A 144,179-nucleotide genomic window follows, 5' to 3' on the forward strand; every position below is an offset into this window, starting at 1 on the left:
CCCTGATCCACATGGAAGACCCGTGTATAAGCATATGATTTTATACAGGGGATCTAATCCCGTCCTGGGAAGACAGGCTAAAGCATGTGCCCACAGGTGCCCACCTGTGCTATTGGCTACAAGAAGTGGCTCAGCTTTTCCAAAGAGACGGCGCGAGTCTGGCTGGGAAGGGCTGAGAGGGTCCCCTCGGCGCTGCCCCCCAGGACGAGCTCCTCCTGGTTCCCGGGAAGATCCCTGGGCCTCTGCCCTGCACCCCACACGGGTGAGGGGCCGCCGAGCTCGGGCGGGAGCCATGGGAGGTCAAAGGGCTGGGGAGATAGCGGGCAGTGGGCCTGGCGCTGAAATGCCTCCTTGAGCTCTGCATTGTTTTTCCAGGACCCAGCATTTTCTTGCTTTCTGCCTCCCATGCTGCAGTGGAAATGCAGAGGTTGCTCTTTCCTGCAACTGTGAAGCAGGCAGGCGTTCCTGGGCCCCTGTGCCTGGCTGCCTGTGGTGGCTGCGCTGTGCTGTGCCAGCCCTCAGTCTGCTGTGTCACAGCTCCAGGGTGGGCATCAGGGTCACACCATTTACTTCCTCCCAAGTCGTATCTCAATGGAAAATACACCCTGCACAACTCCTTTGTTTTTTAGAAAGTATCTTATATACGTTGCGCTTTGCCTCTGCAGGCAAAAGGTGCAGGAAGCTTTAGACTAAAAGCCCAAGTGTTTCAGAACCTACGGGCTTAAACTTCCATGTTTCTGATAAAAAAATACCTCATTGCATTCAGTTGCTGAGTGAGGTTTTCCAGTCATGCTGTGCTGAAGTGCCAGAAATGATCCTGATAAGTCATTCTGCTAACATATAAGAAGAAAACAAAAATAATCAGGGTTTTGTGTGAGCAGATCAAGACAGCCAATGTAGAGCTGGCTTAGAGCTGGTCTACTGCTAACTTAATTTTTCTAGACTCTGTATTTTCCATTTAGAGGGTACACTGTTCTTTAAATTATGCCTAGCCAGTATCTCAATAGGAGGAGGTTTTTTAAATCACGGACAGTTGTCGTTACTGTGCCACCGATTTATATTTCCTCCATGGAATTTTTCTCTTAAAATGGGTCTTCCTTCATACCACAAAAAACCTGTTGATTTCTTCGTAACACAAGCAAAAATCCCAGGTACAGTTCAAGTAACAGCATTTGCATTTCTTTATGCTTCATCAGAAGAAAGCTCCCTAAGCCTTGTGCACACTCTGTGTCATCTAGTCTGTAATAAATACATCCATTAATGTGATTCTGTGGATTACCAAACATGTGAGATTTGAAGATTTAATCTAACAAATGTTTGTTCTTGCACATTGCTTACTTACAGTGATAAGAAATGCTGACACAACTCCTGATCTCTAGCATAGAAATCTCCACACAATTTTGAATAAAAATCTGTTACTTTGAAAGCTTATTTGAATATGATTTTTGCTTCATAGCTGAGAGTTAGAATTTGGCCTTATGTTAACCAGTTCCTCTTTTAAAAAAGTGTTTGTAATTTCTGTCCTCTGGCATTCAGTATTTCCTGCTTCTGCTCTGCCTGTTTATGGCATGCCTCACTTGCCACTCCCTTTGAATCCAGCATCAGGCATCTGGAATAAACATATTCACCTTTTCCACAGTCGTTTCAAATCACATTACTGATGATGATACATATGGCTCTACCCATTTTATAAAGAAACCAAAGCCAAAGATCTTGCAAGATGAACAGAACAAGGTTTGAAGCTTTTAAAATGCAATTTGCATAATGAAGGTATGTGCTGGTTTTGGCTGGGATTTAATTAGTTTTCTTTAAGGTGGCTAATGTGAGTTTTGATATGTTTTGATTTGTGCTGGAAACAGGGATGTTTTCATTACGGCTGAGCAGGACTTGCACAGTGCCAAGGCCTCTTCTGCTTCTCACTCCACTCCACCAGTGAGCAGGCTGAGGGTGCACAAGGAGTTTGGGCAAGACACAGCCAGGACAGGTGACCCCAACTGACCAAGGGGATATCCCACACCATATGGCATCATGCTCAGCATATAGAGCCGGAGGAAGAAGAAAGAAAGGGAGATACTTGGAGTGATAGTGTTTGTTTTCCCAAGTACCTGTTGTGCATGATGGAGCCCGACTTTCCTGGGGATGGCTGAACACTTTCATGCCAAAGGGAAGTGGTGACTTAATTCCTTGTTTTGCTTTGCTTGCATGAGCAGCTTTTGCTTTCCCTATGAAACTGTCTTTACCTCAAACCATGAGTTTTCTCACTTTTACTCTTCCATTTCTGTCCATTCCATGGGGGGAAGTGAGCAAGCAGCAGCTTGGTGCTTAGTTGCCAGCTGGCGTTAAATCACAAGAAGGCTTCAAAGGCCTGTACAGTGATCCTACAAGCTACCATTCAACCCTCGTCTAGCTAGAGGCACATCAGGCTTTGCTTCCGTGAAACTTCCTCAGTTGTCCCCAGTGGTACTTCTACTCCAATCTCAAACTGTCCCAGCACTGAAAACACTTATGACTTCGTGTGTTCTCTTACCTAGGCCAGGTATGGTATTCTTCCATCTTCACCCTTCCAAGCTCAGTTCAATAGTTTAGGTAAACCCTTGGAAACTGGATCAGCACCTCTTAATGTGCATTTCCAGTTGCCAGTTTTAAGACACAGAGTTGCTCCCTACCATGTGCTCCTATGTCTAGCAGGGTAATGTCCTGAATTCTTTCTTAGGCATGCAAAGCCATTTCTTCTGCCACGAAACACCTATTTCATGGAAATCATCCAAAAAGCTGTAGTCTACTTTGCCCAGCATATTTCTCCCAGCCCTTTAGCACACTTCTGGCTTAACTGAAGAGTACCACAGTACTCTGTCTGAACCTGAGCACAGGTATGCACAGGACTGTGGTTCTCTCACTTGTAGCTCCTGCTTCCAATATTATTTCAGTGCCTTGCTGTAAGCAGGGAATAATAAGTTCATGGGTTCAATTTGGTGCCCAATGTGATCTCTTGTTTGGAATATGCATTAGGTTGTCAGTGGTCTTTTTTTTTATAGCAGACTTTTTTTGCCTAATTCCACTACCTGCAAGAGTCTAGCACCATCCATTCAGCCTGGAGTTTGGCTAAAAGAAGATGGATTGCTATTTGCAGTCAAAATTTTGATACTACAGCGGGATAGTCATTTGTCTATAGAAAAGAAATTTTGAAAGGTATGATTTGGCACGTTGAGTTCATCATAAATTGCAAACTCTGGCTTTACTATTCATTTCCCAGACTACAGTAAAAAATATTTCCCTATAACTTTATGTAACCTTGGAGTGAGGCACAATCGTTGAAAGTATGCAACTACTGAATTAGCAGAAAGGCAAAGAGGGGAGAAATAATTGTAATAGGAATTACTTTTTTTTTTTTTTTTTTAACATGAATTCCAGGGGGTATTTAAGGAACTATGAAAGCACAACATCTGTGCCAAGCAAGGTAATAGAACCTCTAGCAGAGGAATCAAATTAGTAAACCCAATGTACCATGTTAAAGATTGCAAATAAAACATTGTTCCTGAATATACCTATATAAAGATCTATTTTATTTACATACTCTTCTATGCCATGAAATGGAATAAATGCAAAACATTAACAAAGAGTCCCTATAGCTCAGTAAGGGACAGTCATGTCTCACCTCTGCAGGGTTCTTCATGTGTATACACAAGGTGTGTAAGGTGTGGTGAACAACTTTCCTGGGCTTTAAAAGGGAGACCTGTGCACTGATTCACAGCTCATGAATGAGATACATACAGCAGAGGGTAGAAAGAAATTAGCAGCTTTCACAGTACAGAAGAGTCTTCAACAGAGTGCAAAAAGCGTCTGGTTGGAGTCTGTTCTGTTCAGCACACTCAGAAATGTTTGAGAAAGGAGGTAAATGGTGTAGTGAAAACTTTACTGGTGACAGTGTTACTCCTTTGACAAGTGCACAGTGGAATTGTGAACCACCTTGTCAGAGGATGGTGGGTAAGCTACCAAGACTCACATGTGCTCTTGTCCCCCATCTTCAAACACTTGGGCACAGCTGAAAATTTGCACCAGTGCGAGTGCCATGAGGCACTCTCTGTGTGAAGGAACTTCATTGCATTGCAAGGGAAAGCTTTGAGAAAGGAAAACATTGTATAGTCATTACAGGAGCCTGTCTTGTGTGCCACTACAACAGCAAGAGGCAATTCTCAGCAACTAATTACAAACTAAGTACAAACCCATCCTGTGTCATCAGTTTGGAGCATCCCATGGTGCCTTATTCATGCTGGTTGGTTCTCTGGATCTAGCTAAAGGTAATGACTGTAAAAGTGCTGTGTGCCTATTTTTTGGAAAGCATCTATCGTTTAGGAGTCAGGTGCGCTAAGCTGTTCTTATTTAGCTATTTTTGGTCATCGGTGTGCATCAGTGCTTGCCCATTAATTTCTGGCAATGCAACTTCACTTGAAGTTGCTATGTTTAGATGACTTTATTGATGTGTGAAACAGTGAAAAGTGAAAAGCACATCAGCATGCAGGAATAAAAGTCATCAGTTTCCTGGATCACAAAGAATAAGAATGCTCAATAGTTTAATACTAGAAAATTAATGCAGATGAGTCATCCTCACACTAAAACTACAGACAGCTGGATCGTGAGAGTGTTTTTCTGTTCTCCTTTCTTTTTTGTAATAAGAACAATGTATCATTGTCTATCACATATTCTCCAAATTACAGAAGTGTTTTGCACACCTGCTATTTAACCTTTCAGTATTCTGTACATCACCTAGCTCCTGCCTGTCTGCACAAGTATTTAACATGTGTAGAAGAAAATGCTTTGAAAGTTTATCCAAGCAAGACATGCTTAGAAGGTTAGGAAAATGAACACACTTCTCTAATTCAAAAAATGTTAAAGAGTAAATTTTTTTTCTCTCCTGTTTAATTGTGGAGGGTTATGGAAGATGCCTTCTTGCATGGAAACAGAAGTGATTTTTCAATATGAGGAGATGTGGAGCACTTCACTAGATGTTTTTCCTGAGTAATTATAGCAAGATTGGCCCATTGTGAACTGGATTTTTACTGCTTCATCTGTCTTTGTTTTCTCCTCTTATTTTATCTTTGTTTTATTGTGTGTGTCATGATGGGAGAACATTATTTTGTGAGTATCTTTTTTAACAAGTAACTCCTGCTTCCTGCAGCCAGTATGGACTTACGTGACTTCTAGGTCATTGAACTTGGATCATTTTTTCTTTTAAATTAATCATATTCTGGCCCAAAGGATCTGGCAAAGCTAATATGCCATAGTTGTGCATATGTTATAACAGGCAACCTTCTGATTGCTCCACCACCTCTTTGAAATTAGGTTTTACTTGCTCAGGGAAGGAACAACACATAACTTATCTGCAATAGGAGTGGTCTTTTTGAAAGAAAAATAAACTAACATTTTATTGTAATAAATACATATTCTATTTTTTCCCCTAGTATAATAGAAAAATGCTGTAATGCCAGAAAATTGGAAGTCAAGGACTGAGCAAAAAGAGAAACAGAAAGGCCAGTGCAATAATGTTTGTAGCCTTGAGAAATAATGCATCTGGGGTTAAAATAGTAGAGTGTATTACTTTAGGGAGGAGGGACAAGTGTCTCATGAACATGCACTTCTGTATTGAAAGCTGAAGAGTCTCCGAGTCTCCAGCCACTCTTTGAGCCTACAGCATCTCCTTCTCTCACCATCAGTCTCTTTTGCTTTGTGCCAACAGCTTTTATCTGTACAAGGGAGTCCACGTGCAGAAGGAAATGTAGAAGGAGTGCTCTTCTCTCAGAAATCACAACAGTACCAGGTGAAGAAAAGCTCATCTCTGGGTTAAAATAAAAAATGTTTAAAAAAAATAAGAAATAAAAAAAAAGGAAATGCTGAGCTGCCCAGTGCTGCTGATGGTAAGCAACTCTGCCAAAGTCAACTTATTGCTGGAGCTTATGCTACAGCTTTCTGTGCCGGAGCTTACTGTGCAATGACTTCTAGTGCAATCCACCTCATCAAGCCTCATTGTTCGTAGTTTTTCTCCACAGCATTTACTGGATTTCTCTGAAAAAAGGACAGAAATGTGACCAAGACAGCTCTTCTCACAAGAGGTACTGTGTGGGCAGATGTGTTAGATCTACCTTGTATCTACAATGCTGAGTTGTCAAAACTTTGGACTCCTGGTAGAAAAAAAATTGTTGGGTTAGACGTATTTTTCAACTGAAAAAAGATGTAAACATTAGCAAGTGAATGTTGGCAAAAACCTGGCAGCCCTCTATATAGCTAGGAGAAATAATCTATTAATAATCTACCTGGAGCCTTAGTCTTTATAGTTCATGTGTCTCTATCCTGAGGCATGGCTGCGGCTCGTCTGCTGTTTTCACTGGCACTGCAAGGATTACCAGCAGGCCATCTGTTCAGCCAGTGAGGAAAAGCATGTGATTGACAGGTACCACTGACCTAAGACAGACATCTCCATTTGCTGCTGCCTGCAGAGTATAACTGCATGCTGAGTTCCTTCTTCTTTCAAGTTGTAAATGAAATACATTCACTCTGAGATGATAACAAGTATCTCAATGGTTGCTACAGCTTGTTTCTCTGACATGTTCAACCACTATGTGCTTGTCTTTCTCCCTTGCAATTTACTAAAACCTACAAAGTTGTAAATCTAATCTCTAAGCTGGCACATGCTGAGGGGATGAGACACTGCAGTTATCTGAGGGCAGATAATCCTGTTTGTCTCCAGAACTGTGGAGGCTGCAGGAAGAACTGGCAAGCTGCAAGAGGCCCGGACATTTGTCCATTGGTGTAAGGACAAGCAATCTTTATGTTGTTATCATTCAGCCCAATGTCTGGGATTTGGTTTAGTTTCATCATTAAGTATAAGTGGTGCTTTTCCAAGAAAGTTCATCGTAAAATTTGATTCAGGAACAGCCTTTTTATTTCTCAATGTGGAGGCAAGTTGTGCTCTACTTCAGGACTCACAGCTACCATGCAGACAACTGTCAAGCAAAGGAGAACCTCCAGAATGAAGATGAAGCAGATATTAAAGCTGCACAGTGGATTTTCGAGGTAAGAAAAAAAATGCAGGATTGGTTATTCAAATGTCCTGTAGGAGGGGGTGAAAGGGTATATATGGAAAGGAGGAGAAACAAAACATTAATGTCATGAATAATATCCATAAGTTTATCACCAAGATATCACTATTCACTTAGTTTTCATTTATTTCTGAGCCTCATCCCCTGCCCTCTGTTCCTCAGTGTGCTGCAACCACAGTGACAAAGGAGGTGGTGATCCGCCTTCCCACTGTCTTTTGCTTTCAAAGAATGTATTAAACACATCCATCTAACTCACAAAAATTATTCATGTTTTGTGAAGCTAATCCATTACTAAAAGGGTGAGGGAAAATATGTTGCTTCATGGTGTTTAGACACTGAAGAAGTCTGCAGTTTTTACTGATACTATGTCAGATGGTTTTTATTGATAGTTGACAAAAGAAGATATGCCAAAGAAATCAAACACAGCATAATACTGAAGTTCATTAGGAAGTTACAGTAAATCTGCTTTAGTGAACCTGTAGGGTATTCCTCAATTAAAAACAACAGCCTTGTATCTTGCAGATTTTTTCAAAAGCCTGAAAACTGCCTGAGGGGTGAACTGATATTATTTATGGGGAGAAGCACACTCCTATGCAGCACAGCAAGAGAGACAAATGCAAGAAACTGTATCTTATTAAAGCTTTGGGGCAAAAGTGGTGCACCCTGGTGCATGATAGGGAAAACAATGTCATAGCAAAGTCCTGCACTCTTGGAACCACAAAAGTTGTCTTTTCTCAACTTAGAACCAGTGTAGAGAGGGGCTGCAGGCATGCAGTTGAGTTCATTGGCAGGGTTGGTGAAAGCCAAGACAGGGGAAGAAGCCATTCCCAATTCCACATCTGCCTTACAAAGATTCAAGTTAAAGCTAGAATTGACCTCTCAATTTCCTTAGCCAAAGCATATCCATTTCCAAGAGGGTATTTCATCTGAATTATAGGAATACACTCATCAGAAATCCTAAATGACTTTCATTGGTTTTGCTGAGAGGAAATGCTCAGCCTGCTTTGATACTATCAGAAAACTGTTTCTGATAATGAACAAAGTACACTCTATTCAGAATTTCGTGTCGTTCTGTCTTGTTATCTAGCTTGTTATGGCACATGAGCCTGGGGACTTTCTGACCCTCTTGAAGGCAAAAGGGTTTTTTTCACAGGCCCAGTGGCTCCTGAAGTTAACCATTGACAGTCATAGTTTCTGAAACCCAGATACTGAATTCTTCATAACTCATGTCCCCAGTTATTTCTCATTTAGCCATCCTTTAATTCACTCCAGGTGAATTGTTCCCTTCAGCTTGCTAATTGCTCTTGCAGACATCACTAAATTTGTAGTTTGTTGCTGAGTCTCTGAGAACATGGTGCACAGGACTGAGTCAGCAACCTCACAGAGGACAACTTCTCTCTCTATACTGCAAAGGTTTTATCTACAGAGGGACATAAATGCTACTGGAAGGTTCAGAGCCAGCTACTGCCACAGTTCCTTTAACAGCAACTTCCCTTCTCCTGCTTGCTATCTGTCCCATGTACTTTGTTTAGTGTGGGAGCTTGGGTGGCTTGGACGGTCGGGACGGACGGAGATGAGAGATCTCTGAAGTCAGATCTTGGAACATGCGGTTTATTGCAAAGGGCGTGGGTACAGGGGCACTGCTTAGAGCTGCCAGACTCAGCTCGGAGCAGGACCAGGAGAGCAAGAGAGTAAGCGGGTAAGTAAAGAGAGAGAGAGAGGAATGAGAGTGAAGAAGAAGTAGAAGTGATGAAGTCCTGGTTACAATACAATAAATCATCTTCTGTACTGAATATTCTAATTGTCACTAACCAATCTAATACAAGATACAAATCCTATAGCATTTACATACAGCCTATAAGAGTTCTTATATTACCATAGAGTGTTACATCTTAACTTCTAAAAACTACTCTTTGGACCCCTTCTGCTGAGCTAGTAGGGTCTGCTCTGACCCTTGGACCTGCCTGCAAGCAGAGGGTATTGTTCAATCAAGAGGGGATTACCTTCAGTCGGCCATACCATTGTTTTCCAGTTGTTCAGTAACTAAGACTTGGTATTTCAAAAGTGGCTTTCATTTCGATGTTGCCTGTAGTTTTCATATTCCCAAAATCTTTTGTCAGGCAATCATATTTATAAGGCTTTCCTGTTTCATCTTCCCCAACAGTTTAGTGCTTTTATTTCTAAATGCTGCAGCTCTGCTGGTGTGGCTCTCATCTCTGGTACCAGAGACAGCCTGCAGGGACTGCCCAGGAGATGCTCTGTAGCCACTTCCTGAGCTCAGCTGAGTTGAAATTGCTGTGATATGGAAGCTCAGGTATGAGGCTGCATTCTCTGGGGGAACATGTCTCCAAAACTTCCTAAACCGTATCAGCAAATGATCCTTTCACATATGTAATGCAAGCAATGTTACTGTAGTTAATGAGTCTACAAGGATTGTGTTAGTGATAGAAAGTTAGAAAACTTACCCACCTAGAAGTGTCTACAGCCCTAAGGCTGGGGAACCAAAATAAATTGCAGCCTTTACTTTACATGGGAGGGAAATGCCTTTCCGTTTTATTGATTGGGAACCATGGCACAGAGGGTTTACATGATTTCCTAGTAGTATTTAGGAAAATAACTTGGAGTTCACAAGGTTCAAGACCAGGTTATCACTTACATGTCCAGAATGGAGGAGATCACATTAAACTTTTTTTTTTTTTTTAAATAATTCCTGGTGGCACTGAAGTGTACAGAAAGTTCATGTTCTTTTGGTAAAACATTTCTATATGTGGCACTGGTTGCTATAGGGAGATTATGTTCTTAGACCTGTAATTTGTGTGACTGACAGGGTCCTTGATCAGACTGATTCCACAGTTCTCATTAATTCCCATGTTCCCTTCCACTTTAGATGAGATTTTGAATTTGATATTTCACAATGTGATCAGTGGCTGCTTCTGAGAGCAAGTTGACATCTAATTCAACATGCCAAAGAGTAAAAAAGCCAAAATATCAAATAAATTTTTCAATAAAAAAACCCAACCAACCAAAACCAAAAAACAAAAACAAAACAAACAAACAAAAAAACCCCCAACAAAACAAAACACCTAAATATTTTAACAAATGAATATTTAGGCTTATTTTTTCTTGAATGTTCTTTCAAAGACAAACCGAATTACAGGAGAAATGTTTTTGAAAAGTGGTAGGCAGAGCTTAAAGGCCTCTTAAATTCTCTTCATGACATTTAAATTAACTCAACAAGTTGTTTGTTTCCAATATCCATTTACATTGCTTAAAAAGCCTTTCCCTCTGGCATATATGCATCTTGATTTATAAAAGTGTTAAAAAGCAAAAGTGAATAAACTGCTTTTTACCAGTATCAACACAAAGATACAAGGACTTTCTTAACCCAGAGCTAACACAGACACACTCATGTGTGCTTCCAAGGAGCTTTTTGCAAGTAAACAAAATAAAATACCCCAGAAACATTGCACTACATAGGGAGATAGTGCAAGGTTTCAAATATATCACAGTTTTTTTCCTATGGACAAAATTTAGCCAAAAGTCCTGTTCCACAGAGTTCATTGCTATCCCTTCCTCAGAAGAGGGTGAGAATGTTCTCCGCAGAGCTGCCATATTTAATTCATGTCCAGATTACACCTGGATAGAACCTGTTTCACTTCTATAACATAATTATGATTCCTAAGCATATAGTTCCCAGATTTGGGTTTACATGAATAATATGCCTACAGACAGTGACTGGGGAAGTGCAGATAGGAGAGCAGTGTTAGGGCTCTGAGGGCACTAATAAGTCTTGGTGGCCCTAACCAGCCTCAGCTGGGGCCTCCACCCTCACCCATGGACCCAGCAGCCCTATTTAAGTTTATCCCCAAGGGCCTGCTCTCTTGACCTGAGCCTGAAGGAGTGATGGTCTCCAGTCAAGTGACAGACATGTGGTGGAGCCTCCCACCCTGGGCTGACTTCCTGGCTTGACCTTGGCTGTTCCCTGTCAGTGTGGGCTTGCAGGGTGGTTGTGGGAGCTGATCTTAAATCTGATCTGAGGAGCTGACCTCCACCTTGCTGTGATTCTGTTTTATGATCTGGATCTTTCTTGAATTTGTCTCTATGTTCAGCTTGCCTTGCTCAAGTAGTGGGGGTGGGATGGGGGATCCCTTTGCTTCCAGCTCACCTTCTCTGAGGGAGCAGAAGGTTGTTGAATCCCTGTTGTTCCTAGGATTCAAGCAGAATCCTTTACAGCTTCTGCTGACTTTTGCCTCACCTGTAAGGGCTTTCTTTCTACCACAGGGCATGGAGCAGAGAGGCAAAGAAAAGCATAGTGTTAAATGAGAAGGTATGTGCCAAGGAGAGGCAGAGAGCAAGTATTAATACTCCTTAAACAATAACCTGTAGGCTAAGGCACTGTGATACCCTGGTTATACCAGCATGGATTTTCTGCTTGCCAAGTCCTATCCATTTGAATTCTCTGTAGGGGACCAGGCAAAAATGGAAATGGCCTCAAGCATACTGTCTGAAGGAGCAGCCCCAGGGAAGTGTGGCATCCTTTATCCTTCATCTAGCTGATCTCAGCTCTGCCTGGAGATGTCCAACATTATTCTGTGAACTGCTTGTAATGTGAAAGTCACTCATGACCATGCATAGCTCACCTAAATTATTTGGCAACTGCTTTGAATCATAATTTCTTTGATAAAATAGGAATCCATTCACAAACAACTCCAGAAAGGTCAAAAATCATAAAAGTTGTGATTTGCAAAGACATGCCAGTTAAATAATTGCACTGCTTTTATCCAAGTACTTCAGTGTCTTCAGCTGATGAGTGCTGTCAGTCATTAATTGCTATTACTCTTAACAGTCCCTCTGAAGTCAGATGTTGTCTTCATCTTTCATAAGAGTAGGAAAAGTCCTGATATTAGTAAACATACTCACTCTTTTCAGTCGATATAATCCCTACCAAGCACATTTTCACGTCAAGAGTGTTTATTTGGTGCAGTATGTTTTTCATACTTAGTCATGGTAGCATTTGTATGTCTGAAAGCTTGTGACTGTCAGAGGGTGTTGAGAACAAACCAAGCAGTAGCTTATACCAAGAGCACACTCCTTCTGTTCTTCTGAACAGGTGTGCGTAGTTAAACAGGCTGAAACATAATTTTACAGTCACATTTTATCTAACTCTTAGGTTTGAGATGGGCAGAGGATGCAAACTGTATGGCTGTGGGTTGAACCACTTTCAGATGGAGCCAGCATTCTTTGTCTATGCCAAAATAGTTATTCTTACATGACAGATGTAAAATTTGAGACATGTTTCATGCTCTGTTTTATTCAGGAGCAGAGGGAGACAGAATTCTGGGAGAGATACAGGAGTGTTATGGGGCATTTAGGACCACTGAATTATGAGCAACTAGTCATAGTGACAACACTTTGATGATACAGTATACTGTTTGATAGGGAAAAGAGTGGGTTTTTTGCCAAATAGTTATAGATTAAGATAATAGGTAAAATCATATGCACTTAGTTTTAAACATAAGGAAAATTATTTCTAGGACAAGCTGGAGAACATTATCTCTCTGTGATGTTCTCTCGTGGTTAATTTTGTTTTCTGGACATGTATCCTTTATAACAGTAGTATATCCTGTCCCTGAAGTGCTTTCACTAGTTAAGAAAGGGCTACTCCTGCACATTTTTACAGACTGTATCAGTCCTTATGAGACCTGCACTGTTGTCTTGGTTTTGGCTGTAATAAACTTAATTTTCTTCCTAGTAGCTGGTACAGAGCTGTGTTTTGGATTCAATACGAGACTAACATTACTAACAAACTGAAGTTTTAGATGTTGCTAAGCACTGTTTGCCCTAAGTCAAGGACTTTTCCATTTGCCATGTTCTGTCTGTGAGCAGGTGCACAAAAAGCTGGAAGGGAGCAGGGCCAGGAGAACTGACCCAAACTGGCCAAAGGGACATTCCATACCATAGGGTGTCATGCCCAGTATATAAACTGGGAACAGGTGGCCAGGAGAGGCCGATTCAGCTCTGTGGGTCCTGCTGGGAGCAGTGGAGGAGCACAGTGTGCTGTGATGGGGCACCCTTCAGCAGACCTAGCCTTGAAAGACATGCAGTGAGCCACTGGCTTGGCTTTTGTCAGTGGATGGGACTCATTTTCACCACTTGCTGGCTATGCCTGGGCAGCCTTGCAGAGACCTTTCATGTTGGGTTTGGGGTTTTCTTCCCATATTTCCTCCAGATGTCCACAGTAAACTAGTCTGCTCTGAGCAGCTCAAACTATTAAATATAACTCCTTTTAAAACATTATCTTTTAATCCTTAGTATTATGCGTGAAAGTAAGAACAGATGAATGTGGCTTAAGCAAGAACTATTCTATCAGACAGAAAAAGTTGTGGGTTTTTACTGTGGGGGTGGTGGGACAGGTTGCCTAGAGAGATTTTGAAGTCTCCATCCTCAGAGGAATCCAAATCCTGCTCAGCACAGATCTAGGAAGCCTGAGGAGCAGGAGGCAGAACTAGACAATATGCAGAGGACCCCTTCCAATCTCAACTCTTCTTTGAAACAAAGAGCTCTTCAAAGAGTCTTTCTTTTTAAACTGTTGTGTACTTATATGGCATAATAATATTTTTAATTCATAAATTCTTTTTTTTTTTTTTTGCATCCAGAAACACTTTTCAGAGAATAGTTGGCTGTATTGCTCAGCATTGTCTATGAGCCAATAATAGCTGCATAGACAGTAATCAGAGGGCATTCTTTTGTAAAAGTGGTGAAAATAATAATGCACTACACATTAATGGGTGCGCTACTTGCATATTAATGGTGTGCAAATTTTCTAGTCCTCATAGATAATTTTTACTAATTTGCAATAATGTTTTTCTAATTTAGTGATTTACGTGTTTTACTATCGAAATAGTCCTAAAGCTTTCTTTTCACCTGTGCACCTTTGAAACGGGAAAAATGCAGATTCCTGGGCTGATTAAGATATTACTGTCAGAAAGAATTTAATGAATATGAAAACCAAAAGGCAAAGTGCTTTTACACTAGTTCTGGAAATTTTTCGGCAAAACAATCCTAGACTGACCTGAATTACAGGGATTGTTTTTATTAATATACAATAACCTTCTTTAAGTGGAACAAAATGTCATGCTGATTGATAAATAACCTACTCAGCCTAAATCTAAATCAACTCATTTAAGATATGGGTAACTGCAGATTTACAAATAAATTAATTTACTATATCCTTTCACCAGTAAGAATTAACAATTTGGATAAAGGACATTGGGAAAAGCAACATTTCTCTGAAAGACCTTTTTAAAAGATCATCTAGTTTGGGTGTCTGGGAGTCAGAAGGAATTTACCTTAACTCCATGATATATCTCTCACTCCATGATATAACTCGCACACCTAAACTGATGAAAGTAAATTACCTCCAGTAAAAGACAAAATAAAACTCACATACCTTTCTGCATCACCAGCCCAGCATAATGCAATTGGTGTTGCTCTGCCTTACAGTTCAGCCTAGGTGCCATGGTGTGTTAGAGATCACCCGAGCACAGCATTCCCATAGTACTCTGATTTATTTCCAATACACCTCATGTCTAATTTAAAGAGGAATTGGTGTATGGGGTTTTTTCAGCTCATATTTCTCAGGGATTTCTGAGAGCTAGAGGATTCCTGAAGTACCAGATTAGCAAATCCTTCCAGTGACCAGGAGAATGATTTGGGGTGCAGTATCATGGTAATCAGAGGGCTGGAATAGCTCTCCTATAAAGACAGGCTAAGAGATTTGGGGTTGTTCTGCCTGGAGAAAAAAAGGTTCCAGGGAGATCTTAGTGCTGACTTCCAGTACCTAAAAGGGGCCCACAAAAAATCTGGAGAGGGACTTTTTACAAGGGCATGGAGTGACGGGACAAGGGGAAATGGCCTGAAACTGAAAGAGAGTAGGGTTTAGACCAGATACAAAGATGTGAGGGTGGTGAAGCACTGGAACAGGTTGCCTGGAGAGGCTGTGGATGCCCCATCCCTGGAAGCGTTCAAGGCCAGGCTGGATGGAGCTCTAAGAAACTTGGTCTAGTGGCAGGTGTCCCTGTTCATAGGGTGTGGGGGGTTGGAAATAGATGATTTTTAAGGTCTCTTCCAACCCAAATCATTCTATGATCTAAGATTGTCAAAGGTGGTTCTGGGTGGGATTTTGAAAGTGTCATCTGACATCTGCTGCAAGGATCAGCCTAAATATCCCTGCCTGCTCTTTAAGTTCATTACTCCTTGCTGTATGTACTGTGAGCATGAAGAGTAATTTACTCCTTCTCCTTGCCCGTTTGTATGCAGTGCATCCTACCCGAGATGCATTTCCCATGAGTGGTGCAAAGACACAAAACTCATGATTTCCACACATGCTTTTCCATGGGAATTTCTTTCCACAAAAATTTCTAAGACTCTACAGGAAAATAAATGTTTATTTCAAGCCTTTTAATACTTACTCAGTCCTACATTTGCTGGCCCCTTCTGTGCAATAACAGGACAGTTTTCTACTCCCATCTATTTGCTTATTTTCATAAAGCAGATTCAACCAGTCAAGACAGAATGCAAAAAGAGATCAGAATCCTATCACAAATATCTTAATTTCAAAGCCCAGCTCCATGTTGCTAGCTGACAGCTAGGTGCATCCTTCTGAGAGGAGATCAAAGCCAAAGCCCTTGCAAGCCAGGAAATGCAAGGGAAAGACCATCACTCTTCTCCCAGAGATCACATGGGGGATGAAAACACCTTGTTTATGTACAATATAAGTAATTGTATGTTTCTTCACAAGCATTAAAATTTAAAATTGAGACAGGCAGAACATTATTTTTCTATCAGACTCATCCAAAACATGGGCTGAGGGGTAACACTTGGGAAATGGCAAGGATCTGCGAGCAGGTGAACTGGTGAAGCCTGGCTTGCAGCAGGTCTATGCCTGCTTACTGGCAGTTCTGGATGTCTCAGAAGGCTTGGCCTTTCCCAAAGCCCCTCCCTGTCCTAATGCTGATTCCAAAACTTTCCGGAAATTAGATGTTGAGATCTTTAACCTAACAGATATTTATTCTACCACCTTACATGGTTAGAAACAGCTCAGGAGTCTTATTGCCTTCAATATTATACTTTTAGTGTCATTCTCAAAATAAAGCTGATCTAAAATACCATATCAACTGTTAAAGGTAAGAACAGGCTACAATAAATCAGGATACCTGCCGAGCAGCAGCTGATTGTTTCACAAAATGTCACATCATTTTTTCTGGATCACTGTAGCAAGCCCTTAATTACTCTCACAAGAAGGAAGAAATTATTTTCAGGAGCCTAGAGATGTCAGGTCTATGCTGAGGAACTCATACAAAAAAAGGGGAAAGGCTCAACTTTGTTTTCTTATGCATTTGGTTCCAGTTGTGAACACAGCTTAATTTCAGGAAGTAGCTGTGACATTTTGTGCAATTTACTTTAGGACTAAATAAAGAAGAAAACCGTTCTTACTGTTCTATTGACTTCACTGATTCCTTTGAGAGTAATCAAGTTAAGAGCAAAAACAGTGGGTCAGGCTTAAACCGAAATAGGATGAATTATTTGTTCTTGAATTTTGTAACAATTTATTATTAGAGACAGGCAGATTATAACATTTTAAAGTATTAATTTTCTTGCATTGCAGTGCTTCATTTCGTAAAATCCATGCTCTTTTTATTACCAAATTAATTTGTTCAAACACAAGGATTCTTAAGAGAGAGATGTCTTTGGGGAAGAAAATCTCCTTTTAGGGATTCCTTGCTAATCCTATAGTTTAATATCCCAGGTAAGCTTTGGCACTCACACCCTTTGTGCCTTTTGGTACCTGGAACTTGTGCTCAGATTTGCAGAGGTGCTCAGACTGTGCTGGAGAAGCTGCTCAGTTACTCCTCTCTGACCTTTTGTGCTGTTTTTTCATTTGCAAATTCTTGCTTCATTTGATGATTTACATTACCCAGAATTCTGCATAGTAATACGTGGGTGATCTATAACATTTATCTTGAATATGGGCTCTAAATAAGAGGGTTAAAGGCTGTTTCTCAGTTTACATCCAGATCTTCTGAATGGTTTGTCATGGAATAGTTTTCCAGTCATAAGAATGACAAAGTGAGTCACAGCCCCTAAAAGCCAAGGACGTTTCTTCCAACTAGCATAACCTAGTGTTCACTGAAATGTTTGATTCTGAAAGGTGGTAGCTATTTTGATGACAGACTAGTCTTCCTCACTTCACTGCATTTATTCTGTTCATACAGACTCTGTGCAGATAAATGCATGTGCTTCATTTCAGTACAAGAATGGCATCTTCTTGAATGATTTTCCTGGAAAACAGTAGCATGCTCTGGTTATAACATTGTTTCAGACTGATAAAAAAGCTATGCTCTCTTTTATCCCACTGGGTTCTAAGGAGGCACACTTTAAACAGGTTCTTACCAGTCTTTCCAAATTATCAGGAGTAGTAAGTTAGAAGTGTTACAGATCAGAGGAAGAGGTTAGGCACAGAACCATTTCCATCCCACTTTGTCTTTTCTGTATTTAGTCAGGAGATATGTTTGAAATGAACTGCAGAAAGGAGGTTGGAAGGGACATTTTTTTGTGCCTAGGGGGAGAACATGGTCTTTCAAGCAGTAGTGTAACAGAGGGAAACAAGCCTCAAGTATGGCCTTGTCAGTGAGTTGATTTGAACAATGATGGAATACGAAAATAGGTATGTCCAAAATTTTTTGCATCTGGAGTGCTGTTCTCCCTCTCTCAGGACAGTTCTAGGATCCACAGTGAAGTGCAGTGGAAACATGATAGACAGCCCTGGAGTGGCCAGAGGAAAAGCCCAGCCTGCAGAATGGAGTGTCAGTCTGTCTGTACATCAAACAGGAGAAACGTGGTTTCACGGGAACACATCAAGTGCCTCCCACAGAAGCTCAGTAACTCTGAGTTGGTTTTTTGTTGGGGTTTTTTTTGTTGTTGTTTTTATTGACTTGTTTGGTTGGTTGTTGTTTGTTTGGGGTTTTTTTGTTTGTTTCTTTATTTCTTTGTCTACTTCAGATCCTCTGTCTTTAACTTGTAACTTGGTATCTGTGGTGTCAAGGGAGACCTGGGAACTGATACCATTTGTAATGCTGCTTCTAAGCCTAAAGCAAGCAGGACATTCAGCCAGTGACTTGGGCTGTCTGTAATTAGTGTTTCTAATCTAGGCAGATACTTCTACAGGGGCAAAATCACATAAGGCACCTCTGAAATAAAAGTTCGTAACAGATTCTTCAAGGAGACTCCAGGCCTTTCTACTCACTTCCACAGGGGTACTCACTTCTACATAACAGAGATAACCTGACCTCTTTAAAAGAGTATTTGTTTGGTACCACTGATAAATCAGTACATTGAGAGATATAACACCTGAAGCTTTCCCTTTTGCAAAGTATGTTCACACCTTCTCCTCGCTGTCATTCTTATCAAATCAGCTCCTTTTCCTCTCATCATCATTCATATGTCTTTTTAAGGGTGCTGGATAAATATTCCTGGTCACCAGTGCAATCTAGTTTGCAATGGGACAAATACAGAGTTTTCTCTTCATGGCAGCACCAGCCTGCAACATTCTCATTGATACTGCCCTTTAACCTCATACTCTTCAGCAGTCTCTCATTGCCTGCTCTTTATTCTTTTGTTCTTCTTTTTCAAAGGAATTATAATGCATTTCTCCTTTCATGTTCTCCACCACATCCTATAAATGAGTTGTATTTTCTCCCATCAGGCTTTTAACATGGCTGCATAATTTTCCAATTGATCCATAATTTATAAGGTCCAAAACCTGATGAAAATTAATGGCAGAAATCACAGTGTCTTCCTCAGGAGTCTTGTCAAGCTGGAATGTTACTGTGCAGCCACGTTGTGCAACCAGGCTTTCAGACTCACTTTGAACTACTCAACTGCTCTGAAAGCTCAATCTGCTCAGGAACATTGGTTCCAAATTGCCCTGTTAATCTTCCTGTCTGAATCAGCTCTGGAATGTAACTACAAACTGCTCTATAAGACCTAAAAATTGCAGTCACGGCAGTTTTGATTTCTTCTTTAATTTAACTATATTTATTACCTAGCAAGCACGTGTGGTAAGGATCCTGTGTAATAATTAGATTATGTGTGACCCAGAATATCAGGAATACTTCTGCAGGTCATGGTTGGACAGGTACCTCTTGAGTGACAGTGATACTATGAAGATATTTTTACTTTTCCTATCATGAAAAAAGATAAATCTTTTTCTCCAGTCGATCATTTAATTTCCATATGGGCAGAGAAGAGGAGGCCTAACAGCGCAAGGAAGACTAGTGCTTTGGACTTACCTTTAGATGTTGAGGTTCGCAATTCAAATTGTAGGTGCACAGTGACACCTTCTGGAAGCTTGTAATGAGCGTTCCTGAGCTGCTTCCTCCATCGTCGGGAAACTCACGATTTTTGTATGTAGAAGCGAATCTTTTTCTGGTCAGCCTTTTGACCAGACATTTGCTATAGGGTCTGTCATGTTGCTGGCACGTACACTAACAGAACATGGTCGTGATGGAAGAGATTTTTCTTTTTAAGTCAAGCCTGACCTGTAAGGATTTTTAATGATTCCAAATAATTCAAAGGTTTATGGGGAAAAAAAAAAAAAAAACAGGATAGAATTAGAGATGGATGCTAGCCTCATGGTTTAAAACAAAATGTAGCTGGCATTATATTTTTAATTATTTAATGTCATACATCAGGTGAGAGGGTTAGGGAATATAGTGAAGATTCAATATGCCAAACATGACAAATTAAATGAATGACAGTTTCTTAGTGCATTTGCACTTCAGCAAAGATTTCATTTTTTGTATGTATCACATTGCAGACCTTCTCTGCACAAGCCACCAGCTTTCCTGGGTAGTCTGCCAATCTGCCAGAAACTCTGTATCATCAAGGATTTGAAGCACATGAGTTGGGCCACAGAGCACTGTCTGAGGGCTCACAAACTCCACAGAACCTGCACCCATCAGCTGGACTGGGCCAGAATGGGGAGTAGAACCATCACTGAGCTGACTCTGATGCTCTGAAACCCAGCATTCAGTGCTATTACTGGAGAACATATCTTTATTTCTAATATTGAATTCCATCTCAAATGTTACTTCCCCAAGTTTCCTCTGCCTTAGAAGTAACAAAGATGTGATATGTAGGAGTGGAAAAGAAACAGAGTTGTGAGTGGAGACAGCAGAGGCTTCCTGCAGCTTTGGAGCAGACACTAACTGATATAAATACTGAAGCTAAGGGTTTTGTCAAAACATACATATGGAACTGGACAACCCTGAGAAAATACATCACCCTAGAAAATGACCTTACAGTGGTGAAATAATTATCAAAGCACTATGCAGAGCCACCGACTGCAAAAAATTGTGCCTTCACTGAGATCTAAATCATCTAAGTCTAACCATTCTCATAACGTTTCAAGCCCTGATGTAATGCAATCACAGATTTTAGCATCAGATCCTGAGGAAACCAAATCCTCCAGCAGAAAGCTGAGAGACACCCTGTGACTGCATGAATGACATGACAGTGGGACTTTCACACTTTGGCCTACACAAAATAATTTCTACTGGTTAATTAACGCACCACTACCAGTGTTGATGATGACTCCATTTTATTCTTCCTCCCATCAACATTGAACCTATATTTCCTATTTGAAACCAACTACTAATAGATCCATGAAGAAAAGTGACTTATGCCTGTAAGGAATTGATGTTGAGAAAATACAAATATATTTAAAAGTTCAGCAAAGCTCTTTCCCATAATATCACTGGTATTATGTTCACTTCAGAATATGGGTATTTAAATGCATTTTTTATTTTGTTTTTCTTTTTACATTTTTAGTTTTTATTAAGGGATAAGAGAAAGCAAATACTAGAATGCTGCTAGAATACTGACATATAAAGAAAATTGAAGTTCAGCTGAAGTCCCTGGAAACTCATTCTCCTTCTGAAAATATCTCCTTTCCCAGAAAAGTCTATCAGTCTTCAAAATGATTTGTAACAAGTGCACTTTATGTCAACGAAAAAGGTAAAATGTGGCTTCTTACTCTCTGTTTGAATTGCTCCCTAATTTGCTATGAATCAGCTCCATTCAATGGTCTAGAAACTCTCTTTGTAACAATTTAAGGGAGCAGGAAACACTGAAATAGACTAGCACACAAAAGCTGCCATACAAATGTGTATGACCTCTCCTTGGGCAGGGAGCAGAAGTTCAGGTATGAGACCAGCATTCAGCCTTCACACCTTAAAGCCAAACAGGCTCCAAAAGAGCTGATAATGTGCATTATGTCACTCACTGACATGTGACTGCAGGAATGATGGAATACAATGTTATTGTAATGCAGATACATGTTCTGTATTATCTTTCTTATCACCTGTTCTGAACAGTGAGAACAAATTTAAAAGAAAAAAAAAAGGTGCCATACAAGTTTTCACTAAAAAATAAAATAAATAAAAACAATAACCGATTTCTTCATTTCCACAAAGGCAAAATTAGGAAAACATGTTAACTGGACAAGTTTGCAGAAAGGAGAGTGGAGTCTAAGAAACATATAAAGGGCCAATATTAAGTAGCAACCCTCATATAAAGCCATCCCGTTCTGATCTAGAATAAAAGAAAACTACTGCATGCTGGATAGAATTTCCTTCTAAAAGTTTATCAAGAGCTTATGTAGTTGAATGACAAATCTTCAGGAAAGTCCAGTAAAGGGTGGAGGTTGGTTTTCTACTGCCTGATATACTGGTAGATAATATCAATATGGAAACCGGGTCCTGATTTATTATTTACCTTGTATGTTACAAAAAAAAAGGTGTCACTATATGGGATAATTATATTAAATACACAGTTCATGTGTAAGCTCTCAATTTTCCATAATGTATTTTTTGAAAGAGAAACAAGAGCAAGATGAAACACTCCCATGCCTTGCTAGATTGACATTTTGCTTTCTCTCTGTCCCAGTGAAGCTGACTTAACCTGAACACAGTAGAGCAGTAGAGGGGACCAAGAGTAAGGTCACAGAGACACATGCAGAGCAAGCTGCTCTGATGATTGAGGGAATTTCTTTCATGCATGAGAACTGTATGCTCACATTCCTTTAGAGACAGAAAGGGTTTCAGTCTGTGTCTCTCAGCTGTCTCAACTCTAAACCCCATTTTGTCAAAGTCCAAGCCCTTGCTTATGCAGTTCTGTGTTATGCAGCTGAACATCAGCCTGCATCCATCATTCAGGGAGGAAGGAGAAGAAGATGACTATGTTAACAGTTTTGAGAGGACTTTATGCCTCCACACCATTCAGCTGTTTCAGGATGTGGTTGTGTACACATGCAGTGATGCAGAGGTACCTGCCTGCAGAGCGAGACACAGTTGCCTACAACACCAGTCACCGGAAGATAGTTAGCTATGGTGGCTTTGTTTATCCAACAGCATTTATGCTAGGGAGCATAAATACCATATTTTTATACAATACTACCCGCCATCACTATGCATCATGGATTTTGAAAAAAAGATAGCCTTCTTTAATAAGGTGTTAGTTAGAACCATAGAATGGTTTGCGTTGGAAGGGACCTTAAAGATCATCTCATTCCAAACCCCCTGCCATGGGCAGGAACAACAGATCATGACTCTCCTGAGACAAATGGAAAGGATGATGGAGCAAGAACATACCTTCCAAAGGGGTTACACTCTGCCAGCATTTTAAACCTGAACTTGATCAAGCATTCCTGCTAAGATTTAGAAAGCCACCTGGGACTGTAGTCTAGAGAGGTCTTAGGGGAGTCACACTTACTCACCAGTCTGAGAAGTGACTGCCTCTCCTGGTAGAGTGACCAAGAGCTGAATTCAAAGGCCAGTGGTGTTAACAGATGTTTTGGGCTTGGTCTTAAGCCACATAAACAACCACCTCAGTACACTTACTGAGACTTTGTTCCCTTTTCTCTGCCAGGGAGTGAGGCAGTGTCATTTAATCCTACTTGTCAAACCTGTAACACCATAGGTCCTGTCTGGGCCTTGGCAATTGTAGTTTGGCACGGAAATCTGTTCAGCATCAGTTCTATGCTTTCTGCCACAACCAAAAGTGCAGAGATTTGCAGAAGGCTCCTTGCCACCGGGCAGGAGCAATACTCAGAGTGGGGTTGTGGGGTGAGAATCAACCTTTCTGGTTTTTCTGCTCTCCTGGGAACATTGTCCAGTTTCTGCGGTAGTTCACCTCTCCAAACAGACCTAGGGGAACTCTCTGCTGCTAAGCAACAGTAAGCTCTCCTTCTGTGTAGGAATGGCAGCTTTCCCCGCTGGTTTCAGCTCTAACGAGCACCTTCCCCTGGCATCAATGGTACCACAGCTGTGTTCTCCCATTGCTGTAGCAGTGCCTTTGGCCTTCAGGGGCAGTGCCATCACTGTGGGAAGGGCTTTCTTCACACTGTGTAGGCTCCTCTCTGTCTCTTTGATATCTGGTTGTAGGCCAGAAATAGGGACAGTGTTTTGGGGTGGGCTGAACCTTGATGAAATAGTGAAGCCCCAAACAAAAACAGGTAGAAATCATTGCTAGAGAAAAGGGAAGCAGAGCGGTGATTTTTTCCGCTCCTGCTCGGGATCCATGCTCTATCAAGGTGGCTCCTTCTTTGCAGGACAATGGCATTCAGCAAGGAAGGGCAATGTCACACTTGCCTGACGCCCGCAGACCGCGGCCGGCCCGCCGAGCTTCCAGGCCACGGCGGGGGGCGGCGGGCCAGGTTCAGGACCCTGGACAGGTCCGGGCGGCAGTGGCTCTGCTCTCCGCTCCTCGCCGCCGCTGCAGCTCCGTCCGTCGTCTGCGGCTGGCTTTTCGGGTGGGGATTTTCTGGGGGTGCTCTTCGGTGTAGGTTGTAAGTGGCTAAATTCGTCCCCGTGCTCCTCTGTCACTATGGCCAGCCCCGAACCCCAATGGGCACTGGCGGGGTACGAGAGGCGTCCTCCAGGCCTCACCTAAAGGACCGGCTCGGAAAAGTTAAAGACAGAGTGTACATGGGGGCAAGAGGTGGTGCGAGGGCAGCCGGTATGGGTTCACGGCTGCCGCCACTCCAACCCTCATCTTAGCACTGCTGGGCTGTGCGGGGTCCCCGCCTGCCCCCTCGGTGATGCTCACTTTGTGTTTCTCTCTCTCTCTTTCTCCCACACCTCCCCCGCTCGCCGCAGACTCCGAGGCCTGCCAGGCTCCTCGCCTCGCTGTCAGCTCTGCTCTCCAGCCCCTTCCTGCGACCGCAGCTCCCTGCCCGCCGGCCTTGCCCGCGCTTCGTCTCGGCGCCCCGTCGAGACGCCCCGGAGCCCCGCTTCTGTCCCGCGGGCTTGGCGGCATTGCTGGCCGGGAGCGGGGCGCCCGCCCGCTGCCCGCTCGCCGCCCTGCTGCGGGGCCGCTGGGCTGAGCCGCCTCCGGCCCCCGCCCCGGCCCCGCCGCCGCCCAGCCGCCTCCCCCCGGAGCGCCGGAGATGCCCGGCGTGCCACGGAGCCGCGCCGCCGCAGCCCCGCGCTGCCCCCGAGCCTCCCAGCACCGTGAGTACCGCTCGTGGGGCCGCGTCCACCTCCTTCTCCTCCTCCTACTCCCCGCACAGAAGTCCGCCCACGTGCCCTCAGCCGGCACCGGCGTGGGAATCTCGGGGGCGCAGGGCGAGCTCCCGCGGCAAAGCTCCCGGGTGCCACGGGCGAAGCCCGCCCGTCCCCACCTGCCATCCCCAGCGCTCCCGGGTCCGCTGGCTCCAGCAAGGCGGCTCCTGCAGCCGCCCTGCTCCGCACCCGGTGCGCGGGCGGGAAGGGAACAGCCTCGACGGCAACCGCGTGCCCAGCTCCGGGAACCGGGAACCGGGAACGCCCAGAGCGTTCACGCACCCGTTCAGTCTGGATTTCACGGGAAGACAGGGTCGGTCTGCTCGGGAACGGCGGAGGCACTAGCCAGCCGCAGTTGTCCCGTTAACCCTTGCCCCGGCAGACGACGTCTGGGACTGCCGGGGGGTGGAGGCGGCAGATCATTATCGGTGAGAGAATCCCTTAAACGTGGCGGTGTTTCTAAGGGCGCCGCTGCTGAGGGTCAGCCCGGAGGAGCGGGGTGAGCGCCCAGCCCGGCGGCCCCCGGCACACGCCTTGCCCGGAGCCGCGCTGCGCGGCTGCCGCAGCCGTGTCACACCTGCCCCGCTGAACGGGAGAGCGAGCCCGAGAGAGCCGGGCGGCGGCGAGCCCTGCGCCGCTGGAAGGCAGGAGGCGGCTAGGGGAGGGAAGACGTGTATCCCTGCAGTTGCTAAAAATGCGAGCGTGTTCCAGAGCTGCGTTGACAAGCCCGGCTCTCCTCTAAGGCGTCCGTGAACACTGAAGCACCAGTACGGAGCCCCGCGGCGGCACCGCCGCCTCTCCAAGCCCTTCCCACTCCCTCCCATCAGCGCACACACACACACACACACACACGCACGCACTTCTCACACACGCTCCACTCACACGCTCTCACGCCGGTCTCTCCGGCATTTCTCCCTGCGGCGCCGGTCCCATGGCTCCCCCCGCGCCTTCCCCGGTCCGCCGCCGCGGTGCGGGCGCTGCCGCATTTAATCCCTTTGCGAACCGGCCCTGAGCCGTAGCGGCCCCCGGTGTTCGCCTCGCCAGGGGCGGCCCGGCGCCAGCCCACCCCGTCGGGCCGTGCGGGGGCGGGGAGCGCGGGCTGCCGGCCTCGCTCCCTCCGGCTCCGGCCACGGCGAGCGAACCCACCCGCGGCCGCACCGTGAGACGAGCCCGCGGGGGTCGGGCGCATGCGTGGGGCTGGCGAGCCACCGTTCCCGGTCGCCCAGCCCGCCGGGACCGGAGGGGAAGCGTGCGAGGACGCCCAGGGGGGCCCCGCCGCCGACACCGTAAGTAGCGCTCGGTCCCGCTCGGCAGCAGCCGGGCACCACAGCCCGCGCTCCGGGCAGGCGCGGACTCGTCGCCGGCAACCACGACCCTCGTGCCGCAGCTGGAGCCGCCCAGGGTGCAGCGGGACGGGACGGGACGGGACGGGACGGGACGGGACGGGCGGCGCTGCCGGCGGTGTCCCCCGCGGCCGGGGCGGGACAGCGGCTGTGGCCGCCCTCCCCAGGAGGAATGGGAGGGACTGGGCGAAAAAGGCGCTTCCCCGGTCTCCCGGAGGGTCGGGAGATGCAAGCCGGGAGCGCCCGGCGCTCGGGCTCGCACCGCCACGTCCCTCCCCAGGGGCTCCCAGCGCAGAGCCCGGGTAGCACCCGGCTGACCTCGGCTAGGCGAGCGGGGTCAGGGTCCCTCTCTGGGGCGGGATCGCACCCCGGGCCGCGCCACTTCCCCGGCCTCAGCGCAGGTAACACCTCGCCATGCGCTCAGGGGCCCTTCTGCCTCGTCTCACGAGTGCGACCGAAGATAAGGCAGCATCCGTGCCCCCGCCCCACCGTGAAGGGGATCCCGCGGTGCGCCTGTTCTCGGAGCCCGGGGCTTCCCTGCCAGGTTAGGGAGATAAGCAGCAACAGGCGAGCGCTTCCATAGAGAGTCTTCCAGTATCAGCCTGCCTCATCAAGCATCCTGAGAGGAGATGCTTCCTGAGCTTCCTGAGCTCTGTCATTAGGTAATGTCAGTGGGTAAGAAAAAGCAGGTAACAAAAGTCTGACATAAATGCAGAAAGTGAAATAAGATTATCCTTGTACACTCCAGTAAGAACCTACAGTAATTTAATACCGGTGTAATTTACTTGATGCAAGCGTTCGATTATTTCATTTTTGCTGTTGAAAAATGTAAAATGACAACTTTTCCTAGGGCACTTGTCGCTATGACGTAATAGCAAGGAGTCTCCTTGTACCTCTGTTGCACACACAGAATGTCAGCACCCGGGCCAGCACTCTGCAGAGCTATGGTCTGTGGAGGTAGCTACTACCACTGCTGTATTACAGGACCAGAAGCAGTAAACACTACCACTGCTGTATTACAGAACACCAGAATCAGTATCTGCTAGGAGATTCCTAGTTGTGGTTCCTAAAATTAGGAACGTCGTGTTAAAATTAGGAGTGTCTCTCTAAACTCAGAGCCAACTGAATGTAAAACTAGCACTACGTTTTATAAAATGTTCAAAGGTAAGAGAACTGTTACTTTATTTCCCCTTCAATTTTTTTCTACTCCTCACACCAATACCTACTTTGGTATCTTTACTCTGGGTCCCAAATACTTAATCATGGAAGTGTCACCTCAGCTGTTACACACCTGCTACCCCTTGCTTAGAACAGTGAGCATATTTCAGAGTGAGTAGTGATGTCTGAGGACTGAGCTTGAAATACCAGGGAGGAGTTTTCAGACTATAGGGTGCCTGTGTCTCTTGGAGCTCAGGTCAGACGTTGATGAATTCGAAGTGTTTAAGCAACTATCAGTACTCAGTCACTTAGAGAAATTCATCCCATCTTTTTGTCACTAAGAAAAGTGACAAAGTCTTGGAAATACTCTGGAGATCTGGCATTCAGAAGGAAGAGGATTCTTAGCTAGAGGTTCATTACTCCTCACTTGCTGTTTTCAAAACTTGTCAGAGCCAGGTGAAGCAAGGAAGCCCAGGAGGTGTCATGGCCAACGTGAATGTGTGCTGAGCCAAACTCTGACCCTCCTTCAGCCTTAAATTCACTTTGGTACTACTCCTCCTGGCTGACACTGCCGGTTGGCACTACAGCCGAGCTCCCCAGGCAGAGGGTTGCTATCACAGTGCCTGCCCTGCAGAGCAGCCAGATGCCAGTGTAGTACAATCCGAAGTGAAGCGCGACAATCGGAATCAATAGGAAACAGTGTGTGAATCACCGCATAACGCACTCCAGGGTGAGTCATCCCGATTCAAACCAGCTTTCAGACCAGGGCAATGTCAGTCAGCTTCTCGCACAGTTCAATATGAGTCAGATCTCAGCACCGAGTACAATGTGAAATGAGTCACTGACTAATACAGCGCCATGTGCCTCCAGTACCCAGTGCGAGTTGTCAGAGCTTCTGTGTGATATGAGTCACTTCATAGTACAGTAAAATGGGCTTTTTGGAGGCCATTCATAATTAAGCACAATGCAACCAAGCGCTCAGGAGGAGATAATGGGAGTGAGCAGAGTAAACTGCTACAGGCACCAGTTTCACTGCATAGTAGAGAGGTTTGTAAAATATTAGGATGAATGTTTTTTTAAAATTTTATTGTTTCTCAAAACAAGCTGCATAAAAACAACTAGAAGCAGGTACTTCCTCTGACATCAGAGCCAGCAAAAGCAGGGTTGAAGCAGTGGTAAAAATCCCAAGGTTGGAGAAGACTGTGAGTTTTTTTGCTTCCAAGAGAGCTGATCAGTCAGTGTGACTGACATACCTCCACCCAGGCCGACCCCAGCTACCACAGAAGACAAGGCAAGGGATGCTGACAGCTTGTGCTGGGCAGAGGACAAGATCTTGACACTGATTTAACTTAATTGCAGTTTGCAGTGACCTAGTTTGTGAAGGACTCAGCATGGGATGAAGTTATATCCATACTTATATTCATACTTATATTCATACTGCTCCACTGTCACAGCATCCACATAATCAGCTGGACGGAAACAACAGGTTGCTTTTTCTATGAAAGTGGTAAAGAATTCTCTCATGTCTTTCCCTTATTACAGGAGAAATAATGACAGTGACCCTGCTAATTACAAATTAGAGTAACATTTTCAATGAAGTCTCTTGTGATAAAATCCAAACTAAAAATTCTTTCTCCAGAGGATATAGGGCATCTCTCTAAAAACAAAACAAAACAAAACAAAACAAAACAAAAAAACAAACTAAAAACCAAACAAACAAAAAAAAACCCACAAAAATCCCGCTGAAGCCCCAAGGAACTAGGTTTTTAACAAGAAAGTCAGATTTTTCTCAGAGAAAGACTTTAGTGCAGGAAGTTTTTTGCAGTGGCCAACTGGGCAGAACTGAACACCAAAGGAAAAGGAGCAGAAGACATCGAAGGCATTGGTAGAAAAATACCTGTTACAGGTGACACGATCAAGGCACCATTACCAGTTACTATGTGGGTGTGATACACGTCCAGCCATTCCTTTTGAAATGTAAAACAATGCTTTAAGGTGGATAGATGAACTTGGCTCTTCTGAGCTGCTGCTCCTCTAGGAAAAAAAAAAATTAAGCAAAACAGGCAAAGGCACTCTGTTTCTGGCCATTTGACATAAGTGTCCCAAATTTCTTAGTTATATGATAACACTTTCACTTGCAATTTTATCCACTTTAGCCTTTAACAGACTTGGGCACAGCAGTGACATAAAAAGCTGGCTTATTCCATGTGCTGCCAGCTTCCTTTCTGCTAACCTCTGTCTTGCAGTCACGAACTCTCAACCATTTCAGCCACCCTACTACAATATGCCAAATCTCCCAATAATAGAAAATAACTTTCGAGGACCTACTAAGTGGGCAATCTGACAACTATGCCTAAAGCATGTGCATATGTGTGGGCGAGTTCATTAACATATATTAGAATTCTTCTCTGTCTAAAATAGCACACTGCTTGATGCAGAAAGCCTGCTTGTCACATTTGTCAATGAAAAGGAAGAAGCACGAGCATCAAATTTCCTGTTCATATTTCAGTTGTCAATGAACTGCCACAGGCTTCAGTGGGAGTTTGTTGCAGCCCCAAATATATCTGAATTGTTAAAATATAGATTTAGAGATTTATTTGGAATTTGACCCCAGTTTCAAGCCTCTTATGACATTAGTAGATAAGAACAGAATCTCTTCCAACTCACTGGTTATCACTGCTGGGAGGAACCAAAGATAAAGCAGCAGTTGTGAGACTTACATAACCTCACCTAAAGCTCGCTGACACCAAGGGGTGGCTTTCATTGCTTTAGTGGAGTTTGGATCAGGCCTGAAGTATTTACTGTAAAATAACTGGACTATATGATCCACATCTGTGCACTCAGTCCAAGTGGCTGTCAGCCAGTGTTACAGCACAACGCTTCTCAGGCTGTGGAGTTACTGGGAAAGCTTCATGCTGTGGCCATGCAAATCGGCCCCAAGGAGAAGCTGAAGGCTTGCACACCTGCCTGATTGTAATGTGTACAAGGAGGAAACATTATGTCTAAGTAATTAAGTAATAGAATCTTTGCACTTTGAGCTGAGAAAATGTCACTGTGTTTTAGCATAAAGTGGGGATAAAAGTATAAAGTTTTGTCTACAATCTTCTGCATATTCCTGGGTTTGGGGTTTTTTTAAAATTTGTTTGGGGTTTTGTTTTGTTTTTTAAATTGACATTTGTGGCTTAGATTTTAAATATTCCTCCTTTGGGAATGCTTTTTTCTTGGTAGCCCACCTTTCTGCTGAGAAATTAGCAAATACTATAAATGTTACAACTAAGCCAAATATCACCTGAAGTGTTTTTAACCAGGGAAATAATTTTCACTCCTGACCTTTACACTCCTTTGTGTTTATAAGGTTACATAGAGAAATGGTTCATAATCTGAATGTCAGATAGGTATGCTTTGGAGTGGAAAAGGTATGGCAGACATTCTTATTTCACCACCTCAACATTACTCTTAAGGCATACAGTGGTTTTGCCACTATTGCCAAAACTAGCATCTCAGATGCTTGCTTAAATCCTTGGACCTTTTTTTTAATTACTTATTAGCATTCAATAATATGAACACATACTTTTTTATATGATTCATAGATGCTATCTTGCGGAATAAGAAGCAAGAACATGTGCCATTAATTTTCCTCTGTTTTTGTTTCATTGCTATTTCAGGACAATTTTATAATGGACTAAATTTCTTGTTACCATTACATAGAGAAGGACATCTCTTTTCCTTGGGAGATCCAGAAACTATGCACCTAGGCATCTGCAGAGATGCTATGTTAGATTGACTTGAAACAGTGAACCAGCTGGAGACAAGCTGATCACCTCAACTCCTACTCCCCTTTCTCATTTAAGCATTTGACTAATTGGCACTCTCCATGCAGAACTTGGATGGTTCTGTGCATTCCTCCAGGCAGGACCCACTGTGCCTAGACAAGTTTCTTTATGTTCCAATGTGCTGATTAACATCCAGGGTGGAGAATATCCAGAGACTCCAAAGCTACAAAATCAACCCAATTCTGCATAGACTGCAGATAGTCAGAGGAGACTTGTAAGTGGCCAGCCACTTGTCTGTAGTCAGAAGAAACTTTCTGCAGATGCAGAAATGATCATGCAGGGCAGACTCATGTACACAATTTAGGGAGGCAGAAGATGTTTTGCAGCTCCAGACAATCACCAGGGATGGATCATGCATGTGCTGGAGCGGTCCCAAGGCACATGAGAGAGCTACGTGTAGGATCTGAGCAGTAACGTGCAACCCAGAGCCTCCTGTGGTCCAGCCAACACCACCACTACGAGGACCTGTGCAACAGAAACACCTCTTGACATCTAGACATTGACTGACTGACCTGTTCAAGGATTTGATTCCTCACAGTGACTCAGTATTAGCAACATTAGACCCTATTGACTATTCATGTTATACCCAGCAATTGGCTAAAACTGTACCCAGTCTGAGTTTAAACAGAGCATGAGATGGTAGGGGTTGAAGTCCTTTGGTTAAAGGTATCTTACATAATTCCATTAGTAGTCTAAAAGTACTTTTGGATTCCTCAGGAAATATGTAAAAGATAGCAGTCCATCTCCAGTTTTCTAATCCTCTGTGTTTCCTTCTCTAACCCATTTTCAAACAAGGCACATCACTGTTCCAGATGGTGGGGACAAAGAAGGCAAACCCCAGTTCTCAAAGTGCAGAGAACATCCAGTACAGAGGGTTCTCATGCAATTTTTTCATTCTCATAGCACCTTCAGAGAGGTCTGGAAATCTCATGTTCCAAATTAACAACTGCAAAATTATATGAATAGAAGACCTTTTTACTACAAGGTCTAAAAACACCCTCTGCTTTTTGCCCTGAAGGAGCCTGAAGTCTACTGAAGGCAAAAAAATAACCACCTCAACTCCCACAGATCCACACATCAATCAAGCAATTGCTTACATTGCTAATGTGGGCTGTAATATAACTGAACAAGGAATTTTGTTAATTCCTACAAATAAAATTCACTGGAGTAATTGATAAATCTACTACCCATTCCTGCACACAGCACAACTCAAACCAGCAACTGCCTGGCAAAGCTCATTACACAGCTCTGGTGGTTGCAGCAAGAGGCCACAAAGTGTGATGGAAAACTTCCACGCCCGACAGTGAAGTTCTGGATTTACTAGAAGTAGCAGAAAGATACCAACATACATCAAACAAGGCTCTTCTGAAGTTAGATAAACAGTGCTAGGGTAGATCACTGACTCACTGCTTGTTCTGTGAAGCTGACTAGCCTGACACAGTTTTGTCCTACGGGTCTTAATACTGTGTGCACCAAAGGACTTCCTACAGCTCTGGAATAACCTGCACCACTGCTCAGCTCTCTACCTTGCCATCCTATAACATGGACCCTGGATTGTATTCAGCCCAGGCTAACTCATTATTAATATGAATTAGAGATATGAATATGTGAACATAAAATATCTCAGAAGTAAGAGTGGATGTATTATGATATATAAACAGCACGTGTCTGAATCCAAGTTACATTTTTCTAATCTATAATAATTGTTTACTGTCCAAAGCAGCCTGAAATACTGTTAGATATATGAAATGTGAAAATGCTTCATTTAAGAAAGTATAGGTATCTGGAAGGAAATTAATACTTATTCATTCCATTAATGTGAAGCTGAAGGTGACAAAAATAAATCTGAATCTACAAATGCATTCTACATTTCAGTTATCCTTCCACATTTTGAAACAAGAAAGGTGGGGGGGGGGTTGGAAACTAAGTTATTTTTCTGATTTTCTATTTCTTGTCATTTAGGCATTGCTTGTCCGATTGAGTCTTCAGAGTTTCAAACTGGGTTACAGTTTTTATCTGTATTGTTGTTCTTGCATTTGATTCCTCCTGCTACACAGGTGCATCTTCTGCTACCATGTCATACATTTGTCTCTTGGGAGAGTGGGTGGTTCTCACAAAAACAAAAACTATTAAGCTCTATAAGACAGAAAGAAATTCAACATTAAAAAAACCACAGTAGCCAAGGTGCAGCGAAATGTAATGCTGCACTCTGCTAAAATAACCTTCTTTCTTCTCCTGACACTTCTGTCGAGTCCATGATGCCATCTGTACATTCCACCTCAAGTTAAAACAACAGCATTTCCTAAACCTGGATGAACATTTTAGAAAGTAAAGCAACTTTTAACCCCCAAGTATTTATCTCATTAGGTTTAAGTCTGGTATTAAATTATAGATTTAAAAAAAGGAACTCAAAATTGGTAGCAGCTAATTTTAATTCCCCTACAATTGTCATGGTAAACCTCTCAAAAGGTTTAAGAACCTGAAACAAACCCACACACAAAGGGATCTCGTGACACAGAATGACTAGCTATGTATCCAAAAATCAAATACAAATAAAATGAAGAAAGACATACTCATCTTTGTACAAGCTAGCATTTCATCTCTAAAAGACATCTGTCACTTACATATGGCACAACTTTCAGCATAAGAGGGAGAGCATTATTAAGTGCTGTAGAGCAAATGTGAAGCTCAGACACAGATCAGAAAGGAACAGGGACTTCAAGGGGACTTTGCATTTTGCAGATTGTGCAGATAAGTGGTGTTGATGAATTGACATCTCCAAAAAGGCTTCCTACAGCTGTACAAAAATACCAACCAGTTTTTTTACAAGCCACCAAAAATTGTTTCCTGCTGTCTTCAGTTGGCAGACTCAGTGAAAACCATGTAATTATTGTCATCTAGTAGTGTGTTTCCTCCTCATCTACACAGAACCACAAAGAAAAATGTTTTTAAAAACTGTGGCAGTCAGACCTTCAATGGAGAAATGAGCATTGGCCCTTCCCCTTTTGCTACAAGGGGAACCAGCAGGTTTGAGACATCCTCAATACTCCAGATTTTCAGGAGAGCTCAGGTGTCTCACTCAAGCATCATGAAGCCTGTGCATTGGCTAATCAAGTTAAAGAAAAGAAAAAAAAGGGGGCCCTAACAACTTTTATTCTGTATAATTTTCTTTAGGAATGGCCTTGAAGTCAAAACCTCAGGAAACCCTTTTCAACTCCTAGGCTTATATACCTCTGTGCCAAGAGCTCTAGCTCTCCAAGACCCCTCACTTTTCTTCTCTGCATCACCATTCCCTTCTCATTGTATTCCCACCCATGTGAGGAATTCATTAGCCCTTTGCCTTCCATCACAGCACTTAAATGAGTGAATCTTCCAAAGGATTCAACACCTAAGAACTTCCATGGGGGAAAATTAGGCATCTAGCTTTTCAGTTCCTTTGAGGCTGTGGCCTTCAGCACTTCTGGGTAAGACTTTTAAAGCAAACAAAAGGGAAAAAAGAGAGAGATGTTTCTTACTTCGCCCTTCCTTTGTTGCTTGCAGCCCATGGGATCAGAGAGGACAGAGATACGCAAACGGCAGATGGCTACAACCCCGGAGACCCCAGGTGCTGCACAGGCTCAGCTCAGCACAGGAAATCGAGGGTCCAATGCCTGCTGCTTTTGTTGGTGCTGTTGCTGCAGCTGCTCATGGTAACCCCTCTCATTCAAGCCTCTGGGGAACAGAATAGCAAGGAAGAAACACATAGCTCGTGTACAGGACAACATAAGCCAAAGAAAACACTTGTATAATTCTGTGAATCTGGGACACAAATAGATAGCTATGCTCTACTACCAGACACAACCCTCTACTCCAGTGTACTCCTTGTTTCCCCTGCCATTGAAATAACAGATTTAAAAAGAAATATCTGTACAGTATCTCTATTGCACTTTTTTTGTCAATACTGTGTAAAGTCTGTTTTGTACTGGACAGGGTTTCCTCAGCACTGAGCTTCACCAAGGCTCCCACTAAAACCTGAAAGCAATACCAGAATATGTCACAGCTTTAGATTTAGATTTGGGACTTGACAAGCAGGACCGAAGGTGTTAAATGGAGTTAGGAGAAGGTGGAAGAATTTGTAGGTCAGAAAATGAATAACCAGGTGCTCAGCATTGTTCTTTACCCCTGAAGGTAACTGGATCTGTTGTCATTAATTAGTACTGCCAACTCATGGCACCTGCAACTTGTATGAAGATAATCATTGGGACCAGAAACTCTAAACACTGTCGGTATTTGCAAAGATGAGGAGCTAAGCAGAAAAAATTTGGAAGAACTCCCATTACAAAAGTCCCATTCCTGTTAGGGAAGAAAATTTATCAATCAAAGCAAAAGAGAAGTCATCACTTGATTCCTTAAATTAACGATGTGTTCGCCTTCACTTTCTTACCAGGTCTTCCAGATCCAAATGATTTCATTCTAAACTGAAGTAAATCTTCCCATACTCAAAAGCCCTGTACCTGTTTGGGGCAAACTGTTACTTAATGGGTGAGAGTAGAACCTGCATTCAAATAAACAAAAAGCCTTAATCAGCCATAGCAGTTCAGCCAAAACACTGACAACAAGTGGAATGCTTCTTGGTAGTTCACTATCTACCACATTAACACTTCAGAGCAAGCGAACCTGCCACTGAGGTGACAGGAAGTAGTCATTATAGCCTTACAGCCTGGGCTAGGAATCTATTCCACCAATGTTGTTTTCCAACAGCACCCTGCGGCAAATGCTTTGGAGAGCACCATCAGAAGGCAAGGGAAGAGCAGACTGATCATTCCTTGCTATTGGTACTCAGTTCATCAGAAGCCAAGACACACAAAACTCTGCCCTCCCTAATGCAAATAGTGAATATTTTGCAAGGACAAAATGTTGCTTGGAGGTTTGGGTTTTTCTGTGAGATGCCAAGAACTCTGGCTCTGATCCTACCAAGCTTTTCAGCAGGTGCTTAGAGGTAAACTAAGGAAGACTTTAGAGAGACATTAATACTCTGCCTGTTCAGGATCAGTTTGCCACCTATTGCATCTAAAGCATCCCATACAAATTCCAAAGCCATTTCAGCAGCTGTCCAGTGCAATTGCAAGTGGCTCAGTCCAGAGCTGTATTACACAAACACAGTTTTCCATAAAAGGAAAAAATAAGATACATTTATCTACTGAGTCATGGTACATAAAATTTGCATTTTACCTTTTAAATTGTTGATAAAGTGCTTTTTTTTTTTTTTTTTTGCCATTTTACCTGATATTTTCCAGGATGCTTGTTTTCTGTGCATCTCACTATTCAAACAATGCAAAGAAACCAATTTACCCAATAGGGTTTGTGAAACTACCCAAATTTCACGATGCTTAAAATTCCTATTTGCATTTCAGAATCATCTGGGAAACCAATACAGGCTCAGAAACAGAGCAGCTTGTTTCAGCTTTAAAATAATTTCTGATTTTTTTTTTTAAACAATTGTTTTCTAGTAGCAAGAAATGCAAAAAAACCCATAATTAAGCTATTTATATTCCCCATTCATAGACCATTTCCTCAAAATAGCCCAAGCACTTGGAACAGAAAAATTATGAATAGAAATAAAAATAACAGTCTCTGTGAGTCATGCAGCTGAGCTGCTGAACATCCAATATTCAGCATACTCTTAATAGTAGATTTAGAATGAACTGAAATGAGTCTCTCAGCTGGATGCTCAGAGCCTGTGTTCATTCCTACAGTCAAACCCAAGCCTCCAGCCTGTTACTCTTCCAGATCCTGAGAGGATACAGTATTGCACTAGTCTCTTTATTGTTTACTTGTACATTTCTAGGGAAAGAGCCTGCCTGTAAGCAATTTTCTGAGGCATGGCATGTTCTATTAGGGAAGTTTTTATTTCTTTGGTCTTTTTCCTTTTCTGTGCATTATCCTATGAAGACTGTATTCCTTTCTATTGGATCTGTTGGTTCTCTTCAATCCAAAAATAGCTCAGACGCTTCCTGTCTGTGTGTGAGGAATACATATCATTTACATATTCAATAGAGGCCAGAACCACTGGTAAAAAGGGTAGTAAAGGCTTGAGACCTATTTAACCCAAAAGAATAATGAACTAACATTACTAGTTACTTTTTTCTTTTTTTCTGAAAAGGTAAATTGAGATAGCTCATTGGTTTGAACATATGGTTCAGATGTTGCTGAAAAAAAGTGTTTGCAATGTCTGCTCTCCATCTTAGCAATACGAAAGCTTTCCTTTGTCTTCAACACATGCACTGCCATGGCAAAGAGAAAAGCAGGTCCCTGCAGATTATGGACTAACAGTAGACAAAGAGGGAGAAGGAGATGCCCAGTAAATAGTAAGACTGCAAATAAGACTTGGCCAAGAGTTTAGAATGCAAAACAGGCAGAAAAATCCACTGGTTTAACAAAAAACCTTCCTGGAGATAAATGAGATTCTTAGGGATTAAGGCAGCAAAGCTTAGAACGTTAGCAGGAAAGAAAGGTAAGATAGAAATGAAGAAATTAAGTTTGGTATTACCCTAGAAGTTACAGCGACTGTATTGCTTTTTTTCAGCTGGAGGGCCCATTTCATATAAATAACAGGTTATTCACTGGGACCTTTTCTTCCTGACATATTTTAAGTATCTTGACAGATTATATGAATGCATGCATGTATGCACATGCATTTCTCACTAAGCTACAATAGCCTGGATGAACTGGAATGTTCATTTTCCCTAAAAAGAAATATTTATATTTTCAAATCCAGTTTCAAATGAAAATGAATCATCTACAACTACAAAAGAAATTTTTAAAAACTAGAGAGATCTTAACTAACATTTGATGAAAGAAGCAGGAGTTAACAGCTACCCTTCCACAGGACATCAAAAGCTGTCAGCAATCACTAGTGATTGCAGCAAACTTTGTTTTTGTAATGCTACAAACAAGTGTTTCCACCCAGACATACTCAAAATGAAACTCAGCAATGATAGATCTGCTCTTTGTGCTCCAGACCTCACATTTTGAAGCATGTATTAGCAATTTCCTAAGATGCAATCAATCACCACACAATCTAGCTGTATCTACATCTGACCTCTGAGAGATGCTAACCCTTCCAACATCACATACAGAAGTCTCTAGCTCACTTTAATCTTGTGTCCTGCTTCTGAACTCCAGCCTTCCTGTAACATGGTATCACAGCTCCAAACCACAGTCTTGGCCCTCATCATAGCCAAGGAGAAAAAAAATGCAAACAAACAAATCCAAACCCACCTACCTTGAAATCTAACTCACATAAAACCAGTGCATCAGGTCCAGCTTAAGTTAAAACACTGCACTGAGCATACACAGTGCAGACATCAATGGAGAATAGATTTGGTATGTCACAAAGGGTATGCATGTATACATTTATATCCCATATACATATATATATATATATATATATATATATAAAATTGGACCTGATGATCCTTATGGGTCCCTTCAACTTGAGATAGTCTATGGAACTGTGATCCTTCTGTAGAAAATCTGTATTACAGAATATTAAACAGCATTCAGCTACACTCAAGTTTGCTAGGTTTATACAATTTTAACATTAAGGTCAGAATGTAACTATGGGTAATGTGCCTATCAGTAGCTTCAGTCCTTTTAGAATTTTATTTTTTTTTAGTACTGAAGGAAAAGCATCTGGTGCATGTTCAGACTTTTTCTCTATCAAGTTGACTAAAATTTTGTTTGCTGCTTTGCAGTCTTACTGTTAGAAATCAAGAAGAAGAGAGAGCAAGGAGAACATCTCATGAACTCCAAGCAGAGGGTATTCCAAACTGTGAGGAAAGGTATGGTCTTTATTAAGTGTTCTGTCAAGCTAAAATGAAACAAACCCAACAAAACGTACTAAGTAATTGCAAATACCTGAAATATGAAAATAACTTTCATCTATTTGTCATTTATGTTCACTTTGCAAATCATCTGGTTTTTTACCTTCTAATGAACCAAATGATCTATAATATTTTACTTTATTTATATGCAGCATGTAAGTACATCCTGACTCTCATAACATGACAAATTAAAACCAGCATTGTAAACTGTTTCCCTTTTTTCTGAAATAATTAGAAAATACATCCTGTTCCCACCCAGCATGTATGCAGTGAGCCTAACTGGCAGTGCTCAGCCTTACAAAAATAATACAAAGTGGAGCTTAGATCCTCCCAAGAATCAGGCAACAGTTTTTTCAGAAATGCTCAAACAGGCACCTGTAAAAGCACCTGTAAAATGGTAATATACAGGTGGGTACCTTTCAGAGTGTTTGAATCATTGCTTCTTTATATGTATTTTCATTCAATTTTTGGCCATAATTTAATAAGGATTATTAGGGATAGAAAAAATTACTAGCTTTTGCAGAGGTACTTCTTTGTTGCAATTACTTTGAGCAGTAAACTGCAATTTCTGCATCAAAGCAGAGGCAATCACCTGCATCAGAGCTTTTGATAAGCACACTTTCAAAAAACATCTTATAAATGTGTTTACAAGAGTCTGCACTTGCGTAGTTCCAGTGAGGAATCAGAACCCCATGAACCTTACAATTCTGTACCATTGTGATGGCGGACGCCTCCTGCCAGCTGCAAACAGCTTCAGTAACAATCATTCATTCCTCTCTTCTTTTGCTCTTCTTCCTCCTTTAAGCCCTGCTCCTACTCTCGAGGAAGTGAATGCCTGGGCTCAATCATTTGACAAGTTGATGCTTACTCCAGCTGGCAGAAATGCTTTCCGTGAATTTCTACGAACAGAATTCAGCGAGGAAAACATGCTTTTCTGGATGGCCTGTGAGGAACTAAAACAAGAATCCAACAAAAGCGTCATTGAAGAAAAAGCAAGACTAATTTATGAAGATTACATTTCTATCCTTTCTCCAAAAGAGGTATATTGCTTTCCCTAGTACATTCTTGGATGTTGCTTTGCACAGTTAGCTCTACCACGTGTTTAAAGCTACAGCAATACTCAGGGAGAACTTCTCCCACACGCACATTCCACTGCTATGAAGTAGACATTTGGGGGAAGAAGGCACTCATCATTGAGGTGAGATGGTCAAAACTGCTTTCATTGGTTGTAAGGAAGCTCTTCCTATGCTACCCTGGCATGCTGATGTGGAATTTTTAGTTTGAGGCACAAATACATGGCTGGTCACGTTATCCTTGCTCAACTTAAATTTTATTTGTTGAACAAATCGGTTCCTTTTTTCCTTACACTCAGAAGTGGGTGTATGCATCTCTCCAAAAGCACAGTAACCACAAATAAAGTGTTATTTTTAAAGCACAAATTGCTCAAAGAGCAGCTGACAAAATACGGCATAGAACAAACACAATGACTTCCCCAAAATTTTTAAAACTACTTGTCACTTTGCTGTTAGCAAATATGTCAGGTTTCAAAGACACCTCAGTTCAGTTTGAATGTAATCCTGCCAAGCAGGCTGGAATTTTAAACCTTCCAACCCCCTTGCAAAACTGCAATTTAATTTTTTGTAGTGCCAGCTATACTTATGTACTTATAAAAATGCTGTTTAAATCTACCCAGTCTGTTCCTGCAATACTAATATCTCTCTACAGACACTAGAGAGTTGCAGGAAAAAAAAAAAGACATTCCTGTATGTTGTATGGAATCATTATATAGCCCTACCTGTGGCTCACCTCAATTCACCCTGCTTTTTAACAGAAATCTGATTAAGCAACAGCTTCCCAGGTTACATTTTCGGCCTGCGTCATACTCTTACTCCAAATTCGTGTCTCTACAACAGCACTAACTCTCCAGGAAATGAACTGTCACAAAAAATTATAAATGTTCTCTACTACAGAGCAGGAGGTTGGTCTGGAAATAACCCATTGGTCTCTCAGGCCTCAGTAATAATGGGATTGCAGACAGTGTTGTTCAAATAAGGTACCTCAGTGAGGACATTTCTCTACCCATACTCAAGACATTACTCCATTCAAATTCTAACAGAATCATTTTTTGCCTAAGTATATTTAGCAATTTTTACAGTCCTGGAGGACACCAGCTGAAATGGTTAAGAAGACAGCTTTTTCAACCAATAAAGCAAAACTAAGACTCCACCTGTACTATTCACCACTATTATTTACATGACTTTCTATTTTAATACGCAGGTCAGTCTGGACTCCAGAGTAAGAGAAGTTATAAACCGAAATATGCTGGAACCCTCACAACACACCTTTGATGACGCACAGCTTCAAATTTATACCCTAATGCACAGAGACTCTTACCCACGGTTTATGAACTCTGCTATTTATAAGGACTTGCTTCAGTCCTTGTCTGAAAAATCCACTGAAGCATAGAATTTTTTCTTAAATGTATTTATTTTAAAACAGACGGGACTCTGGGCTACAGAAATCCACAGGGAATTTAGAATTAATCAGATATTTACCTGAAAATAACTCAGGCAAGTTTTACTACAGACTGAATAATTTAAATCCACACAAAGCTCTGACACATTCAGCTGACTACAGTTTCTGATCAAATTCAGTGTTATTTTGCAAAAGGAAACTAAGAGAATGAAGAAGAAATGTTGTTCAAAAAATGCAGTCTTTTTTCAAACACAGCAGACAATTCAGACACAAAACTATTACAACCTGTGTCTGAGGTACAAATACCAACTGAGAATGAAAACTAAAATTGATTTTTAAGTGGAGTTAGAATTTTCTTGAAAACCAAACCAGTTGCCCCACCCACACTGTGACCAAAGTAAAAATTTTACTGTCAATACTGGGTTACTCTAGGCAGTGCCATCATACCTGGCATAGGTACACTCCACCTGTTTTGGTATATTTATTGCATACATAGTGCACTAATGGAAATTAGGATGGCAATCTTATGAAAGTTACTGGTTGAAATAATGCTGCCTACAAAAGATCTTTTGGTAAAGAATTGTTATTTTAGTACTAGAATCTGCTGAAAGCATTAAGTTCCCTTTACTGATGTTCATAAAATTAAATTATTTACTTCAGAGGAAGACAAGTCTGGGCATTCAAATTCCAAAATAAAGCACAAGAATTCTCACATATTCTTCTCTTCCCTTAGTAGGTGTATGTAAAACCCTTCACTGCTTGCTCCCAAGAGGACAGCAGTTTCAGCCACCTTGGGTTTGTAAATACTAAATTCTCCCATTCCCTGACAGATCTTGTAGGGTTTCCATTACAGATACACACACAATTTACTTAATAAAAGCAGGAGATCAAACTAATGTTCTGGTACAGCACTATTTCAGACTGTCCAACAGCACCAGCTCTATCCAGTAATAAACCACGTTCATTTACAGTATACCCAAACCATTACACTTAATTCCTGGTCATATCTCAAAATCAGTAATCACAGGAAAAACTAGGACGAAAGTAAGTTGAATCCACATAAACTATCTGTAGATCTGTTACTCTAATGTCTTCTTTCTTTTAAATTACAAGATTCACTACAATTCCACTATATTTAACTCTGGAGTTTATAGTGGATTTCCACTGAACTGTACTTTTTTCCTGTGTATTTATTTAAATGAGCCAAATGACACATATAGTTTGGAAAAAGAAAAACAGGACAAAAAAAATACCCGTAGAAGGGAGAACCAGACAGGCATAGTTCAGTGATGTGTACTGTAGCCTTTCCAAAACCTACTCTTTGCCTAATTACAGCACTATGAAAAGTACAAAATGGGGACTTTCTCTAAAAAAAGGAAATGGGAATAACAACACAGAATTTCAGGGATCAGTGTAATTGTTTCCTCAATGCACTTGGCAGGAGACATGTTGTCCCCTTACTGCATTCACATTTTGAAGCACATAATGATTAGATTTTTTTCATTACACAGCACCACAGGAGAAGATCCAGTACATGGTAAGTTACCAATGCTATGGGCTGCTTCAAGGCCAGGTTGGATGGTCTAGTGGCATGTTTCTCTGCTAGTGGGGTTGGTACTAGGTTAAGGTACCTTCCAACCCAAATCATTCTATGACCAGTTTTCATCATCTCCTTCTAACAACAAAACACTATTCAACATGTCAGCACAAAAAAGTAAGCCAAAAAAACTAGAGAGAACAAATCCAAGTGCTTTTGCCCCCTGTAGCACAGTGCTGGATGACTGAGTTAAGAGCAAATCTTTCCATATATCACTAAAGGCACAGTTCAGTTAGTGTTTGCCACTGCTAAACCTATCAATGCTGGTTACCTCAGCTGAATTTCTATTTAACACACCCAAAGCACTACCAATACAATTTCAGTTTACATGAAGTATTACAAGGTAAGTAGTAATTTCAACAAAACAAACCAGGTATCTTCAAAAGGCAGCACTCATGGGAGCTTGCAGTCAAACACACGATGCTGTACTTGTTATAACTGGGGTGGGTGAGAGTGCCCTAAACCTCTAAGTTGACAAATTAAGTTTAACTAGGTCAAATTCAGCTTGTAGAAAGATCATATGCACACATCAAAAAAAAAATTTGAAGCATGTCATCTCACAAAATGGAGGAATTAATTTATCTCTCTTCCCTGCAAAGATATTTCATTAAAAGCTGGAAGACAGACCAAACACTCATAATTTATATCAAACAATATATTCTATTATTCTACAAGAAAAAGAAAGAAAAAATATGAAGTTAGAGGGGAGAGAAAATTATATTGGTTTGGGCGGTTTTATGGTTAACATTATTAAAAGAAGAAAGTAATAATTTCAAAGCTTATTTTCCATGTGCCACAACTTCTAAGCAATTAGCATTCTCTAGGCAATTTTTATTTTACTTCTGCATTACAGTATGTTGACACTTGCAATGTGCATTCTTTCCTGAAATATCTTAACAAATCTTAATACTATGCTTCACACCTAAGCTTATACCCACCACCAATGGCAGAATGCTGATCCCTATATATCCTGAGAGTTAACTCCTAAAAACCCAAACAACCCACTCCCCTAAGTATCTTGCTATTTTGAGGCTGGTTAATGCTGAATTTAACTGATGGCATGGAGATGGGGGGGAGGGGTGGTGGAAAGAAGAAAACAAAAACCCACCTATACAGACGACTAATTTTTAATTACATTTCATTACTGTATACTTGCTCATGGTGCATAAACTTCTCAGGGCAAAAGCAAATTGCACTGAAAAGGAAAAGTTTCCATAGACAAGCTGTTACACGAATAGCAGGAGAAAATAATCATACTGACATAAGATATTATTTAATCATGTAAGAAATTATCACAAAATCAATTTATCCTAGGTTGCAAATGAGCACGGGTGGTTTGCCTTGGCATTTATCGAACTGCAGGATATCATTAAGCTCTAACAACTTTCCAGTCCACTGGCATTCTTCCTTCAATGTCTGCACATCATAAAGCAGTAACTCCCACAGAACATGCATACTGTTAAAGACTGCTCTTTTCACCAGCCTGCTAAGCACTATTAAAATTGCATGGGCTCCTTCAGCCAACATATTGTGCTTTACAGTGACCTTTAAATTCCAAAGTCATTAGCACAGTACAAATGGAGAAAAAAATCATATATCTGTATTCTGAAGGGTGGTATCATATAAAGTTAGACTAAAATTCATCACACAACCATCATGTACTTAGGCAGTTTCTGATTACAAAGGATATCAGAAAAAAGTTAAAGTGATGAGAAAGGCTATTATATCACAATGTTAAGTAATTTTTAAACAACTTTGCTGTAAGCAGTACTTAAGAACGTGTCTTCTGCCATAAAAGGTATGAGTATCATTTCAATGACGTTATGAAAGATTTTCTATACTAATATTGTAACTCAATTAATCCCAAACCCTTTGAAATGGTAAAACAATTCAAGAGTAGTGATGATCTAGTGAAACAGAAGCTAATATACAGTTGTATAAAATCGTGCTTAAAAGAAGTGAAACTCCTCAGGTTTGTTTATATGAATGACTACTATTTCAAGATCTATTTCCAGAGGCATGTGTTTGAAAGGTAATACAACCACATTTTACAGAATGAAGACTTCATGTTGACGAATTAAGTTCTGACTAGTCTGGTAAGGGTCGTGAGTTTCAATTTAAAATTCATGTATGTGATCACAAGCAGAATCCTGAACTCTGGATAAAAACTAGGCACTTCCTTGGATTCACAAAAGCCAAGATCACTAGGCACATATTTCCCTTCTGCTTAGTGACAGTAAAAAAGAACCATTCAGTACAAGGTATTTTAAAACTCGTACTTTCTCCTGAACGAGATAACAGAATATATGAGGAAATGTATTATATATGAGAAAATGTCTTCTAATGAAGGATCCAGAAATTGTGTTTTCTGAGCAGCAAAATCCTCTAGCCTTGCTTAGAGAAGACTGGATCCTTAAAGAACTAAACACACACACACTTTAAAAGGCATGTGGCCTCCCCTTTCTATTAGAATAGTGTACAAACTACCTTAAATTGTAGGACAACGCTGTTCCATCTGAGAGAATTCAAGTGTCCATAAAGGTAATAACCAAACCTGCTATTCTTAAATGGGAGGGATTCATCACCAGTTCTGCTGACATGTTTCAGTACATAAAACATCCCAAGGTACTAGGTCAGTCATAGCACAACTGCAGACCAGTAGACAAACCAGCCAGCTGGAGAAATAAGAGACAGTCGCAGCCCCACCTTTGCATCCTCTCCGACAGAGGAGGGCAATTTCAGAGAGCTGTGAAACCCACAGCAACTGTTGAACAGAGGTGCATCCAAAGAACAGCACTGGAAAGTTTTATTTTTGGATTTGGGTAACCAACATAAAGCAAGAATAGAATAGATGCATTTTTGGATCTAGTTCTTGCACTCCATCTTTCACTGGGCAAAAGAAACCATTCTTTTTACCATGGGGGCAGAACAGAGAAGGATGAAAGCTGCTACTCAGCCATAAGGTGAGTGAAAGCACATTTTATTTCAACTCTTTCTTGGATACACCTGCATCACAGAAAGTGCTACCACAGTTCTGGTACTTTATTAATAAAGTCCAGATATAATCTGGTGACTACAGAAAGACAATTACTACATTTTCTCAAAAGATATTTCTCCTAAGTGTCACAATTAGGCACAAAGATTAAAGGACACAGAGTGAGGAAGGTTATGCAAACCAACCGGTGCCTGCCCTGTATATATTTGTGAACAGCTGTAGAAATTTAGGTCTACTTGGCATCCAATTTGTAATCAATTTTAACACAATGTTTTGGACTTGTTCTTTTAGGAAGTTTCCCAAACAAAGCACTCTAATTGATAGTAAACATCTGTAATTAGTTTGATGTCCTCAACAACTTGAAAAAAAATTAATTTTACATCTTTTAGTAACTCTTAGGAAGCAATCCTACCAATGGACTTACTCACAGGCTAAAAATTAACCCATGCTGCTAGTAGGAAAAAATAATGTTTTCTGAAGGGCATTAATATAAGTTGAGTGAAATGTTTATACATAAAAAGCTATGCAAGAAACTTTAAATGCTAAGCAATTTTCTGCCTAAAAAAAACCAGTCTGTAACAAAACTTCTTCTATTTTAATAATATTTTCCCTTTTGCAGAAAAGCCACGTTTCCATGCATAAGCTGACTAAAAAAGCTTGCTCTATAAATTATTTACTAAACAGTTCTTGTCTCTCAAAGTTCAAGTGTCATCATACTATTTCCAGCTCATTTGTTATGGTTGCCACCATCACACAAAAAATATTCAACATAGAAAAACTTCGTTTTCCTTTACGTTCAAGGAATTTATTCTCCAAGAGCTGCGCATATTCTTCCCATCCCCTCATGAATAATTTATACAGTGCCAGAACAGACCTCCTCAACCCCAAACTCCAACAAAGTAATATAAAATTAGATATAATGAAAGAATTTAATCTGTTCTAAAGATGTTGACATTTTTTTCCTTGAAAACACATTTGCAAGTATTTCTGAACATACACTGTTAAAAAGCAAACTCTAAAAAAGCAGCATTTATATCATTTCTCATAGGAAAAAGATCATAACTTTAATAATTTATTCCCACTTGCAGGTCTATGATTGACAGCAGATACCCTACATCTCACAAATCATTTAATGAACAAAATCAATGCCATTTAAATGAAGGGAGTATAGCATTACCTCCCCAGTCAGTTTAATGTAATGAATTGGTTAGCTGGTGTTATTAGGATAGCCTACAACACAATGCTTTTGCTTTTTTACAAAGTCTAAACCCAAGCTGGTTGTCAAGCACATTAAGCAAGACAGAACACTCAAATCAGATTTAACCAACTATTTTAAGACATTCTTAGAAATAATGCCTACTGATAGAATGCAAAATACATGCTTTGGGCAATAAAATATATTGCATTGATCAAAGCTGGTTACATAAACAAGCTTAACCAACCATTGCAAAAGAGGTCGTCATATCCACTAATAAATATTCAAACCCCATGAGTGCAAATTTAGCCCGAGTCCAGGAAGAGCACATACAAACTAGAGAGTTAACTAAATTGTGTTTTAGTTAACAACTGAGTTTAATGTTATGAGGAACTTATATACCTTTTTTGCTTGCAAAGCTAGTGAGCACAGCAGAGAGAAACAAATTTCATTTTCACATCCGAGCAAATGTGGAGAGGCAAAATACACACAGGAGGAGCGTGTATATTTCAGACCACAAAAAGCACAGTACATTATTCACATAGTTAGAAAAAACCAAGACAATTACCCAAATGTTTAACTGGTAAAAGTTTAATGTCAACTTACTTATAAAAATGAAAAAATATTTTAGAATTCACCATACAATTGAGCAACCTGGCCCTACTGACTACCAGCTATAGGAAGGCATTTAAGGAAATGATGGTTGTGTCAAAACAAAGGCTAACTTGAGGCATGTATGCTGCTTTGAAATAAAAAGAAAAGAAAAACCAAAAAACCCTCCCATTTGCAGGAAGCTAGATGCTTAGCCTAGTTTTTAAAGCTAATTACAAAATCCTCTTTCATACTGGTCCAGATGTCTTGACAATTTCTTCTTTTAACAGAACTGTCAAAAGAAAAGAATTTTTTATGAGATCTTCATACAGCTTAGTTCTAAATCTTTGCAAGAAGATACAGAAATATAACACCACACTTAGGATATGGAAATTACTAGTTAAAGCATTTGCTTATATTGTAACCATTCCTTCAGGCATCTGTATATAGACACTTCCGTAACTGCCACCTTACAGAAAGTTTTAAGGACAAACAGACTTTTCCAGGTACTACAAACAATTCCATCAAACAATTTCTAAGCTTTATACATTATCTAGATATCTCGGAGCACATATTTGAACAATATTCAGCAATAAGCTATGTAAACCAAGATGCATAAAATATTTTTTTTATGTGGCACTCTTAATGTATACTGTGGCATGGCCCTGCAGAGCTGCAGCATTCTTAACACAGAAAAATAATAGAATGAGGTTATCATGCTTCCTGCTGCATGCAATCACATCTTAAACTGTAAATTTTGCAAGCCTTCGTTTCAGTGTTTCTCCGTTTTACTGAACTACCAGTGTTTCTCAGAAGCTTTATACATTCCTATTTCCCGAACTTAAAAAAAAGATTCAATCAAGTTATCGCTGCCCTACACTTATCCTGGCACTGGAATACAGCAGCAGTCATCTATCTTTTTTATTGCTTCTTCTTTTCAGAATAGCAAAAACCAGAAAAAACAGTAACAGAAGGGCTAAAAAAGGCCCGCTACACTCACCAAAGAAGAGATTAAAACCAGTTAAAAGAACTTTGGGTGAAGAAAGAGAAAACACTGTGACTAGCTTGTCACCACTTCATATGGTAAAGCAGTATTGTAACTAAATGTCGCAAGGACTAAGTCCTACTTCTCTCCCCCTTTGTCACCAACCTATTTGAGAGATCTCACACCTTCAGTCAAAAATACATTTCTAATTTAAAGCAATTTTGCCATCTCAACATGTAATACCATTAATGGGTTAAGAAATAACTAAAAGTCAACAGAAAGTGATTTGTCACATTTACTGCAAACCAAAATTAACCACAGAGCCTGGCTGCCTGCTATCAAATGTGCGGAGCAGTCTAACACAGTCTTACCTTCCATCTGTTTCCACATTCATTACAGACAACAAACGTTGTCATGGGTTCATCAGCACTGCGGGTTTGAACCTTTGGCAAAGGCAAGAGCCAGAGTGGAAAAGGAAAATTAGTATCTTCAACTTTTGTTAGTGTGTGTTCAATGTAACTGTTTCAACCAAAGTTTAACATTAAGGAAACAAATTCACATAAAACTACAAGTTAACTTTATGTATCAACTGAAACTGGGCTTTTTGCCTTGCTATAAAGCCATTATAAACTTAGGTTTTGAGAGATTTAGTAGCACTAAAATACCAATTTCTGCATGGAGCTGTGCACATATTCCTAGGAACAGATTCTGCACTAAAACTACAATGTTCAGTACAGCTTCACATACCTTTACTGATTCAAAGGCTTAAAAGTCTCATGACTGAAAAACAGCTTGCTATTTAAAGCATCTGATAAACAATAGAAAATATAAATGCAGCTGATCCTATGATGAAAATTACCTTCCCTGAAGCACTGTTAAGCAAATTAAAGCCCCCTTTCTGCAGTTGTAGGAATGACTATAGATCAGGGTCTAGAGTTAGTCAAATGGTACATTCAATATATTTAAAAATGTGCATGTGTATATACATATGTATTATTTTCTGCTATTTAGTCCCTCTGTAGAACAAAGTTTACACACATTAAAACCATTATCTCTCCTCCACATAAAACCTTTATGAATAAGATGTATTAAGAAGAATTAGCAAAAATTCAGCATTGCAAAGAAACTGAAGTTTCAGTCTGTACTGATACTCAGCTTGGATCTACATAAAGTTTTTGGCAAATAAATACAACAAACTTGCTTTACATAAGCACAACTAAGTAGATCCAGCTATCTTCACATTTTGAAATTTGTCAGCATTTTGTTAAAAGTTCCTTTTGCAATTTCAATTTTTTTTCTCTGACAAGCTTTATATATAGGACTTAAGCTTCGGAAAAGGAAAACAAGGAGTCTGAATAACCACGCACCTGGGTGTATGTACAGTTCTTCTTTTTGCACTTGCCACATGTAAACAGATCAGTTTGGGTACCTCCTGTTTTAGCCATCTGGTGCTCTCTGATAGCTTCTTTGGTCAGATTTTTGCGCATTTCTTTCAGCTCATCACTTGCCATTTCCTACAAAGGACAAAGAGCAGACAGAGCTTACTAGAGAGTTTTAGCTTTAAAACAAGTTAACACTGTGTGAGCCAATACAATTTTTTATTTAGAATCCATGAACAACAACTCTGTTGAAGGGCAATGTAATTCTACACATTTTTAATTTTACAAGACTTAAGCTGGGATATTTCACAGCACAGAAGCTACAAAAAGTTTAAAATGTTCTCTTTTTTAACACAGGGAAAAACAAGTTACAACGTCAAACATCTAGCAACATTTCTATGCAAATGCACTTCTGAAGTTCAGAAATGTAAGAGAGACAAGGTAGAGGACTTAAAAGTCCTCCAGAGAGGCAAAAAAGATCCTCTCCCTAGGTTAGATCCTAGGATAATTGTTTCATTGACCCACATAGGATTTATCATAGGAAAAGATTTGCATTATTTTGACAACTTCCATATTTGTACCGATAAATACAGTACAGCAATAATTTACCATGTGTAACCAGAAATCATACACACTTAGTTTCTATAAAGAGTTCAGAATCACCCATTTTCTTTTTCATTTAACATAGTTTTAGTGCACAAGATCTCCACAATGTCTAGCAATCAAGTGTACACAGCAAAACCAATTTGTTACCTTTTTTTCAGTACAGTTTTATTCGACACCCCATGTAGATGTGGAATGCCAATCTTGTATCAATGCTGTTTCACTTCAGAAGTAATCTTAACACTAAGGGGGTTTTAGTCATTAACATTTTAATCCAAAACTTTAATCAAACAAAGAATGGGCACTGGACAGGACAAAATATATGCTTGTGCATATGTATATAAATATGTAGAACAAAGAAAATCAAAATACATACTGAAGGTACAATTTACTTTTTTTTACACATTCTTTCACCAGCCTCTATTTAAAAAAACAACCAACCAAAAAAACCCACCACAGCTTTCTTTTGCAATAAAGTTAGCCATGATTTTCATTAGTTGACCATAGCTTTAATTTCCTTCAGTCTCCAAGACACTCCTTTAATACCTCATCTGAGGGGAAAGAATCCAACACACAGAAGCAGAACTACAAAACTGAAACGATGTTTAACTACGCTTTAATTTTTCTCTCCCATAAAATCTAATTTTTCATTTGACTTTACAAAAAAGGCACAGTCTTTTGGAAGTATGGGCAGCTTACATAAATTACTTTTATAGCTAATAAATACAGGCCAGGATGTAAGTCCAATAAGGAAAGAGTTCAAAACCTGTGCTTTACTTACCTCTGCTGTCATTTTGGCAAACTTGTCAGGAGGAATGTTTCCACATAATACGTTTTTCCTTAGGTTAGGGTTCTTTGCATCCTTGAGATTCGCTATCCTACTTCGTACCCTATTTTTGTATTTCATATCAGTGTTTTTTAATTCTTGAAAAATAGGTGCTTTGTATTAAGGAACAAAACATGGATAAGTAAAATAGAGTAACACATTAACAAGTAAAACAGAGCACTAGAAAAGATTCATTTTGGGGGGCAATTTCTAAACCAATGTACTTCACTGTCCATCAAGTCCTCCCCCCACCCCAACCAACAGCTCCTGTTCAACACAGCAGAATTCACAACCTTCTGAATCCTAATCACAGCTTAGTACATGGTCAGTGAAATATGAATTTTTGGGTAGTAGGATCTCAACTGAAATTAATTCATTTCTGAGAATTAATTCATTTCTGAACCAAATATTCAAACAATGACAGCTCACTAACACAATTTTTTTGTTAAAAAAAAGAAGCCCAAACCTCTGTTCCAGAACCATTCAAACACTGCTACCAGAACTACCCTTTTGAAAACTGTGAATTCACTTAGAAATAAACTTGTAGAAAATTAAATAAAGACATTAGAAAATTATTAAGAAGCCTGTTAACTGTTAACAAGAAAGGATTTTTAAATAGCATAGAAGAGCCCAGAATTTTATGTAAGAATGCTTCAGTAAGATATAATATTGCTGCTGCAAGGAAAACATATTGAGCCGAAAAGAACCCACACGCACTCACCTACACGCATTCCTACATATTTTAAGGCAAATCATTTAGGTTGGGCTGTTTTTTTAAACACTAAATTTATACTGATACTGATGTATCGAACACAGTTTACCATTTTTGTTTTACATGAAATATAAAAACACTCAATAGTTAATTCATTTGAAAATTATCTGCGTTTTTTAAAAACACTCCTGGGTAGAGCACACAGATATACAACAAAGGATATCTTCTTCAATCTGGGAACCCAGCTCTTCTTCATCAGCACCAATAGCAATGTAATCATCTGATGAAAACAAATAATAAAATACTAGCACCTGGCACTCTGTGTTCTATATCCCTGAGATCCCTATAGTTTCAGAACTCTGAAACTCAGAAAATTATAAAACACCTGCAGTGAGTTTTCTTTTTGTATAGGTAATTCTAATTTACTGCATGCTTATCCTTTCAAAATTTATTACTTGGAAGAACAAAAATAAGTGAAAGGAAGCAGAACAGAAGTTCAAAAGAGTTAAAAACCTTTAAAAACCAAAAAAGTTCTGACACCTAGTTGTAAACACACGTAGAAATAAAAAACCATTACTACAGAAAGCTTTGAATATTCCAATAGGTTTGGCATCTCTCCCATCTCCACAGCCTGCGCATAGAACAGACTATTATGAAAAGGAAACATTTTATATTGTGTTTAATCAATTGTTTTAGTCCACACAATACAAGAATAAGCAAATAAATATTCTGCATGCAGGGAAAAGAAAGATTTAATTAGAAACATAGTAATTAAGTAACAAACTGTCTTACTAGATTTTTTAAATGCAAAACAGAGATGTGTCACGAAACACGTAAATTAGAAGAAACAGACCACAGCAGTCTTGAAGACAATGCAACACTTGAACTAAAATGTCTCAAGATAACTGTTTACTGTTTCTGACCAAAATGCTGCCTCACAAAGACATCTGCCTTTCCAAGACTGCTTAAGAACAAATTACATACAGTGCTTGCCTCCTCATTTCAACACGGGTGTACTTCAGTGAGTAATCCAAACATCATTCCTCCTTCAATCTCATACCAAAGGCCATAAAACAAGAAAATAACCTTATTTTTTTAACTCACGGGTCATCAGTTTACATGTGCTATAGAAAGCAACATAGCAAAAAAGGTTCTTGGAAAACTAGCTAAAATTAAGACTACATAGAATTATGAATACTAAGATGCTGTATGTGACTGTCTGGTCTCAAAAGAAGTCTGTGAACTACATATCCAGATGATCACAAATTCATGGTCTTCAGTCAGCTTTGCTTATTGTCTATACCTGAATTTATATGAATTAAAAGAAAGAATAAAAGAATGAAGGGAGTAAACACAGATGATTCCGAAGTCTACTGACACTGGGCCAAGTTACACTAAGCTAAGAACAGAGAAACAGGAGCTGGGTCACAATTTTGATAGAAGAGAAGGACACACCAGAAAAAAATCAGGCAATTCTGCAAAGTGCAGCTTTCAGTTTGCTCCTTATCTAGCATATCATTCAATTTGTCATTTTAAAGACACCCAAGTGTGCATGAGAGAGAAAAAGAAAAAAACCCGCAACAGTCAAGGAATTTACAGATACCCAAAAGGCACGAAGTTAAGAGCAATGCAAGACTCTCTTATTGCAAGTATCTTGATGAAACATCAAGAATAAATCACAACAGTAAGGCAGCTTCAAAATCCGAAGGTCTCCAGGACCTCCGGTGTAAGAAAGGCAGTCTTGTATATAGTCACACCCCCTCAGTCAAAAAGACTGAGACAAAAAAAAAATAGCAGCCTCTACAAAAATATTTAAATGAAGCTTTAAAGAGGCAATAGCCTTCCTGAAAAGAAGATCCCCGGTTGGCAAGCTATCAGATGAACTGAGCCACAAAATGTCCTGAATCATCAGCAACGAAGATGCATTTTGAAACATTCCCATGCTGTCAAGGCTACTCATTACTGGCACCTTGGGTGAACTGGTTTATGGGTCTACACACGCAAATGGACACAAACAGGGTTTATTCTACCCTACGGGGCAGGAGAAAATGTAGAGTGGAAAAGACAGAAAGAAGAAGGAAATATTTAAACTTGAAAATATAGTCTACAAAGCTCACCTCCTGTTCTGAGAGCTGCAGAGAGCATTTCTCTACATTTCACTCGTACAGAGTCTGAAGTGCTTGGAGCCCGGGGAAAGGAAGGGATGAAAGAATTTGAAGGAGCACTACCCTCCTCCTTCCTGCTGCTGGAATTGCTACTTGAACTGCTAAAAAAAGGCAAAATGAAAACCAATATTAATGTTTTTTCCCCCTTCTTCAAAGAACTTTCTTTGTTTCTGGGCAAAATACAGGTCTTTTGCTATATCCATTTGATGGTATTCCAAAATAAGAACACAGGCCACCTTTTTAAAGCTATTTATAGCTTTAGAGTCAATACAATTTTAAAGTGTCTTTAGACTATTCACCAGGGTATTCCACACAATAGAGACACAGCAGGTATTTCATTCCATTATGTGGCACATAAGCCTTAATTCTCAGTTCTTTACATTGACATGAAATCTTTTTTTTCCTCCCACGGAACTTTACTTTAAAAAACAGTGACGATACATCACACCAACATTCACTCTGCAGCAAATGCCTTGCATTCAATCTGCTTACTGTATTGAAAGGGTGCCATGGGCACAAAAAACCCCCCATAATTTACCTAGTTTTGCAAACTGTAAACCAAGTTTTCAGCTTCCATCAGGACATATAGTTAGAGGTTAAATTTCAATTTTAAAATGGCTGCTGAAAAGAGATCCCTAAACTCAGACATGTATAGAAGAAGTGGGCTTGCAAATACTCTTTTGTAAATGTTCTTCAGCTCCTGCAGTGACATTAATGTAGACTTCTTTTTCTGGTAACATATTTTGTGTTTACAAAAAAGAGTGCAGAATGTTTATTAAACATAAAAGCTAACACACTAAAGAAGCATATGCAATTACCACAAAGCAGAGACTGAAAGTTGTTTTACAGTTCTCAAAGCTGGGTGCTAGTACTGAGAGAGGACAGAGTATTTGACAGACCCAACGGATGGAATAAACAATAAACTTGTCTGGCCATATCTTGACCTATGTCTTTCTTTTTTTTCTATGTCAACAATAGCATGGTTTACTTCCCTAATAACACACTCTTTCTTGTACAACTCTGTCTTTCAGAAAAGAACATGGAAGCTGTCTCTAATGTGACAAATTTGGACCAAATAGTTTAAAGTTAATTTATACTGACTGAGGTTATTTGCACAGCCATTAATAATTAAGCACCTTTCTTCTCTGGCTTCAGGGCTGTTTTGTGAGGAAGATGCAGGCTCCTTTTTCTTTTCTTCAGAATCTTTATCAGTTGAAGGTCCATCTGGAAATACAAAACATGAGAAACTCTCTTCTACCCAGAAATAGTAACTGATTTAAAGCAGTGGTAAAATACCATGATTTCTCCTGAACCAGTTGGAAATGCTATCAGCTCCCACTCTCTGCTTTGACCTTCTCTTGCAGTACAACATTCCACTTCCCAACACCCTCCCAACACAGGAAATGGAAAACATGACAACATTTCAGATCCTTCAAGTCAAGTCCAGCATCTGCTTAAACTGGCAGTGAAGACATGACAGAAACACAGACTTTTACGATTTATTTTTTCGAACACTCCTGCATTAGGTAGGCAGTAACTCCTTAGGTATTGCATCAGGTCTCTGGAGTTTGTCTTCCATGCTTTATATATGTAAGTTCCTACTACATACATCCATTCTTATTAATTATATTGTGAAAATACCATGGTAGGCAAAATAGAAAGTCATTTTCATATTTTTGAAGGAGTTTTCCAGACACACAGACAGTATTTTCTGTGATAGCTCTTAAATTATTTGTCTCAGTGTCTAAATATATTTGAATCTGCCATTCAACATACAGGTTATGTTTCACAATGATTTTATAAAGAATAAAGACAAAAGTCTTTATGGAAAAGAGCAATCACAACATTTAACTCTAGCATAGCAAGAATGGATACACCCTTCTATTGTAAAGAGGATTTCAGAGTGGCTAAATTGAGTGCCTGCTTTGATTTGCTCTCTAGAAAGGCTGGCTTTCTACTGCCTACAGAGAAAGCCTTGTGAGACTGGCATCACTGATTGACAGATTTTGTGAATTCCTATTTCCAAGTCCTTATAAAGCTGCTATTAAACTTCTAAATTTGTAGACACTGTATTATCAGAATAAGCATATATTACAAACTTTAAAATTAATCAAAAACAGAACAAGAAAAGGAGGGAAATCCGTTAAGGCTCAGTCTTGCCAACAAAGATGTCCTGAACTAAGCGTGTAAATCCCTGTTGAAATATCTAAAAGTATCCTTAATTCCAGAGGAAGCCCATCTCTGTGCTTCTCAGAGGAACTTGGTGGTATGTAACAGACAAATTCAGGTTTCTTCAAACTCGAGCTTTTTAATTTTATTTTTACAGAGTAGAAAATAACTGTACTGGCTTTCTCTTTATAGGAACAATAAACTGAACATGATTTTGATACTTTCCTTAACCTGTGAGTTAAGGAATTTATCCAATCAAATATCACTTTATTAAAAAATCTTAGCAGGGACACCAGTACTGGATCAGACTAAGCACCCATCTACTATTCTGTCTCCAGCTGTATCTATAAAGAGATGCACACAAAATAGTATAGGAACCAGAAAAGCACAAAAAGATAATTCTCCAGATTACTCCCCCAGCCTTCAAGGGCTCACTTATTGTTGCAATGTTGTATTAAATCCTTGAAAAATTTCTTCATTTAAGGTAAAAAAGATAATTAAACACAGATGATGCATTTAGGCTGATTGTCTTCAATAAGCTGAAGATGTTATTCAAAAATATTCCTAACAAAGATAGCAATTTAACAACTTTTGATTATAAAAAGTAATTTCACTAAGAAAGCAAACAAGCCTATAAACTGAATGGATCACACAAGTTCTTTGCTATGACAACTGAAGTGCACTAAGAGAAAGAAAACAACTCCCATTTTTAACATGCATACTCACTCTCTCTATGGCAACAACTGATTACATGATATAATCTTTAAAGATGTTCTAAATATGCATGCAATCTCTTTTACCTTCCCAGTGTTTTAAGTACATGATCATTTTTGTCAGAGGCTTTAAGACAAACCAGTAGATCAAACAGGTATCTTGGGGTACAGCTCAAGTCCTGCAAAGCAGGAGCTCTGCTTCAGCCCATTTACCTACACATTTTTCTGGCACACGTTTTCAAATTCAGGTCTGACCTATGTATCTCCTGCTTATTTTGCACCATACACACCACAGTGGTTATAGCTGGCACCCAGTTTTCTTTTATCAAACACTTCCATTCAGCCCAGCACCACTTCTCCAAGGGCAGGCACCTGAGAACACCTGCCAATACCCCAGTGGATTCTTTCCCTTACGGAGGACAGGGCATACACAAGGCACAGAGGTAAAAGCACAGCTCCTCCTATAGCTGCAGACCAGTCTCAAGGATGTCTCAAACCAAGGTCAGACTTGAGCAGCTGAGACTGGACATCTTCAGCAAGTATGTCTTCAAAACTATAGTTTCTTTAATCACTTAAGAGTTTATAGATGTTTTTGCTTAATCTAGTTTCAGAAAGCTGAAAATAAAGTTAATAGTATCCTGAGTGTTTAAGTTGCTTTTATGGATCATAAATTGGAAAGCACTAGAAGAGGTGCTTTCCATCTTTAGACTCAAACATTAATAAAGATAACTTGTTATATTGAAATACGGTATTGACAAAAGAACAGAGTGCAATTAACAGCCTATCCTCCGGGGAAAGAAAAATTATCCTTGACAAATTAAAAGTCCCTACTAATTACCTTATTTTACATTCAATGGCCAGACTCTAATAGAAAGGAAGAATGACATCTAATGGGAACTATGAACGACCACAGAAATTCTAACAAAATAAGGTGCAAAAAAAATGGCCCTTCTGTGAAATGTCTTTAAAAATTCCAATGTGATTCACCTCAGGAAGTCTACAGAACATTATAAATATTTATATAATATAAATTACAAGTTGTGCAGTTCCTTTTTCAACTCCATACAGCTATTCAAACTTACCGATTTTTTCTTCAGAAACAAATGGAAATTGTCACCAGTTTTAGGATTGAAAACTGTAACTTCACAGTTTTAGCTACTGCATCTTCAGGAGACCATAAAATAAAATCTCAAAGTTTTGGTTTTTTAATAAGAGAAGCTAATTCATATTAAGACTTCTTCTTTAAAATACAAAGAATATGCTAGTAACAAGAATAGACTATTAGCCATTGGAGTAAGACATTCAAAGTTTAACAACTGCACTGCAGTTTCTACCTGGAACTTGCAATTAATTTGAAAGATACTTGAAGCTTCTCCAGTGAAAACTCTCCATGGTCAAACATGATATAACAGTATCTAACTGTATCTAACTTTGTTATCTAATCAAAAATTTTAATGTATACAGCCAGGTAACATAACTAATCTGAATGTTAGAAGCCATTAACAGCTTTCTCCTAGATTTTTCTAACTAGGTTACAAGACAACACTAGACATTGCTTGTAGCAACAACTTGCTAGTAACGAGAAAAAAATTAGAAGATATAAAGATGTAATGTTATTAATTTATAAATCTAATTTTAAATTAAGAAAATTTTAAAGTAAATTTTTTTTCAGAAACGGTAATGAGAGGTGACTAGTTATTACCTGGAATCATATGAAAATTTAATTTAGCAGGATATCATGTGTTACCTACTCATGAATCACCACCAGAACCTGGAAAGTTTTCTGAGTATTCAGCTTAAAAAAGTTAAAAGAAAGAGATAAGACAACAGGTATCAAATGACATAGTTACTAATTTAACAACAACCTTAATATTTAATAATTATTTAGGCTCCATTTTCCTGACTTTGACCAAATAATCTTGAGATGCACAAGCAACTACACTTGTCAGCAATTCCTCTACAAGATGTAGTAAGGCATGAAGGTAAGATCAGTAAAGTTTCCTTCCAGTAGCAGCACTGGGAGGAGGAATATCTAAAAATCCCTAAATAAACAACAGAATTATGAACTGTTTACTATTTTTAAAGGTTTTTTTTATCATCAGTGACAAAAGACCATGACACAAGGACTTATTCACTATATATGTTTTTCTCTTACATGGTATAATTTATCATGTGTTATCTCTCCACTGATTAGCTTAACAAATTATAGACCTACTAACAGTACATGAACAGTTCCAAATATACACTTGACAGGAGGTGATTTCCACAGCTCATATTTGATATGAAAATGAAACTACTGAAATTGGTTTTGCACTTGATTCTGCTTGACGTCTTATCAAGACATGTACTTTTCTTATCAATAGTAAATAATATTTTTGAACGCTATTAGACTCTAATTTAAGAACTTGTTTTGCCAGGAACACTTTTTTTTCCTGAGCAAAGCCAGTAGGTTTTGAGATATCCTTGAACAACTTCACCTTGTGACAGCATTAACATACCTGTAAGATAGTCCTAGACTGACTGTACCTGCTTGCTCCAGGAGAATAAAACCCAGATTCAAAATAATGAAGAATTTTGTGAGCAAAGTAATCTGAGTAAAATACTTCTGTGATGCCTGACTGGTGTTATTAACGCTTAAACATTCTTTTAAAATAAAATTACTCAGGCATGCCCTTCTTTGAAATAGGAATTTCAAAATGTTTGTGGCCTCACTTTTAGTTTTCAATACTAGCAACAGATTATCACTTAATGTTAAGAACACTGTGTTGTGATTCTGCATTTTTAGTTCAGTATATAAAGTTACTGGAGGAAAGTTTACTTAGAGGTCTGGACATTCTTTTTCGCTGTATACTCTTCAGTTCTGCAAGTAATTATTTGTTATGAGGGTTATATTCCTTAAGGAATTTTTGTTACTTTTCTAATGTAAGAAACACTCCTGACAACCTAAATGAGTATGCATAGATTCATTATCTGCACAGCATACTCTGTATATTCAGCTACTTGGCAAAACAATTATTTGTAAATTCCATGTTATAACTGAACAGCATTTTACTCTGAGAGCTGAATTTAGCTCGTTGTGCAAATTGTGACCATCTCTGCTGTGTGCTTTAACTTTCAGAAAGTATCTGAAGGGGCCTTGCACTGTGGCTCACCCAGTGAGTCACTTCAGACAATGTTCACAAGCCCCTCTGCTGCACAGCTTCCAACCCCTCCAAAAAAACATTGGTAACCTGGCAAGACTCAAGTCAAGCCACAAAGATCTGGTGCTTCACAACTCACTTTGATTTGTTCTCATGTTTCCCATGCATTCCTAAAAACTAAACTTTGATAGCATTGAACTGAAACATTACATGCAGCCTGAACAGTCAACAATTCTTGCCTAAATCAAAATGTCATTTATAAAAATAACTCACAAAGACTTCAGAGCTCTGAGTACAATGCTTGGTACGATTAACAGCTGTCCGCTTCTGCTGCCATCTTTGCTCCATACCACTTTACATGCACTATAAACAGCATAATCGAAACTGATTTCTCAAGCAGCTCAACATACGGTATTTCGTATTCTTCCGAGAAAGTCAAAACTAATGACAAAACAGAATAAGAGTACTTTGTAAGATTCCCACCCATACTTATACCCTATCTTTCACAGCTATGAAACTTTACATTCTAATGAATTTCTGAGCAGTGATAAAAGAGGCAAAACATTTGCCTTACTATGCTTTATTATCAGATCTACATTGCAACCAATGAAAATGTAACTACCTAAGTTTTGAATGTAAGCAGTACTATATTTTCAGGAATAATTTGATTTTATGTAGTAAGTGCATTACTACAACTATACTAGAGCTGGCACAATAATGCACACACAATAATATCTGTCCTGTAACAAAAATTAGCACATGAATGAAGGTCGCATACCCACTGCCTCAAGAAGAATTCAGTTCTGATAAATGCCAAATATTTCTTATTTGGTTTCCAGCTCCTCACATGTTTGACTTTACCTCATGCAAGAAACCTTAGGTAGAGTCTCCCAGCTGTGTTAAAACAATCTGAAACTAGCAAGCTACAAAAGGGGAAGGTCCACTTGCCCCAGCTGTTTGTTACTGCTACAATCCCTGTGCAGGAAACAGTAACCACAAACAGGCTGGACCAAAAAATGATAGTTGAAATTTAAGCCAGAAGAAATGAACAAAACAATTACTTTCCAACTGGCCAGTTCCCAGCTTTGGTCTTCTAGATAGCCACTCCAGCACTAGTTGTAACACAGGAGGGAGCAAAGGGCTGGAGGGAAGTCAGGACTGCTCCTTTCAGCAGCAGCCTACACCCAGATTGACCTGCCATGCCCATCAGGAACCACATTCTTACCCAGACTTCTACAGCATGAAAACCCTCCAGGAGGAGGGACACTCCCCATGTTTTACAATGCTGGAACACTTAAACACCAGTAAGCTTTAAGTAACAACATATTAAGACAATTTTGACTGACTTAAGGTACTCAAGTGCTAAAAAAATGAGGTAATTATTTTTAGTATCTCAACAAACAAATGGCAAATCCTTTGGTCAAAGCACAGCAATAATCAGGCAGATCTCCCACTCCCCAAAGAGAGCAGCATCTGAGCACACTCCCAAACGCTGAGAATTCTGTTGGAAATGAGAGTATCTTCTCTACTATGTTGTCTAAGCTAAGTTGCAGTATTAAAAATTTGAACTTCCAAGAAATAAAAAATTAACTCTCACCAAATATTGAGAGGGTTTTGTTTTTAGAACTTAGACTAATAACTTCTAATAACTTGAGAGCTAAATCACTCAATCCAGCAGCTACTTTTGGAAGTCTTTAGAGTAACTGATGCTAATATGCAAGTCAATTTCTCCACTTACATATCTTACCACATTTATGTCCTGATATAATAAAGTTGGACTTCTGCATTTAAGTTAAAAAATAAAAAGTGTATTATTTTTACTATTTACCACTTAATTCTGATCAGATCCTACATTAATATCCTTTATATGCATTTACTTTTATTGTAAAGGTCATTATGAATTTAAAGGTATTTTATCAGCATGTTCAGCGTTATCTAATTTTAGCTAAACTTAATAAATTTACTGAAACTAGTATTACTAGTAGGTAGGTTAAAAGTCTTTAAGGAAACTTTAAAAAGTTTGCTGTAGGGGCTGTTGCTTCTTACTAGAACATCAAAGTTTAAAGTTCTTAAAATGCACAAACTGTCCATTTCTACAGACAGAGTATTTTCTGTATCATTTACAAGACAGTAATAAAGTATCTGATAAAATACTTCACAACTGATAAAAATGAGGCTGAATTTAAATGGTAGGGGACTCTAACACTCTCCTGGTATTTAGCACATTTTTCCAGACAGAATGGTAAATATTTAAATCATAATGTAAACTGTTTTCTATTTTAAATTTTAAGCTTCAGAACCTTAGTTTACCTAAACTTACATACAAAGAAACAAAATAGAGTGCACCACAGTATATGAACAAATGTATCTGGACACAGTTTGAGACGTAAGCGTTTTCAGATAATATTAAGTATTACCAAATACCCCTGAATAAAACCCTAACAGAAAGGTTTTGTTAAGTGTATTAATTGCTTTAAGGGAAAGTAAACAAAAAGTATTAAGACACTAATTAGTAAGCTGTTTAAAATTATGAAGGTTTTAGAAAGTGCAGCTCTGTTTCTCACTACCTGTAAGTGCTAACAGATTTTAACATAATTTTTGTTGGTTTTTTCTCTTCACAAATCACTTCATAACCAAACTTCAAAGCCTCCACCCTCTCACATGAGATTTTGCAGCAGTTCTTCAGAGTACTTGTTATATTTGACAAAGAAAATAGTCAAGAAGAGGCTTGTTAGTGCTTGGTGCTACAGTACAGTCACTCCAGCTCAACTGCATGCAGTGAGACTTCAGAAATGAATCACATCAGAGCAGCTGATTTCCTACTGCCTGCCAGCCCCAATAAAATACTCTCACAGTAATGGCCAAGTGACAGCCAAAGAGTAAAACCAATTACATCAGTGTAGAAAGTTTCAACATTCACACAAGAGCACAAATATGTCCAAAGCAAGGCATGTCAAGGATGTGCATCAAGGCTACACAGAATTAAAACATGCAAGAGCAGGGACGTTTCTGTTGCCATACCTAACAGCTTCTTCCAAGACTTGATAAGAGATTTTGCTAAAGATGTAACCTCTTCATCTGTGCTTTGCTTGCGTATTGCATTCACTGACATTCCAATTCTGGTAGACTGCAAAAGAAATAGAAATATACATTAACACAAGTGACACAAAGACAATTTAACAAATGAACACATATAAATTTGTACTTTGACGTAAGTTTTTACAGCGTCTTTTTTTCTTTTCTGGTGGGTTTGTTTTCTTTTCTCTTGAGATTATCAGAACAAAATACTGCAAGCCTTTATAAAAATTATTTTAACAACATGGACATTTTAGAAAGAAATACAACAGTATTACCATTTGTCTTCATCACAATGGTTTGGGAATGGGTGGGCAGTGATGGTGGGCACAAGGGGTAAAGACTGTATTTATACTTCGGCACTATACGATGCTCACTATCTTCTTCACTGACATCATACTCTTAGAATTCCCATTTAGTGGCTGTGGAAAAAGCTTTAATACCAGCTGGGAGCAGGCATGTTTTAGGTATCTAAAAACTTTGGCGATACTGAGATTCTTTAGAATCCTTAGCACAGAGAGTTCTGACTTCAGATAGAAGCAGAACTCTCTGTGTTTAAGATTTTTAAAAATGAGCTATCCTATCTCTGAAAAGGCCAAGGCGGTGACAAGCTTTAAGCCTTTGCCCCTACTGCCACCTACAGAGTGAATATGGGAGTAAGTTACAATCCACACCTTTCAAGACTCAGAAGATGGGGATATAAATTTAGCTCAACAGTAACGTTTTCAAAGATTTATGGCTAATGTGTTCATGCAACAAAGAGAATATTTCCACCCTTTTAGCTTCACAAGAGGAGAAAAGCATTTAACAGTATAAATAAGGATTTTATTATCATTTTGTATTTTGACTGATGACTGAATTCTTTGTTCTTAGGATGCTTAGTTTTGCTGCATTACCATTTACAGGACTCACTAAATATAAACTATTCTACTTACTTTTGCTACAGATCATCATAAATTTCCTTCTTCTTTAAAGGAAAATTTAAATCTTTGTGGCTTGCTAAAAATGGGTATGATTTGTTCCTGTTAATTACTTCTTACAACCCAAACAACACTTTCTGAGGCACCATGGATGTGTTAAATACTGGAAACATTCTGAAATAATCCGTAGCTATTTTAGCCAAGGAAACACATCAAATAACCTCAGGCCTGAGCATCAGCTCTAAACACATATTTTGGATTAAAGAAAACAGATGGTTACTCACCTGTTACTAAAGTGTTCCAAGATGGACTCTGTTCACTCAGATTAATGGTACTGGCCAATTCTCCTGATATTTTGAACACTTAAATCTCAAAATTATGTTCAGACAATAAAGAATAACATGTCCTTGAAAATCCATAAAATACCACATCTGGATGAGAAGAATGTATCTACCAAAAAACCCAACCCTCCATTAATACCTGGGCATAACAACAGCCTATGCTCATCAGCAAAGGGAAAACGCACAAACTCACGGACTTATTTAGCTAAGTAAAATCCAAAAACTCAAGGAAAACACGAAACTAGTTGGAAAAATTTATTTTTCTAATCACACAAGAAAGACAGCTTATGGGAACTGTCTGAACTGCCAGCTTTCTTAAAGCAGTACCTAAAAACAACTCATTTGTTTGCTTTTATAGAGCACTGGATCAGGTCTACCTGAAGAGAGGAAGTAGTGATCCACTAATTTATCTGCCTGCTAACTGACACAGACAATCACAAAAGATCAGTGTTATATTCTCAAAATGACTATGTTTTAATGACAAACCAGCTGGCAGTATTTGAAATTTCCTCAGTCTTCCTGCCTGGGGAGCTGTTCTTCTGATTGCTGTTTTTAAGTGAAAAATTCCAGTACTTTCATTCTTCCCCTTGTTAAATTCTAGAGCATTTTTCACCTGCTTTCAGAGTAAAGACAGTCAAAGACAGTGTAAGACAGCTGTTTTCATCCCTGAAGCATTGAAGCTTTGGCCAGCAGCCCTCAGTAGGTGTGAGCAGCAGCGAGCATAAGTAACCTATGACTGACCACAAAGCAGAGCATATGGTGGCAGCAAGTCTTCTCTAAACCAGAACAAATGCAAAATGTAAGGAACATAGCTGGAGAGGAAGAGCACCCACTGAAGCAAGCAGAGGTGCTACCAACTTTAAACTGTGTGTGAGGATAGAGAACTGGTGAACACTCAGACCAAAGCAGAGCCAAACCAACCACGGAAGAATAACCACCTCTGGGTTCCCAGGTCTCCACAGCTTGCCAGTGAACTGCCCTGAAATCATTAACAAGGGCTGCACATCACAGCCTAGTTCTGCACATGTGTGTGTAATTTCCTGTAAAACCTGTTTGTTAAAATAAAGCCTGACTCACTCACTGTTTGGCTGTGCACTAACCACAATTAGCACGAGGGACACGATGCCTTTAATGCTGTGAAGCTGCTAAACAGATTTACAAGTCAGACCACGGGATAAATCATGTGTGAGGAAGCCTACTGGCTCCCTGCCTAGCTGAGCACGGATCAACTTACTTACATAAAACTCATTAGATCTAACACAGTGGTATTACTGCCTGTAACCACTTCAGCTTTCTGTGAAAAAAAATGTGCCAAGAAAGGCACAAGACACCAGCACGAGTCCAGACTATGATATTCACCTTCCTCTTCCACATACCTGTAAAACTAGTCAGAGGACCTTGTCATTTCAGGCTGAAGTAGCAGTGATGTTACAAGAAAAATCATCGCTTCTCTTATTACACAGGAATAAGAGAGCTAGCAAAGCTTTTCTCAATGTAGCAAGCTTTCGAAACTTCTTAAAAAAGGGTATGGAAGTATGCTGTTCACTTGTGTCCTGCATTTCATCAATTCAAACACATTTGTCAGAATTCTTGATCTAGGTCAAGGAAGATAGTGCTTCCACTTCCTCATGACCATTACCTTTCTTGACATTGGCACACTAATGATCCACTGCCAGACCAATGCGTATGATTACTTCACATTTCAACACTTGCTCAGAGTCCTCCATTGCTTAAGCAAATTTGGGATGCCAACAAAGAAAGTTTATGTCAGACTTTATAGATTTATCAAACTCTCAAGAAAAAAAAAAGTAAAATTGAGTCCAAGTATGTTGCTAAATGCAATCTTATGCAGTGGAACTGTTTTGAATACAGCAATGCATATTTATTAAAAACTTCCTAATTAAGGTACAGTCAATGCCCTATGAAAGAATATCCCAAAGTACTTGAATTTCCAGAGCACTTGCAGAGAGAGTCTTAATTCCAAAGGTAAAAGAACATTATTACACTTAGTGCAAAATGTAATTTGCATTAAGACCTGCACAAAGAAACTCCACAGAATCAGGTTAACGGAGGGGTTTTCTGGGTTTTGTTCTTGTTTTGTGGGGGATATTTTTTCTGTGGGGTTTTGAGTTTGTTTTCTTTTAAAAGAAGAAGGTCATACATAGAGGACAGAGTTGTATCAGCATTCATGCATGAAAGTGACACCTTAAAATTTCTATTTTCTGTCAGAAATAGGATTAGTAATAACTTATTAAGTACATTCTGCAAATATATAGGATGCATGAATCAAGAATGTCATTGCTTCTGACACTTTTAAGATTTGAACTTTATAGGTAATTCTTTATCTGTGACCATTAATGCCCCTTAGAAAAGTTACTTTTCAGTCTTCTCCAATTTAAGTGGCTAAATCAGGTCTCAGATTTAACTCTGCCATTTGAAAATTTTCATGGATAGGGAATATCTGGTTACTTTGGAACAAGAGTGGCTCACTGATCAATTACATGACAAGCTCTGAAACTTGACATGTAAGGAAAATTGATCAAGTTTAATTTTTGAAAGAATTTACAAATAATATAGGAAATATTGTTAGAGATGCAAATCTAAGCAACATTAGTGTGAGTATCCATGCAACTGGGAAAGACTGTACCACTCCATCACTCCAGCCCAGGAGAGTAAAAGTGGAGTATAATTATCTTAAGAAATACCCTACTCAGTGTGGGGGGAGAGGACATGCAGAGTGTGTGTCAAATACAACTTGCCTAAAAGGTATCAACTATATTTCTCCTCACTTACAATGCAAAACCAGAACTAACTTCATTAAAAAAAATGGCATCAGCTGTAGTCAGGTGCATTTTCCTTCAGGAGGAAGGAAACACACATTTGTGTTAGAGTAAAAATGTAAGATTCTATGTACAGTAAATTTGTAAGCAGCTCTTCTCCTCTGTCCATGACAAAATTCACTACTCTCAATCAGAAAGATAAGCTTTAAGAGTTTGCAACTGGAAGAAAATACTTAAGTGCCCTAAATCAGGCACTCACTTCAAGTGAGACTAGACTGCCATATAACAAAAACAATGCTTCCAAGGACTTTCAACCTAGAAATCTACTTTAATAGTGCAACCTTCTTTCACATCTGCTGGCTCCACCTTCATCATTATGGAGCTAACATTTGCAACATAACAACAGTAAGAAAATCATACCTGTAACAACTCAAGGGTCATGGGAATATTCTTAAGCTCCTTCAACAAATCAAGAGCTCCAGCCTAAAAGAAAGAAAGAAAATAAAAAAGTCAACTTAGTAGCAATCAGGAATTTCAAATATAATATCAACAACATAATCTTATCTGCCTTCAGTGTCACACACTGGGTTCAAACCATCAGTTCTCAATTTACCCACAGAACTAGATCAAGGAATGTTCCACTTCACAATCTCTAAGCATTTACAGGCCTTAACTTGGAAATCAAAGTATTCACTCAAAGACTAGGGAAGTTTTACCCCATGTAACTCAAATGACAGTCAAAGTGTTCTGTCAAATACTACTTAACCAACACATATCTTCAAGGGTACTTCACTTAACAGCATCAGAAACAATCCAGACAACAGCAACAATTTTCAGTTCAGACCAAGCACAACAGTTTTAGGACAAGAACTTGGAGCTGAGAAGCTCTGCAGAGTCATTGCATCAATGATGCACACATATATATAAAACATACATAGACATCATTCTTAACTGTATTTGTGGTGATGTGGTAAAGCCACACATCATGGGTTTTTCTTTTTCCCCTGCTAGGACTGTTAGGAAAGGTACTAACTAATTCTGTGTTAGCAGCTTTCTAGATAGATGAGTCAAGTTCAGAGACTGTACTATTAGGCATTAACAAAGTCTATACCCAGCTACTCTAACAACTCATTCCTTAGCAATGTAGGCCTTACTTAAAAGTTTTCATACATGTGAGCTGTGTAATTCTCTTTAACCTCTCCAACCTTGATGATTTACCAACTCTACTTCAGCAAAGCTCTGCACCAGCCACTTCTGACTGTGCACGTGGGCTGTAAGACTACATAAATCCCCAAAAGGCTGAGATGATCTGGCCGTTATCCAAGTGCACATGGTGCTGAACCTGGAAGCTATGAACAGAAGGGAGGCAACAACTGCCTGTGCATCCAAGAGGCCATTCTATTCAGGCTCAGTTCATTACCTTCCCGCCTTTTTATTTTCTTTTTTTTTTTTTTTTTAAATTCATGAGGTTTGGAAATAAATCCCACAAAATTTCCATCTTGCAGATCTGTGGAATTTGATTCCTTTTTCTTTCCTTACCTCTCAACTCATCCTATTTTATTTTGCATTTTGCTTGCTTTTCAAATTCTCCCTAATTAACTTCTAATATGACACCTGTTGCAAGGAAACTTCAAATACTCTGCGACATCTGCAGTCTTACAATTTAACCACTAAAGATAAAATAACCACCAGGAGGTTGAGAAAAATGAAAGTGGAACTTTGGAGTCACATCCAAAAACCCTCAGCTCTGGACACCTTCAAATGTTTGCTACAACCTTTGTTTTTCAAACACTTCTGACTCAAAGAAGCCTCCAAACCCAAACATTTCACCAAATCCCACCTTACACAAATTCAATTAATATATAAAGCTAAAGTTTTACTATTTTGCCATGATAGCAAAAGCCTCATTTAACTTTTATTCATGATATATAAAACTTCTCCAGTCTTAACCACACAATTTTAGCAGGAATGATGCAAGACTGAGAAATGTCACAATGTTTTCAGGTGCTAAATTGAGTTGGCATACTAAACCATATTTTTCTCTCAACAGCCATAAATGTGGTTTCTTCTGTGCAAACACAGATCCAAATAAAGCAAGTTAATTATCTTCACTGCTACAAAACAAAATCAAATTCAAGAAAATTTTCTTAGCCAAAACAAAACTAATGACAGAAGCCAATGTGCCATTTTTAAAAATATAATCTGATAAGACTTACCTCCACACCAATTAAGTTACTAGCAAACTGTACACAGCATGTAATTTCAAAATAAACACAGCTTACTGTAGTCTGCAAATTCAACACAAAAATAATACTGTAATGCAAAGTAGCACTCCCTTCATCTCATCTTAGAAATACAGTCTAGTCAAAATTCCTTTGCCTGTTATATCCCTTCTCAACCGTACATGTGAAAACAAATTTATTATTCCAGAAGTAAATGTTTTCCAATACTAGTAACTTGATACATAGGTTAACGGACCATGCAACAATTAAAAAAAAACATAACAGAAAGAAAAAAAAATTTTAAAAACAACCAAAAAACCCCCCCACAAACAAAACAAAACCCAAAATAAACAAAACAAAGAAACAAACAAAAACAAAAAAAAAAAAAAAAAACAACCAAACCTAACCAAAAAACAACAGGTTAACAGATGTTATCTAGATTTTGTGCTGGTTTCTGTACAAATTACCAAAATTTATAATGCACTAATCCTTTCTAAGCCTTCATACTTCTCTAATCAATTATAGTGTGTACCTAGAATTAGATGCTTTAAAATTAAATTTAAATTGGTTTTAAACTCATACCAACTAAACAGTTTTTCATAACCACTTTTCTTAGCATAAAGTCAAATGCTCTCTGTATCTCAAAATCAGTGTGGAAGTTGCACAGTACAACCTGTAATTACTTTTATTCTTAATGGAAGACTTCTGTGCTCAAAAAACACCCCCAACCATTAAGACTACTGTTATAAATCTTTTAAAGGCATTTCTATAATTTTATACAAAATGAAAGGCAATGCCCCATTCTCCTAGGCTGGTTGGCTTCCAATTTACCTTGTCACTTAAATTAGCAGAAGTCAGCTTCATACAGATTCAGTAGATTACTCCTCTCAGCTTCTTTCTGTTGGTCAGATCACAACACCACAGAATGGTATTCTACAGTCGTATTTTAAAGCTGTGCTTCAGGCAGTAGAAAATGGGAGTACATTTTTGAAGACAGCAGAGCTATCCAGATATAATTCTGTTCTACTTAAAGGACTATAGATTTAATAACACAGATAATTTTATTTTCTTCTCTAAACTTACTCAGGCATTCTTGATTTTTTTAATCCATGGGTGCAGCCTTAGTTTTCATACCTACTCATTACAGCAGCTTAATGAAAGTAAGGTGTGCTTACTACAAAAGCTCAAATGAAGGCACTACAGGTTTTAATCCACTCACAGTTCTGAAGGAGAAGTAATACCTATTTTAGTTTGAAGCAACAGCAGAAATATGTCTCCCACAGTGCATGAAATACTAAATCATATTATTTCCTCCTTCAAAACAGAAGAACCGCATATATCATTTCACTAAAATAGTTACAAAATTTGCACAGCTACAATTAAATCCTTAGTCAAAGCAAATCACCAAGAGACTGACTCAGAAAGAGTGTCTGCATGGCCTGCCCTTTCAACTCATCAAAAGAAACACCACAGAGTACTTTGCCACAAGCCAGAGTCGCCTTTTGTATGAGAGATGAAACATTTCTTGTCATTTGACTCTCGACAGCTTCAGAGTGAGCAAGTATCAAAGCTTTTTTTTCCTTTATTATTGATGCGTTTCATCAAATCATTCTCATTCAAAGACACAGACCAAGTACCTGTTCTTGATGAGTAAAAATGGAGAAAGGAACACAAGAGGTTGTCAAGAGCATCATTATTCAGTGGGTACTTGTGTAAGAATGCATTTCTAATTCTTCTTCATCTTTGTGAGACAATAAAGTACCTCTTCATAGAGACTGCCTTAATAATTTTGCTAAAGTTAGCATTTTAACTGCAGAGCAGACTTGGGTAGGAAATCACTTTGTGCAATTAAAGAAATATCTTGTAAACAACAAAGACTAGTAAGAAAAACACAGAGACATCTCCTGGTTTAAATACCATTGTACCTCCTCTCCTTTGATACAGGTAAGAGTTTTTATCATGCTACACACATGTGCCTTGGACAAACTGTCAGACTTCCACTCTTGGCCACAGTGGCAGCTCATTGAGAAGACATCAAACCAACAACAGAGCCACTTGTGTGTAGTAAGGAGCTGGAGTGAAGGAGCTCTGTTTCAACACAGTGCAAAAGCCCAACTGCCTCTGATGGTCCCATGCTCTCACTCCTCGGATGGAGGTGAAAATGAAGGTCCAGCACTGGCTCCAGCCAGGCACAGCCTGGCCCAGCTGTGCCTGCTGTGCTCAGCCACCAGACCTATGCTGACCCCAAAGAAGTCACTGCTCCCCAGAGCTCTGAAAGTTAATTAGGTTACACACGCTAGAGTGTGAATACATGTTCTCACCTGCTGTTAGGAATTTTATCCAAACTTCTAAGCCTCTCAGATCACAGAGAAATACCCTGTGGTCACCTGCAGCACCCCTGATATTGCCACTCCCCAGGATCAACATTCTCATATTATCTGAGAGCTGTCATTCTTTTTAAAACTGAGCTGGCTGCCCTTTGTCATTCCCATGACCATAATATTTAAGCATTTCAATCAGTAAGTTTTCACCCTTTCAACACCTTGTAGGAAAGAGCCTACTTCAGTTTTAGAGAAAGTGAGAAACCAAATGCTTTTGTGCTTAAAAGCACAGAGAATAGAAATAAAAACAAAGACAAAAAATATGGAATTAAGGAATGCTGATCATAAAACTCTTTCCTCCAGATGAGGTTCCTGCTGCCACAAGTATCATTCGAGAGTTCAAACCTCAAGAACTGAAGCATGGCTTGTGCGTACTTGCAATGAATTTGTTTGTATTCTGAACTAAACAAATTTCATTGGTTTAATAAAATCAGTATTTCTAGAAATATGTAAATATTATTAATAATGCTCTTTATACTGCCCAGTGATAAGCAATAACAAAAATACTTTATCTATAAAGTGGAATTCCATAGTGCTGAGTTCTGAACTATCACTGTTAATGTACCATCATAACATATAGAAAAAGACCCTTAACTTTATGTATATAATAGTACCTTGCAGGAAGAACAATCACAAATGCAAGCACAAATTTCCAGAGAATAGCAATGTGCCCACCTGATAAAGAAGTACTAAACAGAGTTCACAATTTACTTGCATGCTGTTTTATGCATAACCATGATCAGTTATCTGGCTGTTGCTCTACATTCTGATTTTACTTACTTTGATGTGTTTGTAGGCATCGTATAAACACCATATGTTATCTGAGCTCTGTATGAAGGGCATACACGACAAGAACACTTGAGCTAAGCTAACTGAATCCTACCTAACTGAGACACAATTTATTCTCCAGATTAATAAACACAATTAAAAATGTTGCAGGTAAAGAAAAAAAAAAAAAAAGAAGGAAAAAAGGCTCACATTCCCCATCTGTTCGTGAAGTTTACCCACTCAACTCTGGCCCTGCCGCAGCTGGGTTTGGGCTCTTCACTCATATCTTAGTTTTTACATCCCACCTAAAACTCTAGCTTTCAGGCCTAGAAGCGACAACGCCCCATGCACAGGGGACCATCTCCGCAGGCACTCTCCTCGGGGGCAGGCTTTCCCCCACAGCCCCGAGCAAGGCCAACGCCGCGGTTCCAGCGAGCAGGAAGCGGAGCGCGCAGCTGCTCCCAGCCAGGGCCGGTGTACGGGCGGGAACCTCCTCTCGGCCGAATGCTCTAGAGCGGGGGCGGCGGGGCCGCTCCGCCGGGGAGCAGACCCGGCTGCCGGCCCCCCTGCTCTGGCGGCGGGGCAGGGGGAGGCGCCGCAGCCCCGCGGGGCGGCGAGGGAAGCGCCGAGGCCGTCGGGCAGAGCGGAGAAACGCGGCGGCGGGAAGGGACAGGCCCCGCGCCCGCTGGAAGGAGGGAGCGCAGGGCCGGCCGGGGCCACGCCGGGGCCCGCGGCACCGCCGCCGATCCGCCTCCCGCCCCGTCCCGTCCCGGCGCTCACCGCGTTCTTCTTCTGCACCATCTTGTCCATCTTCTTGGCGATGCGGATGATCTCGTCCTCCGTGGCCATGGCGGCGGCGGCCCGGGCGGCGCCAGGCAGCGCGCGTCGAGCGCCGGCCGCGGGAGCCAGGCAGCGCTGCCGCACGCCGAGAGCAGGGGCGGGGCTGCGGCCGTTCTGGCAGCGCGCTCCCCCCGAAAAAGCCCCAAACCCAGCAAAAGTACAGTCAGGTGTATGACTTCTGACAACCTTCGCTGGGCACTGCACCAAGTCTGAGCGAGTGCAAGAAGCGTATGGACAACGCTCGTCAGTCCCATGGTGTGATTCTTGGGGTGCTCGGTGCGGGGCCAGGAGTTGGACTCCATGATCCTTGTGGATCCCTTCTAAGTCAGATCTTCTGCGATTCTGTGAACCTCCTACCCTCTCCCTCTCTCAGCAGTGCTGCTAACGCTGCCCCTGTTTGTACCGCGCTAACACAGCGCGAACTACGTCGCCCGGAATCCCCTTCCTTCGACCGAGCTTTTCTTCGGCTGGCAGGAGGCTCAGAACATGAAAATAATGAACTTGATTTTTATTAGCGTCAAAGGGATGGGGAAAAGCCCCTCTCCCCTCTAACAGAAAAGGTTTATATATATATATAAACGTTTCGAGGTTTCGGGGGTTTTTTTTGTTTTTTTTTTTTAAGAAGCCTAAGGGTTACTTTTATATTAAATGGAATGAGGGTTTCAAATCGCAACTTCAGAGTCAGTTTGGAAGATACAAGTTCCGAGTCAGTACAACAGAGCAGGAGACAAACTTTGGCATTGGCCAAGCATCACACTGCGAGGTGCCACCGTGCTTCTTAGATCTAGTCTAAATCTTGTGTGTTCCAATGGGACATATCACATTTCTAAAGATTGACATTTACACATCATTACTAATGGAATTCTGTTCATCAACTGAGCTAGATGCCACGTTACTGCGAGTTTTAGTCGAGAACAGCATCGTGAAACCATTTTTGCCATAAACAGGAGTGTCTACTTCACAAAAACAGTAGGCACATCTGAAGGTTACAGAAACATTATTCCTTCCTGAGATCCAGGAGGGTGCTTATACTAATAAATGCATTATTAGTAAGCAGTCGAATGCTGTGGATGCCCCAGTTGTGAACTGAGGACTGCAAAATATGTACCTTTTGGAGAATAGGCAAGGCAGGCCTTTCCTTGAACAACACTCAAGGAAGCCATCATGCAAGAAGTGTCAATACACTTGTCTGTAATGCATTGGGCCGCAAGACTGTCCTGTGTTTTGAAGCCAAATAAAGACAGGTGGGTTTTGGGCACTGCTACACCCTGCTCAATGCACACAATTGTCAGCTGTAAGGCCTGCAGAGAAACAGACATATTAGAAGCAATTAAAATTATTTGGGACCTATACAGGATCTTCCCCCAGGTTAGATCTGGGCTATGAACTGGACAAGCATACAGAAACCTTGTCTGCAGCTTTTTTATTTATTCTGCCCAACAGGGGGCAAAAAAACCCCACAAGAACAAAGAAATTATTTTTTAAGGAAAATAATACCTTTTCATTCAGGAGCAGATTTTTGGGGAGACAAAAATAAAATAATGCTGCTTGTCACAATATTTAAGGGATCGTGCCAGTTCAGGTTTAATTTCATTTTATCTAGATTTAGTTACCTAATACCTGTAATAATCAAACACCAGAATTTAACCTGATGCTAACCTCAAATGAAGTTTAGCATCATTTTTGCCCACAATCACATCAATGATAAGAGCGACGCACTGGGTGATGGCAGCTCAGAGCTATTGCTACACTACAGGATTAACAAGCTTGTACAGGTTCTACAGTAGGTGCAAGTTAGGTCAGGGACAACACAATCACAAAACTAGAAATCTCGAATCAGTCAGTTTGGTTAGTTTAAAGGTATTTAAGCTCTGGAATAGTCACCCAGACTTTTCTAGAATTTCTTTTAAAAATACAATTCAACACCGACTTCATTGGAAATGCATGGAAAGAGTTCAAAATGCAGATGAAATCTATTAGCATCCAAAATGTATCAGGTGAGAAACTGACAACCGTAAATTAAATCCCATCACAACCCTTATAAAAGGCAAAGCACACTACACTTATTTAACATATAATCTTTAAAAAGTAGCATCAGAGAAATATTTCAGTAGGGAATTCAAAGAACAATCCTTATCCTTTTTTTTTTTTTTGCGAGTAGATGCATTAAAAGAAAACATAATACATTATTGATATTGTATGCTACAATACCAGAATGGTATCAATTAACTGAACCAGTGCAAACCAGATTCTTTACATCAGCTGCTCTATCAACCTTGGGACAGCAAGTCTTTATTGAAAAGAAACACACAGCACTCCACATGGTTGCTCTCTTTTAGCTGGTTCTAAATCAAGCAGCTTTGTACAGCACCAATCTCTTCTAGAACACGTCACTGCAAGTCCAAGGAAGAGTAGAACAGGGAAAAGTGACCTACCTGACCTTTTCCTTTCTGTTTAGCATCTTTCTCCTAAATTAACCCATTAGAAAGAAGAAATAACACACTGTTTGTTGCCCTGCACTTACCTGTTATGGCACATCCTCACCATTCCTTTGCAACATTTTCTAAAGGGTATTGCACACCTGCTCATGTAGAAAGCCTGTATCCAACTCCCAAGAGCCCGTCATTTGCTGGACCATGGGACCTTCTACAATACTAAGACTTAGCAGGTAGAGATGACTCTCCTAAAAGGGTGCATGTATGAAATAATGATTTTTACTGACTAGTCTCATTTGACATGAGACAGCACCTTCAGAAATTTGGGCCATGAGGGGCAACAGTAGCACGTTTTACTACAACAGAATTTGTAGTAAAGGATCTCTGAACTGCTATCAAGGCACTTTAAAGCCTACATTTTCAGGAATGATATTCTGTATGGAAAAAGCTCCTCTAATCAGGTATTAACACAACTGTGCAAAATATAACATTCACAGCATTACAAAAGGTTTTATGGAGTCACGTTATGGCTATTAACTCTTTATTTGAGCCGTGAGTGCAACATCTTAGATCTTCCAAAACAGAATCTCAACAGGGCTGAATCAGCCAAGTGGTCCCCAACCTTTGCAGAGGAGCAAATTATTTCAAGCACAAACTACTTTAAGAGTTCGGTTGTATTCACAACCAAGGAACATTCAGACTCCATCTGCTAATACAGAGAAGTAGAAGTAGCTCCTTAAAACAAACCCTAAACAAGGGAAGTCTAGTTTCTCCACATAAGCTAAACCTCCCACTTAGATGCCTGAAGCAAGTTCACTACACCTCAGCAAACCAGCTGGAAACTTTTAAGTTTTGCAGATAAAAAAGGATGCAATGGGTTGCTCTTTTCTAGCAATTGGTCCTAAAAGAAAAACATTATCTACTGGTTCACTTTGTGGATGTCCATTAAATTATACAAGTACTTTGTTTAAATCAACTTTAATCAGCTATATGAAAGGCACTCATTCAACTCAAAGAGAATTAATAAAACCTGTTATCCCAAAAGCAAATGGTGGTAAAATGAGAGTGGCAAGCGATGAAAAGGAAGAAAAAGGAGGTGGGGGGGCAGGAAGGGGGAATCTGTTCTACAGCTATTAATCTTCAAAGAATCACATTTGCAATTTAACCAACAGACATTCTGAAAACTTCTTGAGTCATGTTCTTCACTTACACCACTGTTCTCATATTATATCTGATAAAGTTTAATACAATATTACATTGTGTTGCTTGGGGGTTTTTTACTATGCTAGTTTCAGGCAATGTTTCTCCTCACAATTACCTTATCAGGGATGCCAGGGCTGAAAGTAAATAGAAACTGAGCATCACTCAAAATGTTTTTCATGAAATATAAACTGGCAGATTACCCTGTGTAATATTGCATCTTTATTGTTACTAGCTATTCTTAGACTCTTGATGTGCCACAACATCTTAACATAGAGCACTTCATCTATCATGCATTCCCACACATTCATGGAATTCCTCGCTGTACTCCACGCTGACTTTAGACACTGCAGCCTGTGGAGCCAAGCGGCCTTTTAGTTGCTTTAAGCTGCTTGAGGGGGGAAGTCTGCCCTTACCACATGCACACCCCACTCCCTCTCTTCCCAGATAATCCCACATTTTCTCTAGAGTGCCCTGCATTATGTATAGCACTGTTCACCCTCAAGTATTAAATTAAATAGCACAGGTAACCCCGACCTGAAAATTGTTTCTTTAACAAATCTGTTAAGTGGTGTGTATGCCAAACCTTAATCAACTTCAAAGCCTTTCCAACAACACAAAACCCCCAGAGAAAGGTGTAGCAATACAGAGAAGACTTTGGCTCTTCAGCGCCCTAGAATAACTCTGCTGGAAAATACCTTAATTTCTTCTATCTTTCAAAGTTATTGCAAATTCCAAGAAAACAAGTTAAAATAAAATTAACCCAGAATATGAAAACCACCTTCCAATCATACTTAGGATTCTTTCAACAAAGTAGCAAAACATAACTTGGTAAGTGATTTTCATTTCTTTCCAGTAACTACAAATCATTGTTCTTCTGTATGCATATATTACCATGCAATATATTTGCAAGGAGCCTCCAGCGTGCCTGTTTCACAGCATGTAAAAGCTCAACTTCCTTCAGGTAAGCATTGAAAAAGTCTTTAATACTTGCCCAAATGCTGATCGAAATTTATTTCACAATGATTAAAAATGGAAAGGTTTTACATTTTCCCTACTACAGAAATAATTTCCAAAGTTAAGATTTCTTATCATAAACAAAATCAGTAAAATAAATTACATCTTAGCTGTTTATATTAAATATAAATGACTTATACTTCTTAACACAAGGAGTAAGCATTCAGCACTTGTTTATAAAATTCAAGAGACACAGGCCTTGTACACATGGCTTTGTTAACATCTTACAGTTTGCCCTCAGTCACATCCATCAATCCAAATAGCACCTCTACATAAAAGACGCATCCACATGATTTCAATGAAGTGCAGAATACTCCATTAGAGAGAACATGTTTTAATTAATAGTTCTAATACCAGTTTTACAGTGTACAGTACTTTTATCAATCTACTGTGTTGTAATTATACAAGATAGGATGAATCATACAGCCCTCATCACAGTCTGGACCCCAGTACAGTTTTACCTCAAGAATAGCTGGAAAATTTGGCTTATAATATGTAATTCAACATGTTTATTGAAAAGTGGGCAACACAGTCTAACAAGAAGTCAACTTCTGACAGTACAAAACTGCAGTTAAATTTAAGTACCATTTTGAAATTAAGAATACATTAGGGAGTTAGATACCCATTGAAACAAACTGATCTGCAAGCAAGGTATTTTCTTATCAATGCTTTCACATGTTTTATAGACATCATCTCCTTTGGTGGAAAGTCTAACATTACAAAAAATAGACATTATTGGACAGTTTCAAATTTTAGTTTTTGAGGACAGGACATTCATATTTAGAACACTGACAGTCCAACTTCTCCATTTTAATAGAATACTATGAAAACTCCCCCATCAGACTGAGCTATTATTCAGCCTCAAATACACGCATTATAACAACAATCCCAGCATCAAATCACTTCAGGTGGTGAAGAAGTTCAGCTTCAAGATCATACACAAAGCTTTTAAACCAGCTGGGAAGTTACAAAAGACAGGAGCTCAACATACACAGTGTAATATGGGAGGAGACAGACTTGAAGTTTCCTCTAGCTTCTGGGCTCTTTAAGAACCCCCAACTACAATATAAACATACACTCCTGAAGAAAAAAATAATGAGGAGAATTCTTCCTAGAATACAGAAATTCCAAGTAAGTCAAAACATTTACTTATATTTACTTTGGTAACACAGCTCATTGTAGATAAAGCAAGCAGCAAAACAACAATATGAAAAAGAATCTTGTTATGATAGCTGAATATTTGAACAAAGTTAACACATAAAAACCATTTCTAGAAAAACATCTGAAAGCATCATGACAGTGACAGTTGAAGCTGACTTGGATTAGAGTGTCTAAGTACTAGAAAGTGACCACAAGCTGTAAACACAGTTCACCAAACTGAAGAAAGTGTTATGAGGCTAACACAGAATGAAGCTAGGGCAGATTTCATTTTAACACCTTAGAAATACTTTTTTAAACTAATTCCTGCCAAAGGAAAAATATGTGAAATGAGCACACAGTCAATTAGAAGTTAAGACAGATGAACAGCGTTATCGACAAATCTACAAACAGAACATGAAAATAATGAAGGAAAAATTAGAAGCTTGTGCGAGAACTTTGGAAACACACCAATACTCAGGGAATTGTTTAGACAACAGGGGAATGAAGATAAATCTAAAGACTAAGAGAAATAACATATAGTTTGCTCACCAAGACAGCAATTCAGCAGAATTGCAAAATCAGCTAATACAATTTGGAAATGAATCCAAGATAGGACATAATGTTTTCTCAAGAGAACTTTGGCACAACTACAATAAGAATATTATTGTTTCTTCTGTGAACTAAATTAACTGAAAGACAAATTGGCCAATCTATAGAAGAGAGTGACTGAGAGAAATGTCTAATTAAACTTCAAAGTTAATAAAAATGCCCTCTTAACTACACAGATGGAATATCTAAAACTGTTTAATTACCATTTAGGGAAAAAACCTCCTTTTCAATTTTACATGTTAAGAGATGTTTAATAACCCAGAGAAACTGGATTAGAAAAGCAGCTTGCTAAAAATGAAGTGCAACACATTAAAAAAAAAAGCACTGAAAACTGGTAACTCAGACTAGGTAAACAGGTCAGATCTCTGGCAGCAGCAATGTTAAAGGAGAAATATAAAGGTGCAATTCCTCCTGTATGTATTTGTACTGGTGATGCCTGATGTAAATCCACATACACCGTAAGAGGATCCCTGGGAGAGGAAAAGTACCTTAAATGCAGGTGTGAAACACAGTGCTGACATGACAGATACATCCAAAATAGAAATATTCTTTGACTGAAAGCATATTATAGGATAAAACATTGTTATGCAGCATATTATGCAGTAAAAAGTGTAGTGCATTATTTTAAACACTCCTAGTGTGGTGACAGGCTCTGAACGCTACAGAACAGCTGTCTCCAGCAGTAAATTATAGCTCTTAACTGAAAAAAGCTATTGAGTGTGCATCAACTCCTGTAAATCAGTGCATTCTATGATTTTAAGCTTCTGAAAGAAGAAACATTCTGTATCTTGTAAATTTAATTTTTTTTTCCAGGGTAGGTCTTCATATTCCTAGGCTATACTGATCAAGGGAAATTCAGAAGGATAGATCTGAAAATAAAATGCTTTGTTCCTATTCAGAAAAAAAAAAAATCAAGTCTCAACATGTAATAAGAGAAAGTATTATTTGGTATCATCTAAAAGCATCAATTTAAAATCTACCTAAGTTATATCCCAATTGCACTTATATTTCTAGTAAAAAATAATTCAAATAAGTTGATGTGTGTTTTACAGATGAGAGTTCAACAATACACAGAACTATGCAGCTGCACTATTTTCAGTTATTTACTCCAAAGCAGACAGAAAAAACTCAAAACTATATCCTGTAGTTCATGTGAAACACAAACAAATGAAAACTACAACAACTAAAATAAAAGATGAATATACAGTACGAAAACAAGAATTCTTTAATGAAACTCGAATCAATCCTATGCACTTCTTCAGAATTCTGTTCCAAGTCAACATTTGCAATGAGTTTAAAAGAAAAAAGACAATAAGTGACAAACAACAGTCTAATAAGGAATGAGTCCCTTTAGAATTTCCACAGTATTTACCTATATAAACAGTTTAAAATTGAGGTGGTTTAAATGTAAGAAATACCTTTGCTGACTTCTAGTCATTATAGAACAACCCTCCTTATCTGTTAAACAATTAACATATAATCCTTAAAGCTTTATCCTTGGTAGCATTTATTCTACCATTATATGCCCACTACATTACATGTTCTGTACTTTATGCCCACTGTGTTTTAGGTCGTGTTCTTTATGCATTCATTACATAAAATAAATGTTTTCATATGTTTTCAATGAGTATTAAGAACAAATCACGTCTCAAGTAAAACTAAAGTGGTCACATCTATGTTGCTCACTTAAATTTAGTTTTTTATTATTTGTACAAATAGTTTAAAATTCTGCAATCAAGAAAAAAAAAATCAGACATCTTGAAACAGTCACATTCTGTCATTGTTACCTAGTTCCCTCATTCGTATCCTTCCCACCACTGGGTGATGAATACTAAAAAGATTATCATTTCTTGTACATGTGTATTATTTAATCTTCATTGTAAGTATAAATTTGCAACACAGTAGTAACACTGCAGGTATAGAAATAATGTTTCTTATCAGGCATATGAAAAGATTGAACACTCTACCACAATTGATGCTGGTGTATTTATGTAGAAGGCTTCTCACAGATAAGTTCAGTCTACGCGAGGTAGATGTTTGTCTATGAACTGTTTTACATCCATCATTTCCTGTTTAGAAATAAAAGTATGCATTAGTTGAAGTTCTCTACTACTACATAATCAGCTACACTAAATCATGCTTTAACATTTCAGTTATAATGAGCAGCTGGGCTAGAAATACTGAGCAATTAGTTACTTGATTACCACTCTGCACACAAGTCAAGGCTGATAACTTCAAGGCACTATGCATGCAGAAGAAGCTAAAATACAAGAAAAAAAGCAAAGACTACTTTTTCTTTCTCTCTGAAGTTGAACCGGCAAGATACATATTAATCATCAAGTGATCTTGACAGCACCAGGCTGACTATGTACAGGGTTTCAATGTAGCTAAGGCCATAGCTTGGTGTATACTTTAAACTTTTACAAGTTAGTAGCAGCATGAAAAGCCAGCAACTCCTCCTCCTAACCATTCCGCTTCATTTTCACCATGTTTCCTTCCTTAAGGAAAATCAATGCAGCAAACTAGACTGAGAAACTAACCCGTGTTAACATTTTTTTAAAGTCACTGTTGTAAGAAACAACACATTACTAATACATTTGTGTAACAACTCAGCAATATTACAGCCTAAATGCAATACAACTCTGTAAATGTTGCAAAGAGGTTGTTCAAAGGTACATTTCCCACAAGACGCAATAATCCAAATTAACAAATATTTATTAAAATAAATTAACTGCTGCCAACAAGTGGCAAATCTGCTCTTCGCCTCCTCTTTGATTTCTCGCTCCTATCACTTAATTTAGGTGAGTTTTGATGCTCCAGCTCCCTACAGCTGCAAACACTGGAGCCAGCAGCTTTTGCTGTTTTAGCAAGTTGAAATGGTTCAAGGAAGTTTCTCATCTGCCCCAGAGTCGGTACAAGGAGGAAGTGAGGGCCACAAGGTCACAAGCAGAGGGAGTCCACCCCTTTCTGGCAGCAGGAAGTTATTACACCAGCTCAGCTCTGTGCTGAGCCACAACCATAAATACAGGTTATGAGGCTGCCTCTTCCATAGTGTCAGCCCTCCCTACGTATTCCTTCAATGTCTCCACCCACAGAGCTCCCAGGATTCTTCTCTCCAAAATACCATCTTGGATTTATGCTATGAAAATCTGTCTTTTAACTCAGGTTAAGTTGTTTTCTCTTTTTACTATGGAAATAATAAAAATTTGGGGAAAAAGAGCCTTTTATAGACCAAGTTGCCTAGTCCCAAAGTACTATCTTATGAGGAAGTTCTCACTAGTCACATGAACTTTTGCTCTGGATGCTTTTTTAGCCCAGAATTCAGTTACTCACCAAAATAAGTAGCAGGAAGGACTTGTTATTGGAAAAAAAAACAAAACAAAACCAAACCAAAACCAACTGATCAAAACTAACAAAAACTAAATCCCCTCCCCAAAGCCTATAAATATGTTTTGAGGGAAAAGAATTAACTATACCCAGCTAAAACAGGGTATTAAGAAAATTACCTCAAGAGACGAACTATGCATCAGGCCAGAGTAAGTCTTGAAGGTTACGTTGGCTGGATTTATCATACTTTTAAGCTTCTCAACAGTGAGGGAACCAAACATTAAAGGAACCAGAGGGTCACAGTCCCCATGGCATTGAAGAACAGCAATATCCTTGTTGACACCACTGATAGGGCCCTGGGAGGTGTGGAATTAGACAGGAGAAAAGAAGAAAGAAACACTAAGTGGAGATAAGGCTAACACCTTTGAAATAAAATAATCCCATGGGACTATACCCTGTGGCATGAAAAGTAAATTGAATTGTGAGGGGAAAAAAGTACAGTACATAGTCTGCAAGCTTCTAATGAAGTAAACTCTGTACCTGACAACACATTAAGCTCAAAGACCTGAAAATAAAATTTGGCAAAAAGTTTTATAACAAAGTCATGATTTCTAGCCAAGTAAAAAACCTGAAACTTTGCTCAAACATCCAGTCTCTAAGACAGTGCCTTGCAGATGGAACAAATGGCAGACAGAAAATTAATCTTCAAGGAAAATTTGTTATATCCTTTATACTTTCTAGTAGTGTCATTTTAAGCAGAAATTGCTACTGAGTGTTTCTCCATTTTCCTTATTTAACAAAATCTAAAATTTCAGGGCCCTATTTTAAAAACTTCCAAGTTATCAAAGAACTGTCAACATCAGGTAATAACAATGGCCACTAACTCCTGCACGAGATGCCATCTTCAGATATACTCCTTCTCCCAGTCCAAATTATCTTAGGAAAGAAACAAATACCTGAGGAAAAGAGGCCCGTAGAGGAAGCCAACAGCTGAGGGCTATGACGCCTGCTAATTTTTGATGTGTTGTAAGAGCTGTATACAATGATAAAGCACCCCCCTAAAATAAAGATATAAGTATTAGAATAATGACAGTAAAGTTCTTTTTAATGTGTTTCAAGATCTCTGATTTCTCCTTTAAAAGTCTTTTTCTATTTATTCCAATCTATTCTTCTTTAGAGACAACACTAAAAACAGTGTTTATTTACAACATATGTTTTGCTTTTTCTCCTCTCCTCCAAGTCCATGTAGTCAATTCAGAAGTAAGCCAGCAAATTTACTGTAACTAACAGCTGTCCAAAAAACCCCAAACAGACTATTACTCACAACAGTATTATCACTACTTTAGTATTCAATTTATTTACATGCAGACTGGGGAGTTGATATACGAACCAATTAATCCTCTAACCTACCTACCACAGATGCCTTACAAGTATGAAGGAAAAGATTTCCCAGATAAATCCAGACCACCAAATACCTACCAAATTCAATTAAAAATACTACCAAGACTTTCAAGCAAAACTTTGTAGGTTATGTGCATAAAGATTTTAAACAGACTATTAGTTTTAGTACCTTTTTTACACATGCATATTCATGTGTAAAATGAATTTTTATGCAAAGAATTACAGTGAACAGTAATTCTTTGCATAAAACAAAAAAACTTCATTTGTTAAAGCAAAGGAAAATTGACACCTTAAAATTTTAGAGGCATCTAACATCAGCTGATCTCAAGTTAAGTGTCTGGGTTTCCAAGCTAATAAAGCTAGGTTACTTTGCTAGAAAAAAGACAATGGTTCTTTCCAACCATACCTTACCTGAGAAAAGCCTCCCAGAATAATTCGATTGGAAGGAATTCCGTTTCTTACTTCTTGATCTATGAGTGCTTTAACTGCAACATAAATAAAGGCCAGTAGTTAAAATCCCCTCCATTCTCTAGAAAGCCCAGACAAGGAAAGATGCCTTCTTCCTAGCATGAACAGAAAGTTAGTGAAAGCAAAATCTAGGCTGCTATACATTGAAAGTACCAAAAGATCTAGAGCACAGTCAGAAATTTCAGTGCCACTGTATCATTTCCAAAGAGAAAAACAAGCAAATAAGTCTTACAAAAGCCCCGGTGCTGGGAAGACGGTATCCTCTTCCAAGTAAAAGCAACACAACTGAATGCTAACACAGCTCTAACCTGTTGCACTACCCAAAAGCTCTTAAAAAAACCCTACATTTGTTCCCATATTTCAGACCATGAAGTGTTTATATTGGTGAGTTACTCTACTTACTAACAAAGTTAAAAAACAAACAAACAATAAACAACTCATCTAGCTAAACTTTGGTCAGGGATAATACCATATACACATATTCTTTTCCCCAGAAATAATGTCTTTGGAAAACCTGTTTCACATTGATAGCTCATTTTCAAGAACACCCAGAAGTACTTTTAAGACACAAAAAATACTCCTAAGCATACCACTCTCTGCCGCCTGCTTGATCCCAGCTTCATCTTCCTGTGAATCTGGAGAAAGTCCAATGATATCAAACCTTACAAAAACATCAACAAGAGCATTACTCATTAGAGCATCCATTCCACTTCCTTAATACACAAATAGTAAAATTTGGATGTTTTCCAGACAAAAATGTTAGCTGTCATATTGTTTAGTACCAACTACCCATGGATTACAAGAAACAGGGGACAATCTGCAAATGTGGCTTAAAAGACTAACCAGCAAGGCTTTTCTGAGTTTTGCCATTTTCTGTAACTTACTGAAGATCAAGCAGCTCAGTTGTGATATTTGCTTCAAAAATATTAGCAGGAATTCTGCTGCGTGTAAACATTAAAATATGGTTTGAAGAAATACAAGAAAAGCAAACACAAGTTACTTTAAGGGGGAAAAAAAAGCCCAAAACCCAACAAAACCGAAGACTGGTTTAAGATCATTGAAATCTACCATATTCTTCTTGTTCTCTATTCAGAATGGATGTTCTAAAGAACAGTTTCTACATATCCTACTGACCCACCAAATATTACTCACTAGTAGCAATAATATTTCCACTCCAAGTCTCTGCTTCTACTGACTATGAATACAGACACAATGCATACTACAGACCATACCTGTAAAATAAAATGGGATTTTGTTCTAAGATACACAGATTAGTCCTGAGGAATAACCACTACCACAGGTACAAAAGAATAATTACAGTGTACTCATGACAATACTTTTATAAGAACAGAACTAAAGCAAAAAGGTTTTTACACTTGCATGTGATTAAAACCAGACACTCAGGTTGTTCATGATTTTAAATTAAGAACAATGAGTTCATACCCTCAGATATAATTTGATTAGAACCATCTGCATTTGAACAAATACTTACCACGATGGCATAGACATGTTCATGTTCAAAGAAACTGGCATAACTGGCCTAGAAATGAGAATGAACACTCCTGACATAAGATATATACTGAAATTCAATAATGCAGATGCAGTAATGTCATGAAATTACATATCCCCTAACTCTGTCTTATTTTTAAGCAGTAATTAACATTAGCTGCTTTGCAGCATCTGTTGAAGAAACTCTGTTGAAACCTGCCAGCCCAAACATATTTAATATTCAGGGTTGAATTACCACTCTCTATGGAGAGCAACCAAAACATTAATGGGCTGCCTTAAATGTGTGTGTGTGAGTCCATAAATCCCATACAGGTATTTTTAATATACATATATAATTTAGTTATTTCTCAGTAGGAGTTATTTATCACAGTTCCACACACATGTTCAGTGGATTATGGCACCTTATACAGCAGCATCAGCAGGAAGCAGCCAAATGCAGCACGTGGTGGAGCCTGGCCACACATGTTTCTGTCAACAGCTGAATCTGCTTAGGCAGTGCCTGCCTTCACTGCTGGACTCCTTCCCACCCCTCTGCTGCTGTGTGGCATCTTTTCAGCCATACTAAGGCAGCTTCAATGGATCATGCCATGGATCAAATCTGGCTTTAGTTTTAATCTGTAGGAACTGAGCAGCATAAATTCTGCAGGGAAGGACTGAAAGAAGACAAAGGGCAAGCAAAGAAAACAGCAGATATTGCTAAGCTCCTTTTGAATGGCTCAGCAAAGCTTGGCCATGTGGTAAAACAAATGACTAAATCACAGCTCAGTAATGCACCAAAACATTGCTTCCTTTTCTCCCTATCATCTCTGCTCCACGTCTGCCAAGACGGCTGGAGCAAAAAACAATCTGAATAAATTAAGATTATACGTTATTAGTTTTTCTACCGCCAAGTAAATACTAGATAGATCTTACTGCCTTATTTACTGATACCTGACCATGCCTAGAAGTCTTTAACTTCTCACATTGCACAAAGACAGCTCAAATTGCTTTATTTGCTGAAAATATCAATAACTTGTCAATCTTTAAATTTCTTTGTAATCTACAGCAAGTTACAATCTACTATAGAGATACACATAAGTTTAAGTAAATATACCTAATACAAATTATGTGTAATGGTAAGTAAAACACAAAACCAATATTCTTTGACAAAATTGTTTTTAACAAAAGACTGGGGGGGGGGGGGGGGGGGGGGGGGGGGGGGGGGAGCAAGGAACAAACAACCCAGCGAAAAAAAGTCAAAATATTATTTTGCACATAAAACTTTCCAAATATGTTTTCAATCTGAATTAGTAACAAAACCAAAATACAAATAAAAATGCAGTTTTGCCCCAAAGTAAATCACACAGCAGTCCCTAAAAACAAGAAACATTTAATAGCATCAACATTATTTTAGAGTGCGCTTTTATATAAAAAATGAAATGCAGAGATAGCCAAATACAATTTGACTTCATAATCTGTGCAAGTGCTGCAAGTGCCTTAACATGCAACTCTACAGTAAAAGGTAAAACAAGAAAAGTTACAAACTTACGCATGTGGGCAAATGTATTTCACATGGGGGCTTTTGATACCAGCAAGTGCTTCTGACCATCCGTGCCTGTTAACAAAAATATATTCAATTGCATTTATGTGGTGGCTTAGCTCTTATTTCTGTGTTGCTGTATCAGCACAGACCAAGCATGAAATATGCTGAATTAGATCAATACAAACACACGCCTAGAAAATGTTTACATCAACCACAGTATGCTATGAACGTAATATGACACTTAGAAGGTTTGTTCAGCCCTTGAATGCTTGTGACATATATACAGTCAGGGAGACTTGATCTAATTTGACTGCCATAGTTGTGGCACAGCTACAGAAATACCACTTTGGCTCCAGGCAAAGCCTGCTCTGTATCTGTCTGGCTTTATTAATTTGTGTGCCACAACAGATGCACACAGGTATCCTGCTTCCAGGCAGCTCAGAGGCTGCTGTGCTGCTCCTGCAGAGTTAAGACAGCTTCTTTGACAATCAACTTGCCACTCTGTGAACCACATTTGCTATGTGGGACAGTAGCAAACTGACACCTAAGCTACCTCCACATGGAGCCCACCTAATCAATCAGCCCTATTAACTTCAGCTCAGCTTGAATGCTCTTGGATTCAGGCAGTCCTGAACACCACCCCAGATTGCAGCAGCTTTTTAATCTCAAGCAGATACTGTATATGAATGTCCATAACAACACAAGATCTGCACAGCAGGTGAGTTAATGAGCTTCCTCCAAACCAGAACACTGGAGAGCATAATGTAAAGACTCACTCCAAGCCTCATCTAGATAGGAACTGACCTTGACCCAAATCTGAACCCATGCAGAACCACTGCACGTGCCTGCACATGGCTTTCCAGAACACTCAATAGCACCTGCATTTCCTGATTTTTCTCATCATTTAGTATTCCTAACTCACCCACTGAATTAGACACTGGAAATTTGGTTCTAAGCAGGAAACGTCTTTAACAAATTCATCAGTGACACAGCTGAACTAATCAGACCAACAGCAGACCAGCCATAAATGCATGTTTGGTTTAGTTTTAATACCATCCTGAAAAGTTAATGTATGTTACCTAAAGTTAAAGGCATTTCCAATACACTGGTATCACAGACATTTGAAGCACTGGCTGTGTATCTCAGCCTACTTCTTACCAGTTTTTTTATATATATTATTAACAAATTGCAGGTAATATGACTTGCACGATATTTGCAGTATCACAGGAGGTCAAATAAGAATCTAAAGGAGAAATATGACTGAGAAAAAATAGTTACATAAGAATTTGGGAACACTTTTTAGCCTACTATAAAGACTAATTTGACAAATTTGGAAAGCAACATTATGTGCACATTAATGCAGGCTCCTTAGAACAATTCTCTATGTTGCACCTTTTGTTCAGATTTTGACAAGTATGTACCAGTCTTTAAGTGCCATTTATATAGGAGCTAAGAGAGAAAAAGAACATAACTTCTGTTAGACACATTCCAGAGTAAGAGAAATACACTTGGTAAACTGAAGTGATGAATTTAAAACTTGATGTGAAGTGGAACAGGTCAGTTTAAACTAGGGAAGTTATAAAATTGTTAATAAATTCACCTCAGAAAATTTTTTGGGTCACTACTACTGTTTTATTTAAAAAAACCCCAAACAGCAGTACATCAAAGGCAGCCTATCTAATCTAATCTGCAGCAGACTAGAAGAAGAAATACAACTATATCACTGTATTTCCACAGACGTGTCATGTCTTGTTAAATGCAGACATTCCAGTATGCTCAGTGCATTTGCAAGATTGAAGCTGTGCATTAGCTCCGACACTGAAATGGAAATGCCACCTTGTCTAAGGAATACAACTTATGTAAAGAGCAAGTCTCTCTTTTTCACCCCTTGCCAAAACCAACATCAACCTGATTTGCAAGGACTCAAATTCCAAAAGCTCAAAAGATTCTGCAATCACTTGCTGAACATTTGGTGCCAAGATGCAGGCAGTACTGCTGCCTCAGCTGCGTTCTAGCAGCAGAAAGGAAGAGGGATAATGCAAACACGGCGTTGTGTCAGCACAACAAATCAGAGCAAAAATCTCCACTTGTAGAATACTGCCAAGTGCATGGACTTGACTCTTTTTTAACTTACTAAATGCCCTGGTTATGCAAGTTTTAATTCTGACAGCTAAGTTTTGTCAGTTCTTTGGAAAAAATTACATCTTAAACATAGCAAGTTTCAACTGAGAGGGAACATTCAAGCTCCAGGTAACAAAAGTTCTTAAAAAATATTATGTAATTTTGCCCACAAGGGAGCAAAATAGACAAAGCATTCATGCTACTTATTTTCAGTATCTAAGTGCCAATTCATTTAAAGTCTTCCACTAAAAAGGCTTTAACACTCTCTTGTTAATGCAATGCCTTTAATGAATGCATGCTTATTTCTGGGCACACACAAGCTTCAAAAAGAAACATCACACCAGAGCTAGAATGCCTCCCAGAAATTCCCTACTACTCTTTCCATTTCTCCTCAAACATGGAAATAACAGGAACAAAGCAACAGGCCATTTCACATTTGATTTGGGTGGGTTTTCTTGGAGTCTGAAGACCTTATTCACAGACAGCAATCTGTAGACATTAGGCGACTACTTTGGAGTTTGCTTAGATAAATCATAGGGGTCTGGATTTTAGTGCAAGTACAACATATATTGATGAAGAAACCACGGACTAACTGCACCTATTGGCAAACCAACAATCCACAAGTCTAGAATAAAAAAGAACCCTAAATTTCAACAAGCGTAGGAATAACCAGAAACCCACTCCCAGGAAAGCAAATGATCAGAAAACCACAGACTTCTTTTTCTACAAAATTTGTCACAAGAACAAAAGAGAGATCACATTCAGACCAAATTAGATGAGTAAAGTTTTTGAGGACTTGGTGGAAAATTTTAAGTAAATAGTTGTCACCATCATTGCAGGACACATGAAGTTTTATCTGTTGCTGGCCGCTGCATTCAGTAAAGGGCAAAATAAACTTAAGTAAATTTTAACAGCTCACATGTTTAAAATACGCAGATTATATTTGAAAGTATAATAGCTACTGAGTATGTAACAGATCAGAATACACACCCGGTATCTCCTAATCCGTGAAGAAAAATGACCTGAGAGAAATAAAACAACAACAACAAAAAAAAAGACAACAAAGGTAGCGGTTTAGGATCACTAAACAAACCAACGCACCTCGCCCACGGGCCCCAGGCGCCCACCCAAGGTCAGGCACAGTTCGGAGCACGGCACCACTTTCTCCCAAGAAAACTCCGCTTCGCTCACTTCCCCTCCCCGGCCCCGCCGCCATCAGCGGCCGCTCCCCGCGGGCACCGCTGACCTTCCAGGTGCCGAGCCCGGCCCGCCTCTGGCAGGGAAGGAACGAGACGGGCCCCCCGCCATCCCCCTCAGCCGGCGGCGCTCCCCGCCCGCGCCTCGCTCCCCGCCCGCGCCCGCCGCGCCAACAAAGCGGGGCGGCAGCGCTCCCTGCCCGCGCCCCCGCCCGCACTCACGGCGGCCGTCGCCTTCCTGGCGGCCGGGACGATGGCAGGGAGAGGAGCCGACATGTTGTTGCCGCACATACACCGGGCTGCGGGGCGACCGGCGGGACACGGGCCAGCGGCGGGGAGGCGGCCCGGGAGGGCGGCGGGAGCCGGGTGGGAGGGGCGCGGGCGGGCGGGCGCTTTGTGCTGTGCTATAAGGCCCGGGGGGGAAAGGAAATTACGGTGTCCTTAAATAGGTAAAATATAAAAGGCTAAGTCAAGGGAAGGCAGGAAAACCAGCAGAAATATAGCAAACAGCACGGTTAGACGGGGCTCATCTGTCCTCATCGGATCAGATGGCTTCACCACCGATTTAAATCTGGCTTACAGCTCACAAGTCACTGATTCTTACTCATTTTGAAATGTGTTAGGCTCTTCAGGCACTCTGGTTGAAGTTACTGGATCATTCCAGTCCATTCCAAATACTTAGACCAACTCTGAATATGTATGGCAAACACATGTCTATCAAAACGAAATACTTTGTTCTTTGTCTTCTATTCCATACATCTTTGTCAGATATTTACTCCCAGAAAATCAATATGTTCATTGTATTTGCCGGATGGTAACTGGCTGGCATGGATGCTTGTTTGGCAGCTCCAATAGCAGCTGAATGCACACTATACTTCTTTCACATCCTTCCCACTGCTGTGTTCCATATCAAACAGGGACGATTTTTCACAAAGCTTCTGCTCATCAACATCACCAGCATTGGCTGCATAAAATTTATTGGAAAAGCCTTTATGCCAATTGTGTAGCATTGAATACACATCCTCTTTTGCCATGATGTTTTGATACATAGTATTTATACCAGAGCATCCCTGTTGTTACTAAAATTGGATTACTTCACAGGTAACTCTTTTTGATTTGATTTGTCTCTAATTTAGCGTGTGCTCCTGCCTCATGTACTGTGCCCAATTCAAGTCCATTAAGAAAATACATTAAAAAAAAAGTTTATGCATTAAAAGTTCTTCAAAGACTAGGAACTTCACATTATGTCAGGTGCTTATTAAGTATGCTGAACCTGACTCCTGCTCTAGATCATCTTTTTGGGACATGAATAAAATTTTGCTTTCCCTCTCTACTCTGCTATTTACCACGTAAATGTCACTTCCTTAAGGTGAGCTGCTGCTGAACCTCCAGCCTAAGAAGTCAATAGTCTGCTCACAAACAGAACAAGACTTTAATATTTTAGTCAGTAGAGATGGAATGATCTTACTTGAATTCCCAGTTGCTGCTAGCATGGCCCTGGGGGCACTGGATCAATGTGAACTCTGCATGGATTGGGCATGGGGCAGTCTGCTGGTTACAGGCAAGTGTTCAAGAAATTGACCTTCAGGAATCCCGAAGAAATTGCTGAAAACATCTGAGCTGTGAACCTTTCAAAAACTGGTACATTTGCTGTCTCTTCAGAGTGAGATATCTGTCATATGTATGATACTGTTCTATCTGATTTGAAATTTCTGTTTAAAGCAGTGAGAGTTTTAGAAGGCAAAGCATTCTCTAAATTATGTTGTTTCCCCTGCCCTAGAGGCTAAAATGGGCTTTAATAAGATGATTGTCTATACCAGCATCTTGTGTATTGTTACAGTGTAATTTTTCTTAAATTTTTTTTTTTAAGAGAGTAAGAAGCTATACAGATTTCATACTGGAACACACAGATTTCTGCAGCATGATTTTCATTCTACCCCCATTTACCCTCAGGGCTGGCAGAGTTGCTGCCTGATCTCTTCTCCAATCTGAAGCTGACATTCAACATGGAAGAAGGTATTGTCAAACAGAAGTTTCCGGATGGAAAGCAGGGTATTACACCAAGGAGTATCAGCTTTCACAATGGGAACTGGCCTTTCTGCTCTGTAACTCCACAATGGCAGCATCTACAATTCAGTTCTTCACTGCACTTAAGTCTGCACTCTGCACACCCTTCCCACCAGACCACTACACTGATGGAAACTGCTGTATGGTTTTCCAGTAGGTACACATTTAAATTTATAAGACTGAAATAACACATGTGATCAAGTACTGCAGCAGTACTAAGAAAGTCTCGGTCTTGGTCTTGGCTTGGTGATTTTCTCCACAGTGTCTGGTGTGGGGCTGTGTTTTGGGTTTGTGCTGAACACAGTGATGATAACACAGAGATGTTTTCGTTGTTGCTCAGCAGGGCTCACACGCAGCCAAGGCCTTCTCTGCTTTTTGGGCTGCCACGCTGGTGAGGAGGCTGGGGGTGCATGGGAGGGTGGGAGGAGACAGAGCCAGGACAGGTGACCCCAACTAACCAGAGGGATATTCCAGACCAGATGGCATCATGTTCACTATGTAAAGTGGGGAGAAGAAGGAGGAAGGAGGCACATTTGGAGTGATGGCGTTTGTTTTCCCAAATAACCATCACACATGATGGGGCCCTGCTCTACTGGAGATGGCTGCACACCTGCCTGCCCATGGGAAGCAGTGAATTAATTCCTTGTTTTGCTTTGCTTGCGTGCACAGCTTTTGCTTTCCCCATTAATCTGTCTTTATCTCAAGCCACGAGTTTTGTGCTGTTTATCCTTCCAGCTCTCTCCGCGGTCCCACTGGTGGGGGAGAGAGCCTGCGTGAAGCTTGGTTGCTGTCTGGGGTTAAGCCTCGACAGCCTCCGACCGTAATGGGTATTTCCAGTACCGGCACGGGCTGCAGCACCGGCCACTCGGGTTTAGATGCAGCCTGATGGTTTTAAGGACTCGGCTTTGAAACACTTGGCTGAGGTCTCTGTAATAAAACAGCAGGTGCTGGGAAACGAAGCGTAGCGAGAGCCCTTTGCTCAACCATTGGAATTCCGAGCCCCGGCACCATTAAAAGACCGGGCCCGCCCCGCCGGTGGCTGCGCGACACTGCTGGGAAGGCGCGGGAGGTGCGGTTTACGGGGCTGCCGTAAAGCGCCGTGGCCGGGCGCGGGCGCCCTTGAGAGTGAGCGGCCATGAGCGGGAGCGGCGGGAACCGGGCCCTGGAGCTGCTGCGCTCGCTGCCCAGGGTCAGCCTGGCCAACCTGAGGCCCAACCCCGGCTCCAAAAAGCGGGTGAGTGCCTGCAGCCTGCCGGGGGGCCCCTGGTGGCAGGACTGTCTCTAGGCAGCCGGCGCGCCCGGTCCCGGCGTGGTTCGCCCCCAGGGCTGTCGGAAGGACATCACCCTGGCAGGACCAGGAGAGCGACCTGGCCAGAATAGGCGTGGAAAGGCAAAGGAGTGGATGGCACTGCTGTGTGTGTTGGCCCCGTGCTTGCCCTTTGCGTGCTTTGTTGCCGATGTGTGTGGCCATCCCCACAGAGAACTGGCTGATGAGTGGTGCTGGCTGAACCTCAGGTCCATTGGTGGGGCTGGAGGGGAATAGTAAAAGGTTTTTCATTCCACATGTTAATGGGATGGAGTAGTATGTTTGGAAAGGGAAGGTCAGAAGGCTTACGAAGAAAAGGCATGTGATGCCAGCTAGCATTCTTTTTACTGTCTCTTGGAAACAAAACTGTTACCTGTCTCCTTATAAAGTGGTAGAGAAATTAAGACAAGAAACCAGGGAGAAACCCTGGGGGGATTTGGGGGGAATGTTGAACAGGGGGATGAGGTTCAAAGGCTGAAACCGTAGGAACAGAGAAGGGAACAGCAAGCAGCACTCTCCTAAAAGTGCTCAAGACTCCCTAGAGCTACTAAATAGTATAGAATTCAAGTGCAGCTTTGTGTTAGACACGGCCATCCCTGCCACCAAAGGAAGCTGACTTGTCCCCATACTATTTGTGGTGCCAGCCTAAAGCTGTGCTCTGCAAAAACCATTAACTGCTTTTCTGTTTTTCCACTAGAAAAGATGTATAACATATTTTTTCCTCAAGAATCAGCATTTCGCTCAATTGCTTATATCAAAAATCTAATGTTTTATAGATACTTGTCTCTGAAGTAGTCGACTAAATGTATCATTGCTTGTTTTGAAGGAAAGAAGACGTGGCCGTGGAAGATACGGAGGTAGGAAGTGTGGCCGAGGTCACAAAGGAGAAAGACAAAGAGGGAATCGCCCCCGATTAGGCTTTGAGGGTGGTCAAACTCCATTTTACCTGGCCATACCAAAATACGGATTTAATGAGGGACATAGGTAAGTTTCTTCACGTTTACTTGGAAATTAATAATTGTCTGCTTTTCTTGATCCTTCTCCTGAAGCAAGAATCTAATATGCCAGAACAGGCCTAACTGAAAAAAGTTCGGCGTCCCAAATTTCTCTCAGGTTGTTAGCTACTTTACCAGAAGAATCTCCCATTTCTTGTGAGATCATTCTTTTAATTATTTCCTGGTTTGCACATCTGCTTATTTACTCTCTTCATAATCCTTCATGTGTAGCAGGCTACCCTCCTCTTCCAGCTGAGTGAATTTCTCCTCTGAAACTATTCCTTCATTCCTGCTTGTTTTTCCCTCATAACCCAGTGAACTGAGTGGGAACAGTCCCAGTGACAGGAGTGAGGATGTTAGGCATGGAGGTGTAATCCAAAGCCTTGCTTTGTTGTTTCTCCTCACTTTATTCACCAGAAGCTGCCATCCAAACAATTCTGCTTCTCTTCATGGTTGTACCTTTTCAGCACTCTGACACTGTGGTCTTTGTCTATCTGTGCCCCACCTGTTCCACCTAGGATCCTAACAAGCTCTTTAGTACCAAATCTGCTGGATGAGGCATTTAGTCATCTTTCACCATTGTTCTCCTTGGGCATTCTGCCCTGTTTAATACTTTTGTCCTTTTTGCACATTGCACTGGTTTGTGCCATGTCTTTATCCCACCTTTCTAATGTTTAAGGTTATTCTTCTAACATGTCTTTTCTCCAGTCACTGTTCTCACCTGGAGAGATGTATGTCAGCATTTTCCAAATTTCCTTCACTTATATTGATAATTAAAAAATTTGGATTAAATTTTTTTTGTTTGGGGTTTTTTTAAAGCCGGGCTTGTTTCATCAGATAGCATTTGTGTTAGGTGGGTCAGTAACCATTTTGTTGCTTTTAGATGTGGTCTTGAAAACTTCTGTGTCCATACAATGCTGCTACAGGCAGTAGTAACAAAAACCTACACCGAGCAGACAGTTCAAGGATGAAAATACTAATGTGTATTTGTGAATTGTTAGACTTGATTTCATGTTCCATTTCCTGATACCACTGCCTCAATAGCTGAGCACTTTTATATTTCCATTCTTTATGCATGTGGTAGACTTACAGACCTGTCCCAGTTGTTACAGAGTTTTCTCTGAATCTTAATAGTTTGGAAATGTGACTCAAATTCTATTTTCAGGTACTGTTATTTCCTCTTGATTGCTTAAATTATTATAAGAGTAAACAAGAAGCAGTTTCAATAGCTGAAAGCAGTGTAGATCCACAGTCCTGCAAAGGAAATGCTCTAGAATGCAGACACTCAGCATCTTATGTTAATAGTGGTCACAAGTTCATAAATATCCAACAGAAAAAAATCCAGCCTCCTGCAGTGACAAGAAATTATTAGGATCTTGCTGTTTTTGACAACGTCTGACAGCATATGAAAACAAAAAGAGTGCTCTGTAGTTTCAATGTTAGTGTAGTTTAAGTGTCAGGCTACTGTAAATGTTTCTGTGGTGACCACTGTAAGTGCCCTCGAGTGACGCTGTTGGGGCAGGGGGGAGCACACCAAGCAATGTCTCTGCCTGTTTACCTTCACCTCACTCCTCCTCCTGCCTCCACTTCTTGAACTTTTTCTCTGTAGGGAACTATCTGACAGCACAAATTCTGTAAGTGGCTTGCCAGTGACAGCGATCAGCTGCTTCCCAATTTTTCAGTTGCTGCTCAGAGACTTCTGATAGCAGCCATCAAATGGATTGTAGGAGAAAGTTTTGAGCATCAGCATTGATGGTGTGCATAGACAGGAATAGTCTCTGGTATTAGAAAACTGTGCTAAGGATTGGTTTGTACAGTAAAGTTAGAACTTCAGAAAACACAAAAGTAGGTTCTGCTGAAGCCAATGGCTGTTGACAAGAGATTCCAGCTCCCTTTGGGGATGTGGGTTAATGCATATTTTCTCAATATTTCTCTTCCTTGATGGTGTTTTGAGGGAGATTCCTTTCAATACTTCTGAGAGGTCAGGTACAGTGGTAATGGATCAGAAAATGTTGTTGGATGTAAGCTGTGCAGGAGCAAGTACAGAGTTTGTCTGATAGTCTTTGACTAAGTTTGTATGGGAGGAGATGTTTGGTTTTTTGACTGTCTATCAGTGAAGCCCCCAAGCTGGCTTCACTTGGAAGGTGGTAGTTATTTACAATCTTGTTGGTTTGCCAAGAAATGCTGACACTGTAGTGTCTTAGTATTTTTTTAGTTTAGGAGTAGGTAAAAACCAGAATATCTCAATTGACCAGTTGCTATTAAAGCTTCAATTTTGTACATTTCTCATTGTTTTGTTTGAGGTGTTTGGTTTTTTTGTCTTTCTCTCCCCAGCTTCAGACGTCAGTACCAACCTCTGAGTCTTCAGAGGCTGCAGTACCTGATTGATTTGGGCAGAGTTGACCCCACACAGCCGATTGACTTAACTCAGCTCATTAACGCCAGAGGTGTGACAGTGCAGCCTCTCAAGAGGGATTACGGTGTCCAGCTGGTGGAGGAGGTATGCAGACAGCACACTTAGTACTTCAGGCTTTCAGATTGTCATTCCCGCAGTTCGGAAGCATCTTTGATTCTCCAGATCAGTTTGCTGTGAAATTTTTGTGGATCATAAATCCACTAGAGGGCACTGTGTGTCAGCAAAAAAAGAAACAACTCAGGAGGATGTTTTCATACCTGAGGGGCTGCAAAAATGAGAGTTAAGGAGCACATAACAAAAGGCTGAAGAAGTATTTTACAACAGAAAGCTAAAATGTAGTGAAAGAAATGTATGAATATTTTGGAAATGGAAAGGTTTTTTTAATTCAACCCAAGTGACTGAAGGCAGTTTGGTTACCTATCTTGGTGCAGGGAACAGACAATTTATATTATTTTGCAAGATTTAATGTTCCTTACAAGTTTTCAGAGAAGAATAAATGTATATCTTAAAATACTCACTTTAATGTTATTGTAATATGTGTTGAAATTTACAGGGTGCTGATATTTTTGCAGCAAAAGTAAATATTGAAGTGCAGAGGGCATCTGAATTAGCAATTGCAGCCATAGAAAAAAATGGAGGTGTAGTAACAACGTCATTCTATGACCCAAGGAGCTTGGGTAAGAACTTCTTTTAATTTCTGCCTTTTTTTTTTTAATGTGCCAAAATTAAATGATCCAAATCAAAGTTTCAAACACATTTCTTAGTAGAAAGTCATCAACTTATAAAAGCTTCAAAACCAATTACGTGTATATTTACAGAGTCATAGAATACTTTGGGTTGGGAGGGACCTTAAAGATCATCTTATTCCAGCCCCCAATGATGAATGATAATGCATCCTCAGTTTTGGCTTTTTTCAACCATTCACCTGTTTAGTCCTTCCAGCGTCAGTAGTTGTATACCAATCAACCAGTTAAGGAAATCTGAATAGCTTTGTAAATAGAGGACCTAAAAATAGTGTTTAGCTGAATTTTTGTCTTCTGTTTCCCATGTTTAATAGCACTAAGAAAACTCAGGAAAAAATAGATTTAAAAAATACTGTGGGTGTTTATATTTTTAATTTAAAATGCTTTTCCACTTAAAGTGAGGAAGTAAGTTACAGAAGCTCAGAATCATTCCAGTTAAAATGGCTATTGTTTTCAGAACTTTCACTGAAGAATGAGGCTTTGCTTTGCTTGAGGCTGCATCCTGCCTAGCATTCATTCATGCAGTTTTTATTGACAATAATGCAGCTTTCATGTGTGAATGAGGCTGAGAAGAAGAGGAATAGATGTTTTTAGTGTGCAAAATATGCTACCCTGGAGTGATACAAGGGATTTTTTTCATTCCAGAAAATAATAAAAATAATAAAGTTTTAAGATTCTGGAATTTAATTTGCCAAAATCAGTAAAATTTGAGGAAGAGATGATAGTCCCACAAAGGACTAAGTAGGTACATGTGCCATTGATACTTCAATTAAAATACTTATAGAAACACTAAATTTGGCACTTGTTGGTACACTGTGTAAATAGCCATGCAAGTGCTTTGCTTCAAACTTGGAAATAGACCTTTAAATAAATGGCAGCATCTAGCTTAGTTATGGTTATCTTTACCAAGCAGGTGTTCTAAATGTATTACAAGTATCAACTCCTCTAGACTGATGCTGTAAATACCAGTTAAAGCAGAGTTGGTTGTTTGGTTAAGTGAAACTTGCAAACCACTATCTCATTCTGAACAAGGATATTCTTGAGATTTGATTTTTTTGTTTGGTACTTTTTGATATGAATGTAGTACTTAATTTAGTAGAAAATAAGAAGGTGTCATTTAATATTTTTAAATCTGTATTATGAGGTGCAGTCACTAATTTTCTCTCATGTTTGCCCACAGAAATTTTATGCAAGCCAGTAGTATTTTTCCTTCGTGGCAAACCTATCCCAAAGCGAATGCTCCCACCTGAAGACCTCGTCCGGTACTACACAGATCCCAGGAATCGGGGGTACCTGGCAGATCCTTCTAAGGTTGCAGAAGCCAGGCTGGAACTTGCCAAGAAATATGGCTATGTTTTACCAGACATAACTAAAGATGAACTCTTTAAGATGTTGAGTGCACGCAAGGATCCCAGACAGATATTTTTTGGTCTTGCTCCAGGATGGATTGTAAACCTGGCAGACAAGAAAATTCTAAAACCGACTGATGAGAGTCTGTTGAAATACTATAGCTCATGAATTCAGGACTGGAGACAACTGCAGGTGTACAGGAAACACCTGGGTATGAAATAATGGATAGAAGTGGTGTGTGTTTGTTTGTTTTTAAGACTCCTATTATATTAGACAAAACATAAATTTTTCTTCATGTAATCTTCTGGTGTAGCTCTCAACTTTTTTATTGTCATAATAGAGTGTATCAAAAGTCTTAACATTTGAAAACTATGTGGAGTCTGACATAAAGTGTGCGTTTGGGCACTTTCTCTTCCAATGGTTTGCCAGTTACTGTTTCAGACAAAAGGTTTTGGTGTTGCATTTATTTTTAGAGGATAATTCCAAAGAGTTATTTGACCTAATAATTAGTTTATATTCACCCCCCCCCCAATTTAAAATCAGAAACATGACTGTACAAAACTAAAATTAGTTTTAGAGTCATATTGCATAAAATTATAAGTTCTAGCAAATGTGTATTGATTAGCTGTAAGAGGTATTTTTGGTTGGGGAAAAATAAAAATAACCAAAAATTACAAAGTACAAAAGATTTCATTAACTTCTCAAATTCCATAGCCATGTCTTGGGTTTTTCCATTGCCATTAATAGCACCAGAGCCTGATAGGTCTTGATTTTTGATCTTACTTCTTCATACGCAATTGAGAAAGACAGGGTGTGCAGTTTAAAATAACTTTCTATGTAAATTTGGAGGGGAGGGGGGAAGATAGCTGTCTTAATTCAATGACTTCTATTATTCAAACATAATTTAAAACTTGTCCTGACACAAATGTAATCTCATTAATAAAATTGCATAGCAGGATCCAGAGTCAGTGAAGGACAGATTATGAAGGATGGGGATGTGATGGGTGAAGTACACAGTTAAGATTCAGTTTTCAGCTTGATCAGAGGTTGCATGTGTGACAGTGGACAAATGAATTTAAATGTTGTGAAAAGTTATGAACAAATTGTGTTTATAGGAAACAGCATTTTAATCACATCAACTTGATTAAGTCTTGAAAAATATTTTCCAACAAAGGTTTCTTTTGTCAGTCTCTCCAGAGTGCTGCATTATTAGTATTCAAGAGTATTCTAGGTTTTGTGTGGAAGCTTAGGATTGGACATTTGGGACAATGAGCCAGACACTAAAGAAGGATGAGGGGGGAGACCAAGATAATGTATCAGAACGTGCTCTGACTGCTCAGAAGTTAATGAGCTGCTTCATCATTTCATGGTTTAATTGAAGCTGAATTTGGTTTTAAAATAGTCATAATTTGATTATAAGAATGCAGGAAGCAGTCCAGGCGACCAGAACACGAGAAGTCATCTTGTTTTCCAATTTTCATGTGCCTTTGGAAATGCTACTTAGAGTTTGCTGTAGCTGCCAAACCGTCCTCTGTGTGCTAGACTCCTCTTTCTCCCGTATGACATCTGTATTTTGCTGGTATACCTCAATGGGGGAGGATTTAAGAAAAATCTTACTTTTCTTTCATATAATAAAAAGCAGCAGATGAATTTTCGTTGATGTTTGTCAACCAACCCAGATTTTTCCTTTGCTCAACAACCTGCCTTATCAATTAACATGAGCATCTGTAATCACAGAAAAAAATAAAACAAGTTTTCTCACTCTGATTAAATAATCTGAAATCAAGAGATTAAGAATAGAAAGTCATTAAATTTTGACAATTTACTCTTCACCTTCTATTGTTCCTTGTTAATGTGTGTTAAATGCTATCAGTAATGGTCATTCTCCCAGCTTGGAGTTTAAGTATAGGTGAAACATAGCAAAACAACAGCAATATAAAATTGGACTATGAATAGCAGGAATTTTGTTTTAGTGGCATTAACATTCATATTTTATAAGGTGCCCAACACTTTTTTGGCACGTTAAGAATAATGCTGTATGCCAAAAAAAGTACAGTTGGTGTTAACTTGAATGTGAAGTAAATAACTTTCTCACTTTAGATGTATCCTGTTCTGCATCCTGATGATTGTTGGTTTGGAACCTTAAATGACAAGCAGTACTTTTTTCTTTTTCTTTTTTTTTCAAGTTTTTGTTATTACAATGACTTTACAATAACAATATTACTACTGCCTCCATTTGGGAAGGAGTTGGAGAGGGGGAAGAGTATTTATTGCCTTCCCTTATTTGTGCCATAATGTTTCTGTTTTTATGAATCAATTCACAATTGTATTTTGTGGAGGTGGTGGTACTCAACAGGAAAGCTACTTAACTGGAAGTGAAGAAGGAAGTTAGTCATATTAGTGAAGACCAGAAGACAAAAGTGTTTATGTATCATTGTGTATTTTGGGGAGGAGAAGACGGGGGAAGGCAAGTTTGTTTCCATTTCTGCTCTTTGTATTAAAATGAACAAATTGCTTTCAGCAATTTTTTTTCTAAATCAACTTCTTTGATACACACACGCGTGCACGCGCTGGTTTCTGTAGGTTTCTAAATGGTTTTCAGGTGAAAGGGTAACTTGGATAAAATGATAACAGTGAAAGAAAGAATGAAAACAGGAAACAGATGTCTGGTGACGTCGAGGGATTGGATAGCACTTATTCAGTGAACGGTGTCTTAGTCACAAGGCAGCTGTATCCTGGCTCTGATACTACAACGGTACAAATACCTTGGAGCCAAAACAGCCACGTTCCACAAAATCCGGTCATTCTACTTTATAAAGGTGATCTTTTATCATCTTATAATTGGAGAGGGCAAAAAAGGGCTATGCATTCCTTTATTTAAAATATGCAATGCTTGTCTTTTTTTCTCACTTCTGTTAACAGTAGCCAGTATTTTATATCAGTTGTTTGAATTTTTATTTACTAGTGCAAAAAGTCACAAGGCTATAGAGGATTTCCTGTTCACTTTATCTCATCAGGAACACAGGTCTCCTAGCAACCAAATACAGAATTATCAAAAGCACCAGTAAGTTATTGACAAGGTTTCTAATAAACCCATAATAAACAATGTCCCAAAGGACTGTTGTTTATATGTCAGACTTCCTGGTGCAAGACTAAGTCTGTGCTGGCATCTAAGGCCATTCTCCTTTCTTAGGTATATGGATGATGTTTTCATGTTCATAAGATAAAGGATTGCCTTGGATATCCTGTTTTGATACAGGTTTTTCATGTGCAACAATGTGTGACACAGCAAGAAGCGCCCAATCTGCTGTAGCTGGAAAAGCATTATCAGGTAGCTGAGGAAAAGGAACTTACATTTGTGTCACAAAATACTGAAAGCCATGTCCATTTTTATCAGCAACATCATACTTCTGAATGATTACTTGATAAAACTGATTACAGATGTGAGACTGCAATCAATATAAAGGCCTGTAAACAAGTACATACTTTGTTGTTTCATACTGTGATAATTAGAAATCACCTATTTCTTAGGAACAGACTCTACTGACTGCAGCCAGTCCATGCTATACTTACAGGTAGCTGGCTGCAGACTCAAAATGCAGTGAATTAAAATTCCCTTTTGCTCATATGTATGACAGTGATAACCTGGCTTCATTATAGTTCATATGGAATTTGTGTTTAACAGTCTAAAGTTGACTGTACAATCCACTGATTTCCAAAAACGAATAAATTAATGAATCACTGGCCCCGATCTGAATCTTCTCTGGCACTGTGCCAGCATTGTTTTGACATAGAAGCATAATTGATGTTAGTCCTCCAGGAAGTCATATAAAAGTGATCAATTACGAAGATAGCTTCCCATTGCTATTTTATTATTTTCTACCATTATTTCTATTTTATTTTCTATATTAAAACCTTAAATGCTAATGCAAAACTAATTTTGCACTGTTTAACACTCCCAAGTTCTGTAAGTAATTTGAAATTGTTGCACAAGTCCCATATTTTAAATATTTAAGTGTTATATTTACATATATCTAAAATAAGAAAGATATTCTGTATATCCAAAATGTCCAGTTTAATATTCTATATGCAGCTTTGTGTTTTAAAATTTTCTGAAAAGGTGATCAGACAGGAATAGTTTTATATAACTCACAATTAATGTTCTGGTTTAATCTATGAAAAGAGAGGTCCAAGTGTGACAGGATTCTTGCCCATTAGAGCACAATTATGAACTTTTTTAAGCTCCTTTATCTCCTGCCCAGGTGGCTCATCTTGGTCTTTTGTAGCTGAAATATATGGCATTGTCTAAAGAAGTATGGTTTCTCAGTGGAAGCAAGCTACCCTCAGATCTGTTCTGTTCTCCTGTGCTTAATATCCCCTCTGATGCACATGCGTCTTCCCAAGGTCTCTTCTCACCTTTCCCGTTGTAGTGGTGGGAACTACAGGGCTCAATCATTCTCACAGTGTCATCCTGTCTGGCCCACTCTGAGTTTGAAAATCTGGTTGTTTTATGTGCCTCTGGAGCAGGAAAAGTGTTGATCATTCCTGCATCTGTTTATAGGGGGGGGTGGGGGGGGGGTTGGCTTGAGTTTCCTGGACTGGTGTTGGCTTTTGTTGTTAAAAATGTCAACAGCAATGTTGTTTACTTGTTAACCTTGTAGATTCCAAGCCACATGCCAAGCAACTTGGAGGGCCCTTTGAGCAATGGGCTTGGATTTGGTGTTTATCAGTCAATGAACACTCCTAGAAGAGTGCCTGTGCACTTAAATCAGAATTGCATATGCTAGATATCAATGTGAAAGGATAGGAAATTTTACATTCCATGCACCAATGCCCAAATCTGTCTCTCCTTGCACTTTTCTCCAGCCTCTGTAAGATTCATTCTGTGTCATGGTGGGATTGTCCTGTCTGAGCTTTAGTCTATAAATATGGGCTGATGAATTCCTATTTAGCCAGAAAATCTGCCATTTATTATTCCTTGGACAGGTAATGATAGATTAATGTATACTTAGCCTGAAAATCTGCCATTTATTATTCCTTGGGTAGGTAATGATAGCTAGAAGTTTGTAGACATAGAGCAGCCTATGAAAAGTAAGCTGATGTGTAAATTTATAGTAAACTAGTTCTCTAGGGGTTTTTTCTGATGCTGTTGTAGTTTGCTCCCAGTGTGGAGTACCTTAAATTAAGAAAATAAATTCACTTGGTATCTGACAAGAGAGATGCATTTTTACTTGAACATAGCTGTGGTTCAGTGCTTCAAAAATTGAATCCAAGTTCCCTGTAAAGTTAATATAGTGAGGTATTGTGTTAATTTCAAAATTAATGCAAGTCTAAATTTTTATTGCTCACATGTAGACAAAACTTCAAGCTCCTCTCATAGGAGTTTCACTCCCTTTGTAGTAATGTGATCGATAGAGTCAGTACCTAGAGCCTAGAGAATTGCCATTCAGCCTGGAGCAGACATCTGAGCAATTCAGTGACACTCCAGACTCCACTGACTGACAGGAGCTGTAACACAGCACTCTTGTATGCACCCAAAACTTCAGCATCTGGAGCTGAATCCCACTCTTTGTTTTCAGTGACGGTTTTCAGAAGTTCTCCTCAGGATCACCAGTGTGGATTGCTTAGCTCACCATTGGGAACTTGTGAGGCTTGATGTACTAGGTTGTATCTGTCTTTGAAAATAAGCATTCTTTTTTAATCATTTAGTGAAAAAAGCAACCTAGAGGATATATTGGTGCCACAAGAGGTGATATGCTGGCAATCAGTGTTATTTTAAAACTATTGGAGACAGCAGCTTCTCCAGGATACAGAAATTGGTGACATCCCCACCTGGCAGCCTCTGACTTTCAAGGTGGATGACTCCCAGTTGCCAGCCCTGCACTAATATTTCAACTCAAATTTGCTGGCCTGCCTTCTTTGACCCTTGTGTAATATGTGCTGATGTTTGTGCTAGTTCTAATCTATATGTTTACTCTATAAGCAAAGCACAGAAATTAAATTTGCCTCCATTTGCAAAATAAAAAATGAGAGAGCAGGGTGGTGCCTCCCTTGAGGGGTCTGCTTCAGCAAGTGGTGCTTGTAATGGCTAGAGAAGGTGACTGAGATGCTTAAACACAGATGTCTCACTGCTATCTGAGAAGATGCATCCAGTGTGTCTCACAGGGTACCCCTACAGCTACTCTGACAGCTTGTGATGTTTGCATAAAACACAGATTTGGTACTGATGTGCTTGTCTTTTGTGCGCAGTCATTTATCCCCTCTTTTTCTTTTCTCATTTTTTCTTCTTTTTTTTCTTGGCAAGGCCATCACACTTATTACAGCAGGCAGTCTGAGTATGGGCCATGTACGAGGCTTGAGATTGTTCCAGACAAAATATTATTCTACTGTTTTTATGTTGGACTTGGCTGATGTGACGTTGCTGCCATCCTGACTTCTAGGTAAAATGTCTGGGCTAATTGTGACTTTGTTGTTGGGTTTTGTTGTTATTGTTGTTTTTGGAAGGCTCCAGCCCTTCCAAGTTCATCATTAAAGACTGGTGTTTGCTGTGGGATGATCATGAAATGAATTACCATAGTGAGGATGTGATTGTGTAGTAAAATTCTACCTGGCTCAGTTTTCTGCATTCATTCGTATGTCTCTGAGGGGGTTGAAGCACTGGGGTGCTCTGATTTTGTCTTTGATGTGGGAAAGCTTATCTGTCCATTAAGAAAACCTAAGAAGAGAATGGAAGGCAAAAAGCTCTCAAGTAATTTTTGCTGCCTCTTCTGAGAACTGCATGTATTCCACTGCATGTTTTCCCAATTTCGGTAGTTCTTGGCTGAGCTCAGTGACTTTGCGTACGACATATTAGGAAACTGCAATGGCAGCAGACCACCATGGGCACTGACACACAGCTGTGGTACCATAGCTGGCTGGGGCAAAAGAAAAGATAATTTTGGAGACTTGGGAACATGAGAATCGAGGTATGAAACTCTGCCTGAAGAGATTCCAAAGTCAGAAACATATGTGTATACTTCAACACCACTGAAACTCTGCTGCATGTTTAATTACTTTTTGGTTTTGCTGACTATACTGTTATGAACTGTAAGTATTCAAGAAATTATTTAAAGAATACATTTTAGGCTTTCCTTGTTGTCCTTAGAGTTTTCAGCTCTGCAGGGATCTTGTTTCCAAGCATTGTTCCTGTATCCAGCAAGACTAGAAGCAAATTTAAGAAGTGGGAGCCAGCATTTTCATATGATGGCATTATTCCAGGAACTGGTGCTGTAGGATAAACAGTAAATACTGTGAGGCTTGCAAAACACTTACTCATTCACTACTTATACCCTGCTGATATTTTCATTGTTAGAGAGCATAATTTCTCTGCTGTCTCTGCAGCTGACATCCAGTTACATCTCCTCAGCATGAAAGAAATCTGTCATTGTTTCCAGCGTCCAAACCTGAGGGTAACAAATACGATATTACCAGGCAGACAAGCAACCCGCACAAACGTCCTTCTCCATCTGCTGCTCTCCCCCAATTAACGAGACTGCTATGGCTGTTTGTAGAGCTGAGAGTTGCATCTGCTTGGTGGGGACAGGGAGAAGGTCCGGTGTCCTCCTGGTAGAGGCAAGGCTGACACCTAGTGACCAGACGCATTTATTCCTATGGGAATTCCCTGTGTTCTGGTTCAGTCACGATTCACTCTTTTCTAGGTCTGGAAGGTTTAAACTTCAGAGTGAATAGTCAGTTTATTTCATCATCGTTTTTGGCCTTTGTTTTCATTGTTTCTAGTTCTATCTTCTCCTCTGAAGATGGAGTTCAGCTACCTTGCAGGCTTGTTCACGGCTGATGTTGTAGAGGATTTTGTGTGTAGTCTCTTGGGAGTTGTTCATGCCAGCTGCACTGAGCAGACCAAGGTGGCTGATTGCAATCAACACTAAGTTCAGAACATCATGCTTTTTTGGCTTTTCCTTTATAAAATCATGGCCAACTGCAGTATTTGTATCATTTTTGCTTATTCTATATTGAAGAATCCAAAATCAAATGTAGTGGGAAATTCTCTGAGTTGCAGAATATCCTTCCTACAGATGTCTGCTGACCAGAGGTGACATCTTACAATTAAGCTGCCACCTGGAGAGCACTACCTGTTCCATCATCATTGCAGATCCTGCTGGAAGCGTTCTGAGTTCTGGGCCTTAGCAAACTGCATATTAAAGAGGAAGAGTAAAACCTAGCTAAAAGACTCTTCCAGAATGCTTCTGACTTTTCTTTGGTTACATAGATTAGCATTTCAACGGTATAACATATTGATGAGAATTGCTTGTGACCTTTACCAAAAGCTAGGTAAATTTAGGAAAACAGCCCCCCAACATCAACCAAAGGAGTAATCTCTCGTGTTGACTCCAAAAGTAGACTGCAGAGGGTCTCAGTGGCTCCCCATGCTAATGGGTTTCACACAAAGCCCTCTACCAAAGCCCTAAAAAAGCATTCCTGGACCAGTCCTTGGGATTGGAGGAATATTTTGTTTTTGAAATGTCTCTTGTCTTCTAAATGAAGTATTGGAAATAAAGTTGATACAACATATCTGTTTGCTACTAGCGCTGTGTTTGACTATACAAAGAGTCAGAGCTCAATGTTTTTCTGTGCCTGAAAGGAAACTTTGATTCTTCCTGAATGAAATAACTAGGAACTTGCACAAGCCCTGTGTTGTTGAACGGAAAAGGCAAGCTTTTTTCTTCCAGATAATCTTTTATATCTCACTCAGAACTTTATGTATAGCTCTGATTCTGTATCTGTTGCATGTTTCTAATTAGCTCATGAATAAATAAAAGGTCTGTGTTCCAAAATCCACTGATTTTTCATCTGCTAACTCTTGTTGATAGGATGAGCCTCTGGAGAGAAGCATAGCATATTCCCAAGTGCTGTGTCACTAGGAATGAGAATAGCAAAACTGCCCAAGCACATACATACACTGAAGTTCTTTTTCCCTTTCTGAAAACTGATGCTGCAATTCCATGTCTCGAAACCATCATCCAGTACTGTTTGCCCGAGGCAAAAGTTGTGTTTTCTCACTTGTGCTTGCAGCCATTTTTGGTGTCTCTCGCAAACAAGATTATAGGGTAGCTCATTTGCATAATCACTTTGAATAATTATTTTTAAAATTCACAAAAGCTGACTTTTAAACTTAATTTTAATTAATTAATTAATCTGAACAAGAGCCTTAGAACAGGTAAACATGGCTTTGACCACGCCTAAGTAATAGACTTCAAATTATTCATTTTGAAAGAAATATTGGGGATTCTGAAGAGCTGAACGCCTTGAAGGTGATCCTTGAGTTTATAAGGAATTCTGTATACAATAATGACCCTTCTTTTTTTTTTTTCTTTTTTTTTTGTATGTAATGGAAGTTTTGTTAATTGGTCAGGCTAAGCCAATTGTTTTCATTATTTCAGACCACAAGTGTAGGATTCCTGCCTTTGTTCAGAGCAAAGGGGAAAAATAAATCTCTCTAGTATCAAATAAGTAAGCACAAAAGAAGCAGGGTATTTGTTAGAGTTCCATCTCTATGTACTGGTAGATGTGACCTCTGGAAAACCTACTCAGAGCCTCAGTCTTTGTCAGTCCTGTGCTCTTGCACTGGTAGCAGGAATACCCAAGTAGCAGGTGCCCAAGGGTAGATCCAGGTCCATATACCTGCTCCAAAATAACACGTGGTGTGCAGCTTCAGCAGCACAGATGTGGGAACACATGCAGGCAGAGCCAAGGTGTGCTGGTTTTGGTTGGGATAGAGTTAATTTTCTTCCCAGTGGCTGGTGAGGGGCTGTGTTTTGGGTTTGTGCTGAACACAGTGATGATAATACAGAGATGTTTTTGTTGTTGCTCAGCAGGGCTTACACAGAACCAAGGCCTTCTCTGCTTTTTGTGCTGCCACGCTGGTGAGGAGGCTGGGGGTGTTCAGTATATAAAGTGGGGGGAAGAAGGAGGAAGAGTGGATGTTTTGGGTGATAGTGTTTGTCTTCCCAAGTGACCATTACACATGATGGGGCCCTGATGTCCTGGAGATGGCTGCACACCTGCCTGCCCATGGGAAGCAGTGAATTAATTCCTTGTTTTGCTTTGCTGTGTGCATGGCCTTTACTTTCCCTATTAATGAGTCCTTTTCCACCCTTCCAGTTCTCTCCCCAGTCCCAGTGGTTGGGGCAGTGAGAGAGTGGCTGTGTGGGGCTTGGCTGCTGGCTGGAGCTAAACCACGACACAAGTAAAACCACTCAGAGCAATCCCCTGTGCTCAAAACTCCCCCCAAAACCTGTTCCATGTGGTGACTACAGTCCTCCAGCAGTGTACCAGCCCGGAGATGGTTGACACAGACAGCCCTGTGACACAGGCAGGTGCTCCCATCTTCTCTCCAGTGCTGTGACCTGCACAGGGAGTATCCTGTGTCCCCCTGCCCCAGATCTCTGAGTTGAACTGCTTTGTGGCTGGATTGGGAGCTGAAGGGTTGACCTGCCTCCTGGCCTAACACAGGGTTTTGGAAGAGTCCTCCTCTGACAGAACTCTCCTGCTATCACCCCACTATCAGCTGCCACATGGCAAGGGGAGAAAAATTGGCTTTCCTTTCTTTGTGCAATATCAAACCCAGTCAGGACAGTCACTGGCCTAGCTCTGCATGCTCGTAAGAGCAACGACCACCATACTAAAGCAGAGAATGATCTTTCAAACTCACAGGCCTTCGTCAGAACTCTGCCTGCAGTCATGTAGGAGCCAACAAGTAAAGCAGGTAGCTCTGGGGCTCTTCTGATTTTATTGTATTCAAAATTGCCAGAGCATTAGTGATACTTGTGACTATCCAAGGAATCAGGCTACTAATACTTCCCTTTTATATAACAAGCTTGACTACCACTTCACTTGGATTTTGCCTGTATTTTATTGATAATTTTACTGAATTCATCATACACTTGCAAATATGAAGTACAATGGCATTTCCTAATTTCCTTTACAGACAAAGTTACAGTTAAATGAAAGTTAAAGCTCAATGTACCCATTTGATCTTAGTTTTTCTTCTTGTGACTTAGGATGTGTCCCCACTGCACATTCCCTTGTATTTTACACAGCTGTGTTCTAAGAATACCAGTTGATAAAACCTTAGATAGAAGAATTTACAGTGTTGAGATTGTTTATTGTTGAGGGTTTTTTTGTTGCTTTTTTTTTTTTCAGAAAACCACCAGGAAATACATAATTCTACACTGAAAAACTGCTTTGTATCTCTGTCCACTAATACTCTTTATCAGAAGAAGTCAACAGTTTGTGATAATTTCTGCCTATAGTGTTATTGACTCCTTTTTGAAACAGGAGTTTTTGAAAATTCCTAGTTCCACTTTCCTATAAAATCTTATCAACTAGTCCAAATAAAGATATCATGGTGAAGTATAGGTTCATGCATTAAGCTATACTGTACAGTGTATACTATACAGTGTTAAATAATGATGGAACTTTTGTGATCATTGGAGAATGAATGAATTTCTTTTTGTATGTCTGATCAATTTATTCAAATTATTAACATGAACATAAAATGCTCACTAAAATAAGTAGGTCAAAGGTCTGTTATGAAAGAAAAAGTTGTTACGACATGGAGAAAAATGAGAGAAATGACTGAGAGTCCCGCAGGACACAGGTCATCCTGACTCATGGCACGTTTCTATTCTGATTACCAATTTGTTCATTTGATTAGATTACATATCTTGCATTTTTTCACATCCAGTCTGAAAACAAACGTGTCCCTTATTTACTATGAAAATACTGTAGCTTGTTGCCCCTTGACTGATAATCAAAATCCAATCAGCAAGCTACTCCCTGGCTACTTCTTTGTTTTGGTAGAAATCACAGTGTACATAAACCACTGATATCATCAAACTTCAGCCTGGTAGCTGAAAATACATCATCCTTGGATATAATCTAACAGAGTTTTCAAGTAAAAACTTTGACCTGGATGCCTGTCAGTCTATAGAATTTCTGGGAGGTCGATAACTAGTATTCCATTGCTCACAATGTTTGGAAGGCACAGATAGAGCAAGAGCTGGCCATGCTGGCATAGCCACTTCTTCACTAGATAGCAGAGCTCTCTGCTGCAGGCCCACCAGGGAGGCAGGGGAAATATGCTTTGGTAGTTAACAATAGTGTCAGCTGACATTTCTAGAATATGATGGCTTCTTATGATATCCACACACAGTCAGAAGCTGATTCCCTTAATCAGGTTCAGGGAATGCTACAGTCAACTTTTTCTCTGTTTTAGTCTGATTTCCTAAGGAAAAATGTGTTGAGCAACAGCACACACTTGCCTGTCTGTGTATCCATTGGGCTCTCTCGACATTTCTTTTGAAACCTTTTGAAACGTTTCAGTTCTGCTTTATAGAGGAGGAGAAGCATTAGGGAAAGGTCCCACAAGCCTCATGAAGACAAGCAGAAAGCTGGGAGTGGAGGCTAACATGTCCCCCATAGACTGGAGCTTAAAAGTGAATTCTTTTCCTCTCAGCAGACACCACCTCACCAGAAAGCAAACATAGGCTCTCCGACTTCAGCTGGAGAATCCAGGCTTTAGCAGGGGTGCTGCTCATAAGCCATGGTTGAGAGCACATGTCTGCTGCCCTTGGTGCTGTTGGAAAGATCTACACACAAAGGTACTGACTGGAGAGGGAAAGGGTGAACTCAAATCCACAAAATATCCCATCAAAAGTAAAATAGAAACATTTTTCCCCCAAATATTTTTACAGTCATAATACTGCTTGTAACAGTAGTAAGAACTACTTTCAGTTGTGCTGTGATTTATACAAACTTAACAGCCCTTTAAGATTGGAAAATTTAGAGCTATAACCTTCTGCTTTCATATCAACAGGCCTAAAATTTTCAAAAATTTTACAAGTGTATTTATCACTAATTCAGCTCTGTAAGTTGATTTTTTACATGCTACTTTGTTCCAGTTTTGCCTCCACTTTTGCTGCTATGTTGGTTTTTTTCCACTTGCCACTTCTAAACAAGGGAGATGTTTTGTTGGTCAGTGTCAGATAGGTATAAAGCACAAATCAATACAGAGAATAAAAGTTCTAATTGGTAGCTGCTATCAGCCTAGAAGATTCTCCTTAACAGGATAATTTCCTAAATTTCTGTGAAAGGCACATTTATTCTTCTTCCTAACTTATGCCATGCAAGACTTGGTGGTTACTTTTATTGATTACTCAGACAACCATAAATAATAATGTTTTGCTTAAACTGATGTTGCAAATGAAGACTAATTTCAAATTGCCTAAAAAATATCTTTCTTTCATTGCTAACAGTCTTCTTTGTGAGAGGAACCAGCTTCTTTTCAGCTCTGGAACTGGGAGAATGCCCCTGCCGGGGTGACTTGGTGCGAACCAAGAAGGGAACTAACTGAGCTGTGCATGGGGCTAGCAGGGTCAGCAGGTTTCACTGCTCAAGAGAGACTGGCTGGTAGTTCCTGGCATCTCCCAAGGGGATCTAGCCACCAAAATATGCTTGTTGCTCAAACACCAGCACCAATGAAGTGGAGCAGCCAGCTGCCCTGTGAGGGCTGGGGCTGAGCTGGATGTCTCCCACAGCCGCAAGGGCCAGGAGTACATAAGGCAGCAGCAGCTGTATCCAGTTTGCAGACGTTTTGCTTCACTGTAGGGTTTCTGCCACTGGTGTGTAAGGTGGTCAAGTGTGTTTCTTTCTGACACTGATTAACAAAATCTGCTGTAGAAAATGGCAAGTGAAAAAATGCGCAGAGTGGAGACTGATACAAAGCAGCGTGAAAAGATTCAATTCACGGGACTGAAGTTGAGTTTAATTCACTCGGAACAGCTTTGCCAGTCACAGTGGTGATCTGCAGGGCTTTGCGAGTACAGCAGCATCTGTCGCTATCGCTAGGGAGACGCACGCGGAGTTATACAGTGAGAGGTACACCCATCACCTCCACTGCCTTTTAAGAAATTATAATTAAGGCTGAAGCGTGTTTGTTTGGGGTTTTTTTCTCCCCTAAACGAACATCCAAACCCTCGGCAGAAGGAGAGCGGCGCAGCGGCCGCTGGGTGGAGATGTTCCCCCGGGCACCCCGGGCTCCGGCATTAAAAGCCTCTGATTTGGGGCGGGACGTCTCGGGGGGGCTCCGAAGCACGAATACTTCAGAAAGTGTTTTGCACCACAGCAGAGCGAGCTCTTTAAAACGGTGGGAAATGTCCCCCAGAAGCCTTTTTTTGGTAATAAATTGCCCGTGAAAGCTTTTAACGCTTTCAGTCATGCGTGGGGATTAATGAAGCCACAGCTTTTGGGGGGGGAAGGAAAGGAGAGTTTTGAAAGATAGTGGTTAGTAAATGGGAAAGCTGCCATTATATTACCTTTACATTTCCTGGTGTTAAAAGCTGCAATCCTTGAGGATATCTGTAAGTCAGCAAGAGTAAGATGAATACTCTTATTACACTGAAATAATGAAGTGGTGGTGAACCCTTTAAGATTGCCAGGAAAAGAAGTATTAGCAATACAAAAAGCAAAGGTCTCTTGTAAAGGCACCTTTTCATTCTCTTAATAGATTTAAACGGTGATGGAAAGTATTCATTAAGCATGATGTGTTTGTTTGGACCAGATTTCAAGAGGCTTAGAATTACATTAAGCTACATCACTCTCCGAACACCCCCACTGACCTGCTTGTGAAGTTACTCTTTGGTGGGAGTAAATTTATTCCTCTTGTACTCTGCTTGCAAATTGAAGAATTGAAGGTATGCTGAGACTTAATTTTCTGTATGGGGAAACAGCACCAAGCAGTCAAATATGGGAACAAGTGTCCTTGGGAAAACAGATGCAATACAAATACACAGCATTTCCATGTTCATTTCCATAACCAAAGTGTTGTGGAAAACCAGTTTTGTGATGTGCAGTCCCTGTTTATTACATGATACTCTAAATATCCTACAGAAAAGGGATATTTTTCACCCAAAAATCAAGTAATTTGCTATTCTGTGGACCCAAGCACAAGATGGCCAATTTGAGGATGACAAAAAGTGGGAGCAGTGTATTTCTGCTGCTGATATAAGTGTGATATATAAGACCCCTCTCCAGTCTGATAGACTGGATAGGCATAGGAAATATGATGTACTCTGCATTTATGTGATGAACAATGCCTGAGACTTTTGCTGTAGAGTTCAGTAAATACAGATTATTGTTCCAGAAGGCAGAAATTTCTGTCATCATTTCTTTGAAAAGATCAATCAGAATAAAATGCTGAGCAGACTAATAAAGGACTTCTCAAGCTCTCCAACTATCTGATTAATTTCTTATGTTTTGAGGGAAAACTAAGGATCAGCATACAAAATACGGCCCAGGTTAGAAGACAAGTACCCAGATACCAGGGAACCTGGTTTATGAACTCAGCTGAGATCTTACTGTTCAATTGCTCTGTTCAGGTGTAGACCGGAAAATAAAATCCTGCTTATTTCAGAACTGCTCTTGATGTTTCCACAGGTTTTGTGATGCTTTCAAAACGGATGGAGACTTAGAACAAAAGCACAAGGGCAGGTTCAATTCCTTCTGAATTTAAACCTTCCTCTATGCAGAGGCTCTTGTAACATAAAGAAATTCCCTACTGAGGCAATCTTCCACTTATTTATTTCAGTATCACATGAACTGGTAGAGAATGTCCTCAACTTTCTTCCTAATTCCCAGTTTGACAAGCTGTCCAGGGTCAGAATAACCCTGGCCTCATACTTCTTCCTAGAGTCTCCTGCTGAGTGTTAAATATGGCTGTCTTGTGGTTTGAATAAGGCTTTTAATGTGCCATGGGATGTCACGGTCCACAGAAATGGAATACAGTGTTCTACTTGCTGCGAAACAGAAAAAAAGCTAACCAAACTGGTTTCGTCCTCCTGAGTACACAGTGACTGACTGGAAATCCAATCACTGAGACTAAAAATATCAGCCTTGAACACAAAAAAAAAAACCACCTGACAGATGGATTTAGTCTTCCTTCAGCACAAACATCTATTTGCCACTAAAAGTTTGGTGAGTACACTGCTCTCATCTCCCAGTGCATCATTAACAGACTGCAGGGTAAGGTGGATGTTATTTTTTCAAGTTAGTCCCTCCAAGGGGGAATGGTCAGAGCTCTCATGGAAATCATACTGGTTTATAGCTTGTACATGGCTTGGGGAAAAAGAAAAGTTTATGTGATCATAGAGAAGAAACAACTCTTAAAATCAGGGCTTGATCCCTCCCCACTGCAACGCTTAGAGGAGCTGAAGTGCTGACCCCATAGTCCTCACACCTCTGCCTACAGGCACGGGCTGCTCTGACCAGGCTGGGCAGTGATTTCTGTGCAAATGCCAGTGAGTATAGAAGCACTTCAGGAACAGCAAACAAGGAGTGCAGCATCAAACATCTCCAGTGTTGCTGAGCATTCCTACAGATTTCTTGCTGCCTTTTTTCTTCTTCCTGATGCAAAAGTTGCAGAGCCAAGTGAGATGTGAGATGGGTGAGTTCTATCCAGCCCTTATGAAGACTCACCTGTGAAAATGGCTCCCAGATGATGATGAGATTTCAGAAGCAGAATGAATCAGCATTGCTTTGAGTCAAATTTTGTCCAGCGGACTGGAAACCTCAGAAAGTGCATGGTGAAGACCATGGCCACAGGATTTGCTCCTAAGTGCTCGAGCATGTAGAGAAGTTGGTGAGACAGCTTAAAGATATATTCTGGAAATCTTTGCTCTATCTTACTCCTCTACCAAGGTGGACATTTGCACAGTCCTGATTCTGAGGATAACAATACTTTCCAGCACTTTCCTATTTCCAAGCCAACACTGAGCTATATTTTCTTCTAGGCTTTACAGCACACTTTTTTACCATGTTGGACTCAACCAAGGCTAGTCTCCATTTTAATAGATGTATTTTCCACAGGAAATTAATGTATTGTTTCCCCAAAGCTATTTCAGTCTCTAAACTTCACTGCAGTCTGCCCAGTTGCACGATATTTCAGCCAGCCAAACAAATCTAGTGCCCCTGACAGTCCTTTTAGTAGTGTTAGCCAAGGGAAATATGTCAGGCTCAGATTTACTACTTGGATCCTCCAAATGACAGTGCCCTGCAAGAGATCTGGTGGATGAATATCCCTGTGATTTTTTTTCCCCAAGCAACCCTATACAGAGAGAGTACAGTGTTTTCCCAATTGTTGTTTTAGCTTTCCGACCACATGTGTGCCATGGTACCTACAGGTACCAGGATAGATGGTACATATGGACAATAAGTGTATCGTGGTACCTATAGACACCAAGACATTATCTATGGACTGTATGTTTATATAGATACCAGTATATTCTGTCTTTGACTGTGGATCTGTATATTTGTAAAAGTCTTTTCATTCAATATTCTGGGCATTTTTAAAAATAGCACGGGCAGTTTGATTTCTCCCTTTTCTCAGGAGGCATTAATAAGATGGCAGTGGGGGTGCAGCTTCACTTTTACTGTGGCAGGCGCTTGCAAACAGGGACGATGCCTTCCCTGAGCCATTCTCTGTCGGGATGACAAGGCGCTGGCGGCTGTCAGGTCTGTGTAGGAAATCTCCACAGCGGTGCTGAGAATGTTTATTGTAGGGAGAGAACTTTTGCCCTGTGAAGTCACCTCCTACTAGTCACCAGTAGGTTTCTGATATTCTATCACAGGAAATTCCTGGTGGACCACAAAAGCAATCCCCTGAGTCCAGCTGCTGGCGGGGAGCAGTGGTGCACCACACTGCCTGGCTGAGCCTCAGCCTCCAGCGTGGGGCAGAGCACCTGTGCCCTGCAAAATGCAAACTCTGTGCTCCTCAAACAATGTTAAAATGAACTATACAGAGGGGCAAAGGTCAAGTGAACCATTATTGTGCTGCATTTTATGCAAACAAAAAAAAAATGTATTAGAGGATGTGCTTTGTATTGTAACAAGGTACTGTAAGATTATATTTAGGCTTCATGTCTTTGAAGCCCTTGGTAACACAACTGTATAATCACAGCTCTTGATGTTAATGAGGAAGTTATATTATAAGGTACCCCATCTAACTGGGAACAGTGTAGGAAGAATTAATAACCTTTAGGAAAGCGTATAAAACCAGCTCTCAAGACCTTTAATGCTAGCTGTATGTATAGGTGAATATATACACATTTCTACAAAGGAGAAAAAAAAGAAAAACAAGCAATTAACAATTACTTTTGTCATCTTTGAATGCAAAGGCACTGTTTGTCAGGTTCCTTTTTCTTGCAGAGCTTGGAAGGCACAGCCCTTATTAACGCTCCATTTTCCTCTGCTCTTTTGCCAGGGTTTCAAGCATTCAGTTACAGTAGCAGGCAAGACTGGATGAACCTTTACCTGTGTGAGATAGTGCACAGCAGGGAAGCAGCCTTGGAAAAGATGAACACCATGTATGTGGCTGGATGCTATGGGTTTGTTTGTCCTTTATCTAAAAGACATCAAACTCCTCCTTTGTTTATAAAGATAAGGATGCTGTGGAAGTAAAATAGTGACCCCTGCTAAAAACAGATGACACACATCCAGAGAGCTGCTATTAACCTCTAACCAATGCCTAATTTCATCTGTCTGCAACCTCAGGATGGGTAAGCCTCCTGAAAATGGCCGTCTCTGGGGCTTTTAGGATTTTGATGCCACACTCCTTGTTTACTTCTTCTGAAGTGCTTCCCCATTCATTGACTTTTGCATCACCACACTGTGGCTGACCAGCCTCATCAAGGTGCTCTGTGCCAGTGTGTGCAGGTGCAAGCAGCACGGAGCCAGCACTTCAGGCATCAGCTCCTTTAACCAAAGCAGTGCAGCGGAACAAAATTATGCTTTAAGATGTTGTGTGGTTTGGAGTTTAGGAGGTAGTGCATTTTTTGAGTTAATGAGGATGGCTGCCTCATCTGTTTTTCCAAAGAACATTTCTGGGAGGGGAAAACTATGTGTGACTGATCATGAGCACTGTGGTAACCTGCAACAGCTGCACCAGGTCCTTGTAATCCCAGAGCATCATATTTCTAACCCAGGAGAAAGGCATTATAAAGATGTTATCCAGAGTCCTATGTGATTTAGAGGCATATACACCATTTTCAAAAAGTGACTTACTGAGAAGTGATGGGCTGGGTAAGGCCTGTAGAGAAGTCAGATGGGCACTTTTGAAGACTGTACCCCTTATTTTAAAAGAAAGGAAAACGTGAGGCAATCGCAGCTGATTCAGCATCCGGCAGTCTCAGCCAAGTCATATTTTACCTCTTCCCTTCCCTCCCCGCACAAAACTTCCAGGAAAACCTGCAAAGAAAAGGCATATGTGGGTAGGAGGAGACCTGCTTTTAATTTCTGTACCTCCTATTCAACACAATGCCACACAATGCACAGGATGCGAATATCCCAAGGCACCTTATACAATACAAGTAACAAAAGCACACACACATGCACCAGAAAAGGGGGAGCAGCAAGCATGACATGGTTCTACAACAAAATGCAGGTAAAGCTGTCTGTAAAATGCTTATGTAAAGGGGATATGCGAAAGAAGAAGGTGGAAGCTGAAGAAATGTACAGGTGATCACAAGAATTTGATTTCTGTTTCAGAGCATCTGTTTTTCCCTATCACATTGAAAGCAGTGGTCAGATCTTCATTATCAACAGTGCAATCAGTGCCTCCCCAGTGAAACACCCACTGATGCCTCTGTGATACCATCTACAGAGCAACCTGGAACCAGCACTGAGTCATGTAATGGTGGTAATGATAGCAAGCAGCAAGTGCTGTGGTTGGAAACATATCATGGCTGTTCCTTGTTTCCCCTTCCTTTGACTGGAGAGAAAGTGTGTATAGGAGCTGCTTGCTCCTGCAGATCCACCACCATCTGTTCAAGAGAGATCATTCCTGGGACAGGACCAAAACCACTATTCTGGTCAACTGATGGAAGGTATTTGGAGAAACACCCAGCTTAAAAGCTACTGTCAACACTAAATGAGTGCATCAGAGCCTGAACAAAGAAATCTAAGTTTTCTTCAACTCTCCTGATGATGCATTGCTCCACATTTCCATTAGAAAGACAGTGCTGTGGATGAAGCACCTGGAACCTTGCCTGACCTGCTCCTGCTTGCAGGCTCATGCACAAGTTAGTGGCGAAGGAGCTCACAAAATCTGCAAACCTATGATCTACAAAAAAAATTTCTACAATCTACAAAAAACTACCCATGTAGTCCAGAGATATTTGCAGCAAGAAGGTATTCTGTGTTTTTGAGGAGGAATAAAAGCAAAACACCTTAAATAAAAAGTGAGAGACAAGATCTTACATTCTTTCTTTATTAAATGCACCATTTTTTAATGTAAAGGGGTTTGTACCTAGATAGAAAACGCTAGATGATTTTTAGTCAAAACAATGTTAACTAGAGCCTTAAAATCAAATGTGAACATACAGAGACAGAAAGGAGAAACTGCAAGAAGTTTAAGTGCTATGTAGCCATGAATCACTTCTCCCTACATGAATCACCTACTCCCATGTGGTCACTAGAGTAACTTAATATGCATTACTTCTGTGTTTAAGAAAAAATGCAATTGGCACATTTTTTTTTACATTTGCATGTTGATGGGCATTTGCTATCACTATAATAATTTTATTGATATACTATCAATATAATAATTTTAGTGGCCACATAGGATTGTTTGCAACACCTTAACTGCCTAATTCTGAATCCAAATAAAATGAGCAATACAAATTTTTTCTTTAATAGAAGTTTGGTTACCACATCAAATCCATGCTTGGTGTAACATTACTAGTAAATTTACTAGGAAGGAGGAGGAAGAACAGCAAAAACACCAGAGAAGTCTTTTTTTCATTACACAGGGAGACAAGGCAGAGATTTTATATATTGACCCTTGAAATCATGACTGGAAAAACCAAACGGCTCAGACCCATCCACAGTCATGGTGTGGCAACCGTGCCTTCTGTGGGGTGTAAAGCTGTAACTGCTGTGCTTTTTAAAGCCACATCCAAGTTTTCTGTAAAGAACATGTGCTTACCATATAGTATTGCATACCACTACTCCTTACATTGCACTCTAGCCTTTGATTTTGTTTTCCTAAAAAAAAGAAAGAAAAAAAGGCAAAAAATGAGCAAAGATTTTTTTTTTTATATACTAGGTAAGTAAATGTTTCTTAAAACATTAGTTTATCTTTGGTGTGTGTTTCTGCATTGTATCCAAAGTTTTGTATTTTGATGAGAGATTAGATAAATAAAGAGCCTCGCCTTCGGTAGGGTCCAGCCCCACTTCCCAGTGAGCTCCTCACCTACAGATTGTATGCTAAAGGCTTCCCCTTCTCACATAGCTCTGCAGAACCTGGCTTTGTCTGGCATCTCATAGTCCTGACCAGCTCAGGAAAAGGAGTCATTTGTTGCCTGGACATTGGACTGAGTGGTGAAAGTGACCAAAAATGATTCAGTAGGTTTGTTCCAGTAAGTGATTTCATTTTGTTTGTGTTTAAAAAAATTTGCTTGGCCGAAAGCCAGTGATTTGCCTAGAAAGATGCTGAACAAAAATGATGTCTGCTCTGTGAAAATTAGCTTGTACTGTTCATCAATACCCTTTTATGTGTTCTAGTGTCTGTAAGTGGGCACTGATAAATCTATCTTTTTATGGTAAAATAGCTCCCACAGCTTATCCCATGGATACTCTGCTTATGTTCCCTGCAGAAGATAGAACTCTTATCTGTGCATAACATCTGTTGACATATTTCCAGTCACCCAGAATCCAAATTCCTTTGTGGACAAGTGGTTAGAGGCAGAGCCAATATTTGGAGGGTCTTGTCTCTTCTATGGGAATTGGATAAACTGAATGGAAAATTATATCTGATTACCACTAAATTTTCTGCAGTCTAAAATTATTCCTATTCTGCATGGTTGAAACCAAGACCTCGTGGAGGGACTGAAGCTGTTGAATCTTGTGTATATAAAATCAGAAAGACTGAATCACCAGTAAGCAGACCTGAGATATGAGCCCACGAATTCAAGGAATGTTTCAAGAGTATGCCATGATCAACAGAGTTCTGTCTGCTCCATAAAGGAGCAGCTCTGTAGAGGAGCCAGAACCTCTCACTTATGGGCTACAGTATCACTAAATTACTTTAAGAAAATTTACTTTTTAAAGCAATTAATCCTGTTGTTTTCCATAGGTCTACTTTTGAACGGCAAGATAACCTTGCTCTGCACGGAGTACAAGCTACACTGGATCTGCTATGCTGTCATTCCAAACTTCCTCCATCAGATTCCAGGGCAAAAAAAAAGGAACACGATTTTAAAAACTGAATAAAATATATGAACCCCACAGAATGAAAAGCTGACACTTTTAATTAATCTTGAGAGAAGAAATGGTTTTCTGTTTGGGCAATCTGGACAGAAAGGAGCAAGTTTCATGTGATCAAAGGTACAAGGAGAATATTGCTGAGATCTTAAGAGTGTAATAAAGCATAACCTAATCAGGGGTGAGTACTTCACACAATGAAACAGGTCTGACACCCCAGTGTTTTTTCAGTGCACGCAGAGCTCTGATGCTGTCCCTGATTAGACACTGTCTCACCACCCAGATGGACATTAATCACTGATATCGACAACCTCAGCCTGGCAAGGCATTGGGAATTTGTCCAACCCCCAAACCCTAATTTTGCAGTTAAGACTTCTCTTTCATTTTGGTTTGCTCTGGAGCCACAAACATAAACATCTCCATTTTTGTGGGTTGTTAACACACAGAACCGGAACTGAAGATCAGAGCCATCTCCTTCCTCTACTTCTCTGCACTGGGTTCCACCAGAATCTCACCTAAAAATGATGACAGTGATAACAGTGAAATTTGCTTTCAGCTATCTATAATAATGTTTTCAGATCAGAAACAGCACCCTGTCAGTTTGTGACCCATATTCAGTTTTGACTCATGCTTGTATTTCCAACTAATAACCTAAAAAAACCCCAAACAACCACAGAGCTTTCTGTTGCTACCCCATCCCTGCAGCACAACCATGTCAGAAAAAATGACACTCTATTCTAAAGCTGCTGGTAAAATGTTATGGCTTTATGGTAAAGCACCTGGCTTATGCTTAAGTACAATACACACCACCACAGACTTTAGTACTTGTGCCAGTTGCTATTAGGGGAAATGAGCAGTTGACCATATTACTGACTCTGGATTCTCCCAGAAGTACAATTTATTTGAACAGCTATGTGTGAATTTGAATCCCCTTCCCAGTCTTGAATAATTAATCTTGGGAAGGTAGGATAAGAACACTCTTAGTATGTCACTTAACTGCAGGTGGTAAGCATGGGATATTCCATTTTTAATACAGGTTTTGGCCAGGAAGCTTCATATCTAATGGACATTCTCATATTTATATGATTAGGAAAAATCACAGTGTCTATCTAGGATTGTTTGGACAAGAATTGTACGCTATTGTCTCAGTGCAGCAGGAATGTCAGCTATGAAGAGAGGAATTCTTCACATCCCACCCATGGGAGCAAGAGGGATTCTCTGGCACATCCCTGTGTCCAGTCCAGCGGCGAGACAGCTTTCAGTTGTTGGACACTGCACAAATGAAAAGTGAACAACAAAGTAGGGGGTAGCATGGGTGTGTTTTGCTTTGACTGTGCTGCGGTGCACAAAGGACACATTTTCCTCCTGATCTTTTTCCCCTCTCTGCTTGTGTTCCTTTAGTTTGTTTGTTTTTTAACATCAGGAATTTGGGTTTGTTTGTCCCTGGAAGACTCTGTGACTAAGCTGAACTAATATTAATGCTGAAGTGAAAGCTGAGAAATCAGGTGGAAAGGATTTAGTAGTAGATGTGGTAGTGCTAAGTTAATGTGATTGTACGATTTCTGCAACTGGGGCAACGTGTTGCAGTGGGGATCCTGCAACACGCATATATCAAACCAGGAGTCCCGTGGAAAGGAAATATATATGGACAGACAGATTCTTGATAGATGTTTCAGAGATGTTTATTTCTCCAGCCGCATGGCCGGGGCTCTGCCAAGGAACTGTTCCAGTCACGGGACCAAGGGTCCTTCTGCCCGCGCAGGGAACACAAACCAACCAATGGGAACGAGGCTGAGCAGGGGCAGGGAAGCCCCGTGTCTGTGCCCTCAGGGCCCCTCTCCCAGGGCTACATGGCGGGGGAGGGACCCCAACACCTCACCCGTGTTATTTTAATAAAAGGAGAATGAAAACAACTGGATAAACATAACAAGAACAGTTTCAAAACAAAACAAGCCACCCTCCTGAGTCTTTAAATGTCCAAACAGATTCTGTGGAACATCTTAGGGCTGACAGAAGGGAGACAGAGCTCTCTGAGCATGCTTTGTGGGGAAACTGAGGCAGGAGAGGGTTTAACTTCTTCCCTCCCCCTTTTCATCCCCCACTTGGCATTGGAAAGGGATTTTTTGGGGAAACAGTTGGCAAAAGCATGGTTTTGTGAGGGAAACCATGGATGAAAAAACGGATTGGGAATACACTGGGGGTAATAAGACATAGGGTAAAAGGGAAAGGTGGGATTAGGAAAGGGAGACTGTAGGCGGGGCTTACAATGGAGATATTGTCTAACATGACTACGATTTTTAGCATATATACTGCCTTTCACAGGAACACCATCAGGCCCAGTGACCTGCGATGCTTGTAACCCTTTTCTCCCTAGCACAATTTTGAATTCCACAACTTCTCCATCTCCCAAGCTTGGGATGCATTTTTCAGGGTTATTCTTTTTAATAGCAGTTCTATGCACGAATATGTCTTGCTGGTTGTCACACCTTGTTATAAAACCATGATTTTGCTTAACATTATACCATTTTACTATCCCTAAGATCTTAGTTACTATGATCTTTTCCTTTTTCCGAGTGGCTGCTGTTTTCTGTCTCGCTGCGTCTTTGCTCTCTCCTTCGGTCGCTCCCGTGTTGGAATTGTCGGGGCTGCTGGTGCCTGCGCGCTCTTCCCGGGGTCGCGTTCGGGGCTGCGTGGGCCGGGCCGGGCCGCGCCGCTCAGTTCTCCGTGCGTCGCCTCCTCTGGTCGCAGCTTCGCTGCCGCTGCCAGGCGCTGTACCCACGTCTCGGCCGGGCCCCCGAGCGACCACTCCCCCATGCCCTGCTCCAGCGCGTGTCTCGGCTGGGCGCGGCTCCGCTCCACCGCCACTGCCGCCATTGCCGCCCGCGCGCCGCCCCTCTCGGTCGGGCGTTCACGGGGCTCGCTCCACCACGCGCTGCGCGGGGCCGGGCAGGCACCGCCGAGTCCTGCCGCGCCTCGCTCCGCCACCGACACTGCGGCTCGCGTGGCTCCGCCCTCGCATGGGAACTGCCTCACTGCTGCTCGCAGAGTGCTCGGTGCACGTGGCCTGGGCCGCACGGTCCCTGCGCCAGGCTTCCCTTCACCAAGACACAGCTGACATTGCTCAACAGTCTCGGTAACTAAATAATATTCACGAAAATATTCTTCCATCGGCATATATTTTGACTCCAGTATTAACTGTGTCCAAACGGTTTTCCAAAAGCCCTTCGTAAGAATTAAATCCCAAGAAACATAGAAAAAGTTCTTAAACAACCATGCCAGGAGGTGTTTCAGTTCTTTTTGAGCTTGAATCAAGCTAAAATTTACAAATCGTTGTTCAAGAATCATTTTAAGATAAATGTCCATATGCGGCTCTGAGAGCCAAGAGTCTTCCCACGGTTCCTCCATAGTTTAGATATGGAATAGCAAAGCAAAACCAAGAAGAGGAATCCAAAGTTTCCAGGGTTTACTCACACAAATCAGTCGCTTAGGGATCGGGGATCGTTCTGCTCTCAATTCTCCACCATTATGTTGCAGTGGGGATCCTGCAACACGCATATATCAAACCAGGAGTCCCGTGGAAAGGAAATATATATGGACAGACAGATTCTTGATAGATGTTTCAGAGATGTTTATTTCTCCAGCCGCATGGCCGGAGCTCTGCCGAGGAACTGTTCCAGTCACCGGACCAAGGGTCCTTCTGCCCGCGCAGGGAACACAAACCAACCAATGGGAACGAGGCTGAGCAGGGGCAGGGAAACCCCGTGTCTGTGCCCTCAGGGCCCCTCTCCCAGGGCTACACAGCGGGGGAGGGACCCCAACAGCAACGTCAACATTCCTCACAAAGCACAGCCACCTCTGCCTCCACAACATTTTGCACTGACAATTGGAACACTAAATTTCTTGGCCATATGCCTGTGGGGTGCTGGGGTGGCCCGTTCTGAATACTAACTGCATTAGGTACCCTATGATGGATCTAAAAGTCATCTCTTATTTAAGCATCCTGATGCCGCCCAAGAGAGTTGAGCTCTTTGTGTAGCTTTATAAGGATCTACTTCCACCTTTAAAATTCTCATAGTCAGGTGTACTTGATTTTTCCCTCTCTGCTGCTTGCCCTGCACTAGAAGTGCTGCATTACATTTCAGGAAGCCACAGAGGCCACTATATATTCTATATATATATATATATATATATATATATGTATATCACTATATTCAGCATGGAGTCTGCCACCACAATGCTTGAACCTTCTGTGAGGCACATCCCTGTTTTGTGGGGGTTAGACACCATCTCCCATTTCCTCTGCATTTATCCAGCTCTGGGCAAAGCATGGTCCCAAGCATGATGTCCAGCTACAGGTCCTCATTAAAGGAATAGAAGCTGGGAGTGTTGGCATCGGTAGTGCCCCCACTAATACATACAGTCCTGAGCACAGAGCTGTGTGAATGGGCCCAGCACAGAGCAAAGGCCAAAAGGAGCTGTGCACTCATATCCCGTAACAGCTGCCCTCCAGCCCAGATGGGCCACAGCTGCAGAGTACAGTGTGCATCCAGCCACATGCTCTTCTTGTTGCCTCTTTGTGGAGGTGCTGGCGGGTATGTCTGTTCCCTGGAACCCAGGCTGCTTCCATGAGAAGGAGATGTGGAAGATATGTGTGATCTGATGAGCAGTGGCCACCACCTCCAGGGTTCCAGGGTGAAGAAAGCCGAGATGGGTGACATCAGAGAGGAAACTCTTCTGGCATTTTCCTTCTTGCAGCTGTGGGCTGCTGAGTGCCATCAGATGAGTGGTCATGGGCTTCTCCTGAAGGTCAGTGCATTGCTCCTGCTGGGAGAGTTTTAAAATGTTAGCTGGACAAAATGTGTGTGCCAGAGCAGCAGGAGCAAGCAGTCCTGTTGTGGGTGCTGGACACCTTCACACAAAGAGCACGTTCCTTGGGTGGGCCCTGGGGCAGCTGATACTGCTGTGTTACAGCCTGGGGTAAGCACCAGAGTCTGTAGCACCAAGCAGGGCAGCGGAGCATCAGCGTTGAGGTAGGGACATGGATTTGGCTCATATGTGGGTTTTGGAGCCAGGCTGAGTGCCTGTGCCATGGGGATGTTTTCTGACACTTCTCTGCTCCTCCTTTAGGGCCTTCACGATTACTTCACCCCTAAAATTATATATTATATTATATTATATTATATTATATTATATTATATTATATTAGTGCTCAGGGCAGAGGTCTTTGCAGTATTGCCCGGCAAGGACATGGAAGATAAGAATAGCAATATACAAACATAGATCCAGAACTTCTTAGGTCTTTGTTTCAGGCCCCTGGTCTCCCTGGTATTTGTGTTGTAAAACCCCTTTCCAACTGAAGTCTGTTTCTCCAGGGGAACTTTGAAGACATAATGAAAATAGAGGCATTTTTTCTTTTTGATCCACTTTTCACACCAAGAAAGAATAGACAAAAAGGTGATACAAGCTCACTTTAAGTAGAAAAAAAAAAGAAAAAAACCCCATGAGAGTTAATAAATTTATTAACCTTAGAAGTGATTATTAGATATAATAATTTATTTTCTGTTTCTGTTGCTGTGTCATTGACTGTAGGTTGCAGCAGTACCCTTAAGGATAAATCTGGCCAGGGAATCCTGAAAAGCAGCTCACAGGCAGGATGGCAGGCTTAGGAATCCATGGGTGAACAGTGGCTAAGCTGGCTTAGCAATTTAATGAACTAAGATTGATTAATACTTCTCCTTTCTAATGCTGCCTGTATGAAACATATAAGTCTTTGCCATTTAATTTGATGTCCATTCATTTGCCATTAGTTTAGTAGCAAAATTGGGCTTTTCCATGCCCAAGTACTGCCTTTATATTCTGTTATTTTTTTGCCTATGGTTTTTATGTATTTTTAAGTATAATGCATCCTATTTGAATTATTTTCTTAAACAGCGTTTTGAGGAAACATACAGATTACCTGGAAGGTGAGGTCTGTCATGGAATCCTCCAACTTGCAGACTTCCAGTACTTAAAGGAAACCTACAAGAAAGATATAGCTAGAAAGGCTTTTTACAAGACCATATAGTGACAGGACAAGGGGGAATATTTTCAAACTGAGAGAGTGGGTTTAAATTATATATTGGAAAAAAATTCTTTACTGTGGAGGTGGTGAGGCATTGGACCAGGTTGCCCAGAGAAGTTGTGGGTGCCCTGTCCCTGGAAGTGTTCAAGGCCAGGCTGGACGGAGCTCTGACCGATCTGGTCTAGTGGAAGGAGTCCCTGTCCATGGCAGATGGGTTGGAAGGAGGTGATCTTTAGGGTCCCTTCCAACCCAAACCATTCTGTGGTCCTGTGACTTCAAAATCCTTGTATTTAGCCTCTGTTTGAGCTTTCTATGAGATGTTTTCAGTTTTAGCTATGATTTTCAGAATTCAAAATGCAGAAACTCAGTAGCTCTTTCTGAATCAACTTGCTAGTTTCACCTACCTGGAATGAGCTGATTTGGGATCTTGATTGCTCTATATGTCTTCCTTGTCCTGATTTTTCCTTTGGTAATTTCATGTCTCATGTAATGTAAGGCTCTGAATACCAGTGGTATCTCATGAGTAGATTTTTTAAAATTTCTTATTTGTTGTTTTGACCTTAGATCTGGTAACTGTGGGTCACTACCTGTAATGAATAAATTGGAAGTCCAGAGTGTTGGCTGACAGATTCAACTCAAAAGCTAGGGCTAGAGTGATGAAGCAAAGGACACACTTCCTAGTGTCATCTTGTTTTTCAGTACTTAAAGTTTTCAACAGGTGTACCAAATTATTCCTTTCAGGTACAGCATTATGCAGTTGAATATATTATGCGACTACTAATTTAATAAAAATATATTTATTAGCAACATCCAAAAGAAGTTATTCAATGGATGGGTATCTGTTCTGCATGGTCACTGAATGAGAATGACCTTTTTCTATTGGAAACCAAAATATATCACTCTGCCATATCCCTTTAAATTCAACTTGATGGTTTCTGTCTTTATTTAGTTTGCAGCCATATTACCTCATCCCAAGCTGGCAAGGCTGGGCCACCTGGGATCTCATGGGCGCTTTGGAAGTGTTGGTGATTCAGCGCAGCAGCTGGCATTCTGCCCTCTGAGTGTCCATGGAAAAATCCCTCACCACTGCACCTGGGCACCGTCTGTTGAAGGAGGTGGCATCTGTCAGATGAGGTATAAAACCAACCCTTGGACTCTCCAGGGTGTTTTCTTCAGGTTGTTACACAGACAGTGTTCTACCTAAGGAATATTTCTATGAATATTTCTCTTGAACTGCTGAAATACAGACCAGCATGCTCCTCAGTAACTTCAGTACCTTCAGTGTTCGGGAGATTAAAATTAATAACAGTCCTGTGCATGCATTAAGTTTTAACACATTTGAGGGTTTAGCACTATTCCAGTAAGTATTGTTTAAATTGAGAGGATATAGAAGGCAAAAAGCTTTCTTTTCCTGTATAACAAAAAGTCATTGAGTTAGGTTTAACTAACATGCTAGTAAACTCCAGCCAGAATTCCTCTTGTTTAATCAAGACAATGTCCAAGGACTCAGATTTTAAAATGTGACTCCTAACTGGGATGCTGTGAACAAACGGCATTAGTAGGCAAAGGGGCTTCTTTTTGGCTGTATTCAAGAGTGAGTGTGTGCTAAAAATGTGAATGGCCACAGCATATCCCACAGTGACTGTCACATCTTACTTTCCAGTTAACTTTTACAAATGCTGTGGGTTTTGGGAAGCATTTTTTGCTTGTTTTGCTAACAAACATTTTGTTTTCTTGATATGTTCTGTCAGGGAGAGAAGGACATTTCTGGTCTTGCCGCAACCCCATAGGCCTCCTGCTGCACCCCTCTGTCTTCCTTTCCCTGTGGGCTAGCTGATGTAGAGCATAGTGGTTACAGGGAAGAGCTAGGCAGGGGGTCACAGGCAGCCCAGAGGAGAGGCAGTCCCTACAGCAACCCAGATCTTTCCTTTCTCCAGGAAGTGCTGCTGTTAGGAGCTGGGGGGACAAGAAGGGCAGAAGTGAACTGGGAGAATGGCTGAAGCTTGTTTGGCCTCCCTGGCCCAGCTCCCTCTGCACTGGTGACTCCATATGTGAGCTTGGAAAAGCCTTGGCACAGTGATAGGCACAGAGCCGCAGACGTCCCAGCTACAGGGGCAGCCTCTGTGGAAGGGAGCAATATTCTCTGCATGAGCCAACAGAGAAAAGCAGAAAGGTCCTATCTCCTCCATACCATGCACATTTTTCGGTATGTTTCTGAAGCCCACACATCCAAGAAGTGGCCTATTCTAGCTCAAAAGCTAGAATAGAGACAAAAATTAGGCAAGTGAAATAAAATCAAATTTAACACATGGCAAAGGTGTTTCTGGTTTTAATTCAAGTTTTTTTTAAAGGATTGTCAATTCTGCTGCACATACAATGAGCTGATAGCTTTAAAATACTTAAATGGGCATAGTCTGTGTGATCATGTATTTGAGGCAGATTCTTCTCACTTACATCTGCTTATCTGAGCATCAACTCCAGTGGAAATAATGCTCTGCACATCAATCCAAAGTTGCTCCTGATGCTTCTGTGACATTGATAGATACTAGCACAGCTTCTGAACTGCAGTCTGATGGTCATATTGTGGGTATTACACCTTTAACCCTACCTCTGCAGAAGGGGGTTGCATTATTCATTATTACTTGTCTCTATCCAGACCGAGTTCACAGTGATAAATCTAGCTTATAAGGCACTTACAAAGATGGGTGTGGTGTGCTGATAGCATTCATGATTAAGTGCTTTCCTGTGTCAAATATAGCCTGTAATATACTACAAACAGGCAGTCGATTTTTATACAAACTGATCTGGCTGCTATCAGACTCTGACATTTTATACTAATACTTAAAATAAATCTAGAAACAGGAAAGAAAGTACAGAATTATTGTTTTAAGCTAACTGTGAGGGCTTATCTTCAAAGTGACAGAGTTTCTATTGTATTTAAAGAAACTGGTCAGTATACTGGCATAAAGGTTGGAAGTACTCATGAAGCTGGAGTTAAGTTCCAGCCTCAGTTTTCACTTTTGATATAGACCCTCTAAGATGCTTTTTGTTCTAACATGAAGATTTAAAAATACTTTTCCTTTATTTTTTCCAAGCTTGCCAACTTTGCGTTAAAACCTACTCCTACTGAAATCACTGGGAGTTTTGCCATGCATTGTAAAAGGTCTGGGATGTGGCAGCATGTACTAAAATCCTTGTGATTTGTTGGACTACTTGGACAAGAGCTAGGCACATGTGAGCTACCATCGTCAGTCTTTTCTTTCCACATTGATGCCTTAGGTTTGAGCCTTTATATTTTTCAAATTCTGTATTGCTTGGGGTGTGACTCTGAAGTTTCTTGTAGCCTGTTGATTTCTGCTCTCTTGTGCTAGGTAGACAAGTGAGCAGCCTCTCCAGGCCTGCTCTTTGAGGACAACCAGACTGTCCTAGGCCAAAAGTAAAAACCAAAGAGCCACTAAGGGGGGGCAAGCTGTGGGGAAAACTGAAGCTTTAATTGGAGAATTAACCCTGATATGCAACTGAACCAAAGCTATAAAAGAGTGAAGAACTTGTGACTTGTCATCTATCTTGGGGTCCATTTTAAGAATAGCTTCAGAGTCCCCAGAGTACCTTTGAAGGACTTTCAAATAAATACCTACTTTTATTCCCTTACTCCTGTCTAGTCTCTGTTTCTGGGAGGCGTCTCAAGGCATCAACATCTTATCTCATATAACTTTTGCATGTCTTTCTGAGGTCCCGGGTTTAATGGCTAAGAAAATGCCAAAAGTTGGGTCCTTATGAAAATGAAGATGATTTTCTGTCTGAAAGTGCTCACCTTAATGTATTTCAAAAAGTTGGCACTTCAATATATGGGTGGACTAGTGAGACATTTGACCCAAAATCAAGCTGAAAATAAAACTGATTGAGTATACAATATTTTAATGATGCTCATAAAATGGTCATCTGCTAAACAGAGGGCACATCTCACAATTGTGTTTGAGATTTGGACCATCTTGAGGCTACTTTCACTGCCAGGTTGTTTCCATGAGCCTGACTGAGACTCAACTTGTCAGTCATTTGTGCAACACAAACCCATGGTCACACTAGGCTTGGCTCCAGATGTGGCCTGTTAAGGCAAAAGTGGATCACACACTGTGATGGGATCTGAACTTCCTTTCCCACAGGCTGGACAGATCAGGTGTGATATTATAGACCCTGGGAGATTTCTTGAGTCTGGCTTGTCATAAGCACAATGTGGGGGTTTGGAGTTTGAGCTCCACCTGGGCAAAAAGGCAATGGTATGGAATTCTGAATGAGGACCAGGAGAATGGAGTTTCCCATTGTGAGCCTGTTCTCAGGCCTGATGAAGGCTTTGTAGCATAGATGTTTCTTTTGTCATTTTGCCTAGAAGTGAAAATTACTTACTGTAACACGTCAATGTCAAATTCTGAATATAAGGAAATGTGACACTAACACAAAATGATGGAGAGACAAAAATTAGGAGGTTCTTTAAAATGTGAAAATTTGGGGTCTTGAAAGAATGGAGTGACAGACACACTGCTCATGAAATGTGTAGATCCTAAAAAGTTTATTGAATTTATTCATAATTACTTTTTCTTATTACTTACCATGTTACCATATGTTGTAACTCTTCTCATAGGCCCTAAACCTATGAAACATCAGCAGGGAACAACTTAAACACAAGAGAAATCACATTATTAGAATTACTTTCATGTGCAAGGGCGCTCATTGGTTTACGTGTCCTTGCTTATGGCAAGAAAATCCAAACTCCAACACTTCTTTGGCAGCTTGATTAGTCTTTTGGGTGGGTATTATCAGATGAAAACTATTTTTGTCTCCAACTGACTAGTCTGAAAATCAAACTCAAATTATTATTATTTTTTTTTTAAATTAGTGTAAAACTTTTTGAGTCAATAGATGTAAGTGGGGTTGTATGTCTGGGGTGAATGGCTGATGAAGGAGTAAAGCTTTTCTAAGGCACGTGTGAGAACATTTTTTAATTAGAAATTTGAGCATACATTCCACCAGTTTAATTACCCAACTGCAATGCTGTTACTACAGCCTTTTACTTTCTGAAGTCCTCTGAATAACTAAAATAATTTTTAGCTAATAGAAAGAGAGGGAAATATTTTTAGTGGAAGTCCATTTGTTTCATCTTGCTGTCCAGTGTTCTAATTGAGGTTAGAAGTGGGATTTGTGTGTAATTGGTCATTTTACTAGAGAAACACTTCTGTCCTCAAAGGTAGAAATTATTTCCCAAGAAATGATATTAAATAATATTAAAATTATTGCAGAAATCACATTCCTGTTCCTGGAGTGTGGAAGTTTGGTGAGTCCTTTTAACAGGCTCTTTTTAGCACACTGTGATGGCGAGGGGTGAGGCAAAATTGAAGGAAAAAATGCCTGACTGACAGCACCCCACCCAGATAAGGCCGCTGCTTAGAGAAACTTGGGAATGTCTCAATGCAAGTCCTGTGCCAGGAACACACGCTCCGCTGCATCCAGGAGTGATTTTCAATCACCCAGCTCTTAAAGAGGTCAGCAGTAGCAACAGCCTGCAGGCTTGTTCTCTCCTCTCAACACAGGAAGGACTCATGCCCCTCCTGAATCTGATTTAGCTCCTTTTTCTTGCAGTTTCTACCTTATTTATAGAACCTCAGAATAATTTAGATTGGAAAGGACCCCTGAAGGTCATCCAATCCCACCCTTTGCTCCTGACAAGGCTGATTTAAAAGCCAGATGAGGTTATTCATGGCCTTGCCTCAACAGGTTTTGAAAGTATCTGAGGGTGGAGATAACTCCACCTCTCTAGCTGGGTTTAACCACTCTTACCCAAACTTTTTTCTTCTTATCCATGCTGAAAATTTCCCTGGATGCAGGTTGTGGCCATTGCCTATTGCCCTTTGGCTGCACACCTCTGAGACAAGTCTGACTCCCTCTTGTCCTTTCAGCAGCTGAATATCACAGTCATATTCCTCTGCACCCCCAGCCTTTCCTTCTCCATACCAGCAACCTTGGTTTCCTCAGCCCTCCTTGCACGTCATGCCCCACAGTCTCGGTGCTCCTCCACTGGACTTGGTCTAACACATTAATGCCTTTTACTGGGAAGCCCAAAAGTGGACATGACAGAGCACTCCAAACTCCAGTGGCCTCACTGGAAGGGAACAGCTCTTGGCTGCTCTCTGCTAAGGCAGCCTGGCATGTTTTAGCTTTCATTGCCTCAAGGGCGCACTGCTGACTCGTCTTCAGCAAGTTCTACACCTCAGGTCCTGCTCTGCAGAGCTGCTTGCCCTCCCAGGCAATCTTCAGTTTGCATTGCTGCAGGGGCTTCTTCTGTCCTAAGGACCTTGCATCTGTTCTGCTGAACTTTATGAAGTTGCTGTCAGCCAGAAAGGATATTCAGTGTATATCAGCAAATCCATCACCCTTTCCTCCACAAGAAGGTCTTTCTATGTCTGTCTTTGAGTTTTAACTTTCTGACTTTTGTCAAAAGCCCATGGACAAGTAACTAGCTTGCATGACTTAAATTTGGCTCTTCACCACAGAATCTCAGTGTGTTATAACACTTTTTACTGCCTATGAGTAGTCTCAGATAGGGTTTATCAGATCCTTCACAGATGAGGGTAGGTCCCACTCCCTCAGATGAGCACACTACCCTATGTTAGGCCAAAAAGCAGCAGAGGGGACTTCAAGTGATTGTCTCACAGGCCAAAATGAAGAAAAAAACAACTAACAGAAAGGACACAAACCTAATTAGGCAATTTTCAAACTTCTGGAGAAAGTATTCAATAATTAGGGAAAATTTAAAAAATAAATACAAAAAAAGAAAAACACAACCAAAACCTGAGGAATATCATACAAGAATTGGCATACAAGAAATTAGCATGTTAGACTCTGCCACCAGAAGGTATCAGTTAGTTTGATGCTTTGAGAGACCACCTAAAAACAGAGACTAGACAGGAGTAAGGAAATAAAGGTAGTTATTTATTTGAATAATAAATAATAAAAAATCATTCTGACCTTTCTTCTATGGAAATGTCAATGCCCCATTCCTGGAAGTGTTCATGGCTGATATGGATGGGGCTTTGAGGAACCTGGTCTAGTGGAAGGTGTCCCTGCCCATGGCAGGGGGAGTTGGAACTAGAACATATTGAAGGTACTTTTCAATCCAAACCATTCTATGATTCTGTGGTGCTATGAAATGTGTCATAAACAGGACCCTATTTCAGCTCTTGCAAGTGAGAAAGGGTGTAATAGCAGCTTTTTCTCCTACTGGAAAACAAGAGAAATTTCTGGACACACGTGCATAAGAAATTAGGAAGCATTAATTATCTGGGAGTATGTTCTTTTTATCACAGGTGGCAGCAAAAGCACCTCAGAGGACTGAATTTTATACTGAATTCCATGTCTCCTATTCTGGTGATAGTATTCAGGAGATTGCTAAAGGAGTCTATTGAGAAGGCAGGACTTTGAGGAAAACCAGGACATTTGCACACCTGATGGAAATTCTGCCAGGCTTGTCCCTGGTGAGTAGATAGTGGTTAGCCACAGACTGTGTATCAAACAGCTGAATATATAGTTCACAATCTCTTAAAACTTAATTTAGGTCCTAAACTTTTAAGAAAATCTTGTATAATTTGTGTTAAACTCTTAGCTTCTCACTTGAAATCCCAAAATGGCCCCTTGCTGTCTTTTCACATGTGATTGCTTATTTTTAAGGCGGTATTCTCAAAAAATACTTGAGATTTTTTGGAAGAATTTTAAAAAAGCAAGACTGCCATCTCTTGTGTCAGCAATACATGATCACTATACTAATTAGAAAAGGACTGATAATCATATTAAAATCTGTGAGAGCTCTGCTGTAGAATTCACCTGGGACAGATTTGGTGTCTAAATTATAACTAAATTTTTGCATGGTCAAATAAGAGATATGAGCAGAGATGCAATAGTTCCCTCCATCATAATTATTTGAATGACCATGTGTTCATCCTCCAGGAGCAGGAGATAAACATGGGAGGGGCACGAAATCCAGATGCCCTTTGTTCATGGAACTTTGAAGAGGAAACTAGGGAAGACCTCAGTGCCTGACTCATGCCACACCACCTTGGCATTGAATTTGGAGTGAAATTGAAAATGTAGCTTCTGACAGCAGCAAAGATGACCAAAGGCATTGACAGGGCTCAGGGGTCAGACTCAGAGGTGACAGACTGATCTAATTTCTGGGATTTGACAAAAATGACACATCTGGTTTAAAAAACAAAACAAAACTAAAATTTATGTGAGGAAAAAAAGATGGCTTGGAGTGTCTGAAAGGCCTTTGCCAGACGCTCTCACTCAGCAGTGCAGTTCTCACTGTTCTGGATCACTTCTTTGCTGTTTATCTTGAGTAAAGCCCTTTGTAATTAAGTTAATACTGATTTAATCATGACGATCATAGCTGGTAGATATCCAAGGAAATGATAACAAAAATTAAGCAGTGTGCAGATCACATCTATGACAAGAGACTGAAGAATAAAAGAATACTGCAGGGGCAGGCCATACTGCAGTTTTCCTTTTGAAACTGCTGTTGAAAACAAAACCAAACAAGCCAGAAAGCTACAGCTGCTTCTTCTGCAAGACTACACATGATTTGTGTAATATACTTGGACTAGCTTGTTAACACAGTCCCACGAAGTTGTGAGGGTTTGACAGCCACATTATTACATCGCGACTTGGCTGAGAGGTTGTGGGAGACACGCTCATTGTGTTTTAGGTCATTTGTGCTCATTAGCAAGTGCAAAGTCATCAAAGCCATGTTTGCCTTTTGCTAAGTGGAGCTGCAGCTCTCTCACCTGGACTCAGCATCATTCAGATATGCAGCAAGGTTGTCCCATCTAACACCTCATCTTCTAAAGAAAATGAGTTGGGATCATGAGGCATTAGGCAGCTCCGCTGCTTCCTCAGGTTTTCTAATTACCTGTTGAGCTGTCTGCCCAACAGTAGCAGTGGATTGGAGGGGTCTTGGGGGCAGGTGGTGGAGCCACTACCTGCAGTGCCAGTACAATACTTCATCAGGCTTAGGTCTCCATCCTTAGACTGGAGCTTGCTTAGATAAGGCAGCCAGTGCTAGCAGAGGAAAACCCTTTAGCATGATTCATGTGTTACCTGAAACAATGTCACAGCACAGTTTCAGATTAGAAAATGTAATTACCCTGATCAGTTGTTTACAAAGAAATTGTTTGAAGCTTTCCAAAGACATTGTTTGCCATCAGGGCAGTATCACTCCCATTGTGTATTTTGTGTACTGGCCTGATAGATAAAGATGGGAGCTCCCAGAAAATTACTCTCCCTCAGAGCATCAAAGTTTTACAAGTGCTTGTAACCCAGCTACAGAATCTCATGCAAGTTGCAAAATGCAGTAGTCTTTAAATCCATGACTATTAAGTTCATTATGTTTTAATTTGAAAATTGGACACTCATTTTTTCAAAGATTTATGGCCTTATCCTGAACACACTGAAGTCAGTGGAAGTTTTGTCCTTGGCTTCATTTGGAATAGGATAGAGTTCTTGTGGTGTAATGTTTGATCTCCAAGCAATGGATTCAAGAAATAACTAGATCTGAGTAGTTATCAAGATCACTTAGAGCTAATCAGATAAAATCTCTACAATTTTGAGGGAAAGAGAGTGCCAGAAATTCAGGGCCACCAAATGCCGCAGGAAGACATAGTGGAGAGCATTTCTGTGTTGACAAAATTTAAATCACAGTCAGAACTGTTCTAAGCTGGCCCAAGCTGGAAAACCCGTGGCTGACTTGCAGAGCTGAGCAGCTCTGAAGGACTGCCATTTCATTTTAAATTGTGGTTCAAAACTGGTGCCAAGCTTAAATGTTACTTTGCCCTGGGGTCAATATGAGTCAAATCTCTCAGCAGTTATAATCGGGAAGTAAAATCTGTTTGGAAATATTTGAATGCTGGGAATTGCTATGTTTGAACACAGATAGGTTCAGACTTTTTTCTTTTTTTCCCTCTTCACATTAATGTAAGGCTGTTGCGAGTGGGGATAGGGGGAATTAGCAGTAAGTCTGCTACACTGATTTTCTGGAATGGGAAATTTTTCTAAATAGAGGAGCTTTGTAAATTAATTAACCAAACACACTGACAGGAGCACTAGAACACAAAGGTGAAGAAAACATCCTTAACATTAATTGTGCTTTAACATGGCTGATTTCACAACTATGTGACCACATTCTGCACTGACTTAAAAGTGCTTTACAGACGTGCCTTTTGAACTTCATCCTATCCTTGTGTAGACAGACCTTGGCTGCCCTTGGTCTCTAAAGATGCTTGAAAACAGCAAGTCTAGCCCATGCAAGATTTTGTGATATTTTTCAGCTATTATGGAGGAGTGCCAGGTATGTGCAAAATGTATAGGTATTGATTGAAGGGATAATTTTTTTATGAACAATGTACTGAATGCAGCATGCGCTGCTCAGAAACCCAGCTGAGCTGAGTTGGCTCAAACTGCCAGTGAGCTGGTTTGCTGTCCAGTGACAAAGCTGGATTGCAATGTTTCCTCTCGCTGTGGTGCTGGTGCCTAATTGCATGCCCTGCAGCAGTATGATGTGACACAAAGCACAGATTAATATTTGTAAAATCTGGGATTCAAACCTGAAAATAGCTAGTCTGGGAGACAAGTCCAGAGAAATCTTTCTGTGTGGTATTTATTAGCTATTATTTTTCAAGGGTAAGTGAGGGACATTTATAAGTAATCTTTCACCTTTGCCAGCAAAAGAAGAAGTAGTTTCAGTTTTCTTTGAAAACCACCAGATTCCCTGTTCCTGGGCAGAGGTCTAGAGAGCTGCCAGAGCCACAAAGGCATCCCCCTGACACCTCTAAGCAGTGGTTTCAAAGATCTCCTCCCCTTATGCACACCCTGTACCCCCCCTTCACTCTGCCTTTCTCCTCCTCCTCCAAGCTGCCCCCAGTGGGTTGCTTGCTGGAGGCTGTGCCAGAAAGAAAATGCAGATCCTTATTTTAATCACCCTTAATGGCTGGGAGAGCTACTGATACCCCACCATCACCACTTGTGTCAGAGATCTGCCCCATGAACACGGCTCCTGTTGGAATTAATGACAGTTAAAAGTTGGCTGCAATTCATGACACTGGTTTTACAAATCCAGAGCTAGGTCTCACCTTCTCAGCAGTAGGGATCTGGAGATCTCTCAGCTGGCACTCCTGCACCATGATGCCACTCTGATGTTGATTCTGTCATCAGCCTTCCACTCATTTTTGGCAATCAGATCACAGCATTTTCACATACTTAGGTTGTCAGTGGGGAAGCAGTTCTTGTCTCCCTGTGCTCGTGACAGCATTGCATAAAGCCACTTCCTACACGCAGCATAATGAACCGGAATTTCTCCTCCTACAGAAGGCCATATCCTCCCTCCAGCTGTACACACAGAGTCGACACTTGTAAATGCATGCTAACCCATGGCCTTACACAGTGCTATTACTCCTGGTCTCTGTTGGAAATAGCCATCCAGATGGAACCATTAGTGAAATCCAGATTTCGTTTTTCATGTGTGCAGTAGCTTTCCAGTATTCCAAAAAGAAGATTTCTTTGGAAGGGGGAAGGATAAAATTCTTGTAGAATTGAACCCATGGATCTGAGCTGTTTCTCCCAATCCCAGAACAGCACAGCCAATGGACCACATACACGTATGGGTGTAGCAGGAATATCCAAGTGCTTGCAGCACTGGAAGACACTGAAAATGTGAAGGGGTCTGAAAAACTGGTATTTAATGCACTGATCTTTGGAGCCTTCACAATGAGCATTGTTAGATATAGGATCTGCTAAACAATGAGTCCTTGATAGGACATAATACCTATTCAGAAGCTCAGCTTTGCACACTTGCTCTTAAAACATCCTTAGCTCAACTTAAATTTACCTTTGTTACACACAATGCACATGTGACAGACGGTTGCATTCATTCATCTACTTTATTTAGATCTTTGACAGGCTTACCTACTCTCTGCTGTAAAGCTGAGATCCTTATGGGTTCCCGAATCAATGTTGTTGCTAATTAGTACCTTTTGAAATTGTCATTGTCAGATGCTTCAGGTGGCACTGAAATAACATTGAGGTAAAGTTAGAAACCTGGAGGTCTGTGAGTGAAACTTGATTCTGCCTAATTGCCTTCTGTGCTTACCTTATATTCCCTGTTTGGACAGTTTCTCCTTTTGAATAAGAAATGTAATTTACAGCACATATTGTGCTTCATCTACCAGCCAGTAAATTCCCAAAAGTACTGATTGTTAACAATCAGTTGAGCACCTCCTATTACCTCAGGCTGACAGCCAAGCTGGCAGGTCTGGGAAACGTATGACAATCCAGGACGCAGTATCCTGACTGTACATAATGTACTCTGCCAGCCAAGCAGAGGCTTTCCGTAGTGAGGGGCATTACTCTAGTATGACAGTAAATGAGAGGGACAAAAAAAGGACAAAGTTTTCCCCAGAAACAATCTGTTCCGCTTTAGTTTCTTAACCAGGAACTGACTTGTAAACAAACCTGCTTTTATAAGCTTGCCTGCTCTTTCAAATTTTGCCAGTGGCTCCTACAAACACCTGAACAAAAGTGGCCATTTGAAAATATGTAAACGTTGAAAAGATCATGAACTGAAAAAAGGATTTCAGGGTTTCAAAATCCATAAAAATATGTTTGTGCATTTGTTCAGCTGATTTTAGAAGAGTTGTTAACTATTTCCAAGATCTAAAGAAATATTTTTAAATAGTGGTGATATTTGTATAAAATGTGGGCTTAAATTTTAGCTATTTACGGCAGTTTCTGGACACTCTCAACTGGAAAAACATTTTCCGGATATTTTGCAGTTCCAAAGAGCAAATCTATAGTGTGGCCAGAGAGTCCCTTGCAGTAGTTAAAGTTTTAATTAGAGGTAAGCACTACTTAGCTCATCTGATACAAATTCTTCCCAGGAGCCAAGCAGTTCACGATTCAGATTTCTGTCTGCCACTGTAAAGTGCAGTGTTAATGGGGGAAAGAAGGAGGAGAGGAGAGGAAAGACTGCTAAACATGCCAGGTCATTCTTGTCCTTTGGACAAGCCTGTTCTTGCTTCCCTGAGAAGTTTGCATATTAGTTGAAGCAGGAATGCTGGGCTAACGTTTCAAGGAGGGGAACTTATGCAGCAGAGTAATTGCTGGTGTGATTGGCCAAGTGACCATCAGAATGATCTGAAAAGCTCTTCAGCGTGATTGGGATTTTGATCAAATACGAGGGTGAGAAGGAAGTAATGCATTTGCCTATGTTCCTTGTTTAACAGTTAATAAAATAGATAGAAATTAAAAGCAGAAGCTGTGGAATCTCCTGGAAGAAAATTTTGAGACATACAGAAATGAGAATCTTTGCTCAAAATTTGAGCAGAAGAGATTTCACTCATGGCGCCTGGCAGCCCACTCATTGCTCACATTCACTGCTGATTTAGGTGCTGTGGCAGAGAGACAGGCTGGCCCAAGTTTTACAGCTATTGCTGGTCCTTTCATAGCTCCCACTTATCCCTCCCCTTATGCAGTGCTTTAAAATGGCACTGGATATTTATGGTTTTGATAGTGAAAAATATAGGCCCGCCTTTTAAATGGCCATCCCTTTCTGTCACCAGGCAGTCTTATTATCTGTGATTGAAGAGGGTGAAGATCGTTGGCATGTAAATGAGGTGCTTGGCGAGGTGGCAGACGAGGGGGCTGTGGATTGACATGCACAGCCACCAAGGGGGAGCCAGCGTCAGACACCCTGGCTTGTCAGCTTTGCTTGGAAAGCTCAAAAATCAACGAATCATAGAATCATAGAATCGTGTAGGTCCTCTTGTAAACCCTCATAGGCAAGTCCACCACTAAACCATGTCCATAAGTGCCACATTTACTCATCTCTTAAGTACCTCTAGGGATGGTGCCTCAACCACTTCCCTGGGCAGCCTGTTCCAATGTTTGACAACCCCTTCTGTGAAGAAATGTTTCCTAATACCCAATCTAAACCTCCCCTGATGCAGCCTGAGGCCATTTCCTCTTCTCCTGTCTCTTGCTACTTGGGAAAACTTAGACCCACTTCTCAACAACCTCCTTTCAGGTAGTTGTAGACAGCAATAAGGTCGTGGTCTGTTCCCCCCTAATACCTCCCCAGCCTCCTTTTCTCCAGGCTAAACCACCCCAGCTCCCTCAAGCTCTCCCCACAGGACATTTTCTCCAGACTTAAGATGAGCTTCATTAAAAAGGGGTTGCTTCTCTTTGGACTCTGGCCACCTCTTTGTCCAAATCTAGGAGATTATTCAAGAAAATTAGAACATCTCCTCTGCCAAATACTCATGTATCTTAAATGTCATTCTTACGTATTGGTAGGAAAAATACTATTTCATCTAATTAAGGAAGAGGCTAAGTGCTAATGTCTGTTTATTTTTAGAGACTAAGTTAGCTGCATTAGAATTTGTCTTTTGTTTGCTTTGTTTACACAATGTTTTCAGACCTGGTTTTCTAAAGGTTAGGGAGGAGAGTTACTGAGGCTTTGAGCTTAAGTCTCAGCTGCTCTCTGTGCTGGGCTTTACCAGCTCTGTGGCACCTACTCACAGGGATGCCTTTATTATCACTTCACCCATCTTTGCCTTCCAGTTTCCTGGTGCAAACTGGAAAAAAGGGAGCCAGAACTCACTGTGCCTGGATTTTACAATGCTTTCACCCTGCACTGGATATTAAAGGCAACTGGAAAAAGTCTGTTTGGATTATCAGGGCACAGGTCCACATAAACAACAACTTATCAGATATTTGTATTGTAAAAGAATCACTTGGCAGTACTGAGGAATATCACTAGAGACACATCTTTCATGTGCTTTATGACTCATTGTTTTTCAGCTGTCATATTTGAAACAAAACCTTAAGTATTTTGAATCTTTTCTTCACCAAAACTGCAAAAGCTTTGGGGAGTTCTTTGGTTGAAAATCTGATGCAGGTGTATAATATTTTTTAGGGATAGTTAAATATTATTCTCATACACTGAGGTGAATGGGACCAGCTGATTCATGGCTACAGCATGCCCTGCAATTCTATCTGGGTACCTCACAGTGTTCTGTTAACCATCTCACCACTCTTTAGAAAATAAAGGTTGTTCTCCATTATCACTTAAGGTTGCTGTTGTGTGGCATAGAGAAACTTGTCC

The 144,179-nt window shown here is 40.3% G+C and overlaps 4 protein-coding genes across 10 annotated transcripts; 2 read left to right on the top strand and 2 right to left on the bottom strand.

Moving 5' to 3' along the window:
* Positions 1-6,727: 6,727 nt before the first annotated feature.
* On the top strand, positions 6,728-43,756 carry RGS20 (regulator of G protein signaling 20). Of its 4 annotated transcripts, none has more exons than XM_010401175.4 (5): positions 6,728-7,068; positions 34,590-34,738; positions 38,786-38,872; positions 39,720-39,954; positions 41,192-43,756. In XM_010401175.4, exons 1-5 carry the CDS (start codon positions 6,946-6,948, stop codon positions 41,378-41,380), a joined length of 783 nt encoding a protein of 260 aa, XP_010399477.2. In that variant the 5' UTR covers positions 6,728-6,945; the 3' UTR covers positions 41,381-43,756. The 4 variants fall into 4 exon arrangements, with proteins under 4 accessions (XP_010399477.2, XP_039428651.1, XP_039428652.1 ...); XM_039572717.1 differs by lacking the exon at positions 6,728-7,068 and adding an exon at positions 24,569-24,664; XM_039572718.1 differs by lacking the exon at positions 6,728-7,068 and adding an exon at positions 24,749-25,143.
* Positions 43,757-47,534: 3,778 nt separating this feature from the next.
* TCEA1 (transcription elongation factor A1) lies at positions 47,535-73,861 on the bottom strand. Of its 3 annotated transcripts, none has more exons than XM_039572714.1 (10): positions 73,727-73,833; positions 67,996-68,058; positions 63,481-63,586; positions 55,574-55,661; positions 54,390-54,538; positions 52,496-52,552; positions 51,516-51,670; positions 50,120-50,266; positions 49,124-49,195; positions 47,535-48,059 (listed from the first exon to the last, which is right to left on the bottom strand). In XM_039572714.1, exons 1-10 carry the CDS (start codon positions 73,793-73,795, stop codon positions 48,051-48,053), a joined length of 915 nt encoding a protein of 304 aa, XP_039428648.1. In that variant the 5' UTR covers positions 73,796-73,833; the 3' UTR covers positions 47,535-48,050. The 3 variants fall into 3 exon arrangements, with proteins under 3 accessions (XP_039428648.1, XP_039428649.1, XP_039428647.1); XM_039572715.1 differs by having other exon boundaries at positions 47,752-48,059; positions 54,390-54,535; positions 73,727-73,861; XM_039572713.1 differs by lacking the exon at positions 47,535-48,059 and having other exon boundaries at positions 49,109-49,195.
* Positions 73,862-78,420: 4,559 nt separating this feature from the next.
* LYPLA1 (lysophospholipase 1) lies at positions 78,421-92,097 on the bottom strand. 2 transcript variants are annotated; one of them, XM_039549282.1, is made up of 9 exons: positions 91,954-92,097; positions 91,526-91,557; positions 88,421-88,486; positions 86,876-86,923; positions 85,974-86,044; positions 85,327-85,400; positions 84,471-84,572; positions 83,694-83,870; positions 78,421-82,256 (listed from the first exon to the last, which is right to left on the bottom strand). In XM_039549282.1, the coding sequence occupies exons 1-9, from the start codon at positions 92,020-92,022 to the stop codon at positions 82,203-82,205; spliced, it is 693 nt and encodes a 230-aa protein (XP_039405216.1). In that variant the 5' UTR covers positions 92,023-92,097; the 3' UTR covers positions 78,421-82,202. The 2 variants fall into 2 exon arrangements, with proteins under 2 accessions (XP_039405216.1, XP_010399472.1); XM_010401170.4 differs by lacking the exons at positions 91,526-91,557; positions 91,954-92,097 and adding an exon at positions 91,637-91,765.
* Positions 92,098-94,897: 2,800 nt separating this feature from the next.
* On the top strand, positions 94,898-103,132 carry MRPL15 (mitochondrial ribosomal protein L15). Its single transcript, XM_010401169.3, has 5 exons — positions 94,898-95,032; positions 95,931-96,088; positions 98,434-98,599; positions 99,069-99,192; positions 100,439-103,132. The coding sequence occupies exons 1-5, from the start codon at positions 94,934-94,936 to the stop codon at positions 100,774-100,776; spliced, it is 885 nt and encodes a 294-aa protein (XP_010399471.1). The 5' UTR covers positions 94,898-94,933; the 3' UTR covers positions 100,777-103,132.
* The last annotated feature ends 41,047 nt before the right edge of the window (positions 103,133-144,179 follow it).

Source organism: Corvus cornix, chromosome 2 (assembly GCF_000738735.6).
Source record: "Corvus cornix cornix isolate S_Up_H32 chromosome 2, ASM73873v5, whole genome shotgun sequence".
NCBI classification, from domain to species: Eukaryota; Metazoa; Chordata; class Aves; order Passeriformes; family Corvidae; genus Corvus; species Corvus cornix.

What these genes read in the sequence shown, in the direction of transcription:
- MRPL15 (XM_010401169.3), top strand. Translation starts at nt 94,934, where the DNA reads ATGAGCGGGAGCGGCGGGAACCGGGCCCTGGAGCTGCTGCGCTCGCTG. An exon ending in ACCCCGGCTCCAAAAAGCGG is followed by an intron (nt 95,033 to 95,930) that starts GTGAGTGCCTGC and finishes CTTGTTTTGAAG; the next exon opens with GAAAGAAGACGTGGCCGTGG. An exon ending in GGATTTAATGAGGGACATAG is followed by an intron (nt 96,089 to 98,433) that starts GTAAGTTTCTTC and finishes TTCTCTCCCCAG; the next exon opens with CTTCAGACGTCAGTACCAAC.
- RGS20 (XM_010401175.4), top strand. Translation starts at nt 6,946, where the DNA reads ATGTGGAGGCAAGTTGTGCTCTACTTCAGGACTCACAGCTACCATGCA. An exon ending in CTGCACAGTGGATTTTCGAG is followed by an intron (nt 7,069 to 34,589) that starts GTAAGAAAAAAA and finishes TGTTGCTTGCAG; the next exon opens with CCCATGGGATCAGAGAGGAC. An exon ending in ATTCCAAACTGTGAGGAAAG is followed by an intron (nt 38,873 to 39,719) that starts GTATGGTCTTTA and finishes TCCTCCTTTAAG; the next exon opens with CCCTGCTCCTACTCTCGAGG.
- LYPLA1 (XM_039549282.1), bottom strand. Translation starts at nt 92,022, where the DNA reads ATGTGCGGCAACAACATGTCGGCTCCTCTCCCTGCCATCGTCCCGGCC. An exon ending in CACGGATTAGGAGATACCGG is followed by an intron (nt 88,487 to 91,525) that starts GTGTGTATTCTG and finishes TTTTGTTAACAG; the next exon opens with GCACGGATGGTCAGAAGCAC. An exon ending in TTCTGGGAGGCTTTTCTCAG is followed by an intron (nt 84,573 to 85,326) that starts GTAAGGTATGGT and finishes TCTTTATTTTAG; the next exon opens with GGGGGTGCTTTATCATTGTA.
- TCEA1 (XM_039572713.1), bottom strand. Translation starts at nt 73,795, where the DNA reads ATGGCCACGGAGGACGAGATCATCCGCATCGCCAAGAAGATGGACAAG. An exon ending in TGGTGCAGAAGAAGAACGCG is followed by an intron (nt 68,059 to 73,726) that starts GTGAGCGCCGGG and finishes TCTTTCTTTTAG; the next exon opens with GCTGGAGCTCTTGATTTGTT. An exon ending in TGCAGCTCTCAGAACAGGAG is followed by an intron (nt 52,553 to 54,389) that starts GTGAGCTTTGTA and finishes TGTTTTCATCAG; the next exon opens with ATGATTACATTGCTATTGGT.